General features: G+C 46.8%; 2 protein-coding genes across 3 annotated transcripts in view; one reads left to right on the forward strand and one right to left on the reverse strand.

Annotated features, from left to right (window-relative positions):
- The first annotated feature begins 13,726 nt into the window (after positions 1-13,726).
- Positions 13,727-77,078, forward strand: Cdhr3 (cadherin-related family member 3). Of its 2 annotated transcripts, XM_005377265.2 has the most exons (19): positions 13,727-13,893; positions 24,259-24,461; positions 30,721-30,886; positions 32,567-32,664; positions 43,600-43,694; positions 44,409-44,513; positions 49,579-49,730; positions 52,302-52,491; positions 58,206-58,377; positions 59,548-59,650; positions 60,492-60,590; positions 62,204-62,430; positions 64,961-65,132; positions 67,307-67,557; positions 69,322-69,503; positions 71,492-71,511; positions 72,967-72,995; positions 74,609-74,657; positions 76,130-77,078. In XM_005377265.2, exons 1-19 carry the CDS (start codon positions 13,848-13,850, stop codon positions 76,408-76,410), a joined length of 2,640 nt encoding a protein of 879 aa, XP_005377322.1. In that variant the 5' UTR covers positions 13,727-13,847; the 3' UTR covers positions 76,411-77,078. The 2 variants fall into 2 exon arrangements, with proteins under 2 accessions (XP_005377322.1, XP_013365988.1); XM_013510534.1 differs by lacking the exon at positions 44,409-44,513 and having other exon boundaries at positions 72,967-72,997; positions 74,608-74,657.
- Positions 77,079-128,536: 51,458 nt separating this feature from the next.
- The window catches only part of Sypl1 (synaptophysin-like 1), a 19,091-nt gene continuing 4,018 nt past the window's right edge, over positions 128,537-143,609 (reverse strand). The window contains exons 3-6 of the mRNA XM_005377266.2: positions 136,979-137,103; positions 135,244-135,445; positions 131,484-131,669; positions 128,537-129,981 (exon numbers count right to left, since the gene is read on the reverse strand). Of these exons, the coding sequence (XP_005377323.2) occupies positions 129,847-129,981; positions 131,484-131,669; positions 135,244-135,445; positions 136,979-137,103 (648 nt within the window). The 3' untranslated portion in view covers positions 128,537-129,846. The remainder of the gene's footprint in view (positions 129,982-131,483; positions 131,670-135,243; positions 135,446-136,978; positions 137,104-143,609) is intronic.

The raw sequence follows: 143,609 nt of genomic DNA on the forward strand, positions 1-143,609 counted from the left end.
ACTAGACCTCCGTGTATGCTGTCAGCCCCGAGCAAAGCGTCCTCTGCCCGAGCACACAGAAACTCCCATCGTTCTCAGTGCTTCCTTGCATGCTGGCTTGCGCCACTTGCATTCTTCCAGGATGCTGGTGTGTCGGCTCACCTCATTAGCTGGGCATCCACCCTTAGCAGGTATGAAAGGAAGCTCACAGGCCCGGCCTTGCCCAGGCCTGGGGCATCTCTCCGTCTCCAGAGCCCTTTGTCCCTGCAGTGTCCCCAGTCAGAGAAGATCCAGAAAGTGAAGGCACCTCAACAGGGAGGACATGGCCAGGTAGAAAACCTCAGGAGTGGACAGGCTCAGTGCTGCTTCCCAGACCTGAGTGAAACCCCCAGTCCACCTGCTCCTCCTCCCTCCCGACAGAGTTGTAAAAAAGCTCTCCCAAAGCCTGCTGGGACTGGGCATGGGAGAGAACGGCCTTCGCTTCAGCTTCCTTGCTGTGCTGCCCAGCCGGTGTTCAGGCTGGCAGCCCTGGCCTGGCCACACGTTAGCCCTGACCTCTGAGTCTTAGACGCCCGCACTCTGCTCACCCGCTCCAGGCAAGCCCTCCCTCTCATCCCTCTGCTTTTCCTCTCCGGCCTCTCGCTCCCAGGATGCCTAGCCCAGCTGCCTGCTGGTTTCCCCCTTGTTCCGTCCTTCAGTTTGGGCAGCTCTCCAGCTCTCAGCTCTGCTGCTGCTCTTTATTTTTATGACTATATTTATTTGTTTATTTTTTTTAACACTTAGGATTGATCTCTGGGCTTTCACACTGAGCAACATCCCCAGCCCCCTTTTTACATTTTTATTTTGAGTGTTGCGGAACTCCCCAGTTGGGACTCCAACTTGCAATCTTCTTGCCTCAGCCTCCCAGAGGGTGGGGGAATTACAGGCTGTGCCACCGTACCCAGCTAAGGCCGTGTTCTTTACTGTGCATTTATGTGCTATTCCTGTTGACTGCATACTTCTCTACTCCCCTGGCCCTGCCTTGCTTCTGGAACTCTGCCCTGAGACATGGCCCTGTGGCTGGCAATCCCTGGCCCTCTGATCACACATGGACTCAGAGATAGACAAGCAGGTTGGAACGGGAGGAGGAACTGCAGCCAGCGTGGCAAACGCTGTGTGTGGCCGGCTCCACGCAGCTCCCTCTGCCATGCGGCTTGTTCACTGCCTCTTGGTCAAGAAGTTCAGCAAAATGAAACATGGCTGAGCTTATTCTATCCAGGGAAGGTGACAGGTGACCCAGGTCCTGGCTGGTGCATGGTGATGGCCCCTTGGCCAGATAGTTCCCCAGCCTGAGTGGATGGGGCCCGCTTGGCAGCTGGGGTGTGGCTTCTCAGCCTGGCCTATCCACCGAGACCCTCCAAGTGGGGTCATCTGTGCTTCAGGTGTGACTATCTCTGTGATATTGAGGGGACAGTGGTGGCTTCAGCCAACCCCTCTGAGAGTCGTGAGACCCTCACAGCCTCCTGCTCACCCCAGCGCTTATCCAAGGATCCCAGGGGTACCATGGTACAGAGAGGTGGGAAGGGACCACCAGGGTTGTGTCCCAGGGCCTGTCCAGTTTGAGGTGACCACCTGCTAGCTTCCCAGAAAGCAGTACTCAGGCTAGCCTTTCTCTCAGGGTCCTGGAGAACTGGTCTACTTGTCTGCCTGGCCCTTCCTCTTCTCAGACCTTTCCCTAAGGTTCTGCCGAAGTTTAGGGCTCCTTTTAGCTCCCCAGTCAAAGCGTTCATTCATTCTGGCCTTTCCACCATGGCGTTGGGTGGTTCATCAGCAAGGGCTGAGATCCTGAAGCTTAAACATCAGAGAGGCTGTGGCCTGCTGAGCCGGGGCGGGGACCCCAGGAGTCTCTCCATTCCCTCTTGATGGCCAGACTCTTCCCACCCACTGTCTGTGCAGTCATGAAGAGGAGGGCAGCAAAAGGACGCACAAGGAAAAAGCCAAACAGATCTGGGCTTTATGAGTTCATTAGGTCCTTTCCCTTGACCCCTGCAACAGCCAAACATGATTTCCAGCTGTTCTTCCTTCCAAAGCACGTAGGCATAGGACTGAGAGAGGACTGCCAGTAGGAGTTCGGGCCACCTTCTATTTAAGAGAACAAGTGCCCTGCTGGGGTCTGCATCGGTCTGGATAGGGTAGTGATTAGGGAACAGAGGCCAAGAGTATCCTGCTGAGAACCTACACTCAGGACCAATTGGCTTGGTTTGTGTACTGACTCTATTGATTCTAAAGTTATTTTGGACAAGTTCTTCAACCTCGCTGTGCCATGGTTTCCCCACCTATTTTATGGTGATAATCCAGTGGACGACCTTAGCATAGCTTGTCATGCTGGTGCTGAGGTTAAAGAAGTAAGCACATGGCACGGCATCAGGCCCCCAGCAGGCACCGAGTAAATGCTTGTTCTTATTATTATGCATAGCTGGGACGTATTTCTGTCTCTATTACTATCCACTGGCTGTCATAGCCTGTGATATGTGGGGAGAAAGCCTACTTTATAATTTCTTTGTAATGGATATGTAGCTACTTACAAAGATGATTGAAAGTGAATTAATGGCAGCAATGGGATGATTCATCAGTTAGGGTCCTGGGTGTAGTTCTTCTGCAGAGGATAATAAGTTTTAACGCAACGGGAAGACTGCCTCCTTCTTCTGTTGTTTGTTCACACTTGTGGTATAGTAGAAAGCATCCTAACCCAGAACCAGGGAGAACTGGTTGCACTGGGCTCGAACAGTGGGCATCAGCGGCCCTTTGTGGGATGTAAGGATCCTGTTTGGAGCGCCTGCTATCTGCTGGGAATTCGCACAACGTTCCTCACAAGAGTCCTGTCTTAGACAGCCACCCTATTATTCCCACTTTTCAGACCAGGAGCCAGGATCAGGAGGTTAAGCAATCCACCCAGTCACCCAGCGCATGCCTGGAGGGGTGGGGCTGAAGGCCAAGGGCAATGCCCAAGCACAGTGCGTCCTGTTCTGCCTCCACCTCCCTGTGACTGGAAGAGACCAGAACCAGCCTCTCCAGACTGTCTGAGCTGCAGGTTCTGGACAGGAACGATGAGAAGCACCTGGTCCTCCGGCTCTTCACACCTGCATGAGAAAGAATGCCAGCGAGCAATCTAACCCAGATATCAAGCCATTTAAGCTGGTGGAGTTTGTATCCATTTTTAACAAGCACTAGAGACTATAAACAATGAGCCTGACCTTAATACAAACACTAAGTGATTATGTTTGACAAAGAAATGTAAACACAGCTCTAACTGATGCCTGTGTTCACAACCAGTGGTTCATTTGTTATTGTCTTCTTATGGGGCTCCATCTGGGATCTGGGACCCGGCTTGCTGCACAGTCCCTGCCACTGGCTTGAGCTCAAGGCCAACATTTCCTGGTTGATTGATTGAGTTATGTAGCATGTGAATGTTGCTGTGGCTTACACTGCGCTACACACATGAACAGGACAGATGTGATCACTGCCTTCACGGGGCTCAGAATCTGATGCGCTGAAAACGAATTACAGCGGTACCTTGGTTTACGAGCTTATTTTGTTTTATGATTTTGAGGAAGATGGCTGTGTTTGTGGTTGTGTTGGGAAGATGGATGTGGTTGTTTGTCACCCGGTGTAGAGTTTGTGAATGGAAGCATAAATCTGCCCAATGCTTTTGTTTGCAAGCCAAACTGTTTGCAAATAGAAGCCTTTGTGAACCAGGGTATTAGTGTATTTCTCAAAGAAATTAATACTGAAAGTGTGTGTGCTTCCTACAGAGGTAAGGGTGCTTGGAGGGATCATGCCCATGAGTGTGTGGTCAAGACAGGCCTGTCTGAGGAAGGATCTGCAAGGTAAGCAGGAGCTGGTCATTGGGAAGCGGGATGGAGGGGGACACTGCAGACCGTACAAACAGTGTGTGCAAAGGCCTGCTCCAGGAGGGCTTGGTATCCTCACGGGGACACGGGCCAGTGGAGCTGGAGAGGGAATGGGGGAGTGGGAATGAGTTGCTCAGAATCAGGTAGTTAACAGGAAATACATGAGAAATAGAATAAGCAACACACAGGAATATAATTATTAAAATATAGACTGTAGAACTAGTCAGAGAAAAAAAAAATGACCCAATTTAACAACAAATAACAAAAGGAAAGAAGGTGGAGAGGAAACCCATAGATTGAGAATGAAGTAGTTATACCAAGGTTATGGAGAAAGTGGAAACCTCTTACATTGCTGGTGGGAATGTAAAATGGTGCTTCTTGGTAGTGACAGAAATCCTAGAGTGTGGGACAGCTGTACTGTATTCATGGACCCCCCCCCCCCACCAATTGCACCTTGAATGGTTTCTGTTAGGGGTTTTAAATTGTGTCTCCTCATAAGATATGTTGAACTCCTAACCCCAGCATTTCCCCTCAGAATATGACTGCATTTGTCAGGCTCTCTAAGAAACAGAACCAACTGAAGATTAGATGGCCAAACAGACAGAACACAGAGAGGTTTATTTTAAGGTACTAGTCCATATGGTTGATCATCTGCAGGGTGTGCTTCAGGCTGGAGACCCAGGCAAGAGCTACCATTATACTCTAGTCTGAAGATAGCCTGCTGGTGTAACTTCTTCTAACCCAGGGGAATAGTGGAGAGTTTAAATGTAGGGCATAGAGGGCCCACAAGAATACAAAGGGTTATTGAAAACTTAACTGCTTGAACTGACACACTGATATTTGAATGTGGTTACCCACCATGCAAATATGCAAATACACATACATACAAGGACAAATAGAAGAATGTCATATCAAGGGCTGGTATCCTTCTGGAAAGATTCATGTTAAACTAAATTTGTGAATTGAAATATTTTCATTCCCCAAAAAAAGCATACTAGATTTTTTTGATACAAAAGGAAAGAAAAGTCTTAGTAAGTCCTCAAAGCTAAGCAAAACTATGCCAAATTTAAATTTTTCCTTAGAAGAATTCATTATCTATTTGCTTTGAAAATTAAAATTCTTTTTCTTTGGAGATCAGCTTTTTAATAAAACATACCTGTCAATATTTATGATGAAATAATTAAATGATTTCCATGTGTTATTTGTGAAATTTTGTTATATTTTATATAAAGTATGTCTGTGGTTATGTGATACTGTACTACTCAGCAGAAATCCTGATTTGTAAACATGTCTATAAAATTTATTCATATTTATGGCTTTGAAAATATAATGTAGCAGAAAAGCTTTGATAATATATCATCATTTGCACAATGAATATATTTTTTTACCAAGCAGTAGACCATTTATGCTTTAAAACTTGTTAACTTACACTTTTAAAAAATAAAATTTACAGTAGGCCTTTGAGAGTAGCTAATCTTGTCATAAGGCAAAACTAGAATTTTGTAATTGTAGAACAACAAAGACAAAATGAAAACCTGAAAATCTACCAAAAATAAGACAGAGGTCTCAAAACAAAAATGAAAACCAGTGTCAGGCTAAAAGGAAACTTTTCAGGAATTGGAATATTTACCAGAAGACAAGGAGAAAATAGCTTTAAGGAGTAGAAGGAAAATATTGATCAATTTAGATTTTGTACCCAGCTAAACTATTATTTACAGATGAGACTGCAATATGCTTCCAGACATATAGCCTAAAAGTACTTGCCCACAAACTGGTTGAAATAACACTGGTTGAAATAATAAGTGATATAAATAAGAAGAAAAATGAATCTGGAAAAATGAGATGCAAGAATAAAATGTGCAAAGAATCTGTAAAATATCTTGAAAAATGTAAGTCCAGACATATTGATGATTAAAAAGCACATTTGTGTGTAAAAATACCAGAAAGATACTTGATTATAAATAGCAGAAAATATAGGAAGGAAAGAAGTTTAAGAGGAAAGTTGAAAATTAGATAAGGTCTTTGTCTTGGTTACTTTTCTCTCATTGCTGAGACAAAATGCCCAATGGCCAAAATTAAGGAAGGAAAGCTTTATTTAGCTCAGTCTGTGGAGGTTTCAGTCCATAATTGGCTGGCTCCAAGGTAGAGTGGCACTTGGCAGAGGGCAACAGTTCATGGTGGTGGAACACAGTAAAAGCAACAAGAGCAAAAGGGAGGAGTGGTGGCAAGCAACCTGGTCCTCTCCTTTACATGTGAAAACTGTCAGCCCCAGGGTGGTATAGCACTCACACCCATGATTCTAACACTGGACCATGAATCAATCATAAACTTTAAAAGTCCACCCCATGACATGCGTGTCTTTGGGGGGACATCCATACACAAACCAAAACAGTCTTTGTTTTGGGAGGAAAATAAAAATTAAAAATAGCCAGAATTACTAACAAGAGGGCTACGGGTAGCATAAGGCCCCATAGCCTATCTTCAGTCTTCTTTGATCTGGTTACATGAGATCAGGTGAGTAAAGAGATAGCTTTATGCCCAATCAGTGAGAGGGGAAGCACATTAAATACTTCATCCTGAAGAGACTCACTTTTGGTGCCCACATATGAAACAGTGACTCGTCATAGTTCTCCATCTATTCATTCTAGTGTTTTGTGAAGAATGGGATTACTATATACAAACCAGAGGACATGCACAGAACACCTAGTCACCCACACCCATGCAAACGATGGGGCTGAGGTCAGGAAAGGCAAGCCTTGGCTTGATTCTTTTGTGCAGGAGGAAAGTCCCAACTTTGTCTTGAATGGTCTGCTCTGAGCAGGCGGGGAATTTACTCTTCCTTTCTTCTAGGAAGTGTGGAACATGCTAGAGACAGATTTGTTTTTTAGCTTAATAGTTCTCTCCTAAGCTAGACCACTCTTTAGATAGGAAGAAAAAAAGTGTTCAACTATCCCCAAGTTTTTAAGCAAATCAGGAGGGCCCTGGCTACTTTGGTTAAAGAAAAATTTGAGACAGATATTGGAGAGAGATTTCCCTCTAGATCCTGCTTCATACCTAAAGGAACTATTCCAAGATCAAAGGTCTACATCTGAAAATAAAGTAATAAAAGATCTAGAAAAAAGTAGGAAAACACTTTTTTATTTCAGAGAGAACACAAAACCTAGAGCCACTGAACATAACAAGATAATAGGTTTGACTACAAAGTCTGCTTACATAGCAGAAATCCCTAGAAACCAAATAGATCAAATGCTAAACTTGAAAAAATATCTCCAATGCACATTACAAAGTTCCAATTTCCTTAATATACCAAATCTCCCAACAAATCACTGGGAAAAATACCAGCAAGCCAGGAGAAAATTGGTAGAAATGATGTGAAAACTCACAAAAAAGAAACACTATTGATTCTCTTTTCTTCAAGTTTTTAAACTCTTTATTTTGAAATAATTTTAAGCTTACACAGTAGTTGCAAAAATAGTAATGTTCCATATTCATACATTTTGCTCCCTAATTTTAATATATTAGCTTTAGTTTATATAGGGATGTCTTTACCTTTCCTTCATTACTAAATGATAGCATTAGTCTCTATGGTATTCTCTGGTGACAGGTTGCTATTTTTTTCTTCGGTTCTGTGCAAATCTCATGCCACACTCCCGGTTTATAAGATTTCTGCTGCTCTTAGGTGCACTGAGACACCTTTGTGTGCTGTTTCTGTTTTCATGTAGCCTTAAGAGTCTTTATCGTTCACCTTTGAGAGCTGGACTATAATATGTCTTAGAGTCGACTTGGTTGAGTGAAATTTGACTGGTGATCTTTAACCTTCTTTACCTAGATCTTTGTATCTTTCTCTATGTTTTTGAAAATTTTTGTTATTATTTCTTTTAATAAACTTCTACTCCTTTTGCACTCTCAAGTCCTTCTAAACCCCAATAATTTAAGTATTTGTTCTTTTAATATTGTCCCAAAGTTCTTACAAGCTTTCTGCATTTCCCTTCATTCTTCTTTCTCTTATAATTTTGTATTTTCAAACAGCCTGTTTTCTAGCTCATTTATTCTTTCTTCTGTTTGATCTGCTCTGCAACTGATGACTTCTATCTTGTTTTAAATTTCACTGAATATATTTGTCAGCTCAAAAATGTGATTTTAAGAATTTCTTCTGTCACTTTGTTAGGTTTCTTTGTTAGAGCATTGAAATGTTTCTCTGTGTTTTCTTCAACCTCATTAAGGGAAGGAAGCTCTTTTAAGCTGCTTAAAACAGGTATTTTGAATTCTCTGAGAGTTCTATACTGATTATGCTCTGGTCAGTTTCTGCCATCTTATTAGGTAAGGTCATGTTTTCCTGAAAGCTCAAGATGCCCACTGGTTGTGACATCCCCTGAGCATGGAAGAAGCAGATACTCATTGAGTCTTCCTAAGCCGGCTTTGCTTGTGCCTGTCTTTCCAGAAATTCTCTTTTTTTTTTTTTTTTTTTTTGGGTTTTTCTCCGGCACCGGGAACCGAACTCACGACCTTGCGCTTACAAGGCAGGCGCTTTTGCCTCTGAGCTAAATCCCCAGCCCCTTCCAGAAATTCTAAACCACCTGCCTAGTGCAGTTCCAGGGGCTTGGTCTGAGGTACTGGCATGGGAGGCCATCACAGGGCTCTGCCTAGAATTGAGTTAAACCCTGGCAGCCCCAGTCATTTCCTCCATATGGAGTTGCTCTCTCCACATTGGGCTGCTTGGAGTTTGAGGAGAGGTGATGCAGGCAATTCTTTTCCTCCTGCCTTCTGCAGTAGATCTTTTTATTTCATTGTACTAACAGCAGGCTCCATGGTGTTAGCTATTGAGACAGTCATTTGATGCTTGGATCGCTGTTCAGCTGGTGTGTCTGTGAGGAGATGATTGCCGGAGGATCTTGGCCACTTGCTCCACCACTGACTTTTTTTGTTTTAGTGTATTTGAGGGATCAAACCCAGGGCTTCTTAAATATTGGAAAACAACGTTCAATTCCATTCCTGAAAAGACAAATACAAATTGAGTGAGATAGCTTTTCTTTTTTTACCTAACAGATTGGTAAAAAGTACAACATTGGATGTCATATTGTTTATGGTGTGTGGGGGCTCTCCCACACTGTCCTATGTCATTAGTAGGAGAATAAACGGGAACAACCTCTTTGAGGAATATTTTGGCAGCATCTACCAAAAAGTTAAATATACATTTTCTTCTATGCAGCAACCATTTTCAAGAATCTAATCTACAATTATACTCTTACGGGTTCATTACATATGTTCAGGGATATTTATTGCAGCATTATTTGTAATAGAAAAAGATGTGAAACAAAGCAAGCGTCTGTCAACAGGGGACTGTATAAATAATATGTAGCGCAATTCTACAACAGACTGTTGCACCATTATTACAAAGAATGAGCTATTCTCTGCACTGTTAGAATTTCCAAGATGTATTAGGACAAAAACCTGCACAAAGTGCAGATTATGTAATAAGCTTACCTTTCTACTGAAGTAGTGGCCACGTGGATGACCTGTGTCCACACGTGCATAGACTGTCTCTAACAGGGTCTCAAGACTGTCACAAGGATGGTTATTCTGCAGGAGCAGGGGAGGACTCTTTTGAGCACTGCAAATTTTGTGTTGTGTGCCTATATTAGCTAATCAAAAGTTTTTTCTTGAAAAGTGAGCTCACCCAGGAATAAGGCAACTGGCAGAATACAAGGTGAAGTGTGCCATTTCAGACCTCTACACTGTCCCTCTTTAGCTCAAATGGCCTTTACCGTGCATTTCTCCAGCTCACATCTGCACCTGGAAACATGCTCTGACAGCTCCAACCCTAGTGGAATTGATTCTGTGTGCCCCATCTGACCAAACTCTCACAGCCCACATGCATGCCTCAAACACAGAACTTGGTCCACTTAATGTTGACTGTGGGCTTACCATAGATTTTTCTTTTTTCAGTTTGAGGTCCTGGGTGGGAGAAGCAGCTCACAGCAGACTAATGGTCCTGGTACCCAGTGTAGTCCCTGGCACAGAGTGGGCTGCAACAGGAGCCCCGGCTGGCTGCCTGGATGGAAGGAAGGGTAGTGCTTCTAGAATGCTGGGGCTCCTGGGAGTTTTTGTTTGTTTTGTTCTCTGCTTTAATCTTAGCATGCACAACAGGCCTTGGCATACAATAGGTAGTCAATATTTGCAGATGAATAATGAATGACACCTAGAGAGAGGGAGGGAGAAGCAATTAGCTGGCACAAATATGTTTGAACAAGGTGGCAGAAAGGTTAAGTAGGTGGGGGCCCACAACTTGGGGCAGGGACTGCAGGAAGGCCAACACACTGGAGAAGGAACTGGCTTCTTGCTTACAAGAATGACCTGGTAGAATCACTATAGGACCTGGCAATTATACTTCTAGGTATTTTCCCCCAAGAAATGAAAACATACCTCCTTGCAAAATCCTGTGTGTGAACATTCGTAGCAGCATTATGTATAACAGTCAAAAAGTAGAAATAGGCCAAGTGTCTCTCAGCTGATGAACAAATAAATTAAATGTGGCTTATCTATACAGTGGAATAATATTATCTCGCAATAAGAAAGGGATGATGTATTGGTCAGGCTACAATAAGATGAACCTTGACAGCATGCTAAGCGACAGAAGCCACTCACAAAGGCCACGTGTTATACGACACCATTCATACGAAATGTCCAGAACAAGGATTAATGGGTGCCAGGGCTGGTGGAAAATGGAGGGGTGGCTGCTAAGGGATGAAAAGTTTCTTTGCGGGGTGATAAAGATGTTCTACGTTTGATTGTGACAGTGGTTGTACAACTCTGGGGCTACCCTAAACACCAGTAGGTTGGACGCTTTACATGGGTGCATTGAATGGTATGTGAATTGTTTCTCAGTGAAGCTGTTATTTATAAATAACAGTAAAGATGGCCTGGGTTTGCAGAGGCGTGAAGCAAGAATCAAGGCAGCCCGTCTGTGTCACGTCCCTGGAGCCAGGTGGGGCTAGCCCCAGGGACGCTGTCCTTCTTACTGTCACCTCTGAAGCCAGGGCAGGGGTGCTGCCAGCAGGCGCCAAGGGCCTTGGTTTCAGAGGAGCTCCTACCCCACCCCTGGGGACCAGCCAAGGTGAGCTGCCGCTGATTTCCTAAAGCGATGAGGGCTGTGGCAGTGATTTTCTTACCACAAAAGCTGAGGGGCACTTGTGGGCTCCGGCATTTGGAACCAAAGTCTTCTGCTAGAGCATTAGAGACTTGTCGTAGCTGCTCACCAGGGAAGTCCCTCAACATAATTCAAGGGCCTGGGTCCAATAAGACTTAGAGGTATCCCCAGGTCCTTCATGGGAGCTGCAGGAGGGGCTGACCCAAAAGTTCTGGCCCTGCCTGTGAGCTGCCCTGTCCATCCCAGCTGGCCGAGAGCTCGGTGGAACTGCGACAGCTTGGCAGGGAATGAGGGCAAGGGGCCTCTGGCTCCCCCTCAGCCTCTGTGATGTTGAGGTCTCTTTGCCAGGACCACGTGATGTCAGTACGCAGGGAGCGACGACGAATGTCCAACAGCCAATGGAAGTGGCAGGAATAACCTCGGGGCTGGAAACAGAGGCTGTAATGACGGGGGGAAACCCACAGCACGTTTCCAAATATACCTTCTGCTCCCCGGAGTCAGGACGGAAAGAAAGGGGAGACTCCCGAGCTCCTGGTGCAAACAGGGCAATGGGAAAACGCTGTGTAGTCAGGCTGAAAATTAAACAGATGTGAGTTTCTTTAATTTAAAGGCTTAATTATTCTGACGTTTTCCATAACTTAATCTGGGCCATCACTTCAGCTTTAATTATGCGTAATGAAATGGATTATTTACAGTAACTAATATGACAGGAAAAACCGAGGGGTGAGAATCGGTAACTTGGCAACTGTTGTGAATCTCGCTTGACTCAGCCTGTGCGCAGTGACTCCCTACTGAGTTTCAGCCTTTGCACAGTCCTGGGGGTGCCCACCGGGAAAACATGGCGCTGAGGGGGTACGCGCTGTGCGCCGGCCCCTGCCGCCTCATTGTCTCGTGCACTGCTCGCAGTACTGCCACACGCGGGCCTTATTTTCCTGATGTATAGACGGGGGTGGGGAGCGCAGAAGCAAGAGTCTGAGGGGCTGGGTCATTTGCCTAAGGGCACACAGCGAAAACGGTGTGCTTTTACCATCTACCCACTTGAGACAGAAGCCTGTAGATGCTCATTCCAAATCTTGCTGACCGACCTGCTTTACACAGCACAAGTCCACTCTCTTGCAGGGAAAGGCTGTTTGTTATTCTGATCAGGAAAGCGGATAATCAAGATTGTGCCTTGGGAAACTACCTGGTGGTTCCATAGGATGCTTCGGAGGCTGTGGAGAGAGCCCAGGATAGGGGCAAGGGCCTCACACGGGGGTGGCAGTGGCAAAGCCCGGGAAGAGAGCAGTAGGAGGCGCCTTGGAGGCCAGAGGGTGCCCAGTGTTCGGACTTTGGACGTGGCGGCAGGGGATGAGGGCACACTCGACCCCCTCCTTTGGATCAGGCAGCTCTGAGCAGAAGCTCCACCCATGCCGAGTCACCCATTCTCTGGGCCTCATTTTCCCATGCCTAGGAGGGGCCATAGGATGGAGGTGGAGATGGTTTTACTTTTCCTCTGTGCTCTGTGGCCCCTCACAGGTCTTGCTTTCAGGTCCCCTTCATTATTCTTAGTCCAGCACTGTTAAAAGCTTCCATCGCCAGCTGCACGGACACCTCTTCTCCTGCCATTCCCGGGGCCGCAGGCCGGCGCGGGGGCAGGGGGCACTCTGAGAGCGTGGCAAGGGGTGTGGCGCGGCTCCCAGCTGCTTCCTCTGCCTTAACCCTGGTTTGGAAGGAGGAGAGGAAGAAAGACAGGGGCAGCAGCTTAGCAGCTCTCTTCCTGGGTCTCTCTGTCGCTTGTGTGTCTCCTTGTCTCTTACTGACTGGCGGGTGCCATGTGCCGGTCGCCGTGGGGCAGGAGCGCCTATGGGGCCTGCCCCTGCTCGCATTCCTCATGGGGGGTCTGGCTTAACAGCCCTGCAATCCATTCCTGTCACCAGACTTGGGCTGCTGGGTTCCCTGTCCTCGCCTCCCCGGCATGAGGAAAGGAAGAGATGTTTCTTCCCTTGTGCTCACCACTGCCCCGTGTGAGGGGACAGGCCGCTTTCCTGCTATCTCCCTTGGCCATCGCGCCTTGTCTGAGAGGAGGCTGGAGCCCAGCTGGGTCAGCTCACCTGCCACCTCGTGTCCTGGCCCAGGGCTGCGTGGGCAAAAAGGAATCATACAGGACCATACTGTCCTCTGTGGGACAGGAAACACCACTCCCCAGAGGGCAGAAGCCTCATGACTCCAACAGTCCTCATCCACTTACTGACTGGGGACCTGGAGGGGCCCTGGTGACAGATGTGGTCAAAGGGCAGCATCCACCACCACTGTCTGCCTTCAGGGGGCGTCTGGACCCAGCCCTTGGGTCCTTTCTTGGAACAAGCTCCAGTTAGCTCCCAAGTCTGATGCTACTCATCAGTTCAGGACAGAGAACTATCCCCCCATCTGGCCATGAGTGTGGGAATGACAAGTCTGGTAATAGGGCAACTGTGACCACAAGGGGCATTGCGTGGGTATGTGTAGCTTTTCACAGTCTTCTAGGGGCCTCAACTCTTTCTCAGCTTTTGTGGCTTCTCTCCTGGGGCCATCTGTGGAGACGCAGTGGATGAGGACCTATAGGATGGGTGCTGACTGGGACTGCTGGGCTGGCCTCTTGGGTATCATGTACTCAGAGAAGCAGGTGATCAAAGAACAAATAATCTGGCACTGTTTAGAGTCTCCCATAGTTACCACCAAAGCCTCTGTTTCTTTTTCGGGTGGCAACAAAGCCAGGAGGGGAAGACTGTGGTGACCGGAATAAACTCTAAGTCTGAGCTGGATTCAGGTCCTGGGGAAAGTACAGAAGCCCACACAAGCTTGAGCCACCAAATATGCAGAAAGTAGTCACCCTGCTGCTGCTGCTGGAGGCCATGGCAGGTAGGAGCTCCTCTTGGTTTTGCAACCTGACTTGGCTTAATTCCTTTGCAGGTTTCCATTGTGTGATAAAGTCCTCAAAGAGGAGACTGCCTCTTGGAAGCCTCCTTCCGCACTGGACCTTCCTTCGAGGATGGATGAGTTACAGCATCTCCAGAGAGGCCTGGGGGCTGGGTTAGGGGTATCCTGGACAGGAGAGATGCTGAGAGGGCCACCCTGGAGTCTGTGTTTGACACATGTCATTCACCCTTTTGTGTTACTGGCCTGGCTGGAAGTCCTGAGACTGGAGGTTAGGGGCATGATTTCCACAGCAGAGCTGTATGTTTGTGTGTGTGTGTGTGTGTGTGTGTGTGTGTGTAGTCAGTCTTTGGGGAGATGATGGTTCTTCTCTGGGGACCTTTGGGGACAACTTGAGGTTGGCTGGGGGATCGTCTTCAAATGGAGCAAAGGATATGCCTTCTAATAGAATGGCCAAAGAAGCAACCTGGGGCTTCGTTCTCTCCATTTTTCTCAACCAACAGCTTGAAGAATCTTGGGTGATCTTTTAAATGCTGTCAGCTTGGCTTATTGAAACTGAGCCTTTTAAATTAAATTTTATTTTTGAATAGAGGGTATATGCATAATGTATGGAATTCAATCATGTTAATTTGCAGATTAATTTAGGGATAATTTACATCTTTGATGGGTTGTGTAGTAAAATACTTAGAGGAGTGTCTGGAACATAGTAAATGTTAGTGGTTATTATTTATAATGTTGAGTCTTCATACTTAAAGAACTGCATGCTAGATACAGTACTTGTTCAAGTCTTCGTGTATTTTCCTCAGGAGTATTTTAAGGTTTCCTTCACTACATATTGCATATTCTGATCATGGTGGTTTCTAGTTCTTTCTTTTCTTTTTTTAATATTTGTAAATGACATATTTTCTTCCCTTACATCTTTTAATGTACTTTTGTATGATATATGGAAGTCTGATAATGAATTATCTTACAATTTATAATGCTTTTCCTGTTGATTCTCATGCTTTTTACAGATTTGAAAAGAATGGATATTTATATTCTTCCTTTCCTGTTCTTATGTTTCCTATTTTCTTCTCTCCTCTAAACACCATGGCTGTGTCTCCAGACCATTGCTAAATAATGATAAGAGTGTATATTCTTGTCTGATTCCCCAGTAAGCATGATGCTAGCTTTTGGGATGAGAGAGAAGTGTTTTATATGATAAGGAGAAAGCTTTTATTCTTTTTTACTTAGAGTGGAAATGGACTTAAGTCAAATGCTGTTCAAGATCTATGGGAATGACAATTTGGTTTTCCTCTTTGATCTCCTAAGAAGAAAAAATCAACAGCTGGCTTCCCTGCATCAAGCCTTTCTTCATCTTGGGCTTTGAGACTCTGCAGAGGCAGGGGGACCTGGAAATGGAAAGTAGGCCTTATTCCATCTCGACTCTCACTTAAAGTAAACATTTGCATTTTCTGCAGAAATATAGGCTTTAAGGGCCACAGTCATTTGTGGTAAGAGGCAACATTTACTGTCACTGTGGGAAAGGGGAGGGGAGGAAGAGCCCAGTGCTCACACTAGAGCCTGTCATCTGGAACTTTATTACCAGTTGTGTGAAAGGAACAGATCACAAAGGTTCTCAAGAAATACTTGAGGTTTCTCCTAAATAAGTGCATAGGAATCCCTCCTTCCCCCAAACCACACACTTGTCCATGCTTTTTCTTCCATGGGTCAAATCCTAGTTTTTGGAAGAGCTACCATGACACAGACAGTTTCTTTTTCATCCTTTGTGGGTCTGAGAACCTGATTGTGACCCTTTGCCACCCAGGGTTGCTGAGGGCCCTGGGCAGAAGGCGGGCACGCCAGCACCTGCTTTCAGCATGTTCAAAGTGAGCATCACCGTTAACTGTCCCAGACACAGCCACACACTCAGCCTCCTTTTCATCAGGGCCTATGCTTCCTTCCAGCCTCCTCCCTGGGGAGTCCTGGCTTGCTGTTGGTGAGCCCTCTTCCTGCTCCTGTAAGCTTCCTTTGCCTGCACTGGTACCACTGCGAAGCTGGGTCCTAATAGAGTGAGGAGCTGGTGACACTCCTGGGTTCTTTGTGTCTTTGATGAAAGACGTCAGTTAAAACATGTAGGTCATCATACAGAGTAAAGGTAGAGCTACTGCAGTGACAGATTTTTAGAGCAACAGAGAATGCACCTTCAAGTTGAAAGCCAGCTAGTGCCAAGAGGACTATTGTGCCCAATAAGGCTCAGGCTATGTTTATATTATTATATGGATCTTCAAGGAATATAATTTCCTTCCTCCAAGGTCATTATTCTTTTGTAAGGAAAAGGGGCTGCTTTGACCAACTTAATTATTTTGGGGTGGGGGGCGGTTCTGGGAATCGAACTCAGGACCTTGCACTTGCCAGGCAGGCATTTCTGCTGCCAAGCCATATCCCTGGCCCTTGGCCAACTTCAGAAGGAAAAAGTTTCCTGTTTCCTCCCTAGGTATGTTGTTTGCCTGCTAATGTCTAACTTTCTGCCTAATAGAAGTACTAAATGCCAAAGGCTTGCTCAACAGAGGAGCGTGGGTCATCATTCTGTAAATCTCTTAAATGTCTGTCATTCTCTTCAGCTAGGAAGTCAATCCTGTAACATCAGGATTTCTATCTCTTGCTACTCTGTGGGCTGAGTGCCACAAACATAGAGGGCGTCCATAAATATTTGTTGTTTTGTTGACCATCATCTCTTCGGAGTCTGGCATGTGTACGATTCCTTTCTGCATTTACTCATTACAGCCTCACCAAATGCACAGCTTTAGATCTTCTGCCTGCTTCATATTGACATTTAAATTAGTTTCTGTCCCTTTCACCCGCCATTAAGATGAGGGAAATGAAAGTTGCTCTTTGGGAAGCTAGTCCTCCATTCTGGTAATGGCTCACAAAGGACCCTGAAGAACATAACTTAATAGAACCCTCAACTGGACCTGTGGGAAAGTGTGGAGACAAAACTATCTTCAAGCTCTGTCAGCACCAAAGACCATGCGTATTTCCCAGCAGACGAAGGACCTACCATCCTAGCATAGGCCCCTCAGTATATTTGAACCCACTGCACATAGAAGCTATCTGCGTTTTGAGAAAGCCTCCAGACAACTAGCTTTTGTGTTAGTTTCATGGAAATGACAGGTTCCAGGGTGGTTAGTGAGAGGAGGGCTCTGTATTAGTCATTTTCCTGTTGCTGGGACAAAATATCAATTGCAACTTCGAGGAGAGGTTTATCTTGACTTATAGTGTCAGTGGGCTTAGTCCATGGTTGGCCAGCTCCAAGGCAGAAACAGTATCGTGGATGGGCCCAGCAGAGAAAAACTGCTCACATCATAGTACCCAGGAAGCAGAGAGAGAAGGGAGGAGCCAGGGATAATAATATACCTTTCAGGTCACAGTCCCAGTAACCCACTCCTTCTGACTAGGTTCTACTTCTGAATATGAGACTTTTGGGGGGGACATTAACACCCCATCTCTAACCCTCAAAAGGCTCATGTCCATCTCATTATGCAAAATGCTATTAGTCCATCTCTGTGAGTTAGTAAAGCCATAACAGTTTCAGCACTGCTGAAACGTCCAAGTCTGAAGTTAGAGGTAATGCTCAAGGCAAACTCTTAGTTGTGAGGTACTGTATAAGTAAAAAAGAAAATTAAACATGTCCAACATACAATGGCACAGGGCAAATTCCCCTATTACTCAAAAAAAATGGAATAGAAGGATACACAGAAATGAGACCAAAGCAAGACCAAAACCTTATAAGGCAAACATTACATCCTGTACCTGTGTCCAGCATGTTGGATATAAACCCAGCACAGAATCAGTGCTCAACAGAAGTAGCATGGCTGCAGTAACTTGTGAATTCTAAAGGGTTTGGTTGGCCCTCCTCTTATGGCATTGCCAGTTTCACTCTACATGACCTCTCTCTTGAGCTAGCTCTACTCACTGCTTATAACTTCCCTTACCAGATGTTCCATGTTCCTAGCTTCTCCAACTTCCTTCCAGTGGAGAAAGTACAGTCTCCACTGTACTTTCAGCTTCACTTACACCACTTCATATCTCAAGGGAACACTGCCTGACCTCTGAGGATTTCTTTTTAAATCTCCCATGACTCTTGCATTTTGCATGCCTGAAAAACAAGCACCATGTGGATGACACCAAGGTCTGCCTCCAGCAGAAGCACTGTCCAGCATCCCTTGGGCCATGGCTGCAGTGACTTTTGAGTGTCAGGATGGATGATCATGGTGAAATGAATCCCAGAGAACCTATTCCATAGGCAGCCCTTCTGGAGTGGAGAGCCAGGGGTTGTCTTCACAAACGAAAGGTTTACACTTTTGCATTCTTGAGGCTAAAGTTGGTAGGGTGTTGCTGATTTCTGAGATGCTCTCAAGGCATCATTCTTCTTGTTTTGTAAGAAGTACTTACTTTCTTTTTAATGCTAGTCTTTTCATTAACCATGCTCTCCTTTGCTCCAACTTTGTAGATAATTCCTTTCTGGTGAAACTGTGAACTCTTCATATCATTCTACTTTGCCATTTGCTTTCAATTTTCAGTGTACATCCAGCTAAAAGCAGCCAACAGTAGCCATGCCAAACAGTAGCCATTGGACTGTTTTGGAATTTCCTCCATCAGATTAATTAGTCTACTGTTCTTTTTTTCTTTGAGACCACAGGTTCTCACTATGTGGTTCAGGCTGTTCTCAAACTTCTGACATTCCTTTTGCCACAGCCTCTGAAGCTGAGATTACACATGTGTGACACCTTACCTGGCTCTAGAGTGCACCTCTTACTCTCAGTCTTCCACAGAGTCTCAAGACATGGGCAAAATGTAGACAAATTTTCTGCCTCTAATCCAACTGCCAATGCTGTCCTTGTCCCCAACTGAAACATTTTGAGCCTGGCCTTTATTGTCTGCATTCCTACCAGCATTCTGGTCTTCTTGGACCTAACAGTATTGCACATCAAGCACTGCTCATGATGTTCCAGGGCTTCTCTAGTCTGCATCTTCAAGCCTTTCAAACTCTTGATGCAAATAGTTCCAAAAGATTCTGAACCACATGGTCGGGTATAGTCACAGCAATGGCCTCTCTCCAAGTATTTGTCTTAGTCTGTTTTAGTCATTTTCCTGTTGCTGGGAGAATATACCTGAGAACTGCAACTTAAAGGAGGGGAGATTTATTTTGGTTCATAGTTTCAGTGGGCTCAGTACATGGTTGACTAACTTCATGGCAGAAACAGCATGATGGAAGGGCCTAGAAGAAGAGAGCTGCTCACATCATGGTGATCTGGAAGAAGAGAGAGAAGGGTGAAGCTTTGGATGAGAATACTCTCTTTCAGGTCTTGCTCCAGTGATTCATTCCTCCCACAAGTCCCCACCTCCTATTGTGAGACTTTTAAGGAATATTTTAGATCTAAACCATAACAGGTTTATGATAGCTGGGAGACCTACATGAACACATAGAGAAACCAAACCCACTCACTTTAGGTTTGTCTACAAACACCAGCTGAAAGGCACTTCCAGGTCTCTCCAGGAAGTCACCTGAGCCTGTCACCTAGGCTTAGTGCTCTGCTAGGTAACGTCAAGAAGTCAGAAAGGGCCTGGATTCAATGTCTTATGCCTCTTAAGTGCAACTGTTTCTTGTTGCTCTCATTGTTGAAAAAGTCAGAAAAATGCTGTCCATTTCCAGGTTCATTTTGGTTTATGGTCTCAGAAGCCTCAGTCCATTGTTGGCTGTCTTCAAGGCTGAAACATTAGGGCAGAAGGGCATAGTGTAAAAAAGCTGCTCACCTCTTGGCAGCCAGAAAGCAGAGGGATGGGCAAAGAGCCGTAGAAAAGATGTACCCTTCTAAATCACGCCCCCAGTGACCTACTTCCTCCAAAAGGACTCTACCTCCTAATAGCCCTTTCAGCTGTGAGTTCACCCATGGGTTGATTGGAGAGGGGAGTGCCCGCATGGTCCAGTCACCTCTCCAGGTCCTAGATCCGAACACTGCCACCTTGAGGATCAATCCCTCAATACACAAGTCTTTGATGAGACACTTTATATTTAAACCATAGCATAATCTTTCATCATGGACTTTTCTGTTAAGTCAGATTGAGGTCAGAAGAGCAATAGACAGATCTCCTCATTTCTTGCCCCTAGTAATCTTTTTGTCATCCTTATCCTCTTGCTCCCAACACTCATACTTGCTCAAGTCCCTGGGATCTGCTTTTAGCCTCTGTAGAACTGGAAAAGATTTGAAAGAAACCAGTCCTTCTCAGGCCGCCACTAGAGTAATGCTACTAGACAAACACTGCTTTCTTTTGCTAATTCTAGCATAGTGTAACATACAGAATCATCACTAGAGTCCCTTTTCTCTTCTATGTCCTTCTCTTTGCCTGGTGTGGACCAGTTCCTCGAAAACCAAGTGGAGAGCATCCATTCAGGAAGGTATACATTGAGGAAATTAAAAAAGTAGGAAAATTGCACATACTGAAATGGACATTCTGTAATGCTTCTTAATTTGTCAGGTATAATACCTTGTATGCTACCTGTGCTTTAGGAGTGAGTTCTAGTAGACCTGGTATTAGCTTGAGTCATTTTGCTACAGTTCCTGTACTACACTAACCCCTGGCCAAAGCATGCAGCATGCTGATTAGTAACACTTTGTAACCATGGGTCCTTAGAGCTTCTGCCTGGAAAGGCAGAAGCATTATTGTACCAGCTTGGAAGCATTGTTATTATTGGTGACAGTGCGATTGATGGTTTGCTCTGGTCTCAGCGAGGACCTCAGAGGGCTCTGCTGTTGAGTTCAGTTATGTAGCAAAAGAGAAAAAGAATCCAGCAGAGACTCCATTTGGGGCTCCATGGCTCCATGGTAATTGCTATGATTTGACTGTGTCCCCCAAAGGCCAGAACTTGAAAACTTAGTCCCCACTGCACCAGGATAGAGACGTGGGACTTTAAGGGGTGATCTGGTGGTGAGGGCTCTGCCCTCAATGCCATTGCAGGTGTGGATCTCTTACCATGTGGGGGAGCTGGTTTTCAAAGCAAGTTCTTTCTGCCATGGGGTGACGAAGCAGGAGGCCTCCCAGGTACTGTCTGTCCGTGACTTCTAAGTAAACTTCTACTCTTACAGATTATCCACTCTGAGGTGTTCTGTTACTGCAAAATGGACTAAGAGTGTTTGTCCATCCACCCCTGGTCCTTAACCTAAGAGAGTGCATCCTGCTGTGGCCCTTAGAGGAAATGGGACAACAGGAGCTGGCTGTGTCCTCTCCCCATCTCTTGCTATAAAGCAGCCTTGAACTGTAATGCATGAGGAGCCTTTAATGTTCTTGCCATACTGTATCTTTTTTCTGCAATAAAATTGTAGATCTGCAGGCAGTTGCCACTCGGGTCCTATGAATTTTCGTTAGTGGTAGGACCCTGTTTAACAGCCTCTCCCAGTAGCCCTGCAGTCCCAAGAGACAGCTGATAAGGGAGCCCAGGAAAGGTCCAGGATTCAGTCACAGGCGCATGGCCAAGGAGCGGCACAGGGGCTCTGCTTCCAACCCCCTCGCTCTTTCCCAGTGCTCTCCTCTTTCTTTGCTGCTTGCTGGTTACTAGACAGAATGAAGGGGCATTGATGGAGTGGCATCTTGGACCAGCACCACTCTGTGTGCTGATAGCAGAGCTGTATGTTTGAGTGGCTGCATCAGGAGAAGATGATGTCACCCCACATCCTGGACCCACACTGCCACTCTTTGGGTCACAGCCTAGAGTGGTCAGCGTCATCCGTGTAATGGAAGCTGAAGAGGCTTCATGGTCTCAGCACAGGCTCCTGGGAGGAGTCTCTGAAGCTCGTTTCTGGGAAGGTGGCGATTCAAGGGGGAAAGTGAGTGCATATGCATCCAGACCTCAACCGCATGCAAGATGTTGCAGCGAGTACAGTGACTAATAAATCCTTCGAGCGCCTTTTATTTTTCAAAGTGTAAGCTTCAGGCAATTCTAATTTGACTCTTAATTAAGATGCACTTGTAAGTCAAATTTCATTAAAGCCTATTGCTTGCTCCTTGGCACTGGGACCCCCAAAGGAAGCTTCTAGAAGGTCAAACCAGGAAGGAAGGCACAGCATCTTGGGGAGAGCTGGCCCTGGCCCCACTGTCCCTCTGCCACTGTCCAGCTGGGTGCCTGGGGCACACTGAGCGAATGTGTAGTGAATGTGTTGTGCTGAACTTCTGAATGTGTTGAACTTCTCTGTGTAGTGAATGTGTTGTATAGTCTGTGAATTATATCATAGCAATTGCTCTATTTTTGGCATGTGGAACCTGTCACTTTTTATTACTGCTATTGCTATGACTACTTCTACTTTTTTAATAGCAAGGGTACCAGAGGAACTGGCATGACTTTCTTTCTGGTCAGTATCCAGAGTGTCTGCCTAAAGTTTTTAGAGTCAGATCCATGATCTTGACACATGACTTTGCCCTGGGAAGAGATGCTATGGAAGCCATTTTTTGCCCGGCTTGTGGCACCATCATTCCAGCCTCTGGTTCCACTCTTTCCTGGCCTTCAGGCTGCACAGATCTCTGTGTCCTGCCTTCTCCCAGGGGCACCAGTCTCCACTAATGATTTACCCCTGTCAAGACTATTTCCAAGCAGACTGCATTCTGAGGTTCTGGAGGGCCATGGATCTTTGGGGAACACTATTCCCCCCGCAGTAGTAACCAGCATTGTGAAAGCAGGGGAGAGTGTGGCCTCCTGCTGTTGCTGTCCTCTGTCCTGGCCAAGTTTTGCAGAGTATTGAGGGCCCTCAGAGGGGTCCTATGGTGGACTGACAACTGGCGGGCAACTTGTAACACCAAGCTGAACTGAATTAGCGTGGTGCTGGGTGTGGGAAGCCCACCTGAGGATTGTTACCTACAAAAACAAGAACTGCAAGGGAAGAAGTAGGTTGTTAGGGAGGTGTTAGAGTGCTGTTGGTTCTCCTGGAGGAGTTTGTCATGCTGGCTTTCCTGATAGAAACATGGCTGTTCTCATCACTGAAGGAGCTAGGGACTTTGCTGTTACTGAGAATGGCTACAGTTCACTTTGGGGAGCTCTGGTCCTTACTTTGAGCATCACTTCCTGGCTCCAGAGGGGAAGATGGTGCACTGTTCAGTGTCCTGGAGAAGCTTGTTGTGCTGGCTTTCCTGATAGGAACTTGGATGTTCTCATCATTGGAGGAGCTCGGGACCTCACTGTTGCTGAGGGTGGCTGTGGTACTTCAGGGGAGCTCTGGTCCTTACCTTGAGCATCACTTCCTGGCTCCCTCAGCCTGCTAGCACAGATTCTTCATCTGGCTGGTACAGACTTTCTAGCTTCCACCACTGACCTTTGGGCCTTCCCAGTGCAGATCCATGAAACAAGCCTGCATAAGACATTATTGTGAATTCTGGGCCTCCAGTTGGCCTTGTGGGGGAGCATTGTTATGGGCTCTAGGTCTTCAGATGAACTCATGCAAGACATTGCTATGGGATCCAGGCCCTCAGCTGGGTTCTCTTTGTCTTTAGTATGTGGAAAGATTTCCTGCACTCTCTTTGGATATGACTCTTTGGGTGACTATTATGAAGTAATTCTATAAATTATGTGTCCTGTATTGTTTCCTTGCAAGCCCTGACGACAGCAAGTCCCAAGGCCTTGCTGGAAGAAGCACACTTTTTCTTAAATTGTAAAATTCTCTGTGTGTAATGTAGCCTAAGGCAACTCACGTGCCCTCCTTGTCTCTCATTTTCTCTTCTCTGGAACAGGAATCAGCTAACCACCCAGGAAGTACTGATTGGCCTTGTATCTCCACATTACCCAACAACACAGCCTCCTACTGTAACAAAGAATCATCCTCAGGACTGCTAACGGATGCAGAGAGATTCCCCCGTGATTTTGGAGTTCTCCACTCATACACTCTCAATTCGCAGCTGACCTCATGAATCAACACTGCTGCAGAGCAGGAAAATACACTGTTAGAAATGACTAGGTCGTTGCAGGAGAGAGGATGTTGTTACTAGACCAGGGCCTCAAAGGGGGCATCCGTCCCTCCCTTGAGGCTTTGTGCTTCTTTTTCTTTCCCTGGCTCTTCACAAAGGCTGGGAGGAAGGAGAAGGGCAGCAGGGAGACAGGAGAAAAGCAGCAGCTTTGTTTGCTCAGTGAGAGGAACAGATTTCATGGTTGTGTGGTGGGGCTGTTTCCCTGGCTCCCAGAAGATCTCACACGTCCGTTTCCAGCACTTGGCAAGAGCATTTGTTCTTGGGGAGTGAGCAGGTCTCCTCGTTGCTAGGAACTGAAAGCACAGACCAAGCTGTTGAGTCTCGTGTTCATATCATTTTGCATCCTTTTTAAATCCACAGGAGGAAAGGCACTACACCTCGTCCACTTACCTGCCGCCAGCAGTGTGGCAGAGAATTCTCCCCCTGGGACTTTGATGCACAAGTTTTCTGTGAATTTATCCACGTCGCTGTCACCCGTGGCCCCAGGATTTCCCCTGATAATCAACTCAAATCCCCTCATTGAAGCCTTCAGGGTGAACAGGCTGTCAGGCACTAACTTTGAGGTAAGCAGCCCCTCACGGGAGATGTCTGTGAAGGGGTGTCCTGCAGACATGGTGACCAGGCTTCTAGCTCAGTGGTCCTTTCCTCCTCTTTCTCCTGTTCAACCTCCCCTTTCATACAACCCAGAAGTACTGTTTGGGGTACCCCAGCCAGAGCCCCCTGTGCTAGATCCTCCTGTAGGCTGTATTTTTATATGTTTTATTGGTACATGTTTGCAGTACATAATGATTACATTCATCATGCAGAGCTGATACATGGACAGAACACATCTTAATTCTTTCTTTGTCCCCTACTCCTCCCGCCCCTCCCTGCTCCTTCCATCTCTTCCTCCCCTTCCCACTTGAAAAAGCTCAGTCTATGTCTTAGTTACTTTCCTCATCACTGAGACCAACACCTATAAATTGAAAGAGGAGAGGTTTATTTTGGCTCACAGATTTTAAAGGCTTCAGTTCATAGTCCCCTGGCTCCAAGGCAGGGAAGTATGGCAGAGGCGCATCACAGAGGAGCAGCAGCTCCTGGTGTGGAAGCAGGAAATAGGGAGGGATCAAAGGAGGAGGGAGGGAGATAGGCTCTTCCAGGCCACGCCCCTAGTGACCACCTCCTCCCACCAGGCTGCACCTCCCAACATCACATTTAGCTATAAACTCATCATGGACCGATCCACTGATGACTATCAGCCTCCATGATCCAACCACTTCCCCAAGGCCCCGCCTAGGAGCACGTGAGGCTTTGGGGGACATCCAGATATAAACCATAAGACCCTACGTCCTATTGTCTATTTTTTATTTATTTATCCTTAGGGTTTTTCATGTAAGACAAACCATATGATTTCAGAGCCTAAGAAAACTTCAGGCCTTTCTCCACTTAATACAGTCCCTGTGAACATTCTGCTCAATTTGTCACAGATGTAAGGCTTGTTTCTTATTGCTAACCACCCAGACCTGATATCAGGTGTTAGGTGTGCTTATGTTAATCAAAGTCTCTGGGTAGGAGAGTGTGGGTATTGATTTTCTTAAAAGCCAGGCCCTGATGAACTTGTGTCTACTGATTCTGCCTTTCTATGCATCTATAATTGTTTTTAGAAGGAAATCTAAGTTTAGGCTTCATATGTAAGATTACACCCTTTAATAAAATATAAGTCAGACTGTCCATCTCTACTGTGTAAATGTTTCCGCTTGGATAATTTAGACCCAATAGCTCTCATTTCAGACCCAGGCTTTCTTTCTTTTTTTTTTTTTTTCCTCCAGTACCGGGAATCGAACTCATGACCTTGCGTTTGCCAGGCAGGTGCTGTGCCACTGAGCTAAATCCCCAGCCCTGGACCCATGCTTTCTATTTTGTCCTCTGTGTCTCCGTGTCTTTCCCACAGCTGTTACTTTCCTGTCAGGGGAACTGACCTATTTGTTGCATGTTTTTCACAGGTAACCTCAGTGGTCTTCCAAAGATGTCTTTAGAGTCCAGGTGTCTGGATTTGCCTATGCTTTGTAGTTGACACTCCTGCCTTTCCTCCTCCTCAGCTGGCCTGGCAAGCTCTTGCAATTATCTTCAGCCTGGCCATTGGTTCCTGGGGTCCTGTGGGACCCCGTGGCTTCCCTGGGGTGCACACTAGATGTTCTTAAACCCAGCTTCTGGTTGGAGTCAGGTAGGCAGCCCCTCAGAAGTATGCAGACACAGCTCCCTGGCCAAACCTATGACTGGAGGCCCGTGCCTACATGTCTAGGTTCTGATCACTTCCAGGCTGGGCCCTCTGGGATGCAAGGACATACAGGCCCTCTGTCTTCACCTCAGCATCCACTTGACATTCCCAGGGCCCAGATGCTGGTCATGTGACTCACCTGCCCTGTCTACCGACTCCTTTGACACCTGCCTTGTCTCAATAGCTGCTGCCGTCTGTCTCTACTGGCCTTGTCAGTTGTTTGCACTTACAGAGCAACATCGTGTATATGCCCGACACTGTGTAAAGTGTTTGTGTGTGTGTGCTCTTGTGGTCCTCAATACAGGCTAATGACTAGATCTGGAAAAACACCCTTTCCGCAGATCAGGACAAGAAAGCACAGAGTTTAAGAATATGTCCTAGGCTGCACGGCTAGAGGGTCACTGAGCTGAGACATGTGGGTTATTTTCACTTGAAAGCTCTCATTCTTGGCCTCTGTGGTCTACTGCTTTTCATGATGGTGATAATTTTGTTCCTTTACATTTGCATGGAAGATCCAAAGCACATTCACATTCCTGACTCTGTGATTATTATAATGCACACAAATATTACTGACATTCAGAAAGTTTAATTCGTAAGTATAAGATAACCCAAAGATAACAAAGTTGCATGATTTGTCCAAGATCATACAGCTATAAATGATGAAATAAGAACTTAACCCAGGACTTCCGGTTCCCAGTTTTGGGCTCTTTCTCTTACACTTCCATGCACATGGATGATGTCTTGGTTAATTCCCAAATCCTTCACAGGACCTCTCCATTCTAGTTGTAACCCAAATATATGGTGAATATTAAATTTTTACAATTTGTTACAGTAAAAGACACACGGCCGTGATAAGTATGCTCAACATACTTATCAAGTACTTTGAACACACAAATCCCTTTGTTCTTGGCACTTTGGAAGCAGATCGGGAAGTCTTCTCTTATGAGTGTCTCTACGAGGTATGATCAAAAATATACTAAATGCCACTGTGGAGAGCTATACAATGGAAAGGCAGGCTTGTAAATACAATAGAGTGTCTCCTTATTCATTGAATCTGGTACTGTGTGACTTTTGACTCTTCTCAAAGTAAAACTGACAGTGGAAGATAAAACTTAGAAATTATTCAGAACAACAGGGCAATCCTAACTCTAGCCCTTAACCCCAACCCTAACCCTAACCCTAACCCCAACCCTAACCCTAACCTTAGTCCTAACCCTAATCCTGTTCCTAACCTCTTGAAATGGCAAATTTCTTAGCTCCTCAACTAAACTAGGCTCAAATGTTTGGTGTATTTTCCCAGTTCTGTGCCCTCTGGCACCATGGCCTGCAGCTACTCAGGGCTGGGCATTGGTATGAGGATGGCCACAGGCTCACAAGTCGTCATGCTGCTCTTAAGATTTGATGGCCTCTTCCCACATCATCAGCCATCCCTCCAAAAAAGCCCTACTCACCCACACTGCCCACATGAGCTCTGCCTGCTGCCCTTGGAACATGGCAACACCATCTTGGGGTGGAACCTGGCTCCTCCTCTGGCAGTCTTGATCCTAAGCCTTGAGACTCAGGGAGCTCTGAATCATGGCAGAGCCAGGCCTCCCTGCTTCGGGGTGCACTGCTGAGGGTGCTGGGGTAGGGGATGTGAGGCGGAGTAATGATGATGAGGATAGCACTTCATGTTTATGGAGCATTCACCCTATGCCAGGAATTCCCATAAACATTTTGTGACTTCATTCATCTAATCTTCACAGCGATGCTATGGAGTTGCTTGCTGTTTTATTTGCATGGTAAAAGCTGGGAGATCAGGGTATAGAGAGGCTGAAAAATCTCAAGTTCACAGGGGTAGAAGGTGTGAGAGCTGAGATTTGCAGTCAGGCAAGCTGACCCCAAGGGTCCTTGTGCGTAGCCCCCACACTGTGCTGGCCAGAGCCAGTCATTCAGCTGTAGGTGGCCAATCCTGAAGCAGCACCCGTGCAGGACGGAAGACAGAGCACAGCCTGGAGAAGCCAGGGAGGGTGATAAGGGCCAAGCCCTGCAGCTGCGCAAGCAGGAGCTCTCCAAGGTCCTGTGAAGGACTGTCCCTTCCCTCTCCCCACCTTGGAGCCTGACAGCCTCTTCTTCCTGGTTATTATCCTGAGCACTATGCAACTAAAACTTTGCTCAGCCCTGCCCAGTATGACTCCAAGCTCAACAGCTCCAAACCAAAGCTTACTGTCTGCACCCACATCGAGGGTCCCCACGCCCAGCTGTGACCGATGTATCCCTTCCCTTCTCCGAGTCTTCTTATGCACCAAATGAGTGGGAGGAGTTTTACCATCCTGCGGTTGTTGTGATAATTAAATGAAATTCTCCACAGAATGCCTTGGCAAGAGGCTGGCGCATAAACATTTGATAAATGCTGCTGACAACAAAGCCAGTTTTCCCATTTGTGTTGATAGCATGATGATGCTTTTAGTTCCAAGATAGAACATTTTTAGGTCGCTTTTGGGCAGGACCAATTATTTGCCTCCTCTTGGGAGGAGGATAGAGCTATTTCCCAGGGAGAAGGGGCTGGTGATAGGTAACATTTAGGGAAAGGATCTATCCAAGCTCGGGGGTCAGAAGGCTCCAGGATTAGCAGGAAGCTAGGGTGAACTATCTCCCCTGCAGCCTACACTGGGGACAGGCATTTTTTGAACAGTTTTTGCCACCTAATTATGATAAAAGTCAACATATGCAAAGCCCTTGCTCAGTGCCAGACTGTGGATTCTTGTGGATTCGCTCATTCATTCCTCAGAACAAGCCAATAATGTAGGTGTTGTTTTTATCACCATTTTACAAGTGGGGAAACTGAGGCACAGGACCTTTATGTAGTGGGAAGGCCGAGCTTTGCAGTCAGTCGGCCTGGCTCCAGAGTCTGTCCGGGATTCCTGTATCACGCAGCTGCCTCAAGTAAGCAGCTACCAGCCTGATAGGCATCTAAGCTCCCTGTAGGCACCAGACCGCCTACCTCTTTTCTCTCTTAAGCTTCCTTTGCACCTTCTCCTTCCCCTACATGCTCTACTCACCACCGTGGCCGCTTTCCCTTCTCTTAACTAGCCTAGGTCTTGCAGAGTAAAATGCAACACCCGTCACCCACTCCAGGCAGCCCTCGCTGACTACACACAGCCCACGAGGAAGCCTTCCCCTCCCGTCTTCCACAGCTCCTGGACCCAGCTCTTTGTTATAAAACCTTGTTGAAGGTTTAACTGCAGCAAGGCTCATTTCCCTAACTATAATCACGTGGAAACAAAGTCGGAGGCAGGTGAAGGAACGTCCTCAAGGCCACACAGAAGTCCTGTGGTAGAAACAGGGCTGGGGCCAAGTGCTTGCTCCCTTGGGGCGTGGAGGGTCTTGTCACCCACTCTAAGTGGATCAGTGACCAAAAACTCTATCGGGGGTATCAAGGACATATAAGAAATCTACTTCTTGAGGTCTGCCCTAGCTTGGTGTCCATTGTTACCACAGAATACCTCACACTGGGTGATTTATGAAGAACAGGATTCATTCCTCATCCCCGTGGAGGCTGGGAAATCCCACGTCAAGGTGCTGGCGTCAGTGCACGGTGAGGGCCTCTCGCGGTGGCACACGGTGGTGTGCTGAGAGCGTGCGCAAGACAACGAGAAGGTGGGAGGCAGAGCCCCAGAGAGTCGTTCTCACAGCGAGGGCAGGAGTCCGCTCACGAGAGCGGAGCCCCCAGACCCGCCGCCCCCACCCAGTGCCGTGCTCCCAATAACACAGTGCCAACTGGATGTCAGTGTGAGATGTGCAGATTCTCAAACCACAGCAATGTCCCTGAGGGGCGTGGGCCGTCTCAAAGTGCCAGGGGCTCGGCTGGTGGCCGGATGTGGGCGTGGACATGGGAAGTGACGGGCTGGGTCCTGTAAACCCCAGTGGGAGCCTCCCACCCGGGGGGCCCAGGGGCTCCTTCCCGCCACAGCCTCGATTCTGGGGGTGTCTCCCTGGCTGTGGCTCTTGCTGTTCTTCCCACTTCTGCAAAACACAGAAAGCGGGGAATCAAAGTTCCTGACAATGGAAGAACGTGTGGAAGGCACACAAGAAACAAGCACACCGTCGTTTAAATATTTCTTGTTTATGCAGATGTGTCCTTGTCTCTCATTGATTCTTGGATGTGATCTTAGGAGAACTGGAGGCATGAGTCAAGCTATAACTTGGCAGCAATCCAGGGAGTGCACATCCTTTAATGGCAGGAAAACAGCTCTATCTAGGGGAGCTGAGGGATCATCTAGGGGCCACCCCTAACCCGCAGCGGGAGTGTTAGTCCTCGGGTTTCCACTGCGAGTCAGTCGTGCAGGATGTCTTCTGAATATTTTTCTTCCCTGTGAAAAGCAGCAGCACACACAAGGGTCCCCTTTCGGGAAGTGTCACGGGGTGATGTGGGAAGTGCTAACGCAAAACAACAGGGCCCTCCACAGTGAAAAATGGTCTCCTAACCTGCTGCTTCCTTCCTCGAATGAATCCCTTCTGTATAGTGTTTGACTACATAACGCCTTCTCTCACGCAGTTACTGAGAATTCGGCATTTCATTTTAGGTTGTCACCTTTGGGAAGCAACGACTGGATTTTGAAACGGGACCAAACGCATTTGATTTGCAGATTTATGTTAAAGATGAGGTTGGGGTCACTGACCTGCAGGTCCTGACTGTCCAGGTGACAGATGTGAATGAGCCACCGGAGTTTCAAGGCAGCTTGGCAGAGGGTAAGATACGCCAGGCTGTGCAAAGCCTTGCAGATGGGGCATTGGGAGGACCCAGGGGGATAGAGGAAAACAGGAAAGAGAAACACACACGCAGCTGTTTCCTTGGGAAAGGCAGCTGCTTTATAAGCAGGAATAAATGAAATGTCCTCCAGCGTAGCATGCCTGATAATGATGTCCAGGGGCTTACACGACCACCACATCCTCAGCTTCTTGCCGCCCCCTCCCAGGCCTATGGGGCAAACTGAGGCTCAGGGAGTCTGTGGATCATTCTGGAGGAACCTAGGCTGAGCCATCCTGGGCAGGTCACTGTGTCCTCAGCCGTCAACTCGTTCTTCTCCTGGTGAACAGAGTAGGGAGAGTAGAAGCCTCTGGCTCCTAAGGGACTTCCTGCATGATGTCCCCTCGCTCCTGGCTTTGCACACCACCCCCAAGACAGTTGTTCCAGTCCAGCTTCTCCATGAGCTCTCCACTCAAAGGTCTGGTTTTGGCCCTGTCCGCCTGGATGTCAGTGGGATTCCCGCTCCTGCTCTCACTTCACCCCACCTCACAAAGTCCCCTCCGCATGTCTTTCCTATACTTCCGGTGCCTAGGTTAGCCCTTGAGTCAGCCCTGACCCATCCTCTCTCCCACCCAACATCACATCCCCCAGGAGGATGGCAGCTTTAGACACCGATGGAATCCAGTCCCTCCCTAGCCTCCAAGCACCACTGTGCAAGCCACTGCACAGCAGGTCCTCTGGGCGATGCTGTGGTCCCAGCTTTGGTCCTTTCCTCCTGTGGGCTGTGCTGTAGACGGCAGCCAGGCAGGTCCTGGGAGGGCAGTGGTTGGACTGGGCATTTCACTGCTTAACACCCTGGAGAAATTCCCATCACCTTCCAAGCAAAGAGAGCCAGGCTCAAGGCCCTGTCCTACGTGTACCCCCGGCCCTGCCCCTACCTAGGCCCTGGTGACAGCATGCCTGGAGCGTCACCCTCAACACACTCCCTTTGCTGCGTCCTCTGCTCTTCCCTTCCTCCCCACTCCCTCTCCTGACCCCTCCCCTCTCTCCTCTGTATCCGCAGCGCTGTCCCCCATTTCTTCAGGACTCCTGATCCCCACATGGTCACCTAGTGGGCTGCCATAGCACTGATCTATTTAAAATTGCAGCACAACTCATGACACTCCTTCTTCTAATCCCCCTCTCTCTCTCTCTCTCTCTCGCTCTCTCTCTGTTAGCACTAGGGATTGAACTCAGGGCCTTCTTCACACTGAGCTACATCCCCAGCTCTTCCTATTTTTATATTTTGACACAAGGTCACACTAGGTCACTAATATCCCAGGCTGAGTTTGGGAAACTTGCCATTTCCTGCCTCAGCCTTCCAGGGTGCTGGGATTACAGATGTGCGCCAGCGTGCCTGGCTTCATCCCCTCTCTCCTTGCCCCAATACATCAGTATGAAGTCACCTTTCTATGGAGGAAGCAGATGAAGACTCGACTCTGTAGCGTTTTATTGATTCCCATAAGTGGATCTGTTGACACGCACTGGCTAATGGAGCTCCTTGTAGCCTTGACTGTTGCCTCCCTCTGTCTTACAACGTCAACACACCTGGTTCCCGTTGGTTTACACAGTAGCCCTGATGTTGGAGTTCCAAGTTTGCTCAGTCTAATAAAGCTTCTTTTTCTACTTTGGTCGAGATACAGGTTTAGACCTCTTCGTAACAGAAAGAGCAAACCCAGGATTCATTTACCAGGTTGAGGCCTTTGATCCGGAGGACACGAGACGACACACGCCCCTCAGTGTAAGTGTCCCTGGGTCCTGAGTCTCTGGCGGGCAGAGGCAGTGGCAGGGAGGGGAACGTGTTGCCTGCTCACAAAACCAGAGCACAGATGGCTGACACAGGAGCAGGGGCTGGAGGCGAACACCGGCCTGGACTCCTGGCTCTGGGTCACCTCGGACAGTCCCGGACCCCCGAGCTGAGGGCTCCTTGTGAGTCTCGCAGGAAGAGGATGAGCATTGACTACAGCAGGAGGATGTGTGCTTTAGATGACAGCACAGTGCCAGGTGTACTGCATGTGCTCCATACTTGTGAAATCTAAGCCAATACAAATTCACATACGCTATTTCATTATTACTTTGGAATTTTGAGACAGGGTCTCACTATGCAGTTCAGACTGGCCTTGAACTCACTATGTAGCCCAGGCTGGCCTCGAACTCGTAGCCTCCTTCTGCCTCAGCCTTCTGAGTGCTGGGATTACCACCATATATCACCATACCCAGTGCCCATCAATTTAAAAGTAAGCATAAACCGGGCATGGCGGTGCACACCTGTAATCCCAGCACTCGGGAGGCTGAGGCAGGAGGATCGTTATGAGTTCAAGGCCAGCCTGGGCTACAAAGTGAGCTCAGAGCCAGCCTGAACTGCATAGTGAGACCCTGTCTCAAAAAGCAAAAAAAAGAAAAAAAGAAAAACATAACATGTACACTCAAAGCCAGAACTCACATTTGCTCTTCAAGAGCTGAGGCCAAGCTGCCTGGAGCCAGGTTGTTAAAAGTGGATTTAGGACTCCCAGGAATTCTTGGGTGTTGAACAGGAGAACGGGTCCAGTTAAATCTGAGACAGTGATGTCTCTTCTGTACTTTATGAATCAGTGTCCTGTGTGGAGCTACCAGGGGGGCACTTGTAAGCAGGAACCTCGGGCTCAACCTCCCAGCTGGTTCTGGGCACAGATGCCTGGCTCCAAGCTCTGCCCACTGGGTGCCCTGCACCCACACTGCAGCCCAGGTTGGGGAGAGAAAGACGATGCGAATTCCTCTGGACTAACCTCGGAGCAGCTACACTTCTGCCCACACGCCTGACAGGACAGCCTGCCTGCACGAAATGGGGCCCTGGGGCAACTGGAGACATGGGAGGCTGCCTCTACCCTGTGCTGTGTGCCCTGTAGCCCCAATAGGACCACTTGTCTAAGAGAGGAAGGTAGCTGTGGGAATGGACCCCAGGTCGATATAGGTGGTCCTGAGCCAGAGGTGTTAGGAGACACATCTTAAAGTTAGAGAATAATATGGCTTTATTCATTCATTCATCCAAAACTGGTTCAGGTCAACATTTGCACGGAGAACCAAATGCATATGCAAATAGTGACTTAATGGATTCCCCCCTGCAACAGGAGGTGCTTGGCATGGGTCCTTACTAATAACATACTAGCTGTGTTGTAAAGATGTGTTTGCAAGAGAAAGGATGTGTTTGTAACAGAAAGCTTAATTGCAGCAGTGGATACAGCATGTTTTTCTCTTCCATGTGAGGAGCGTAAAGGCCACCAGGTGACCTGGGTGGCACAGCTGCTGTCATCAGGAGCTTGGACTCTGTTTCTGCTCCTCCCTCTAGAGCATGCGCACCTACTTTCTCCTGATTTTCTCACCTCCTGATTGCAAGATGGCTGCTGCATCTCTGGGCCTTGCCTCTGAATCCCATGCAGGAAAAACAAAAAAGAAAGCAGGACTGGGTTCAGGGGGAAGAGGTGGGAGATGAGCCTAGTCTGCTTCCCCTTCTTTTTCTAGCAGGAAGGCAAAGTCTCCTTGAAGCCCCACCCAGAGGACTTTTGCTACTTCTCACTGGCCAGAACTGTGTCTGGCGGCCACCAGTGCTTGGTGGTGACAAAGGAAAAGAGCCTCTGGCCGGGCGCTGGGTCAGGTCGCTATTACACGACTGATTAGTTCATTTCACCTTTACTGTGCGCTCGCTGCGTATGGGACGCGCTGTTAGGCGCCGTGGGCACAAAGTTGGGTAAGACTGTCATCAGCGGTTCCGGGTCTGGACAGGAGACCTTCACGTGCGTGGGGGACAGTGCCGTACCGTCGCAGGGGTCTGTGCTGTAACACCGCACAGGTTCACAGGAGGAGAGCACAGCGAATGTGTTTAACCAGTTTCGCGGGGCAGGGAGGCTTCAGGAGCGAGATGAGAGAGTGGGGGCGGCGTATCTGCGCGCTTGGCTTCCAGCGAGGGCGGAGTCGCACCGGGAGGGAACCCCGTCCCGCGTGGCCGTGCGTTCAGAGTCCCCGTGGCCTCCGGGTACCGGGCGGGGTCTCTGGGCAAGCAGGTTCTCACCACCTACTTGAGGAGATCAGGGAGCTCCTTTCAGACCTGGCTGCAGGAGGGAAAGCGGGAGAAGGTCAGAGCGACCTTCACGCCTCTGCAGGTCCCTCACTTGCCCAAGTGAAGTGGTGAGTTTGGGGTCCTGCGTTCTGAGCTCTGACTCCCTCCTTTCAAGTGCGGCTCAATTCACGGTAATCGCTGAAAAGCTTCTTACAACATGTAATGGGGGCCAAGCAGAAGGAATCTTAGTTGTGGAGACAAAAGGTTATTTTTAAATCTCCATTTTAATATATCTCCAAATTATGCAGGAGTGCCAGGCGTGTAAGGTCCTGGCCCCTTAGCAAGCCCTCCCGGGTCGCGCTGGCCGCTCCCCTTGCAGAGGAAGGGGAAGGAGTCAGCAGGAACTCCTCCCTTCGAAACCGCAGCACTGTCCACAGGCCTGAGAGCAGCCCCCGCCCCGGTGGTGGCTGGCCTGTGGCTTGCACCATCAGTCAGGGGTCCTGCATGGGCAGAGGTCACAGGGCTGCGGCGGGTTGCCTGGTGGAACACTGGACACCCGAGCTGGGGCTACAGGCTGCACGGCCAAACCCAGCACAGCGAGCCTGCAGGAGCAGCAGGCGCGATCTGGAAGGGTCCTTTAGGCCTAGAAAAACTAATAACAGCTCAGGACATAACACACGATGGCCTTTGTCCTTTGATGTTTCATTCTGGGCCCTTGAGGGCGCAAAATGACAGTTCGCTCTGTAAGAGTAGAAAGGAGATGGGTTAATTCGCTCTTGACCAAAGCTGTGCTTCCCGACCTTGGCTGTAAATGCAGTTCTCTGAGAACCTTAGAGCACTCGGTGTCTGCCCCTGGTGTGACTGGTCAGGGTGTGGCCCGGCATCGGGACCCTGAAGCCCCTGGGATGCACTGCACAGCCAGCACGCAGAGCCACCGCTTAGGATGCTACCTTCCAGAGTCCCCAAAGCCTGCCTGGGAGCTTGGAGTCTGCGGTCTGGGCCAAGTCTGGCATCTGCAGGGTGGCCAACCATGCTTGTGGTAAGAAGGCTGGGGAGGTGTCTGGGTGTCTCCGAGTGTGTGTCCAGGCCCAGGAACACACCTGGGCTGCTTTCACAAATGCAGGTTTGGGCCACTGGAGACGGTGCTCAGGTAGAGCGCATGTCTGGGTGGGGGGCGGTTCTGCCTACACCACTCTGCTGAAGAGCCCCTGAGAGAAGAGGGGAGGACAGACTTTCAAAGAGTGTGAGCACCAGCCAGAGGGGACCAGGCTGCATTTGCTCCCATCGTCCTACCTGGTGGTCTCCACAAGTTACCTCACTGGTGGCAGCAAATAGAGGGTGAAGGATGAATTTTAAAAATTGAAGCTGAGGTAGGAGGATTACAACTTTGAAGCCAGCCTGGGCAATTTAGCAAAACCCCGTGTCAAATAGTAAAACAAAATAGGCTCAGTGCGAGGCTGTGGGTTGAAGGTCCAGTACAGGAAAACAAAACAAAGCAAGACAAGAGCTGTAGGACCCATCCTGAAATCCTAATACCTTTAAATGACAACATTATAACTGTTCACCTCCATGCAATAAGACGTTGTCACAGGTGATATAAATAGGGATATATTCAGAAGCCACTAGTATTTGTTCTCTCCTTTCAAAAGAAATTTAAAAGCATGTGCTGAGCCAGATGTAGGGGCACAGGCCTATAATCTCAGCACTCAGGAGGCTGAGGCAGGAGGATTGCTGTGAATTCGAAGCCAGCCTGGGTCTCCATACTGAGTTCAAGGACAGCTTAAACTAAATAGTGAGATCCTGTCTCAAAAAGCAAGCGCTTATCCATGCTTTGGACCCATACTGTTCCATCTGGGATCAGTACTGCCCAATAAAGTCATCATATGAGCCAGAAACTGGTGCGGCAGAAGTAATTTTCAATGTTCTAGCAGCCACATTAAAAGTACATGAAAATAAGTGAAATCAGTCTTCGTATAGCTAACTCAATATACCCAGCAAATTATCATTCTAACGCATCATCAAAATAAAAATGATTAATGAGAGATGTTGCATTCCTTTTTATGTTTGCCATCTTAGAATGTGGGGTGCATTTTATAGAGACTGTCAAGATCTCCACAGTTCAAATGCTCAGGTTGCGACACCAGGCTGGTGGCCGGGACGGGGGGCTTAGATGCAGGATTTGTCCCCCTGCCCAGGCAGCGTCCACACATCTGAGAATGCAGGTGGGACAGGGGCGGGAGGGGCACAACAACACGGGCTCAAGACACACCGCAGAGAAGGGTGCTGTGTGTGTGGATGGTTGCACTTCCTCTCTGCGTGCCCCCAGCCCAGCCCCCGCAAGTTGGCTCAAGGAGAACGTCTGCCCCTCCCTCCAGCACAGCATCCTCGGAGACTGATGACCTAATCGGTGTCTCAGCTGGAGACAAAGTGACAAGAGCGCAGTGCTTCCATGAAGGGGCTCTCTGAACCCTTCCCTTAGGGAAGGGCTTTTGCCTAACGTGAAGTGTGCGTGGTCTTCCCCGGACAAAAGCACTAAATTAAAAAGAGCAGTAACCTTGCTGCTGCTGGGCTACTGGCGGGGCCACAGAGCAAATCTCTCTCCGCTTCCATCTTGGTTCTGAGATGGACAACCAGTCACATCTTTTGGTCTTCCTGAAAGTTAAGCGATTGACCTAAGAGATGTGATTGAAAAAACAGTGAATATTTAAATTTTAAAAAATTTACAGTGAAAGACACATTGCCATTAATCTCCCCCCAAATACTCCGCTCACTTCAAACACATCTATCCCCTCATGCCAGCCACTTTCTGAAGAAATTCTGCCAATCATTTTTGTGAGTTCTTTAGCTGTGCTGTGGTCCTGAACTATTCAAAATGTCCACCTTTCATGGTCATTTTGAGTTTGGGGAAGAGGCAGAATTCACTCGGTGCCCGATCCAGTGGATGTGGCAGATGAAAACACTGCAATGTTTTTAGGAACCTACTGTTCCGTTGGGTAGCTCTTGGCAGTAGCACTAACCATATTTTTGATCATACCTTGTGTTATGGTTGATACATTGTGTCAACTTGGGGAGTCTAGAGGTTTGACTAAGTGACTCAGCAGTTCTACACCCTGGGGTGCAAAGGACGTGCCCTTCCTGCTCTAGGGTGTTGTTCATTGTGTCGATGTGAGAAGTGTAGAAGCTTAACTATGTGAGTGCCGCGCCCTGGGTGGAGGTAGGCTGTTTACAATATAAGGGAGAGGCTTGCTCCACTGCCATTCCCCCGCTTTGCTCTTGGTGCTTTGCTATCTTCTGCCTCAGAGCCAGCCAAGTATGGACTGAAACCTCCACACACTGTAAGCCAAATAAACCTTTCCTTCCTTCACTTTGGGCGTTAGATATTTGGTCTCAACAACAACAAAAAGTAGCCAAGACACCTTGTCAGGGCACCCACAAAAGAGGACTTCCTGAACTGCTTCAGAAAGTGGCCAGAACGCTGGGATGTGTGTTCAAAGCGAGAGGAAGGATTTTGGGAGGGGTTAATGGCAATGTGTCTTTTACTGTAATGATTTTTCTTTATTTAAACATTCATCATATTTTCCCAGTTATCCCTCGTATGCCTGTCAAGGGATGGGGCTGTCCGGGTCCATTCAGCAGTCCCTTATTTCCAGAGGAGAGAGAGAAGCGAGGCTTTTCAGGGCCCTTCCTGTCCCGCTCATCCCTTCCACCCTGGGATCTCTGCCACTGATGTCCCTCCCCTGCCTCTCCTGAGCGACAGCCACACACCCACCCCCACTTGTGTCTGCCTGCAAATCCAGCGTCACACCCAGCAGCCTTAGCAAGAGGCGCTTTGCTCCAGGCTCTCGTTACAATCTTTATGACAGGAAAAGGCGGTGGGATTGGACAAGTGTCCTTGAAGTGTGTGACTGCTGCCGGCTGTGCATCCTCGGGGAAAGACCTCTCAGGTAGATGGGGACCAGGGTCTCTAGGATTAGCACAGCCTGAATCATGCAGCACAGGGCCCGGGGTGATAGGACCTGTGGAAAGGATGACAGCAAAGGATGACAGGATGTGTGGCCATGGGATCACATTATACATCATTTTATTTATATATGTAAGCTGTATAGGAGATATACTGACATTTTGCATTTGTCTGCCTTGGTGTCTTTCCTTAAAAAACTTCAAAGGCCTACTGAGCTCATCCTCATACTTGGGTCCCTTCGGAGGGTGGTTATTTATTTATTTATTTATTTATTTATTTATTTATTTGTCTTTTTTGAGACAGGGTCTCGCTATGCAGTTCAGGCTGGCCTTGAGCTCACTTTGTAGCCCAGGCTGGTCTCGAGCTTGCCACAATCCTCGTGCCTCAGCCTCCCGAGTGCTGGGATTACAGGCATGCACCCCCATGCCTGGCTGGAGGGTGGATTTTAAAGGTAGTTTTTCTTCTTCTAACCCTTCCTCCCCTCCTTCTCCCACCTGCCACCTCTGAGCTGGGATGGGGTAGAGTAGGAGACAAGAGAGAGAAAAATTGACTTACAAAACAGCCGTCTTAAACAAATATGTCTATTAGGAAAGCAGCATCCTTTTCGTAACTCACCACAGCCCAGCTGGAGGGTTATGCCGGTGCTGGGGGCCTCTGGGGTGGGTTTGGCCAAGGGCTCAGTGGCTTGTAGAGCCCTTGGGTCCCTGGACTTGGGAAGTGTAAGGGGCCTTCCTTTCCTCCAGAAACTTGGCCTGCAATGGCTAGGAGGTTGGCTGCTCTGCTCTCTAGGAGACAGGAAGAGGCTGAATTCTTTTTTGTTTTTTCCTGGCAGTGGGGATTGAACCCAGGACATTTGCTCTGAGCTGCATCCCCAGCTGTTCCTTACTTTTGATTTTGACATAGATTTTCACTCAACTGATAAACTGGCCAGACTGGGCTGAAACTTGCCATCCTCCTGCCTCAGCCTCCCAGAATGCTGAGATTACAGATGTGCCCGCTCAGATGTGCCCATCCCTGTTGCTTGTTTGCCCCGCAGGCCTGACAGTGACTGACGGCTGCAAACCCAGCACAGGTTGAATCATTGGCTTGTGACTCCCGCTGCAGGGACGGGGTGGGCGCCTGGAGGCGGCAGAGGCAGCGAATCCCTAGGGGCAGTGGTGTTTCAGGAAGTCGAGTCAGCGGCTGCTCACCTTCGCCTCTCCCTCACAGCGAAGGCACACTGCGGAGAGACTGGGGTGGGAAAGGTGGGCTTCACGTCTTCCCAGGGCAGCTGCGTGTCCAGCAGCGACCTTCGCTGTGAGGGCCGGTGGGGGTGGGGGTGGGGGCGCAGATTCTCAGCGGGGAGCGGAGAGCCCTCGACAGGCGTTTGTTAACTGCACTGATCTGATTATTCAGGGCTTTTCTTAGCCAGCACAGGGCAGAGCGGGGCAGCAGTTGCTTTTCATTCTATTTAATTTCTGTTTTCCAAGAATGAATATCAAGGGAGCGGCTTTGATTAAACAAGCCTTTAAAAGGGGGGAGAGAACGCCAGATTTTACAGAGAGCCTTACTGAGCCGCTGGCAAATGGCCACACGACACAATATTTTTAGTCTGTGGATATTATCTCCTTTCTAAGTACTAAACTGCCATTCCCACGAACAAAGCATGAAGGTTCAGGGAAAAAAAATTACCTTGGCACTAATACAAAAAAAAAAGAAGACGATTCCTGGAATCAGCTCTTAACAGAAATGAAGAGGAAAATTCTCACATCCCTGGTTCTGCAGTTCTTTCCACCCTTTCTATCTATTGCTGCTTCTTTTCTGTTCTTTTTCTCAGAAGTGGTTGAGACTGTAGGCCGAATGGGAGGGGATTTCATAGCCAACTCTAGTATTAGCATGTTCGAACAGATTTTTTTCTCAAAAAGATATTTGGCATGATGATTTTTTGTTTTTGTTTTAAGATTTTCTAAGATGAGAATGTTGGTCTGCCTCAGATGGGAAATCAGGAAGAAGGAAACCTCCATATTTAACACTCAGCCAATTTTACTGAGCATTTATTATGTGCCACACCCTATTATCTATTGAGAACATAGCAGTGAATAAAACAGATCCCTCTCCTGACTCAGAATATTTTTTTTCTTTCTTCTTTCCTTCCTTCCTTCCTTCCTTTCTCTCTCTCTTTTTGTTTCTTTTCTCTTTCTTTCTTTCCCTTTCTTTCTTCCTTTCTCTCTCTTCCTGTCTTCCTCTTTTTTTTTTTTTCTTTCTTCTTTCCTTCCTTCCTTCCTTCCTTTCTCTCTCTCTTTTTGTTTCTTTTCTCTTTCTTTCTTTCCCTTTCTTTCTTCCTTTCTCTCTCTTCCTGTCTTCCTCTTTTTTTTTTTTTCTTTCTTCTTTCTTTCTTTTATGGTGCTGGGGTTGAGCCCAGGGCCTGGTATGTATGCTAGGCAAGCACTGGATCACTGAGTTATATGAGTCCCCCCCAGAATCTTACAGTCTAACAGGATGGTAGCAAATGTTTACTGTGGCTTACCACATGTCCTGTATATGACAACCCCTTAGGTTGGCCCTGCTGCTATTACTCTGTACAAACTCACGGGCTTCAAGTCCAGGAAGTCTGCCTCCAGAATCATGGAACTTCATTTATTATTCCAGTCTGTGACTCATCTCCAAATGAGCGTGTGTCTTCCTTCTAGTCCCATCATATCCCGTATTTATCCCTCTTGGGGCTCCTCTCCCACACCCTTGTCTGTTCCTTCATTAACCAGGAGCTTTTGCGGGGCAGGGCCTGTCTGTCGTCTCTGTGTCTCACACTTCACACTGCTTGGGACCAACCAGAATAGGAAACCCACCTCCCTGAGCTTTTCACATCACACGTGGAAAGACATCCGGACTGAGGTGCATATTGAGAATGCCCCCGACGGGTCTCTAAATCCCTGTCCTCCGTCACATTCAGCCTGGGCCTCTGCTTCGTGAATGCAGAAGGATTCTCTGCATAGAAGTGTCTGCTTAAAGACCCAGGACTGCTGTGTGTGGAGGCACCACAAGGCCAGGCAGCTGCTGCCTAGCGATAGGGAACTGGACAGCTGGGGGCGGGTGGGACTTTGACACCCTGTGCTGGCCTGCGACCAGGGTACTCACTCAGAATGAAGGCTCGGGAGAAGGGCACTCCTTGGCATTGTCCAAACATTTTCCTCTGATGGGGTGGAAACACCTAAATGACAAGCAAGAAAGACTTAGTCAAATAAACCCCTACAGTACAGTGTGATGCCTACATTAACTAGGCTTTTAGAACAAGATTCAAGAATGAGAGGAAGTGCTCAACATATGGATGAAAAGAACAAGATATTATCCTTTTGATTAGAATATTGACTTAAGATTTTGTATATTTGCACAGAAACGAATAGAAGGTGCTTACTCGAAATGATGAGATTTTGCAGGTGATTTCTATTTAGTGTCTTTTTAATACCTTTCCGACATTCCCATTAAAACACATGTTCACTAAAACTAGAAAGAGATTATTAAATAACAAACAGCAAGTAAACCCTTTAAAAATGGTTTTAAAACCTTATATTGGCCCCAGAGGAGACCTTTAATCTATTTTCTGTGCAAGCTCCTACTGGGAAGTCAGCTACAATCACTCAGCATATCGCTGGGCTGGAAGCCTTGGCCAGTATTTCTTCGATTCTAGACTTCAGGAGCCGTGAATCTGCTTACAGATTCCCCACTGATTATGTGCTCTGGAGATCCAAGGCCTTGAGGACAGACTACCCCTCATCCCAGCAGGAAATAATGAAACCTTCTAACCTTAAAGCCCCTTGAAACAAGTGGATCTAAACACATAAGTCTCAACTATGGCTGCAGCTCTTCCTGTCCCAAAGCGTGCATTCTCACGTAATCACCCCAGGAACTGGGAGGGACCACCAGTGCGGTCATCCCTAAGTGGTAGGCAAGGAGGGGACTTGTCCCCAGGCCTATGGTGAGGAGAACTGGGACCCACGTCCATCAGACCAAGGCCGTCTTGACAGGGAATCATTAGGAGAGCTGGACCGGGGAAAACGCTGGCCAGGAACGGCAGAGACTCAGCCACCCAAAGACGTGGGGAGGGCTTTACCAGGGGTGACATCCTTGGGACAAAACTTTGAAACAGCTCTTCTCTGTTGACAACCCAGGGTCCAAGGTGGACGCTACACCTGCTGCGTCTCATCCTCCGGCCACACTTGTCTCCTTCCTGTCCCTTCCATGGTTTCAGTGCTGTTTGTGTCCTTATTTCCCCCCTTACCTTAAGGGTAGAGACAAGATCTTGCTCACTTTGGCATAGCCCTGTTGATCCAGCGTTGGTTACAGCCGAGATGTAAACTCACAGCCAGATGTGGGCTGGAAGCAGAAGCTTGAGTGTAGCGGCCGGGACAGGCAGCCCGGACGCAGAGCAGGGCCCGCCTGGGCAGGGTCCCTTGGGACACTCAGCAGGTGAAGCAGGAGCTACCAGGCAGCTTCTCAGCGTGTGGTCAGCGAGGGCCAGGATGTCAGGCCAGCAGGTCCAGATGCTTCTCGGTCTCAGAGCCACTAAGTCTGAGAGCTGCCTTTTGGACCTTATCCTGACTCATCAAAAATGAGGCCAAAAATGTAAGATGGTAATAGAACAAACACCTCCAGGGAAAGGCGCGCAGCTGTGCTGACTTAATTCTATTTCCTCCCTTGCGTTCTAGTATTTCCTGACTTCTCCTTCAAGGAGCTTCAGCATGTCTGCTAATGGCACCCTCTTCTCCACGACGGAACTGGATTTTGAAGCAGGACACAAGAGGTAGCCTTGCTACGAAGTTTGGTGTGTTTGAGGGGCTGGGAAAATGCGAGGGAGCAGCCGCAGTTTCCGTGGAGGCGAGGAGACGCTGGGCGGCCTGCTGTCTTGCTGTGAGCTGGGTGGCCATGAGCCCGGGGGAGGCGGGCATGGGACAGTCCCTGGGAAGGTGTCTTTCTGGTCCCAGCCTACCCTCCCCAGGTAGCATGCAGGACGCTGGGAGAGGGCGCCCTGGGGTCAGGAGGATGCTCAGAAGCCCGGAAGTTTCGGGGAGGCAATGCTGAGAAGGGGCTGGTGCACATGGGGGTCACACAGTGCCAGGCCTGAGGAGCAGCCGGGCTTGTGATGGGCAGGGCACGGCCTGGCCCTCTCCCCTGTGGTGAGGGTGAGGGAGGTCACTTACATGCCGGGGGTGCCTGTCCTCTCAAGACTGGCACAGGCACTCGGCAGGGACAGTGAGCTGCCGGGGGTGGAGGCCGCCCTTGGCTGGCACAGGCAGACTGGTCCTACGGTGGTGGCTGCGAAGAACAGCGAGAGGCGGGGGTGGGAGCTCAGGGCCAGGAGGAGGGTGACGGAGCAGGTCTGAGGACACAGGGCACAAGCAGGGGTGGCCGGGAAGCGGACAGACCCTTACCTCCCTGTCCCACGTGGCTCTTTTGCTTCCTACTCTGAGGCAGGAGAGCAAAGTTGACTTTCTTGCTTGCAATGTTTCCCTGACAGTTTCTGCCTCACTGTGGAAGTGAGGGACAGTGGAGGCCTCAAAGCCTCCACAGCGCTCCGGGTGTCCATTGTGAATGTCAATGACGAGATCCCGTTCTTTACCAGGTAGGCTGAGGCCACGGGGGCAACCTGGGCTGCAGGCTCCGTCTTTCCAGGTCTTCAGACACTTTGGTGACCAGACAGGGGATGCACTTTGCTTGGGCCTGGAGGACAAGGCTTTCAGCATGCTTAATCTGGGCCTCTGGACTTCTGTTCCCCCCTTTGCTCCCCACCCTCTGGCACCCCACATTCACACACACCCTGGGATTGTGGACACAGTATGGGAGTGGACACGATGCCCCTGGTGTGTGCCTAGCCTCAGTATAAGGCAGCTCCTGTGCAAGAAAGTGGAGCGTTAATCTCAGCAGAATCCTGCAGTGCGTCTCCCCGGTCAGGACTCCAGAGGGCCCTCTGTAGGTGCCGTCGTTGACTGAGGAGACGTCTATCTGAATGGTGCCCAAGGCACCTGCTCACTCCTGGAAGTTGCAGTTTCTTCCGCCTGGTGGCTCCAGGAAGACACCCGCCTGGGTCTGCAGCACCCACAGCAGCAGTGAGGACAGATGGTGCCAGCCAGCGGCAGCCTGTGAACACAAACCTAGCGCCACCCCTGGCCCAAGGGGAGACCCTTGCCTGCTGTAGATGGGGATTCAGGAAAGGATGGGATTCTGGGCTAGCAAAGGGCCCCCCCCCCAAACAGTCTGGCTTTCTGATCCCAGGGATCCTGCCTGCCCCAGGCCTTGCAAAGGGTGCAAGAACCAGCCAAGGGAAAATAGCAGACACCTACCTGGGGGCAGCTGCGTTCATGGCTGTGAATAAACTCAGCATGTGATATTCTACCAACAAAAAACCATTCGGGTAAAATTATTATTTGGCAATTAAAAATGAAGCTATGTAACAATTTATAAAAAAAACTATTAGGCCCCAGAGCTAGATGAGTGCTTGCAAATATATTCTAAGATTGGGGGATATTGAGGCCATGCCCTTCCCAGGCTAACTGGGTGGCACGCTGCCAATGCAGTGCCAGTGAGAAGCTCTGGCACGTGAACACAGTCTGCAGCCCAGCAGCTGGGCATCACGGTGGACACAGCAGCAGCAATGAACTTGCACATCACGCTTCACACCAGCACCTGCTGCTAGGGCAGCCCAGGAGAGCACAGTGCATTTCTGGAAGACCAGGCAGATGGAGAGCATGCGACAGCCTAGCCCAACCTCAGGCACAGCATTGGCCCACGGATGCAGACTCATCGATAATCCCCAGAGGAAGGAGACAGCTTTGTGGCTGGAGCCCAAGCCTTCTTCCACGCTCTCCCCATACACCCAGTCTCTGAGGTGGAGGGGCAGGTTAATGGGGTTGCAGAGGGAAAATAAGTCCTTCTGGGGCAGAATTTGTAAACCATCTAGTTTGTACCATGTCTTTTGTTTTGTTTTTTTGTTTTGTTTTTTTTGTTTGTTTTCTTCCGGTACCAAGAATTGAACTCACGAACTTGCGCTTGCCAGGCGGGCGCTTTGCTGCTGAGCTAAATCCCCAGCCCCTGCAGCATGTCTTTTAAAATACAGCAATTGACATTAGAAGTCAGACAACATGACCTTGGCTGATTTCAGACACCTCAGCAGTCAGCTGGAACTCCCAGTCTCTCCCTTTGGGTTTGAGGATGAACCTGTCAGCCTTCATCCCCACATGGACAGCATGACTTGAGTGATTGTGATGTGTGTGGCTGTCTAACTGTTTTTAGTTGGTCAACTTTATTTCAAATAGTCCTGCATGCAGAGTGGCAAGGGTGAGTCTGCAGGAGCTGCTCTCCCACAAAGGGACTTAGGGCAGGGTCTTCATTAGTGCCTGTCTTCATTACTTTTCTCATTGCCGAGAGCAAGTACCCAACACCCACAAGTTAAGGGAGCAAAGGTTTATTTAGCTCACAGTTTGTAGAGGTTTCAGTCCATCATTGGCTGGCTCCAGGTATGGCAGACAGGCATAGCAGAGGAGAAAGAACTCATGGTGGGCAGAAGGTAGCAAAGCAACAAGGGACGACCACTGCTCTTTCTCTCCTTTATATCTTATCCAGGCTACTCAGGGTAGGTAGCGCTCACACCGTTAATCCTAGTTCCCTTGATCCTAGCATTGCACCATGAATTAATTCCAGCATCACACACACTAGATCTACCCACCTCTGAAAAAGCCCCACTTATGACAGCATGAGGCTTTGAGGGAACATACCGACACAAGCTATAACTCTGCCTGACTTGGCCCAGGCAGTGCGGTAACAGGTGACCTTGTCCTTCAACCATCCACAATTCAAAAGCATCACCTAGTCATACTAGATGCCGAACTGAGGGTTTGCATGGTTCCTTTGGACTTCTGTATTTCTCCTTCCCCAAAACCAGTGCTAGCATTAACCATAAATTCAGGACTCGGAAAATTAAGTTGTCAAACTGACTCAAGTACACTGAGTTTGAGTAGTGCAGAAATGTTGAATGTAGAAACAGCCTTTCCATATGTCCTAATGGTTAAGTGCCTGCAATTAATGCAACCAAAGCAGGTGCTGGCTCTGTTGTTGAGACTGCCTTACCGTTTTGTCCCTGGGTGGGACACACACCTGCAAGTTTTGTGGATTCAGGATGTGCATTCTAGGAGTCTGCCTTTATTAAAGTCAAGTGCTGTACTGCAAAAGCACCTGACATGCTCTACACAAGCACTGTGCTTACTATTTTTGGAGAGCACCTTATTCTAGATGTCAGCAGAAGCAGACAGGTCTTTCTCCTTGCCTCCCTTTTCTTCTGTGTTGACCCTCAGTCCTCTTCTATCTGTGCACACTTTAGGCACTTACTGAGTACTCAGTAAGTACAGCCTGCACACTTTAGGCACTTACTGAGTACTCACACAGAGGCACGAAGCCATCCTGTCCCCCAGAATCCCAACCCTTTTCCATGACTGGGGCTGTAGGCCCTCACCTACCCCTCACCCAGGCTCTGATGACCAGGGGACATGGGGAGAGGATCTGGGAATGTAACTGTATGGAGTTTCATTCACTTTGTCTACTTTGGCCAGAGCTTCACTTGGGCAGACCTTCACGCTGAATGATACTGTACCCAGACCTGCGTCTTGGATTCCAAAGCCAAGAACACTATAGATTCTCTCTTCTGCCAGGTGCACTACTGGGGCAGCCAAGAGCTGCTGTCTGGCCTGAGGAACCATGCTGTCCCTGATAGCCTAAAAAGTCCCTTTCAAAGGGCCTGATTCCTGCAGCACCAGAAAAGGGCCCCAAGGAGCCCTAGGGCAGGCTTCAGTGTGCACCGCTGACATTGTGAGCCGGTTCCTCTTTCTGACAGGGCTTGCTATGCACTGCAGGATGTTTAGCAGCGTCTCTGGCTTCTCCCCTCTAGACACCAAGAACCCCCTACCCCACCCTGTTGTGACAGCCAAAAGAGTGTCCCAGTATAATAGCCCCCTCCTGAGAAGCACCCTTCCAGAGGGTCCTCTCTCTGCCCTGGGGAGGCAGGGGCCTGTGGTGCTCCCCTCTGCACCTTCTGGAACTTGAAATGTACACATCCCCGGGATGTCTTGTGAAGGGTGAAGGTCTTCCTTCTGGCGTCTGGGTGGCCAGCCTGCGACACTGGTACTGCTGGTCTGAGAGTGACCCAGAGCGGGGCTGGGGGCAACAAGGCCTTCTCATGGTCCCTTTGCTGGATGTTAACTCCCAGTGACAAAGGGCAAAACATCCCACATTAGACATGAGGCTCTCGCCGAATGGGCCACGATTCACTCAGATCGCCGTGGCCATGAAGGCAGCCTCCTCTCTCCTCTGGCTCTGGCCCCTGCCCCTGCCCCTGCCTCCTTGGCCCCACCCTGTTTTCCCAGTCTTAGACCTGTTGCTGGGCAGCATCTCAGATGCCCTGAGCAGGGTGTGCAGTCACTGGGAGGACTGATGGGGCTGCTCATGGGATGGGGGTGGGGAGGCCCAGACCTCTTCCTCCCAGTGGTGGTGCCCACCCCCAGGGGACCCCTCAGCACAGGCGGAGGGGGGCCTGCAATGCAGGGAGGAGGATTTGTCTGCCTGCCCCTACTCTGGCCAGATGTTCCCTCCCACCTCTCCTTCCTGCGGCCCTACCTACCTGAGGGGGCGGTTAGACAGCTGCAGAGCATTGAGCCACAGTGGGAGCGCAGTTATTTAGACCCCAGGTCCTGTGTGCCCCACCTTAAGCAAGAGCCCTCGCAGGATGGGGCCAATTTAGGGGAGCTGGGAGATTGGAGATGACTATTTGCCCCACTGAAATGATTTTCCCTCAGCAGCAGGACTTCCTGAAGAGGTACTAGAAGCAACAAGTCTCCCTGGTGCATTCAAAGCTACTGAATTCGCCCCCGTTCTATAGTTAAACCTTCTGTCCTGTCTGACTGATTATGCCTTCTCTAAAGGCCCTGGAGGATGCAGGTGAGGTGACATTTTGGAGAGACCCTATGAGAAATGACCCCAGAGAACCCTGCTCCAAACTTGACTTGTGCCAGGGAATTAGGGCTGAGTTCCAAGAAGCAGACTTCATGGTTACCACATCCTGGAAACGTGCACAAGTTCCATGTGCAGATTTCATATTCTTAGGCAAGAAAGAGCGACAAGAAAGGAATAAACAGTGAGCCCGGGTGCTAGAAGAGAGGAGCTTTGCAGTGCTTCAAGCTTCCGGTAGCGCAGGTTCAGAGTCACACAGCAGATAGATAACCTGCAGCTCTGGGCTTTATGTCCAGATGGATTTTTTTAAAGAATTCAGGCAGGTTTTTTTTTTTGCACAAACATTGGGAGAATGAGAGAAGCTAGCTGGAGAGGCCAACTGTCTTTATTTGGAAAGCTGTCTATGCGAAGGCCAGTCTGAAATGGCACAGGCGGGCGTGCATAGAGGCAGAGACTGTGGGCCGTGCAAACCATTGTGGTAACAGCGCGGCACCGTCTCTGCAGTCACAGGGATGTGATCTTCGGAAACACAAAAGCCGCTCGCCCCTCCTTTCAACTGCTGCGTGCTCCCTGCCAGGGTGTTGGTGCCACCTGCACAGCTCACAGCTATATTTAGCAGCAACCAAAATACCCACTGCCCAGACTGCTCCCTCCCGCGCCCCTGTGAATTAGCTGTGTCTGCTGTATTCCAGCCCGACGCGCGTGTACTCCATCCCGGAGGAGCTCCGCGCGGGAACCATCGTGGCCAATGTCACAGCTGAGGACCCTGACCATGACGGAAGCTCCCCCGGACACCTCCTGTATACCATCACAACAGTCAGCAAGTACTTTGTGATAAACCAGTGTGAGTCGCATGTGACTGTCTTTAAGTGCATCCTCTAATTCTGCCATTTGGATCCTTGTACAGTATTTTACCTCTCTGACCTGGGGCACACCTGTCTGTCTAGGGTCATGGCTAGGGACCAGGGGATAAATGTATAGAGCAGCTGGCGTGGGGGTTGTGGAAGGTGTGGGCAGCTGTGACCCTGCCTCTTCTTGTGGGGGAAGAAATCTCCTTTCTCACTCATCATTAGGTTTGTGCTGAGGCTCTATAGTCTGTCTAGGTCTATAAAAGGTGTATGAACAAGGAAGAACCATGCAAATGTACTTAATCTGAGTTTGATGTGACACAAGGGCCTTCAGAAAGGAAGTCTCAATGCTACAGGGAAAATTGCATTTCCACACTAAGGTTGATGAAGAAGTGAATAGCTGGTGAATTATGGCTGGAGGACCAATAGTGTATGATCAAATTGGCAATGAACTGGGGGACCTTAGCTGGGCCTGCATTGCAGTCTCTTCTTGGCCTCTCTCTCTCACGTGACTAGGGTGGCCCTTTCCTCTGGGTGTGTATGGGGCATCTCTGGCTTGAAGCAGTTAGGGCCACTTTATGAGAAAGGCAGAGAATTCCCTTGTGGTGAGAAAGTCAGAGGTGAGAGAGGCCTTCCTGCTTCTGCCTCTTTCTCAAATGCCAAGGTGCTTGGTTGAGGGGTTGCATGCCCTAAACCCCATCACCTTCAAGGAAGGTGGTTATGGGAAGGTACATGGATTCCTACCCTGAGGCATCCTGACGCCTTCAGAAGACAGGATCTATTCCACAAATGTGGGATTTCAAAGTCCCCAGTAGTCAAATTAAAAAAAAAAAAATGAAATTAATCTAAAGCATTTCATTTAAACCAATGGATTGAAAATATTATTATTTCAACATGTAATCAGCATTTAAAATTATGAATGAGACAGTTTATTTTCTTTGGAATTGAGGCTCAGAAATGTGTATTTCATACTCCAGCCACGTCTCAGTGGAGATCAGCCCCATTTCAGGTACTAAATGGCTCCAGGGGTGACAGATGGGACAGTGTCCTCCAGCTCAGGCTGCCAGGTTGCTGGGGTTCTTCTCTCAGAGGGAGCGTCTTTCTGTCACAGCCACTCTCATTGGAGACTTCGTACATAGCAGGTATTATGCAGAGTGAGTCCCACCCCACATACTCAACCCGGTGAATGTCGCACTCCTCACTTGGCCTTTGACAGAAGAAGAAACTGAGGCTGGGAAGAGAACTGAACAGGTTCAGTGACTTGCCCCAGGTTTCACAGCTGACTGTTGTGAAGCAGAGATTCCAGTCTAAGCCAGCTAATTCCAGAGCCTGGTCATCAGGGTCTCACCTCCATAAATCCAGAACACATCACCCCAAAGGACTTCATTTGCCATGGAAATTGTGTGAGGGCCAGCCATGGACAACCTCAGAAGACCATGTTACTGGCCCTCTTGACCTGAGGGGGAGGCCGGTGAGGGTAGGCTCTGTGCTCCCCCTGTGGAAACCCTAGTGTGCGGTCACTGAGGGCCTCACTCTGCTGGTAGAGTCGGGAGGGACAACCAGGGTTGAGAATTCTGTTCCTTCAGGTACTGCAAAATCGAGCTTTTAATGTGTACACTTGGCGGGGCATATTTATTAAGATGCTGGTTGCAAGTCACAGAAACTAAAGCAAACCAAACCAACCATGGAAAAAGAAAAAATTTAGGGATGTGCATCAACAAGATACCAGGCAGATCATAAGAAGGCGCTAGCTGATCAGCATGCAGGGAGGGTGGACTGGTGCTGCTACAGTGAGCTCAGCCCCTAGAGTTCCAGCCTTTACCTGTGGCTTCCCTGCTACCCAGGCTGTTCCCAGCACGAGTCTCCCAGTTACAGATTCTCCAACAAGACACCCCTGTGGGCCAGGCTGGGGTCAGCCATCTACCCCTTCTGTCACCTATGGCCAGGACTGTGGCCAGAGGTCCAACTCAGAAGTCTAGGGGGAAGCATTCTAGGAGGATCAGGCCAGCTATTCCACTAAGTTCCTAGTACAGGAACTGATGTGAGTTTTATTTTTTAAATGTATGTTGTCTTAGTCACTTTCCTCGTCACTGAAACACAATACCTAACATCCACAACTTAAAGAAAGAGATGTTTATTTTTGGCTCAAGTTTGTGGAAGGTTCAGTCCACGGTCTGGTGGCCCCAAGGCACAGCAGAGGGGTATGGCGGAGGAGAGTTGCTTACCTCATGGCGTCCAGGAAACAGAGTCAAGGAAGGAGCCAGGGAGAGTGACACACTCTTCTAGGCCATGCCCACAGTGACCTGACTCTACCTCCTCACAGTGAGTCAGCTGAAGCCCTCATAATAAGGTCACCTCCCAATGTCCTGCCTATGGCTCTATGAGGCTCTAGGGGGACAGCTAAATACAAACCATACCATACGTGTATGGAGGATATTCTCTGTATGAGGATATTCTCTGTGTGAGCCAATCCTCGTCTACGAATGGCCTTTTCCAATTTTCTCCAGTGCCTTTATTGATTCTTCATTTGTCTCCAAAGGGTCGTGTTCTAACCTTTGCCTTCTTAGTGACTGGTACAATCCAAGTGGCCCAGAGGATAGACCGAGATGCAGGTGAATTAAGACAGAATCCCACCATTTCCCTGGAAGTTCTGGTGAGGGACAGACCCTCCGGGGGCCAGGAAAACCGCATCCAGATAACCTTCATTGTGGAAGATGTCAATGACAACCCAGCTACCTGCAATAAGCTCACCTTCAGGTATGCACATGTGGCCATCTTCCCTCTAGCATGGCCCTTAGTCCTTTGGTACAGTTCAGGAAAAGCAGAAGAATTACGGGCATTTGGGGAAATGCACACTGCAGTAAGTAGATTTGAACTGTCAAATTTTGTTCATGGGTGTTCTTCTCATCCTCTTTTCCCCTTCCCTCACTTTCATTTTCTTTCCTCTTCGTTATTTCCCTTCTCTGCTTTCTAACTCTGTTGAGAGTTATTTTTTATTTTGCTCTGTTGCTGAAAAGTACCACAGGGACTTGTTAGGCCCTCTCCGGGATGTGCCTTTTCTTTATTTATTGCTACCAGTGGCAAGACGGTGCTGTTAGTTAGCAGTTATAATAGATGCTGGAGACTCAGGATCAGTAACTAGGAACTCCCAGAGAAATGTACCACCAGTAATATGAATAAATCAAACCAAGTATTTACGTAAAACAAAACAAAGCATCTAATTCACTGTACACAGCTTAATTGCAGACAAACAAAAGAGAAAGACGCAGATACAAGTGGGATATGAATTATTTTGTGTATTTTAACTTGTTCTTTGTCTTACAATCTATCCACAGTTATTTTAAAATAAGTCCCTTGGAATTCTGGGTTAACATGCCTTCTTAGCAACAGTATTGTCTTTCTACTATTTTATCAAAAAGCCACAAGATCAGTGATTCCCTGAGTTAGCTTTATCTTTGTGGTTTCCATACCAGCCAGTTTCTTATTTCTTAGGAGTCTGGGGGTGTGGGGGTCCTCCAGGGGAAGTGGTATCTTGGAAGTGACCCTCCCAGGAAGAGTACCCTGCATCTGCAGCCAGGCTGAAGCCAGAGCAGGTCTGTGTCTCAGATGTTCCCATGGGGAAAGTCTCTTGTGTTTGTCTTTGACTGGTTTTTGCAAGTTTGCGCTAGGTACCTTTGGATACAGCCCCAATAAATCCGCAGTCCAGCCATGCAAAGGACCAAGGGTGCTAGACAAAGTGTGTGGTAAGGCATAGAAATGGAAATTCCTGTATTATGCTTATCAGTGTCTTCCAGTTCTCCCAGTGGACACGCCCTGCATAGAGCTAGAGAAGCAGTGTGGCCTCGGGTCTGATATCAGAATGGCTGCACGTTGTGCTGGACACAGCCCTCATCTACCGGTTCCTCTCCACCCTGTGGGCCAGGAAGCAGATCCCAGCCGGCTTCTTTGCCTTACACTGCTTCTGCTGGCCCATGAGGTGTCCTGGGAGGGGGGAGATCAGGGTCCTTATCAGCCAGCTTTCTCCCTCCACCCTCTGCAGGGCTGAGTTCCTATAAGGCAGCGCCCTGCACACAGGAGGGTCCGGGTCGGGATGGTGGCATCCTCTGCTTGAGATTTCCACGTCCCCTGTGGGTACCTTGGGAATAATCCTTTTTCTGATCCTCCTAGAATTATCCTAATTTGCCATCTGCTTCCTGCTGAGACCCTGATGAACTCAGTCACAGCCAGACCGTGGGCGTGACGGGCTCCCCTCCCCACCTAAGCATTCCTACACCTCAGTCTCTGAGACAGTGGGGATGGTTGCCATGGGGAGCCAGGATTGTGACTTCCACACCGTGCAGACATAAATCGAACTCACCTTCTGTTAAGAGCCTGGGCTCTAGAGATGGAGTGGAGATGTTTTGCAGTGACACTTACCCTTTCCTTAAGCATCTAAGCCATGCCAGCACTCTGGGGTGGTCCTAGTGCACCCTGGGAAATTCTCCTCTGGGCCTCCGCCCTCCTTGGCCCCTTGCTCCTCCCATTTCCCAAGCTCTCTGGAGGAGGAGGACTCAGGAGTGGGAACTCTGGGCATCTGGCGCCTGGAGAGGCCAGTTCCTCTGGTGCCTCCTTTCTGCTCCTCCTTCAGGGCTCATCTGTTCCTGGCAGGTCTGGCTTCCTGTAGCCCAGAGGCCCCAGTGGTGACAAGGGCAGATTGCAGGCGTGTTACAGCCGGCTGGTGACATCACACGTCAAATGTCCTGTCCCGGGCCGGCCCTTCTTGCTCTTGCTCTTCCCTCCAAATTCTCCACGAAGGCCAACCCTGAATCAGTAGCTGGACTAGTAGTGTTTAGGACCGCAGCTGATCTACACAAGGTCAAGCCTGTCCTCCGGGCTTTTCCAAGGGGAGTGACTCCCAGCAGTCCCAGCCGAGCCAAGAGGGCCCCGGAGCGGAAGTCCTCCCTGCAGGGCCCAGCCTGTGTCCCCTGGTTGTTGCGCACCTGGACAGGTGGGGCTGAGAAGCCGCCGCCCTCTCCTGGGCCAGGGCAGGGAGGGTGGCCTGGAGGCAGCGGGCGCCCCCTGCTGTCCCCGCGGTGCGCTGCAGGCTCCGGCCCTCAACCGAGGCCCGGGGCGTGATAAATGAGCTAAGGGTCCCGGCCAGGCTTCAAAGGCGCCGAGACAGCCGGCTGCGGCCGTAAATTGCCTGGCGCTCTGCTGCAGCTCTGTTGCAAGCGTTTCAAAACCCGTCTGTGAGCAGCGCTGGGGAGGGTGGCGACTCCGCGTGTGGCAGCGCGGCCATCTCCGCAGGCAGGGACCCGGGTCAGTGGCTCCTATGCCACAAGAGAGGCTACCAGTCCTGCGTGTAGGAGAAAAAGACCTAGTGTCAGGGAAGAAGGAAAGAACTTGCTGAAAGCATGTCATGTAATCCCAGCACTCGGGAGGCTTGCTGGAGTTCAAGGCCAGCCTGAACTATATAGAAGGAGACAAAAAAAAAAGTCACCAGCGCCGGAAAAAAGGTGGCCGCCAGCCCAAAGGGGTCAAGTGCAGAGGCCTTTGAGGCAGCACCTGAAACGTCCGGCTTCAGGACCCAGGGTTCTTTGGACGATGCTGTCTCCTCACTTATGCAGAGCTGTCACAGGGCTCACCTCTCCAAACGTCCTCCGTGGGCCTGGAAGTTCACTGATGGAGCGTGCAGTTTACAGCAGAGGTCCAGTCTGGAGGCGTTCACTCCCCCGGTCAGGCCGGGAGACTGCTCTGAACCACCTTTCCTTACCCTGCAGAGTGAGCACAAGAGCACAGACCTCTCGGAGATGCTGGACTGGAGTGCTTTCAGGTGCTTGGCATGAGATGGTACGCAGCTGGCCTTTAACACCTGATACCTGTTTTATTTTTCTTTCCTCCCCCCAGTACTGTATTTTAAGTGCGTACAAATAGAACCACGATATTGTACAATGGAGGCAGCAGTGAGAATGCAGACTCCCTCATGGCAAAACACAGGTGTGACCAGGAAGATACGCACACACACAGCTTTCTCTCCAGCAAGGAGGCCCAGTTAGCCCCAGCAGCCCAAGGCAGCCTTGCTCTTGGACTTTGGCCCATGGGGAATGAGCCCAGACCCCACTGTAGCCACCAGTAATTGAGGCTGTGGGGGTAGACAGGCACAACGTGGCTGGAGAAAAAGGTACAGAGGATTAAAGAATTTAACACTTGTTAGTCTGAGGGTTCCAAGAACCAGTCACCAAGAGAGGAGTAAGTGTGTATGGTTTTTTTATTAGGGGAAATGCCTAGGGAAGAAATTGGGGTGCAGGCTGGATGAGGCTGGGGGCTTGTCAGGCCTCTGCGCAAGTTGGACTTGGATGAAGGTAAAAGGGAGAGAAAGTGGCTGAAAAATGTTCTCCACCACATGCAGTTCAAGGAGTGGTCGGCTAGGCCCGTGGAGTTCAGAAGCCACGGGTAGCAGTCAAGGGACAAAACGAGCCTGTCCCAGCACCTCTGCCACACCCACCATCGGCGCCCAGGCTCCTGGCTGCAGCATGGGGCCTTCCGTCAACTCTGGCTCCTTGATGGAAGGCCTTCGGGCACTTTCTCCTGACGGCCACGGTATCATTTTTGGAAGAAATTCTGCCAGGGCAAGATGTGATTAAGGTAGGCAGCAAAAATGAAGCAAAACAAAAATCCCCAAGCAACGGCAACAGTAAAACCCAGCCCCAAATTCCTCCGTCTGTATGGCATCCCTGAGCAACGTGACTGGGCTGCCCTCCCAGCGAGAGCCGCACCTGTTCTGCTCAAATCTGGGCTGGACCACAGAAGTTGCTTTGGCCACTGGAACAGCCCCAACACAGCACAGTGGCGGCCGGCAAAGGGCTTGCGCTGTGGGACTTGAGCTCTTGCTACTTTTGGACTCCTGAACGTCCACATGAAAGCCTGGACCGGCCTTCTTGGGAAGGACAGACAGTAGGAAGCACAGACAAATGGCCTTCCCACCAGCAGTCACGGGAGTGTGGCCAGCCTAGACCTCCAGCCCCAGGCAAGCTGCCAGGGACCGCAGAGCCCAGCTAGGTCCAGCTAGAACCAAGAGATCTGCTGGGTAACCCCCGGCAGTGTGAGAAATAGCAATTGCTTCCTGCTCGAAGTCGCCAAGTTTGGGGCTGGCGTGTTAAGTAGCAAAAGCTAACTGACATGGTTCGTGTCCATTTAATGGATGGAGGAATAGGAACCTAGAGACGTGAAAAAGGTCCTGAACAAACTGAAGCTCACAGCATTAGGGTTCCTCACAGTCTCCTGGGGCAGCTTTCCTCATCTGTGTCAGAATGGGACCTCCAGGTTCAACCCTTAATAAATCTCTTTTGAATGAATGATACCAAGGTATTGGGAGGCCCTTCTATGCCACTGAAGCCACAGGGACACACACCGAGGAATTCCCAACTTCCAGCGCCTGGGGGATGAGGCTGCAGGGTCGCAGGGGTTTTCTCTAGCCAGTCTTTACACTCCTGCCGGCAGAGTGTGATAATAGATTTTATATTTCTCTTATATGCCTCTTTGCAGCTGTGTTCTTCCATACTATCATTCATTCATTCATTCTACAAATTTTTAGTGAACAAAGTGAACATCCCTGGCCATGTAGTGCTGTGTTCTAGGTGGGACAGAGACAATGGCCAGGATAAAAGTAAATACAATACATACGGTGGTGGTGAGTGCTAAGAATTACGAATAAAAGTGTAACGGGAGGGCGCAGTGGGCAGGGATCACTGATGTTCACTGGGAAGGGGGCGCTGATTAGAGGCTGACGAAAATGGAAGAGGGAAGGTATCAGTCAGCTTTGTGAAATGATAACAAACACCTGAGACAACAAAGTTATAAAGAGAAAGGGTTTACTTTGTCTCCTAGTCTTGGTGGGTCCAGTCCACACCTGGTGGGCTCTGTTGCTTTGGCCCTAGCTGAGGTCCCACAGTCCTCTTCAAGGGTACAACCCAATGGCTGAAGGCACCCCCCACCCGCCACAGGTTCCTCCCATAAAGTTCCATCGCCTCCCAGCAGTACCACACTGGGGACAAAGTCTTGGGGGACGTTCAGCACCCGAACATGGGGAGCCTTGTAGGTGGAGCGTCTAGGGCATGAAGAGATGCCTAGGTAATGGATTAAGGTGGGCTGGGAGCGCCAGGAGCTCCAGGAGCCTGCGCTGGAGGCGTCAGGAGGAGAGGAGGACAGACAGTCCTGCAGGTCCTGTGCGTCAGAGGAGGGGCTGAGTGAAATGAGGACTTAGGAGCAGAGAGGTGACGTGGTACGACAACATTTTAACAGGATGTCTCCCAGGACTGTGTCAGAAGTCACCTGAAAGGAGGCAAGGACAGAAGCAGGGAGACTGTGAGGAGGCTCCCGTGATGACCCGGGCCTGGCTTTGGACTGGAAATCAAGGGGCACTGTCTAGGTTAGAAGGAGCGCTCAGCTGCTGTTTGCAGACAGAAAATACTGAATTGTGTCTTCTTGCCCAGCATTATGGTGCCAGAAACAGCGGCCAACGGGACGTTGCTCCTGGACCTGAACAAGTTCTGCTTTGATAGTGACAGCGAAGCCCCAAACAATGCGTTCAACTTCACCACGCCATCTGGAATGGGGAGCAGCCGCAGATTTTTACAGAACCCAGCTGGCTCTGGGAAAATCGTGGTCAGTTTATGGTCATTGCTTCATTACAAGGGCGTCGGGGAAGCTGGTCCAACAGGCATAGTGCTTTTGCTGCCCCACAGAGAGAGATTTCCAAGGTAGCCCCCTCTCAGAGCCGTAGTAACTCACAGAGTTAATGGTGAGCCTGCGCTCCCTGTTTGGTCTTTATTTTACCCAGGTTCCGGGAACGTTTGTTATGCATAGCTGGGCGGGGGGTGCTAAGGACTGGGTTCTTCCCTGCACAGCTCAATTTGTGTGCCTGCTTAGTGCGCTTTTACGGACACATTAGTGCCCTCTGCACTCGAGCGCTTTGTTTACTTGAGGGCTGGTTCTGCAAATGAGGTGTGAGGGAGAGGAAGCAAGCCTGGGCCCTCAGTGTGTCCTGACAGATTCTGCATCCTAGAACCGCTGGAGACCCAAGGGGAATGGGACAGGGAGGGTGCAAATAGCATGGGGGCGGGGAGGTGGCCCCAGCAGCCTGGGAGGCCTTCGCTTATGGGACTCCTGCCAGGGGGCAGTGGGAAAGAGAGGAAAAAGGAGGGACAGGGACAAGCTGGTGGCACCTTCGGGGTGTCAAGGGTGGGGAAGGAAAGCAAGTGGTCTGCATCCTTCCTTCCACCCCGCCTCCTTCTCTGCCTCTTTCTCAGTCCCCAGGAATCTCACCGACTTCATTCATTTCTGTGTTTCTCTGTATAGGAAATTAACTTTTATTCACTATAGAGAAATGCAAGCACAGAAAAGCATCACCATTCTGAGATAACCACAGTTGCTATTTTGCTGCATTTTCCCCCTTGTCTTTTATCTATGCATGCATTTTGTATGTATGTTCTATACATTCATGCATACATAGGTTAAATAATGAAAACATCCCTGGTTAAAAGGTTCAGTATCACGCTTTTCTTCAGCTAATCTGAAGTCATGAGCCTCTGCTTATTGTGCAAAAGTGCTGGGTAAGCATCTTTGCGCGTAGATTCTCTTTCCTGGTAAATTCCTGGGAGTAAACTCTCTACTAGTACACAACGCTATGATTGCAACTCTTTAAAGCTCCTAAAATCACAGGAAAATGATTTTCAAAAGGACTCTGCCAATTTAAGGATCTACCAGCAGAATATGAAAATGTCAATATATAGAACTATTTATTCTGTGTAATCTAGTTTCTCTGTTTTAATCTAGTTGATTGGTGATCTAGACTATGAGAATCCAAGCAATCTCGCTGCCGGCAATCGGTACACTGTGATAATCCAGGTGCAGGACGTTGCCCCTCCTTATTACAAAAGCAAGTATCATTTTCCCTTGCATGGGCCTGTTCCTTGAGTATCAGTGATCAAACCGCACAGGCAGTTCTAGGAATCATGCTAGGTTTCCGCATCCCACTAGCAGGGCTCTAAGCAGGGTCCCCCTCTTTCTTGGCTGAATTGTAGCGTGTTCCTTTCCAGTGCATCTTTCCTGTTTCTGCCAGTGACTTTTCTAGGAAATGCAAACACCGTCATGTCACTTCCTTGAGCATGACCTGTAGCTGTCAAGTTCACGTGCAAACTCTGGCTTCGCACACAGACTTCCATCGTGTGGCTAGGCTCTCCTCCCTAGCTACCGCTCTGGCCCCTCCCCTCTGAGCTCCCTTTTTTCCAACTAGACCAACGCATTTGCAGTTGCCCTGAATGAATCAAGCAGTTTTATACCTCAGCCTTCTTGTGCATGCCTAGAACATCCTCCCAAGCCACACTGCACACTCCTCCCTCATTTCTTTAACTCTATCCTTGTCAGGCTCAGCTAACACTTCCACCTTAAGCATCTTGAGGCCAGGAACAAACAGGTCTTATCCACCTATGTCCCAGAGCCTATACTCAGACAGTGCTTTAAAAATGTTGAATATGCACTCCTGTAATCCTAGCTACTTGGGGGGCTGAGGCAGGAGGACTGCATGTTTGAGCCTAGCCTGGGCGGCTTAGTGAGACCGTGTGTCAAAGCTAAAAATTTTTTAAAAGGCCTGGGGATGTAGCTCAGTGGTCAGGCACTTGCCTAACATATGCAAACCCTTACTACTGAAAAAATAAAAAAGTTGAATAAACTAATGAGTAGCAATTGTAATTTAAGTTTGTTTCCATTTTCACTTTTAGATAACATCTACATTTCTATCTTAACAAGCCCAGAAAATGAGTTTCCTCTCGTCTTTGAGAGGGCATCCTATGTGTTTGCTGTGTCAGAGCTAAGACCCGGTAAGTTATGAGACGTGGACCCCAGCGCTCCTGCTGGACTCCACCCGAACGCCTGTCCTGGGAAGGCAAAGCTCCTTTCAGACAGCCCTGAGTACAGCGATTCACAGCTGACTCCTGCTTGTTGCCTTTCTTATTTTAAAAAAATTTTCCTTGCTGGTGCAGAACTCTTTGGTAAAACTTGGATTTTATTTTATTTTTTATAATTAAGTTTATTGGTACAATTTAGGCATGCATAATGATCACATTCATCATGGGGCATTTGTGCCTATACATGATATATCTTACTTCCCTTTCTTAAAACTTGGATCTTGAAAACTGTTGATTAAATTGCATTTCTCTGAAACCCCCCATGGCTTCCTTGTGTGTTTGCCTGATTCCGCTAACCCTCCTTTCTGTGGTCTTTCTCTTGGTCTCCATTGTGATTTTTAACCAGCTCACTCAGGGAAATGAAATTTAAAAACTTCCCATTTCTGTTTCCTTCACTGAAATATAAAATGAATATGTTTCTCTCTCCTGTCCTCAGATTCACTGGAGGCCTTTTTTCCTCCCCTTTGTAGCACTTTGGTCTCTGCAGGCTCCTCCCTCAGTAAGAAAAGACACCCAACTCCAAGTTTCTTCATGTTCTCCCTCCCTCTCGGTCTGCTGTAGCTCCCCAATATCATCGAGTGCATAAACTCTCTGCTGTCATGGACTCCCACACACCGTTGGATCCTGAGATCAGAGATGCTTCTTCCATATTTAAAAGCTAAACCAAACTTAAACCAAAACAGTCTTGAAAATTATCTCCTCCCCATTTTATTCTCTCTTTATGATGTTCTCCATTTCCTGACAATTAAGTTTCAAAACAAAACCCAAAAAGAAGATCCAGAGAAAACGGTTTGAATTTCTCACTTTACCCAGTAAACAATACCTTACCCAGTGAATAACAGTCATCAGGAGCAGACTTCTCATGATTTCACAGATCTTACAACAATTATTTTTGACCACCTGCTCTGGGTCACGCACTTTGTGCTGAGGCCGTAGAGCTGAATGAGAGGAGCTTTCTGCCCTGGAGGAGAGTAATTTATGAGCAAGAGCTTCTATAAAACAACCAAGCCACATCACCAGCAGCCCCACCAAAAATATGTGTAAAAGAAACAAAATGGAAGAGCATTTAAAAACCTACCCTCTGTAATCATCAGTGGCTAAATTCTTTTTAAAATTATTTATTGTCTCCTCTTGTCTGTATGAGCAGTTCATGTTTATTATAAAAAATGCTGAAAATACTAGAGACTTTTCGGCAGCACTGGTGCCAAAAGGTATACGAGGATGGATGTGCATTGCGCTGTTGTTTATGGTAGCAAAATAATTGGCATCCTTGGAGTCTCTATAAAGACAAGAACCATCCTTCATGCCTTGCAGCAGTGCTTGGATCATAGGGCCAGTTACCCGGTGACTGCTCATTAGCATTATTTGAGTGTAGTAGAAAAATGAAGATACAAAATGCAGCACAGAGTGTGAACAGCAAGAAGGCCTTCAAAAGCCTTTCTGCCCAAGGCAATGAGAACATCTTTTCCCCTGTCACCCCAATCCCTACCTGACCAGGACTGATCTCAGGTACTTTATTCTTCCAGCTCGAACCCAGATTGGACAGGTGCGAGCAACAGATGAAGACTTCCCCCAGAGCAGCGTCACGTACTCCATCTCCAGTGGAGGAGCCAGCCTCCAGCACCCCAACATATTCTGGATTAATCCCAAGATGGGAGGACTCCAGCTAGTAACTAAGGCGGACTATGAAACCACCCCCAGCTACACGCTCAGAATTCAGGCCACCAATGGCAAGGACACGAGCTCAGTCACTGTGAGTGGGGCTGTTTGGTATCTTCTCACTCACCCAAGTTGTTGACTTAGGGTCTCCCTGCCACCCCCATGCTGTGGCTACAGCAATGAGGGATCATCACAGAGCATAACTTGCAGATATGATGAGAAACAAGTGGGGGAGCCCAGATATAAATATTCACACCTCTATTTGAGGTCCAAGTTTGTGGATGACTGGGAGAAGTATTGAGATTGATGGCCACGTGTTGGGATATGTGCTGAACCCACAAAGCTACTTTGTGGGGCAAGATTCCACCTGTGGGTGCTTAAATCTCACTTGGGCTTCACTGTGAACAGAGGTGAGAGACTCAGGGTGGAATATGGATGTGGCTTTGCAGTTATTCATCTCCTCCCCACCGCATACACACCACACCAGATGGGGTACATCTTACAATGATGCTGTATTAGTTAGCTTTGTGTCACTGTCACAAAATACTTGAGGCAGGCTACTTTTGATGTCTCATAATTTGGGAGGTTCAGTCCATGGTTAGGTGGCCCTGTTTGTTTGGGGCCTCTGGTGAGGGTGGCAGATCATGGCAGGAGTATGTGTCTTAGTGAGTAGCCAAACCTGGATCCAAAAAGCAGAGGGAGAAGATAGGCCAGGTCCCACAGTCCCTGGGGTTGGGTGTGTCTTCAGTGACCCAAGAATCTCCCACAATTCCTCATTTCACTTACCACCCAAGGTGCTGCATTTTTAATATTCTTTCCAAGGTGACAGCGCTGATCCAAGGCCACCTTTTGAGTAGCACATGGGTATCACACAAAAGTCTAGTAGGTCTGTGGAGACAGTGCTTGGGATTATCTGACAGCAACATGACAGCCACCAAGATCCAATACTTCTTGTTCTTTTCCAATAATAAAGCAAAAAGCAGGAAGGCAACTGGACTCAGCTAGCTGCAGGCAGCCGTGTGTGACACAGACAATGACCAGCGCAGAGTCAGGAACATGAGTTCATTTCTCAGCTTTGATCCCAGTTTCCCAAGGGGGTCTGAGCAGGGCTTATCTCCATGTCCCTATTTCTGTACTTCTTAAGTGGAGAGTCACCTGATAACCCAGTGCCTGAATGGTCCAGCTCCTCCATGACTTGCTTTGAATTAACAGGATGATGTTTTCAGTGATGTGTGAGGTTTGGCATTGCCAGCCGGGCAAAGTGGGAGATAATTGCAGTGTTTGTTAGGCTGGGGGTTATTTGAGAAAAATGAATGGACTCCACTTTGGGAGCTAACTAGAGTGAATATTTCAATTTACTCTCAGGCTCAGAAATAGCTGAAATCCCCAAATTTCAAAAGTAGAATGACTACGACTCAAAATTCATAAGCTTTTTAAAAGGGTGATGAACTAAATGATCACATAAATCCCTTTCAGGGCTGCCGTTCTATGCATCTGTGCTGGCAGGCGTCCCAGTCCATGAGCCAATCCACCAGGCATAAAAGGCAGCGATGGAAACACAGGCTGGCCCTGCTCGGGGCAGGTCAGCCCCCAGGCTCAGTGCGGCGCTAATAGCCCAGGTTCCAGATGAGATCCCAGCTTAACCAGGCCCACTCCTTCTGGCCTAGCATTGCTCAGCCCTGGTACATGTTAGAATCAGCCAGGGAACATGAAAACCTGCCTGGTCCCCACTGTCCACGGATGCCAATTCATTTGGTCTGAAGTGAGCCCAAGAAAGTGCAACCAGATTTGAGAACCACTGCTACGCGTGCCAAAATTAGAGACTGAACTTCAGTTCACAAGGGGCAGTGAACAAGGAAATACACAGGGTCCCTGTAAACCCACAGCCGTTGCTGCAAAAGAGCTCAGCATTATCTTCAGGGAGCTCATGCATCCAGATGCACGGAGTGGGGGGCGAGTGAGTGTTACATGTACCACATGCACATGCGTGCAAGTGTGCACAGTTAATAGCATAGGATTTGGGGGAGGACAGAACAGAACTGAAATGCCTGCTCAGCCACCCAGCAGCTGAATGGTGGTGATTCAGTCATCTAATATCTCAACACCTCCTTTCCTCACCTGTATAATGGGCATGGTCACGTTCCCTCTGCCACATGAGGCTAAATGAGCTGACCCCTTGTTACGGTTTGTGTCTGGATATCCCCTCAAAGCCTCATGCAGTCATGGGGCAGGCTTCTAGACTTAGGGTGTGAGTGCTGCACCTGCCCTGGGGTGGGTAGTTTGCATACAGTATAAGGAAGGGAAAGAAGCTTGCTCTTCCTGTCTGCTCCTCCCTTTTTGCTCTTGTTGCTTTGCTGTTCTGCCGCCATGAACTGTTGCCTGTGCCTTGTGCCTCCCTGCCCTGGAGCCAGCCAAGTATGGCCTGAAACCTCCACAAACTGAGCAAGATAAAACTTTCCTTCCCTAATTTTGAGAGTCAGGTAGTTTGTCTCAGCAATGAGAGAAAAGTAAGCACGATACCCATGTCAGGTGTGCAGCTGGGAACTTGCCACGTACATGGTGAGCACCCAGCTGAGCACCCAGCCACTTTTAGCTCTTAAGTGTGACCCCTGTTGCTGCGCTAGGTTACCGTGAACATCCTTGGAGAAAATGATGAAAAGCCAGTGTGCACCCCCAACTCTTACTTCCTGGCCATCCCAGTGGATCTGAAAGTTGGCACAAATATTCAGAATTTCAAGCTCACGTGCACTGACCCTGACTCCAGCCCCAGATCTTTTCGTTACACCATTGGCCCAGGTACAGTACTTGGTATGGGTAGTCCCACGCTTGTTTCTGGGGACTCAAGGCTCACACATGGACCCGGGCATGCTGTGGGCATGGCTGGGAGTTGGGTGAGGGATGAGGGGTGAAGAATCAAAGGGCCCCTCTGTTTCCTGATGTGCTCTGTAGCTTCTCTACTCTCCCAGAATCCTCACATGGCTGCCCAAAGGCCCTAGGAAGGGTGAACCCCTTTGACGGTGGATCCCCCAAACTCCCAGACTATAATGAGTCATACATGCCATTAGTGTAATTTAAAAAAAAATCTAGCCCAGCTCCTCAGCTGTCTCTTTTCCTGAAAGCATATCATGGGGGCAGGGAAGCCCAGGTCTCTCACTGGATAATAATAGATTAAACAGATAAAATGCATTTTGAAATGTGTCCTCAGCAGTTCTCTTCTGCTCCATTCATTTTCTCTCTTTAAAAAACACACCAGTGTGTGAATAGAAAAAAAAAAAAAAAAAGAACACCCTTTCAATGAAAATTAGACCAAAATAGCTCATCTAATGAAGTGCTGGGGCCAAAGATTTAAACCCAAACAAGCAGAGCAGCTCCATGCAAAAGAGTAAAAATCCATCTCAGCCACCCGCTGAGCCCTGGCAGAGCAGGAAGCCTCGGAGCCAGCAGCGTCGCAAAACCCAGGGGCAGACGCTTCCTTGAGACCACACTTGCCGGAGATGGAAATAATCCATACTGAGAAGCCTTAGGCCTTTATGGAGCACTTTGCTGCTAAGGGAGGAAAAATTGCATCATCTCCTGCTCCATTTGCTCGCTTTCAGTCGGTAATGAGTCGAGCCACTGGAGGAATGAGCAACAGCCACGCTTGGCTGCAGCATTCCTGCCCCGGGCTCCCTGAGCTGAGAGCTGGGTGCCCCAGAAGAGCTTGCGTATCTGTGGAGGAGAGATGGGGTGAGTGCAGAAGAATGGGGGTGCAATCCTTGAAAGCCAGAAGGCAGCTCCTTCGGAGGACTCCAAGGACACCTGTGCGACCAGCAGGACAGGTTCTGCGAAAAGCACTGGGTGAACCAGCTATGGCTGTGGCCTGCTCTACTTTCTTGCTGCCCACTCATTGGTCTGAGCATGAGTTATATTCAAGGTTATATTCACCACAAAAGGCTTAAATTTTTTAAAAACATCTATTACAGTAAAAGACACACAGCTAGTCACCCCTCAAAACACTCCCCCTCACCGGGCGTGGTGGCTCACACCTGTAATCCCAGCACTTGGGAGGCTGAGGCAGGAGGATCGTTGCGAGTTGGAGACCAGCCTGGGGTACAAAGTGAGCTCAAGGCCAGCCTGAACTGCACAGTGAGACCCTGTCCCCAAAATACAAAAAAAAAACCCAAAAAAACACTCCCCCTCACTGTGAACACTCATCCTATGTTCTTGCCACTTTCTGAAGCAGTTCTGGAAGTCCTCTTCCATGAGTATCTTTAGTTGCGCTGTCATGGCTGCCCCAATGTCCTGAATAGATTTTAAATGTTGACTTTGTATGATCCTTTTGACTTTGATGAACAGCCAGAAGTCACTTGGTGCCAGATCCAGTAAATAAGGTAGATAAGAACATACCAGAATGTTTTTATTTGACAGAAATTGCTATAAACATTTTGAGTTGATTTAAGACATTGAGGCGGCCATAAAAAGACACTTACAAAAGAGGACCTCCAGAACTGCTTCAGAAAGCGGCAAGAATGATGGGCTGAGGGTGCTCAAAGTGAAGGGGATTATTCTGAGGGGATCAATGGCAATGTGTCTTTCACTGTAATAATTTTTAAACTTTTTATTCAAGCATTCATCTGTATTATTTAATCTTACTATGCATATTATTACCAAATGCTGTAAATGCCTGCTGGCAAGCTAGCAGAGGCTCCCCCAGGATTCTGGACTTTCTCTATCTGATGATACCTAGGACAGGTATGCTGTGGTCCCTTTCCACTCCCTCTCATTTACAGCCACACTGGTCATAAGCTAGAGTTTCTTTGTACTAAGGAAGACACTGGTGGCAGCAGGGATCTTTGGCACATCACTGGCCAGCCCTGGTCCATCAGAAACATGGTCTACCCCCAGGGGCATCAGAGGAAAAGAGAAAATGCAGTTTTCTTCTATATCTTTTTCTTCCTCTTACTAACACCCTTGTATCAAATCTCATTTAGGCAACATCAACAGTCACTTTACCTTCTCTCCCAGTGCTGGCTCCAATGTTACACACCTGCTGCTTGCGTCCCACTTTGACTATGCTGGTGGCCTGGACAAGATCTGGGACTACAAACTACTTGTCTACATAACTGATGACAACCTGCTGTCCAGCAGGACAAAAGCTGGGGCTCTTGTTGAAACAGGAACGGTGACCCTGAATGTTAAGGTCATTCCCCACCCAACTACCATCAGCACCACAACTCCCAGGGTAAGGGCTTGGGGACTAGGAATCCCCCGGCATAAGCCCCTGAAATGTATAATACTGGGGCCCTTGGACCCCAGAGAAGTAGGAGATGGACTGAAAGGAGCTGGAGTATTTGGCCAGATTAGAGTGGCCCTGAGGGGTGGATAAAGCTCTGGGAGAGACCTTGCACTCATAGAACTATGACTTTCTGTTCTGATTTGAAAAAGAGAAAGTCTATGTGTGTGCAGGCACCTGTGATAGACCAGACTTTGGCCATCTGTGGCGTGTGTGACATGGGACCAATTTTAGCGATAGGCATCATCCTGTCGCTCCCTTTACAGCCCCCTCTCTGCTTGTTCACAATGGCCGTGTAAGCCAGTGCCCGAGAGAGCAGGTATCTGGCTGCCAGGTGCTCTTGACTTCTTTGCAAGAGGTGATCAGTACCCTACTTCCCGCTTCACTCCAAAAAATTCATCCAATCTAGCAATACTGACTTAGTGCTTACTCGTGCCAGTTACTTTAGCGGGCAAGCCAATGATGATCCCTGCTCTCCTGAGCTAATAGCATAGCTCAGAGCTTTTCCAAGTGTGGTCCCCAGACCAGCAGTGTCAGCCTCACCCAGACACTAGTTAAAAGTGCTGGGCTGGGGATATAGCTCAGTGGCACAGAGCCTGCCTGGCAAGCATGAGGTCCTGAGTTTGATTCCTGGTACAAAAAAAGAAAAGAAAAAAGAAACAGATTTTCAGACCCACTGCAGATTACAGAAGTCACAACTCACACAGCCATGGTCATCACTTGGGCCTCCAGGGAAGAAAGTTGGAACCTGGAGTCCCTAATGCTTTCTCCTGACCTATTGGATCTGAAACTCTGAGGGTGGAGTGTGCACAAATTAATAACTACAGGCTGTGGTAAGTGTAGGAAGGACATAGACAGATGCCACGTCAGAATCAGTGTGGGGAAGGAAGGGAGAGCCTTGGAGTCTACAAGATTGTCTCCTCTGTCCCTTAGAGGTGCTGGTCCCTCTCCTCCTCTTCTCAGGTAAGGCGCACTTCAGTCAGCCCCTCTATAGTGCAGCCCTGCAGGGGAAATGGCCAGTGAAGGTGGTCAGCTTCTGCTTCTGAGTCTTCCTGAAAGTGGGTGATGCCTCTGTCTCCTGTGTTGAGTCAATGTGACATGTGGCACCCCTAAGGACTTCCGCTGTGGTAGGAAGCAGTAGGCTCCCCTGAGTGGGCACTGGGCTTACACCTTTCTTGGGCTTATAGCATGACCCAACTGTGACATCCTCAGTCCTGAAATCTCCATAGCCTGCTTCTGATCTGTCTCCCACTCCAGGGAGCAGATGCTGAACTTGGGGTTCGGTTGGGATAGCAACCCACTCATCTGGCAGTGACAGCTGTACCAACTGAAACAAAAGTCCTACCAGGTGTTAACAAAAACTGGCTTTCCTGGCTCGTGCCTCCTCAGGGAGAGACGTGGCTCGAGGAGTCCGTGGGCTGCACTGTGTGGGGGCTGAGAAACAGTGGAAGGATGCTTTAGCTTTGAGGGAGGGGAGGAGAGACAGAGGAAGGAGTTGCCTTTCAGTTCCCTCATTTTTCTGAGCTTTGGTCTAATGGACTTTTGCAAAGATTCCATAAAATAAGGAGCTGGGTAGCAGCAGTAAGAACTAGGAGCACACAGAGGTCCGCTTACCAAGCAGGGACAAGAAGCAGAGTAAACACCGGACACAGGGCAGTGCAGACGTCAAAGACACTGCCTCCTCCGCTCACCCCCTGCTCTCTGTCCCTCCAGCCCAGGATCACCTACCAGGTCCTCAGGGAGAACACGTACTCTCCGTCCGCGTGGTACGTGCCTTTCGTCGTCACTCTGGGCTCCATATTGCTCCTGGGCTTCCTGGTGTCTCTGCTCATCCTGTTGGCCAAAGCCATCTCCAGACACTGCCCCTGCAAGACTGGGAAGGACAAGAGAGCTCTGTGAGTCTGCGGAGGGTGGGCCCTTTCCTCAAGATTCCTCTCTGGGGTAGGAGACCCTGGCACGAAGGAGAGAAGAGGGGATGTGTGCCTGAGGAATCCCAGCTGCCCTTGAGCTTGGTGTACCCTCTTGAAAGGTCACCAGTAGGGACAGGAAAACATTTCTTTGGGTTCCTTGGCAGCCTACCCTGTTCCTGATGGTGTTTCAGTGAAACCAGGCTGTCAAACTTTGGGTGACCTTCCTCTGCATAAAAGCTTTGGAAAAGCCCCCCTGTGCAGAGTGATAGAGTAGGCTGTCCTCTGATTTGTAGACTATTTTAGGAGGGGGTGGAATTAAAGAAAGCACAAAAAAGCCTAATGAGGGAATTAAGCTTTTGGCTCTGTGAACTCAGTTGGGCTTTTGTGTGAGTAAACCATCATTACTCTTTGGCGTGTGGCCCCAGTCTCTTGCCCTTAGGGGCTGTAGACCCGGCCAGGTCTCCTTCCTAGGTCTTTGCTCACACCTCTGCTTCTGCTGGGGACAACTACAGAGTGGAGTGGACCGAACACTGGCTTATCACAGACCTCCCAGAGCCAGCTTTCTGCACTCTCAGTAGCTCTCAGAGTACTCTGTGCTGGCTCTGAACTTCAACTTTGGAGTTAGGCAAGGCCTGGGTTCAAATCCTGGCTCTACCATCCTATACGTACATGGCTTTGGGCAAGTCACAGCCTCCGTGAGCTTCAGTTTCGTTATTTGTGAACTAACCAATTAAGCAAATGCACTGCTCCTGTCCGAGAGCAAATGCTTGAGACACCATAACCATTATTTTTAATTTTGTTGTACCCTGCTTCACAACTAGGACTCAGTGCATTTAGGATTCTATATTCAAGTTTTGCCTTATCCTCCAGTATCTTGGGGTATTCGGTGGTCTGAGTTTTAGAATTTCTTAATGGCAAAAAGAAGGGGTGATAAGAAGCGGGTGACTTTGAAAAGTATTTTAAAGCTAAACCATTAACTATCAAATCATTTGAAATCTATAGATGAGCCTGGTATCAAAGTATAAGGCATCAGCATAAAGATGTGCATTGCATTTTGCCATACTTATCAGGGAAGTTTGTTGCTATTGGCAACCTTGACTTGAAGGTAAGAAATCCTTGAGCATCTGCTGAAATTAAAAAAAGACATTTTTGTTTGGACTCTACTTACAAATTGACTTAAAAAAAAAAGACTGATTCTAAAGAATGACATTTAAGCTTGTAAAGATGGTGGTGCCCTGTAATGGGATTTGGGTAGAAGCTCTTGAACGAAGGAATCCAGCAGATACTGCAACTCATGGGCAATTATGGCTAAATGTTAAATAGGCACCTTAAACCTGCTTATTTTAACTTATGCTCTAAATACTGTTTTCAGCACAGTTGATTTAAAAAAGAAAAACAAGCTAGAAACTCAGACTCAGACCTGGCCTCCTTGGCCATTACTTGTGTCATGTCACAGTGAACATTGGTGAAAAAGCAAAGAATAAAATTAGAGTCACAGAATTATAGAATCCAAGTTTGTCATAGGAAGGGTTTTAGAGCCTCAACCCAGCTCTTCTTGTTACAGGATATCAGACCCAATTGCCGGCCCTGCAGCCTCCCACCCCCCCACCCCGGGCTAGGCTGGCTGTGGAGGCAGGAAACACGGCAGGAAGACTCACCTGGCCTCTCGCCAAGCTGCTCATGCCCTGCCCGGTGTCCTCATGAGAGGCACCAGAGTCCCTGGAGTTCAAGGCAGTTGTTTGCAAGTTCAGGAGACTCCAGAAGCTTCCTGGTCCAAGGGCATCAGGGATAGAGCTGCTTTGTTCGGAGCAGGCTAGCATCCCAGCCTTCTTCTTGGCCTGCATCCTTGGCCCCTATATCAACCCAGACCCTGAATCCCAAGGAACACAACCTCCAGGGCCCTATGTTATCAGCTGTGTGCTGCTGTGTAATACTTTCAGGCTAATTAATGCACATCCTTTCTCCCCCCATAGGGCAAAGAAAGGAGGTACCGGTATGTACAGTGCTGATTTCCTGCTTTTGTTTGTTGTGTTTCTCTTGCTCTGTTGTACTGTGTGTAAATGGCTTCAGCCTCATCAGGGTGTGGCTGTGTTTGGTGGGTTTTCGGGCACACCACTGTAGAGGAAGGCATGTTGGGCTGGGTGCATGGTGCCCTTGGTCTCAGATCTCATGTGGTCCTCCCTGCTCCCTACCCAGGGTCCTGTCCCATCGGCCCAACTGCGCCACCCAGGTCGGTTCCCCTCCAGGCAGGGTGGGCAAGAGGAAATCTGCAGGTGTTAAACACAAGCAGCGTCTACTTGCTGCTGTGTGTGGGTGTGGTCCCTCCGAGGACAGCTAGTGCTGGTTACGACCCTGCCTCTTTTGAAAGAACAAGCGATACTTTAGAGCTTTAGAAGAAACAAGAGGTTGTAATGGATTTGATCATCTTCATGAACTGTTGAGGTCCAACTAGTTGGAGGTGGGGATGAGTACCCCGGAGGAGCCAGAGAGCGAAGTGATGCAGAGAAGTTGGTAACTAAGCCAGGCTGTCCTGGGAGCTCCAGCCTTGAGGAGGTGCGGGGGTCCTGCCCCGGCCACCAAGTTGTTGCCGCAAGCTGACTGCAGGCCACAGAATCAAAACATTTAAAAAAGTGTTTTCCGGCATCTCCTCATCCACAGGAAAGCACATCTGGAGCTTGTATTATAATCACTATTGACCATTCTGAGTGAGATGATGTTAACAAATGACATTTTCAAACTCTCTGCAGTTCCAGGTACTTTTTAAAAAGGGTATAGGCAATGGATCTTTTTAAAAATCCTGTATTATAAAGAAATACATCAACCCATCTTCCTGATTTGTAACACAAATCAAAGGCCTGGTGTGGTGGCCCACATCTGTAATTCCAGCACTTGGGAGGCTGAGGCAGGAGGATCTCTTCAAGTTTGAGGGCAACCTGGGCTACAAAATTAGTTCAAGGCCAGCCTGAACTGTATAGCAAAACCCTGTCTCAAAAAGACCAAAAAAGAAAAAAGGAAAAAAAATAAAGCCAATCAAATGCTAGTTTCTTAAGCCTAGCAGTAACAATAAGCTGGAAAAAAGTAAAACAAAATTAAATGATTTATGTATTGTGTGTATGTGTGTATATGTTTATATTTTTTTCCAGGAAGATGGAAAACCATCAACAAACATTTTCTGCAAACAGAAAAATTCTTTTGCCACATCTGTATGATTGAGTTTAAAGCTTGTGGGCGGTAGAATTTTAAGGTCAATTTAGCACTTCTGAAGCTTAACATGTTCTGGCCGGCTTGAATCTCTGGTGATGCATGTGTGACCGTCCCCATGGGCGGCTTGTACCACTCGGGGGGACTGGGCCATGCCGGCTGGTGGGACAGGCGTGTGTGCACCGCTGGTGGTTGAGAGCCGCCCACAGCGAGACGTGTTAACCCTGGCCTGTGCTCTTCCCTGCAGACGTGAAGCACGTGAAGACAGCAGTTGTGGTGAGTGTGGCCAGCCCTGGGCACTGGTGCTGGGTGGTGGCGAGGTGTCCTCACAGGCAGGCCTGGCAGGGCACTTACCCTTCAGGGCGGTGCGTGCCTTGGCCCCTGGGACAGCTTGCCAGTGACGCGTCCCTGATAGCCGTCCTTCCCTCCTCTGAGCACGCCTGCAATGCATTTGCTGAAGCTGGGTTCCATAAATATCGACTCGCGGTGTTTATCTACACTAGCTCAGCTCCCCAACACAGTGCCTGGGGTAGGAAGGCGCCAGGACCAGCACCTGGGCTTTGGCTGTCCATGGCATTCAGTTTCTCTTTGTTCTTTCACTACCCTGCGGGAAAGTGCTAGAGAAAGCCCTGCTTGGGCCCTCGGGGCCTCTTGATCTTGCAGGGCTCTAGAGGCCTTACCCGTGAAATGGGAGTGAGTTCACCTGCCCTACGGAAACAGGTGGGGACTGTTCTGAACTCGGGCGGGTGCCGCACAAATGCAAGGCTTACCTCTCCATCTCACGCTCTCCTTGTTTGTTCTACTGAACCGAATGTCCTCGCTGAGAAATGATAGGACTTGAAGCACGTCCCTATCCTCCAAAGTAAAACTTTGTAATGGTCCGAGACACGTGAATTTGGTGAACGTGTGCAACAAAGAGGGCCGAGGGCGGCCCGGAACTCTTGCGGTGGGCCCATCGCCTCTAGTCAGGCTACATGGAGGAGGGGGAGGAGGCGATCTTTGGTCTCCGAGGTCTGACCATCTACACGAGTCCCTTGGGGCTGCCCTGGGAGCTGCCTTAGAGCTGTGCAGTGTTAATCCAGTGGGTAAGTAAATCCCCACGGCCATCAAGAGTGCGGCAGCTGAGATGACCCAATGGGTGAAGCCCGTGTAGTTCCTGCTTCCTTCCTCTGTGGAGAGGAGAATAGGTGATTATACTTGTGATGTACCAGGGGTTGAAAGGCCCACTCAGCTCTAATCCCCATTCTCCTCCGTGTGCTAACAGCCCGACCTGGCACCTTTAGGGCACATCACCTGAGGGAACGGGGTGGCCATGGGGTCAGGGACAGGTATGTGAGGCGAGATCAGGCCCTGGAGGGAGGCACAGGGTCTGGCTCTTGGAGCACAGGCATGGAGAAGGCCTAGACCTGACACTGCTTTGGCCACCAGGAGAGGTGGCAGAGGAGAGGCGGGAGTGCCGGGGTCAGAGGCGGGCACTTCAGGGGCTCACTTGCGCCTGCTTTGCAAGCCTGCCTGACGATGAGCCCTTCGGGGGATGCATCCTTAGCCCACGGTGCGTGGCATTTCTACTCTTCCTTCTCCACGACTCAGAGCCTCAACCCCAAGTCTGGACTCTGTGCCCCCCTCCCGCCCACCTGTGCCCCGCAGCATCGGCACCTCCTCTGCCACGGCCTTGGGACCACACTGGGGCCCGTGTTTGTCCATGGCGAGCTGGGTGCAGGCAGTAGCTGTGCCAGCCCCATTCACCACGGGGTCCCCGGCGCTCAGCACAGTGCTGAATGAATAATCGCGGAGAAGCTCTGAGTAGGAACCGGGCTGTGAGGGTGAGCGGCCTCGCCTGGGAGAGGAGCCCAGGGCTGGGCCTGAGGCTGCGTCTTTCTTCTCCTTAGGAAACTATCCAGATGAACACTGTCTTTGATGGAGAAGCTGTGGACCCAGGTAATCCAGCAGCAAGGCTGCCCCTAAGAGTGCCTGTCTCTCCCTTGTTCAATTTCCTGCTCTTAAGGCAGCTTGTCTGTCCATTTGGCCACATTGCCCACGGTACAGCCCTGACCCTCAGAGGCCGCCTGGGATGGCGCAGATGGTGGCTGACACGGGCCCTCGGCGAGGACTCGGCCAGGTTCCCCCTGCAGGCTTGTGCACAAGCACATGCCTCTTCCTTCCCTCCCTGCCCAACTCACCAACCGGTTTAGGGAATTCCTGAATTCAAGATCCCGCATGTATTTTTTCCTGCTCCTTGGAACTCCCTCCCTTACCCCATCCTTGCCGCATGCTTCTAGTACCATCCTCTTGGTAGTGGAAGAAATGGCAAGTTTGGCTTCCTTTTTTCCTTAGATCGGGGCCAAGAATTTGTTCTTGGTTGGCAAGGCGAACCTAAGGAAAGCTGGCCTCCAGAGCTCTCATCACCCCCACGAGATCAGCTCCAAATTTAGCTCCTTTACACACATCCCTCCGCTTACAAAGACTCAATTATAGACATGAATAAAGGGAAGGAAACCAAATTCAGGAGGCAAGTGCGCTGGCTCCCTGCCACGCGCCCAGGCGAACGCTCGAGTCCTCCTCGAAAGGAGGATGGCTCCTCTCCAGTGAGAAGCTGCTGCTACTGAAATGAAATTTCCCTCTATTATTAGGCACTTGTTACCACAATGTGCCCACATTAGCAGGAGCGCTGGTGAGAGCCTGCGCGAGAGGGTTACGGAGGAGAGTCAAGAGCCGGGCCCGCCGTGAACGCCATGGTCCACAGCAAAAGCCCGGAGGACTTTGGCGGTTTTTGTTTGTTTGAGAAAATTAAACAAAAATAAAAAAGTAAAAAAGAAAGAAAGAAAAGAAAAGGGAAGAAATGAGCCAACTGGCCTAATGTGAGCAAATGCGTCAATTAGTATGTGTTGGCTCCAGCACAATAAAAGCGGCTTGCTTACATCATCTCCAGTAGGGCCAGATTTGTATGTCTGTGTCTACAAATCTCTGCTCCCCTAACATAAATAAAAAGCAAAGCCTTTTCCTCCTTGCTCAGTGAGTTCCTTTTTATAGCAGGGATGCAGGGGTCTTTAAAAACAAACAAAATAAACCAGAATGTCATGGGTAAACCCAGTAGGAGTTGATTTTAGTTTATCCGACACCCACCGGGAGCGCCAGGGTGACACACCCTCGTCTGGCAAAGCAGGTGGCTTTGCGACTCTCTCAAACCTTCCCATCCGCAGAGGTGTGGCATGTGCCACCCGGCCACACGGCCTGGGGGAAGGGCAGGCTGGTGACAAGCATGTGCCACTCTGAGCCTGGTTCCCAGCTGGGATCTGCACCCTCTGGCATGTGTCCTTACTTGGCAGTCAGAACAGAGCTGGGGAGAGGTGGGGTGAGACAGAATTATTTGAATTCCTGGTTTATCTGATTGCTGTTTTCCTCTCTCCTAGTGACTGGGGAAATATATGAATTCAACACAAAAACTGGAGCCAGAAAGTGGAAAGATCCACCAGCCCAGAGGCCTGCAAGGAGACAGCCCAGCGCCCAGGGAACCGTGGCTGTGTCACACAGAGCCGGGGCTGGTGAAGGGTCAGGGCTGCCTGGCAGCACCAGCCAGGAAGGAGAGGGGCCAAGAAGCACAGAGCGTGCCCAGGGTGCCGGCCTGGGTGCCAGAAGCAGGGATGGCAAGCCGTACACCACGGCACCCTCCAAGCCGCACTCAGCCAAATGAACTGTGGAGTGCCAGGCCCAGCTCCAATGGCGGGGGTCCCTGCCGTTGTACCCTAAATCTCACAGGTACAGAGATGTGGGCTGAAGGCATTCAGCCATCCAGGGTGAATGGGAGGTTTCAGAAAATTTTTTTAAAAACAGAAAGGGGTTTGATCCCATAGTTGCTGCTTTCTGCAATGGCGCGGGAGAAACGTATCTTGCGGCTCAGAACTCCTGTGCTTCTGATCCCCTGGCATGGCTGGCTTTTGGACAAGAATCCCTCGTTTCTTCTTTGCATCAGCCACCAGGAAGCTCTCTTCAGTTTAACACAAGACTTTCTGATGCTCATACCTGTTTCATGCAGGATTCCTGTCCTGACCTGAGCATCCCCCAGCCTCACTTATAAATACCTCTGCGAGTCACCTCAGGTCTTTCTCAAAAGCAGAGCATGAAAAAAATGGACGAATAACTAGTGAGCTGCTCATCTGGGAATCAGAAGGCACAATAGACACCTTCTTTTATTCTTCTCTTATTGAGGTAAAACTATCGTTGGCTAAAACGCACAGAGCTAAGGTACTTAACCTATGTAGACATCTCCCTGAGATAAGCACCATTCTGATCTTCATCATCACAGGTTAGTTTTGTCATTCTTGGATTTCACATAAATGGATCCATGCGGTGCACGCTTCTGTGACTGGCTTCCTTCAGTGTCTGTGAGCTGGGTCCCTGGGGCACTGTGTAGCAGTGGTCCAGTTCTCCTCACTGCTGTGTCTGATGCCCCTGGAAGATTATACTGCAGTTTATTTATCCAATCACTTGGGTGCTATTTCAAGCTCTTTTACTGTGATGAGTTACAGCACTACAGACTTTTTTGTACTTGTATTTTGGTGAACATAAATATTCATTGCTTCTGAGAATATACGGGGTGGGGGGCGCAGTTGCTGAGACAGTTGCTGTAGACCTCCAAGGAACCCCAAGGTTGTGGCTCCAGCTTTCACTCCAACAGCAAAGACTGAGTTCCATGTGCTCTATATTTTTGACAACACTTAAGATTCTCAGCTCTTACTTTTAGCCATCCTGGTTAAAAAAAAAGATTCCTGAAGTGAAATCTATTATTCTTAAAGCTGAAACAACACCATCCTTACAACCAGCTGCCCTTCTCCTTCCCACTCTGCCCCTGGAGGGTCCTCGGGTCTCTGAGTGGAGACACGGTGGAAAGTGCCAGCTGACCATGCGCCTCAGACTTCCCTCTGCTGCCCAAGCACTAGAACTGAGAGCAATGGTGTCCTAGCAGAACAGGAAGCTGCAGTTTTCAGTGTGTGTCTAGGAGAGGGCAAGTGCCCTATGCCTCCCAGTCCTGCTCCCCACCTGCTGTTGCGCTGTCCAAAACTACCAGAAAGGATCAGGTGAGGACCCCCTGGAACAGCAGCCTCTTCCCGGGGTGGGGCGAGTGAAGACTACCATGCCCGTGGTACCTGGGGAGAGCCCGTGACCTGCCCTGCAACACAGACCTGGGACAGGGCCCTGGCTTATCGACTGCGTGCCTGAACCGGCACAACTTCGCAGGGGACAGAGAGATTTGTGAAAAGGCCTGGCCCTGGCCTCTGTTGGGCTTGATATTTTTTGTTTGTTTGTTTTGTTTGAGACAGGCTCTTGCTGTGTAGTTAGGCTGTTTTGAACTCACTGTGTAGCCCAGGCTGGCCTCAAACTCTGGGTGATCTTCCTGTCTCCACCTCTGAGAGCTGGGATTACAGGTATGCATCTCCAGTGCCTGGCAGAAGCTTTTTTTTCTTTTTAGTGTTGGGGATTGAACCCAGGGCCTAGCCCATGATAGTGCTCTGTCACTGCACTATACCTCACCCCCTCATGGTGTATTAACAGGAGTGCTAGCTGGGGAGCTCCCTTGAATGGGGATGAAATTTTGCACAAGAAGACTGAGCTGTGTGTTTGTGGAGGTTAAAGTGGGTGTTGGGGCTGACGGCCGAGTTCAGGCTCAGCACGTCTGTGGGGCCCCAACTAACATGCCTTGCCTTGGTGCTTGCTTTGACTCAAGCAGCAGGAGGCTGAGAAGGCCGCAGGGATCTGAGTCGCTGGTTCCACACTCACTAAGGAGGGTTGGAAGGAGGGGCTGCCCTTCCTTCTCAGTGCGGCAGGCCGAGCGGGAACCATGGTTGAAGTTGGCTCAGGAAGGACTTCCCCAAGGCTGGACACAGCAGAGCGTGGTGTCCTCTCCGGTGACAGTGGGCAGAGCTGCTTGCCTTCCTGGAGCCACATGAGCCCAAAGGAACCCAAGACCTGGGGATGGGAGCGGCAGCTGGAGGCTCCAGGTGGGAACTTTTCCCGGCCCCGTCGGTTTTGCAGAGCTGGCTGTGTGATGAGGAGGATCCCAGCACTCTGACGTGCAGACGGAGACCACTTGGTTTCTAAATTTACCAGGATTAAAAAAGAAAAAAGATTTATTTGAATGAAATGAAATGAGATCCACAGCCAGTGTGACCTTGGGTTTCTCCTGCAAGGCCCGAAACACGGATGGATCGATGGGAGCCTGTGCCCACTTTTCCACTCTGCTTCATTATGAGATTGGGGCAGACGTGTGCAGGGGCTGGGTTGTGCTGCTGAGGGACGGAAAGGGATGGTTAGGGCTGAGGCTAGAGATTCCTGTGCTCCATAGAAAGCAGAGCCCGCATCTCATGGGCCCGTGTGCAACAAAACCTGTGTGGAGTTCACAGACAAAAAGCACGGATGCTGCTTCTGCTCCTAACAGCCCTCTTCCACCCAGGTGGCTCCACTGTCTGCCTTTTTATTTAGTGTGATTTGTGACGGCTGAGAAAATTAAGCATCAAAATGAGTAAACAGTGAGAATGATCACCACGGTGACGTGGCGTGTCTCATTTCCAAGGCAGCGTGCATGGCCTGGCCTCCCATTCATTCTGTAGACCCTGGAAGTGACTGCGGGTGCCAGGGCCAGGGACCACCGCAGCTGGAGCCCAGCACGTGGCACCTGCCATCCAGCCACACAGCCACATGGACCTGGTGGGGAGCTCCCCAGAGAGGTCTGTTTCCATGCCCACTGCTCTCTTGGTTCCTCGAGTTTCTATCTCAAAGATAAATCAACCCAAGCATGGCATCTCTCAAGTATTTGTTGTAAATACTTAAAAAGTTAACACGGAGCCTTGATGGGGAGGTAGCTGAGATACCTGGGTGGCAACAGCCTCTGGTGACGAGGCCGCCATCCTCTGACCTCACCTCCAGACGACAGCCCCGAGCCAGGTGACGTCAGGTGGAAGGTGGAGTCTTCTGGGCGGAAGGTGACTCTGTGAATCAGGCAGACATTTAGTCTGGATCTCAAGGAAAAGGTCAACTGCAGGCTGGGGCAGACCTAAGATGCGGCTCCTGCCCTGTGAGCTAAGACACTGGCTTACTAAAGAGACAACCAAAAAGCAGGAACAGTGCATGCACCTATAATCCCCAGCTTCTCAGGAGGCCGAGGTAGGAAGATCATGAGTTCAAGGCTGGCCTGGGGAACTTAGCACAATTCTGGCTTAAAAGAAGGAAAGAAAGAAAAGGAAAGGAAAGGAGAGGAAAGGAAAGGACAAGAAAGCCAGCCAGCCACTACCTAGGCACTACGAGAACTACAAGTGCTGGAGGAAGAAGACGCAGGCCAGCCCCACCTCTGAAAGTATAATGAAGGCCTGGAGCCAGAATGGGTTTTGATGGTAGAGACAAAACTGAAGTGGGAGAGTTGTTCTGAGCAAAGGCTTCACACTGGGCTTCAGTCCATTTCCAGCTAATTGTCTGGAGTCATGTGGAACGGCCTCCTGGGTATGTAGGAGCACTCACATTCATTTGTAAAATTGGATCGCATTGAGCAGGCTTAAGGTTGATTTTTTACCCAGGTATAGTAGTCACAACTTTTCTATCTAGCTCTACATAAATATTAGCATAAACAACAAGAGATAGTTACTTGGGGCTTACTAGGTACCCAGCACGCTTCTAGGCTCTGGGAATCCAGCAGTAATAGCAGTGTTCTCCGTGTTGGCTTTCTGGTGAGGGATGACAGGCGCTGGCTGGGCCATGTGGACAAACGCAGCTCCAACCCCTTGCTGTAGCAACCTGCTCCGGGAGCTTCTGGCTGCTACAAGAACCAGCCCAGGAAGGGCCTGCAACAAGGTGGACTTGCCGGGCCCGGATCACCATCTCTGACAACAATCTAGGAAGCTAAGCAAACACTCCTGTAAGCAATGGGCCCAATTAAAATTGACAGCTTCCCTATTTTCTGTCTGTTTCCCACTTGGCACCAGCCAGAGAAAACCAGATGCAGCAATCACAGAGGATGCCCAGACCCCAGGTAACCCAGCCGGGCTTCCCCAGGCTGGCAGCCTCTGTCAGGCACACTCAGCTCCTCCTCCTTTCCCCGCTGGAGACTTTGCCCTCTCCTCTGCCTGCCTGTGGGTCTCTAGCCGAGCACAGCTGACGGTGGCTGACTCCTTTGCCATGGCAAGCTTGAAGACAGCTTTTGCTTTTGTCTTGTGGTTAGTCCTTGCTTATTTTTACTGAGCTGACTGACAAACAGCATTGATGTATAAATGTGATAGAAGAAATATGTCGATGGTGGTAAATATCATTGGGAAAGCAAGCCTGGTCAAGGGCTACGGACATGGGACGGCTGTGTTTAGAATGTAGTTGAGAAGACCTGCTGGTAGGGGGAGATTCAAGCAGTAGAAGAGTGAGTGGGAGCCCTGTGGTACCCAGGAAGAGCCTTCTGCGTACAGAGCACAAGCACAAAGGCCACTTGGGACAGCAAGGAGCACAAGAACCAGGGGGCCGACTTCAGAGAAGGGTGCAGGGGATGCAGGGGCACGCCTGTGTGTATGCATCGGGGTGGTCTGCAGTGGGTGAGGGCTTTGCACATGACCCTGGGCCCCACGGCCACTGTCAGGACCTTAGCTTTGACCTTGAGCATGACTTCAGGCTATGAACAGAGGCGTGGCAGAGCTTATGTTCTGCAGGGTCTTTCTGACTGCCAATGTGAGGAAAGGCAGAGGACAAGGCTGGAAAGAGAGACCATGAGGTGGCTGTTGGATAAGCCGGACAGGAGACAGCGGGGGCTTGGGCCAGGCAGCAAAGCAGGGGGCACCTGCAGCCGCCTTTCAGAAAGAGTCTCGGATATGGCTGAAGTCCTGCGTTCTCCTGGGCTTGACTCCTGCATCAGCAAAGGCTGGGTTAGTCTCCCTCTGCGAAAGCTGCCGGGCAGTCACCTGAGATGACACAAGCCGCTGCCCCTGTGGGTGACTACCCGTGCCTCATGTGCCCCACCTGCTGCTTCTGTGGGGCGTCCTGGCCGTGAGAGCCCTTGAGGGTTTCTGTCACCCCATGCTTCCTGCCGAGACCCCAGAGAAGGGTCCCAGGAGTCAGAGGGGGCAGGCCCAGGCAGGCGTCCCTGGTCTGGACACCTGGCGTGTGAGGTTGGCCCCAGCGGGAATGTCTGCTGTCAGGGGCCCTGAGCTACAGGGAAGCCCCTCACTTCCACTTAGGAGCCCCGAAGAGTCTGGTTCTTTGGGAACTGGTGTTTGGGGGAGACAAGGAGAGATGAGTATGTCCTGGAAATGCAGAGCCTTGGGCCGAAACCTCTGAAGACATTCTGTCCTTAAATGGTGTTTCCCCTGTCCCTGTGGGCACAGATGTGATGACCAGTCCCGGTCATTTAGATTGGAGAACATGATTCCGGGAAAAAAATTTTTTTTCAGTACTAGGGATTATTGAATCCAGGGCCTTTGTTGTGAGCCACCCTACACACACACACACACACACACACACACACCTGCCACCCTTTTTATTTTTTTTATTTTGAGGCAGAGTCTCACTAAGTCACGAAGTTGCCCAGGCTGGGCTTGAACTTGTGATCCTCCTGCCTCAGCCTCTCAGAGTGCAGGGGTTACAGGTGTGAGCCACCATGCCTGGCTCATCCTTGTAAGTCCGGAGACTGAGGCACAGCAGGCTGAGGAGCTTGGACTACTTTCTGTGTGCTCCCTACCTGGCGAGGCTGTCTGTCTGGGACGTGGAGTGAGCGTCCTGCTCCTAAGTTTGGGCCCCAGCAAGCGGAGCCTGGAGCTGCTGTGGCTCCTTCTGAGAGGCACAATGGAGGGCGGCAAGCTGGTTAATCTGATTTATAGGCGAAGCTCACAAGAGTTCCCTCCCGCACGCGGCCATCTCATTTGTTTGTCCACAGTTGGAGCACACTCCAGCTGGCATGCTAAGGATCTTTTTGTTTAAATAACAGTTTCGCTGTGGCTTAATTCATGTACCACAGAATTGAGTAGGTTTCAGTGTATTCACAAACTGTGTAACCATCCTCACAATATAATTCTCATTTTCATTACCTCCAGCAGAAACCTCACTCGCATTAGCAGTCATTCCCACGCCCAGGTCCCGGTACCTACTAATCTACATCGTGTCTCTACAGATTGACTTGTTCTGGACATTTCAGATAAATATAATCATGCAGTACTGGCCCTTCCGCAGCTCACTTATTTCCCTTAGCATAATTTTTCAAGGTTTGTCCACACTGTGGGTATATCCTGGCTTCATTTCTTTGTATGGCTGTATAATAGTCCATTGTACAGATTACCATGTTTGATTTACCCATTCATTGCTCAGTGGATGGATATCCGGCTATTTATACTATTGGCTATTTGGACTAACCCTGCGAGGAATGACACTGCCGGAACATTTGCACACAAGTCCCTCAGTGGGGGTTGTTCTCACGTCCCCTGGGGATCTACTTGGGAATGCCGTTGCTGGGTCACACAATAGCTGCGGTTTTACACGAGAAAATGCCCAACTGTTGCTCATTTTGCATCCTCAGCCTCAGCGCATGAGGGTTCCACATGCTTTTCCTGCAGACAGTGAGGAGTCAGTCCCGGCTGCAGAGTGCCTATCCAGTCCTTCCCTGATCCTGTGTGGCCTGCGGAGGCCGGGCACGGCCTGCAGCACTGCTAGGTCTCACCGAGATGTCTACATGTGGCTTCCTGTCACGCCTTCCCTGAGCTGGGCACGCTACTCCCTCGACCATCAATCCTCAGAGCCTCTTCCAAGGGTGGTCTGCGTCTTCCCTCTGCATTTTAGACATGGAAACCTTGAAGGCTGGAGAGATCTGAGGATGGGCCTGGGGGTCCCAGAGCCAGGAAGCCAAGCGGGGTGTTCTCCCACTCCATGTGGGAAGGGGCTCGGCCGTGGCCTGTGATTTGTGTTCTGATGGGAAAAGGTGCCGGGTGACTGGACCCCCGATGGAGCCTCTGCCCCAAAGCCCAAGGCTGCTCATGGGTGCCCAAGCCTGAACTTCACAGGTGCAGTCCATACAGCGCTCTGAGAGCATCCTCTCCCACCAAGCCTGGGGTTGGAATAGCCACTGGCCCCTGCAAGCCCTGCCTAGCACAGCACACTGACTGCTATGCTTTTCTCTGTCCTACACATTTCCCTGCGTATCTGTTGCTATCAAAAGCAGTCTCATCTTGGCTAAGAGCACCCAGGAGCTCCAGGGCCAAGATGAAGTAGAGGCTCCTCCCAGAAGTGGAAGGGGCTGCAGTTACTGGAGTTGGCCAGCAGGGGAGCTGCCCCTCTTCTGGCCGCTTAGGTTCTGGTGCGTGTCCCTGCGTGGTCCAAGCCGCCACTGGGAAAAGCTGGGCTCTTCCATTCGCCAACCCTGCCAAATCTCTCCAGGGTGTGTGGCCCAAATGCCTGCACAGAGCAGCAGCAGGGCACCCCGGGTCAGCATTCTGGCTTCTGGCCATCCCCCGCAAACCGCAGCAGCGAAGTGGTAGCTGCAAACCAGGGAGTGCCATACCAGAGTTGCTGGAGGAGGGCGGGAGCCACTAGCTCCAGCCTCAAATGGCCTTTTCCAGGGAAGCCCCGGACAGCTCCCAGGGCGTTTTACCAAGCAAGCTGTGGCCATGCAGCAGGACAGCTCCCAGCTGGGCTCTGCATAGGCTTCTCACTGCTGACCTGAGCAAGAGCATGACCATCAGCGTGGGCTTGGAGTCTGAAGCTACCAGCCTGAGTTTTGCTTCCTTGACGCATCATCATCTTGCCACGGGTTCAGGGGACTGAGGGTCCTGAATTCCATGCCTTTGTCTGAGTGTGTGTCACAGAGTCTGTGCAAAGGTCTCTGCAGTCATAATCAAAATCGCTGTGGATTTATGGAGTACCTGCTCTGCACCGAGTCACCAGGCCCTCTGCGTTTATACTTGTGTTTGATGTGCGAACTATACACGCGGAGAACTATGCCTGCATGTATTTAATGGTGGTGACGTAGATGACTTACACAAATGCACTAAACTAGGGACCACCTAGTTTACACGCGGAGAATAGAGGCTCAGAGAGGCCCAGCGACCCGCCAGGGGCTCCCAGCTGCTAGGTAGAAAGCAGGGGAGGGTCTGAAGGCAGGTCTGACCTTTAAGACCCTGGGTGCCAAAGCTGGGTCTGAAACCCCCAGCGAGAGCTTAGCCACTGCGACCCCGCCTTCATCCTACAGCTGCTTTGGAAGAGGGGCAACGTCACGGGGGAGGCACGGGGAAGCAGGAATTTGCAAGCTGGTTTATTTGGGAGCTGGTGTGGGTTCCTTGAAATCTGAAGGGGCTGGGGGTGCTTTGGCTCCAAGCAGCTCGTTGGTGTTACCGGCACCAGAAGAGAAAGAGCAAAGGGGACGGAGAGAAAGAAAAGGGAACAGAGGCAGAGGCAGGAGCTGGGCCTGGTAGTCTGGAGTCTCCCGCCCAGGAGCTGCCTGCCTCGGGCTGGCAGCAACAAGCACAGCCTTCATCCTCTTGAGCAGGGCCGACAAAGGGCAGGTGAATCACAGGGATTCTCAAGAAATAAAAATTCCTAGCACACCCCTGGGGCTTCGGGGGAAAAAAGCTGACAGCATGTTGATTGAAAACAGACCGAGCTGCTTGCTGCGCGCTCGTGGCGGAAGGCCTCGCTCTCCTGGGCTCGCAGCGACACCTAATGGCCTGGCGGGGCACTACCTCCTCGGAGCCGCTGGACCAGAAGACTGAGTGGTCCAGACCCGAATGCGTGGGGAGCCAAGCTTTTGACTTGCTTGGGCTGCAATGTAATGAATGCAAAGAAACTAATTAAGACAACTTACCGGTCTGCTTAGTAACCATAAACACGTGTCATCACCGGCGCACATAGGTGAAGCAGGTTGAAATACTATTGCTTATGATTCCTGCGCCTTGGTCCCCACGTTGCACAAGCATGTGTGACGTCTGATACATGCACTTGTGTGTGGTGGACTCAGGTGGGGGAGTTAGCACTGTACTTTGAAAGCCCCGGTGCTGCAACCAAGCAATCAGATTTAAAAATGTGTCTATCTTTTAAAAACCACATGACAGGTTATGATCTGTGGGGCTGGGGGAGCGGCTGCTCAGGGCCGCAGGTGGCTTGCCACCTCGGGGGAGGGGGGCACACCCTAGTCCGCAGCAGATGCCCCCTCCTTTCCTTGCTCTCACAGCCCGTGCTCCACAGGGCCCCAACCTCCCCTTTGTGGAACACATCACCCTTCCAGGAGGAGAGTGACCCCCTAAGCGTGGCGACTGGGCCCTTGTCGGAGACTGAGCCTGCCTGCGTTTCCCTGAGCAGCCGGCTGTGTACATCCAGCTCGGCACCACGCAGACTTCCTTAGCTGGCCGTTATTTCCTCTGCCCCTATTCTTTTCATTTATGAACTATACTTGCATGTATTTAATGGCGGTGACTTAGATGACTTACACAAATGCACTGTCCAGGGAGAGACTGTTCTTGTTGGATTACGTGTTCAGAAAATATGATAACTACCCCTCTCGGTTAGTTTAGATACCTCAGTTTCCACAGTGATCTTGGTCAGTAAGCCTGTGTAAGATGAACACTGTGCGTTTCTTTTAGGGTGATAGTGTGCTGGCGTTTTGGTTCCCTCTCTTGCTGCCCTTCACTCCGTTTACACTCTGGCTCATTCACTTGTCTGAAGGCTCCCTGGGGTCACGTGTGCAGTGTTAGCACAGTGCTCTGGAGCATAGGTGACGCTCAAACCTGAGGGACTTGATTGAGCAGCAGACGGCCACAGAAGGAATGTCAGAGAGTACACTCCCTTGAGAAGAGCTGCCGCAGGAATCCAGACTCTTAAAGGGTTATACTTTATATGTGGATGTCCCCGCAAAGCCTCAGGCGATCATAGGTGGGCCTTCTTTAGAGATGGCTAGATCTAGAGTGTAGAATGCTGGCATTGGCTCATGGTGCAATGCTAGGATCACGGCCACTAGGATTATGGGTGTGAATGCTACCCACCCTAAGTAGCCTGGAGAAGACATAAGGGTTAGAAAGAGCTGTGGTCATCCCTTGGTTGTTTTGCTACCTTCTGCCCACCATGAATTGTCTGTGATGACTGTTTGCCATGCCACCCTGCCTTGGAGCCAGCTGATGAACTGAAACCTCTACAAACTATGAGCTAAATAAACCTTTCCTCCCTTAGCTTTGGGTGTCCAGTGTTTTGTCTCAGCCGTGAGAAAAGCAGCTAAGACAGAAAGGGATTTGTCAGAGTGGAGCAACCCTCACTGGGAGTCCCCACCCAACAACACAATGTCTTGTTAACGATGTGGTGGCGGGTGTTGTGTTGTTAAAGGTGCTCAGTGTGGCATTTGTAGAGTTCTCTAATAAGCCTATTAAATATCTGCAGGTTGGTGCTCCCAGGAGGGCTCCTGAGGCCATGCTTTTTGGGCCCCCATGAGGAGCCCACTGGAGATTCTCCTTCTGAGGAAATTGTCATCCTTGGTGAGCCAATCTTGCCAGGAAGGAAACTACTATCCCCCAGCTAAATCCTACCCAAATTATGTGGGCCAAATTGTGTGTATGAACTGGGTTCCTTTTGTTGCAAAGAACAGAGATTCTTGCATTTGCTGTGAAGTCACATGAGGAAATAAAAGATCTAGCTCCATTGCCTGGTCTCAGAACCGAGAAGAGGCAGAAAAACTGATCATGTGAGGCCTCCTATAGAGGATGTATGTCTTGTGGGTACCAGCCCAGCATCACTGAATTACCTCCGAAAGTTTGGAAAATAGGTCCTTGTAGTGGTTTGGATAAGTATTGGCTGACATTTCATGTGTTAAAGGCATGGGCCCTAGGCTCTCACTGTTTGAAGGTGGCAGAACCAGTAGGAGGTGAGGCTGGTGGAAGGTCTTTAGGTCATTGGGTGTGTGCCTTTCAAGGAGACTGTGAGACCCTGACCTCTTTCTCTTTTGTTCCCTGGCCATGAGGTAAGCAGGTTGCTGTGTTAGGAGCTCCCCTCTACCCACAGCCCAAAGTCTGAACCTGCCCAGTCTTGCACTGAATCCTCCAGAATGACGAGCCAAAAGAAACCTTTTATCTTTATAAGTTAATTATCTCTGGTATTTCATTATAGTGGCAGAAAAGTAACCCAGCAATGTTAAGGGGTGCCATCTCAGCAGGTGGAGTCAGAATTCAGTTACATATACTAGATTCCTTTGCAACTAGGACACAGTTTTGTGATGTGACCTAGGCTCTGCCATCTGATGTGGCATTGTGAGCCTTCAATATGGAAGAGTGAAAAGCAAGGGACAGCTGTGGCCTGGGGTTGCATCTTGGTAATGGGGGGTAGAAGCATGGTGGAGGGACACGGAGCTCTGGAGACAGCAGGGACAGTGCTGTGTCAGGGCAGTATGACCAAAGGCAGTGGGATAAAGCCTGTGACCAGGTGGAGGGAAGCTGGGTGTTGCTCATGCCTGTGGAGCCCCAGTTGCTCTTTTGCACTGATCCTGCTGGAGATTCTGTGAGCCACTAATATGCTGAGCTGGAGAAAGTTCTTTCTCTGTTTAAATAAGTGAGATGAGATTTGTTGTTTACAGATAAGAATCCTAACTGATAAATTCATCATGAAAGTAGTTAGGCCTCATGGCACTTGGGATCAGAAAATCATTCAGGAGCTGGGGATATAGCTGGTAAAGTGCATGCCTAGCATGCATAAGGCCCTGGGTTCAATCCTCAGCACTGAGATGAAAGCCAAATCACACAGTAAAAACTCATTTGGCATTCCCAAGGATCTTTGCTTCACAGAGGTTATACTCAACTATAACCTGGGTGGGCAGGGGATGAGGCTATTGCTACTATCTGTTCAATATCCCCCCAGTGCAGAGCAACCAGAACATGGAGAGAGGCGCTGGACAGCCACCCTGGGTGCTCAAGTGCACACATGCCTTTGGAGGGTGGAGTAGTCAGTAAGACTAGCAACGTGGAAGTTTCTAAAGCAGTAGTGAGGAGCCAGCAGTTGAGCTCTGGAGAATTCTGTAGAGTACCAACAGAAGAGCAGTCCCAGCCCCCACACCCAGAGGCCAAGGTCAGCTCCACACCAGCACAATTCCCATGGCAAACTTGGCTGGAGCACACAGCACATTTGTGGGATCTGACATGGAGACTATTATAGAACTGTAAACACCAGAGGTATTTTAATACTTTTAGTCTCCCTTGTTTGTCTGTTTGGCTATCCTTTTCCTGTCTGGTTGGATATCATGTTGTGTTGTTTTGTATTTTGTGATTACTTTTTTTTTATTTTTGGTTTGCTTTTGTTTATTCTTTTCTCCTCTCTCCTTCTGGTCTCCTTTTTTTCTTTTTTTCTTCATTCTCCTCTTTCTCCCTTCTTTTTTCACTGTTTAGTTTTCTCACCTTTCCATTTTGTTTTCTTCTGATGCTTTCTCTCTTTACTCAACTACTTCTTGAATTTAAACTTGTATACTATTTCATTCTTTCCCTCTATGTCCTCCAGTTTCCCAAAACTTGGGTGACCATCCTTTGACATCCATGCTTTACTATATTTGACCTCACTCGTCACTTTAGCCTCTCCTCTACCCATCTTAACCCCTGATTCCCTGCCGAAGGGTAAAATCACTCCGCTAAGGGGAAAACCATTGCATACAAGTGCATGGTTTATGTTTGATTTTGTTATACAACTTTAGCGCTTGTTCCTGTAGTTAGAGATATCAGGCTAATTGTTACCATAGTTTGTCAGTGGTTAAGTTGTACTTGAAACTACTGTTATTACTAACTGTACTACTTTAGCCAGGATGTCATAATAGTTATAATAGTTACATGTTATAATCAGTTTTTCTCCTTTGTATGATAACACTGTGATTGTGTGGGGTCATAATCATCACCACAGCCCAGTACCAAAGGACTGGGTGCTGAGCCAAATAGTAATTTTGCACCCTTTACAGATTGGGAAGGTCAGTTCTTGGGTTAGCTATAAAGAACCACCTACATCTAGAGGACATCCTTGAAGAACAGACATCTCCTAGGGAAGCCTCAATCCTAGTGATAAAGCTATCTATCATAAGAAATCAGCAAGCATCAAAATAGAAAACAAAATAAAATAGAAAATGACAAGATGCAGAAGCAAAATGCAATCTTAGAACCCCAGCCCACCCAGGACAAGCCCGGAGGACAATGGGACAATAAAAAGTAAAAGAAAAGCCTAGGTTCTGATGGAGTCACTGCTGAATTATACAAGAAATTTAGATAAGATTTAATGCTAATACTCCTCAAACTCTTTAATGAAATTGAAAGGGAAGGAATTCTCCCTAACTCATTCCTGGAGGAAAGTATTACCCTGATACCAAAAACCAGAGAAAGACTCAACCAGATCAGAGAACTGCAGGCCAATCTCCCTAATGAACATAGATGCAAAAATCTTCAATAAGATACTAGCAAACAGAAGGCAGCAAATCATCAAGGTTATACACCATGAACAAATGGAGTTCATCCTAGGAATGCAGGGATGGTTCAACATATGCAAATCAATAAATGTAAAACGCCATATCAACAGAGCCAAAGACAAAAATTACATGATCATCTCAATAGATGCTGAAAAAGCTTTTGACAAAGTCCAACACTCATTCATGATAAAAACCTACAGAAAATAGGAATAGATGGTCTTTACCTCAATCTGATAAAAGCCATCTATGACAAACCAAGAGACAACATCATACTAAATGGCCAAAAAAATGAAAACTTTCACTCTAAAATCAGGAACAAGACAAGGATGTCTACAATCACCACTCCTACTCAATATAGTTCTGAAAACATTAGCCTGAGCAATTAGACAAGAGAGAGAAATAAAAGGAGTAAAGATAGGAAAGGAAGAAGTTAAATTATCATTCACAGATGACATGATACTCTACTCAGAAGACACCAAAAACTCCACCAAAATACTTCTAGATTTAATAAGCAAATTCAGTAGCATAGCTGGATACAAAGTCAACACTCAAAAATCAATAAAATTCCTGTAGACAAATGACAAACTCACTGAGAGAGAAATTAGGGAAGCCATACCCTTTGCAATAGCATCCAAAAAATGAAATACTTAGGAATCAGTCTAACAAAAGAAGTAGAAGATCTATACATTGAAAATTACAGTACTCTGGGAAAGGAGATTGAAGAGGATATCAGAAAATGGAAAGATATCTCTTGCACATGGATAGGAAGAACCAACATAGTGAAAATGACCTTACTCCCAAAATTGTTATATAGATTTAGTGCAACTCTGATCAAAATATCATTAACATACATCACAGAACTAGAGAAAACATTCCTAAAACTCATTTGGAACCAGAAGAGACCTAGAGTAGAAAAAGCAGTTCTGAGCAACAAAGGCAAGGCAGGAGGCATCACAATCACTGACTTGAAATTATACTACAAAGCTATTGTTACAAAATCAGCATGGTACTGGCCAAAAAAAAAAAAAAAAAAAAAAAAAACCAGATCTGAGGATCAATGGAACAGATTAGAAGATGCAGACACAACTACAAACACACTCAGCCACCTTATCCTTGACAAAGGGGCCAAACATGTCCACTGGAAGAAAGATAGTCTCTTTAATAAATGGTGCTAGAAAAACTGGCTCTCTCCATGCTGAAGGCTAAAACTAGACCCATGTCTATCACCATGTGCTAAACTAAAGTCAGAATGGATCAAAGATATAAATATGAAACAAACACTCAATCTACTGGAAGAGAAAGTAGGTAGAAATCTTGATGATATACCTGTAGGTAGAGAGCTCATGAAAAAATCTGTTCATGAATTTCCCACATGGGAAATACTTTAATGAGTCAACTGGAATCTCATCTTATTAAAACAACTTTTGCATATCAAAAGGAATCACCAGCAGAGTAAAAAGACAACCCATAGAGTGGGAAAACATTTTTGCCAATTTTAGCCAAGTCCTTTCTCTGTACCTCAGACAAAGGACTTACATCTAGAACATGTAAAGAACTGAAAAAAAACAGATCCCCCAAATTCAAAGACCCAACCCAAAGATGGGCATCTGAGATGAATATGTACCTCTCAGATGAAGAAATACAAATAGTAAATAAATGTATGAAAATATGTTCAACATCATTGGTCATTTGAGAGAGGCAAATTAAAACAACATTGAGATTCCATCTCACCCCAGAATGAATGGCTATCATCAAGAAATCAACCAATAACAAATCCTAGCAGAGCTATGGGGAAAAAGGAACACTTCTCCACTGTTGATGGGAGTGTAGACTGGTGCAATCACTGTAGAAATCAGTGTGGAGTTTCCTCAACAAACTAGGATTAGAGTTCCCATTTGATTCAGCTATTCCCCTTCTGGGTATTTTCCTGAAAGAATTAAAAACAACATATCACAGTGATAAATGTGCACCCATGTTTATAGCAGTACAATTTGTAATAGCTACATCTTGGAAACAATCCAAATGCTCATCAACTGAGGAATGGATAAAAGTGAGGTGGTATTTTTATACAATGGAGTACTACTCAGCTATAAAGAAGGATAAATCTGAGGCTTTTATAGGTAAATGGATGCAACTAGAGATCACACTCATAAGTGAAATAAATCAGACTCACATGTGTAAACATCATATTGTAACCCCAGTGTAAGAAGCTAAAAGAGTGAACAAGATCCAAGATGTGAAATGGGAATAAACTGTTCAAAAGGAAAGAGAAACTGAGATGGGGGAAAGGAGAAAAGAAGGAACGGAAAAGGAAAAATTATATATTTATATATACACACACATACATAAGACAGTTAAGATAGTTATACTACTAATTTCTATTAGTTCATTGAAAAGAAAGGTTTGTGCTTACATTATTTGATCCATTTTTCATGCCTATATCTTGTAACTTGAGCACCTACTTTGAAGATAACAATATGTAATATATTAACTGGTGTTACTCTCCTACTATCTTGTTTTGAAATTTTGTATAATTGTTTTTATTATTTTTTCTCTTTAAAATAAGAAAAAATAATCGCTCCAGTAGCAATCATTTTCTATTGTTAGGCTCTGTGTTCTAGTGGGGCTGGATTTAGAAATAGTATGTGGCTCAGGCCAGGCCAATCAGATTGCTGTTTCTCCCTTGCTCTAGTGATTGGCTCAGTGATGGATACATGTCCCAAGATGGACGAATGAGAGCTCTCCCTGGGATATGTACTCTAGACTGAGGAAATTGCTTTTTTCCTGTTGAGGCTGCTAAGCTGGAAGGAGGTAAGCATATACGTACATGAAGCCAATATTGGCCACCTTGTTTGGTGTGGGAAGAGCCTGCCAGCTAAAGAATAACACCAACTGGAGCAAAGCTGATGGTGTTGAACAACCATACTGAGCCATAACTGAAGTCAGTTCTATCCTTAGATTTTTTTATTATGTGAAATGTCAGATTCCTTTGTAAGTTCATTTGAGTTGGGTTCCTGTTACTGAAACCAGAAGGGTCCTGACTAATACAATGGCACATGTTCAAATACTAGGCTGTTTGGCAAGCCTTTAAAGGGGCCGGACTACATCCCGCCTTATCATAGCATGCAGTCGGCGACTCTTTGAGCCCGTGTCTTTATTTGAGAACACCTGTTTCGGCCCTGCTGTGTTGGAATATGGCACATGCCCACTGAGGTTCACGTTGGAATTTGCTTGCCATGGGCAGCAGTGTGGGGATGGGGCTCTTGGGGGATGTGTGGGTCACTAGGGGGAGACCTCATGGCAGATGAATGCTTTTCCTGCAGGAACAAGTTAACTCTCCAAGGAGTCTGGCTCCCTTTTTCTCTCTCCTGCACGTGCCCACTTTCTACCATGAGTAGAAACAGTAAGAGGTCCTCACCAGAAGCCAACCAGCACTTGATCTTGAACTTTCCAGCCCCAGTACTGAGAGCCAAACAAACCTCTTTCCTTTATAGATTACCCAGCCTCGGTATTCTGTTAAAGCAACAGAAAACAGACGAAGACAGGCTGTGACTATACTCTGTCGTATACTAACAGAATGAAGTTTTCACACATCCTGGGACACATGTGGTGGCACTGGCACACGTTTGTCCTTGTATTCTGCCTCTTCCTCAGTGTACATCTTGGGATCCCCCCCTTCTACCTGAAGCACTTCTCTCAACATTCTGTCTGACAAACACTGTTGTAACAATACAGAGCCTCAGTCAAAACCGAAGGTACATTTCCCATCTTGAGCACAGTGTGGTGCCCACCTGTGAAGGCTATGCTGCCAGCCAGTGTGCAGAGCCATTTGGGTTTGGGACCGCTGGTCCGGAAGCTCTGGCATCATGTGACTCAGTGTCTGCCTTCTTCACTTACCTCTTCCAAGTGCATCTTTATGATTCTTCTCTGCTACCAGTGGCTCATTTTCTCTTTATTTCTAAAGTCAGTTACCTAAGAGGGAAAGATAATTGATTGATCTAATTGCTAATTCCAACCCTCATTTCAGCAGCACTGGTTGAGCTGGAACATGCCACACAATCTAACGAGTCTCTAGCTAGTTGGACCGGCCAAGACATCTCCCTCCGTCCAACTATATATGGCCAAAGGCAGGGAGTCACAGAGAACTCTAGCGACATTTCCCTCTTTGGGGGTTATGATGGGAGGAGATTTTGATAACCAGGAATTGTGGATATGACAGTTCCCATGATTGATGGGTCTGATACATTCTTCCATCCTACCAATAGTAGAATAAAATCCCCATGACGGTGGGGTGGGATGATAATAAGTGTGGAGGACTGGCTTCACCTTCAACACTTCTCTTTTTTCTGCCTCACACTTACTAGACAACACTTGTGTAATTTAATCATTATCTTTGGGGACCATGAGGGAAGGAGGAGGGCCTGCTAACACTCTTCCCTGACTCAGAGCACGCATCCCACATCCTCACGGTGGGGCAAGTGGTCTTTAGACGGATTGGACAGTGGGCATAGGGTAAGAATTGAGCATCTTCAGATCCTTTCCCCAAGCTGGACAAGGGCACATTTGCCCTGTAAGTTCTGCTGGAACTGGAAGCAAGGCTGAGAATATCATCATCTTCTAAAGTAATTCCAGAATTCGAGTTTTAAACCAAAGTGCTTTCAGATAACTTAGGTTACTCCACTGGGATGCTGTCTCAGACCACCCCGCGTGCAAGTGCGGGAAGCTCTGCTATCAGCCCACTGTGTGATCTGGTGACTTGAAAGACACTAGAGTACCCCCTTCCATAGTAAGCCAAGCATTGAGGGTGTGACTGATAGGTTCCTGCCCAGCCCTGAACACAACTTCCTCTTACCCTTCCTGCACAAGGAAAGCCCCAATCAGCTCCTAATGCGTGTCACTGAGCCCTCCCCTCAAGCTCCACCTCTAGCCAGTGTCCTCATAAACCCCCAGCCTCTTTTGTCTACCCAGAGTAGCCCTATGCTGCATGCAGTCCTCTCCTCTCTGGGTCCGGAATAAAGACCTTCTTCCCCCTTTGTTTATTTCTTCTTCTGCGCCAAAAACCTAACAGTGACAGCTCTACACACCATGGGGGATAGGAGGGAATTTGATAAGGAGGGAGGGCTGTCCAAAACTCCCCTTTACCTCGCTTGAATGTCCCTGGATTGGTCAGAGTATTGAGCTGAGGCGGTTACGTCTTCCCCTGGGCTCTCTCCTGCCAAGACCTACAGCGGTATCACTAAAGTTCAAGTCCTTTTTGTATTTAAAGATGCCTAAAATCCCAGAATTACAACTTCCTAAACTTTGGTAGTTAATTCATCTAAATTGTGGGATTTTTCTATGAGGTTGCCTTCTCTAGTCCACCATGTTCTGATGACATGTTTGAGTTTCTCTGCTAAATAAGTGTCTCAAACCGGGGCTGGGGATTTAGCTCAGCGACAAAGCGCCTGCCTGGCAAGCGCAAGGTCGTGAGTTCGGTTCCCCGTACCAGAGAAAAAGCAAAAAATAAAATAAAATAAAATAAGTGTCTCAAACCAAAGGTGGTCTCCAGTCTAGGACAACAGCACCAGGTGATCTTTCCTCTGTGGAGAAGACATGATGTGGTGGTTAAGGGAGTGGACTCTGCTTGATCCACTTGGGTTCAAATATTGATTCTGCCATTATTAACTTTGTGCCTTTGAGTAAGTTACCTAACACCTTTGAACTTCCGTTTCCTCCTGTGTAAAATGGGGATGGTGACGAAGACAGTAAGTCTGCCACATGGTGGTGTGTGTACCATAAACAAGATTGTGGCGCTCAGGAAATGTGTGCAGTTTCTCAGCAGAAGTGGAGCTTCTCAGGGAAACCGTCAGACCTTTGTCCCTGGAGACCTCCTGGGGCTCCCTGCACTTTAGACCATTTTAGGGGAGAGGGACAGAGACTTCAGAGCCACGCACCGTGGGAGTCTTCTCCAGCTCTGCTCCCCTGCCTCTAGGTACTCCAGGCCAAACTGGTTGCCGATATGACAACCGCCAAGGCAGCAGCCGGCCTGGACGAGGGCCATTCTCTGGGTGGGAGTGTGGTGGGCACTGACAGGCGGAAACCATCCGTCACTCCCCAGTGAGGCGTTTTTTTGTGGGCATATTGCTGTTTGCTGTCACCGGGCACAGGCTTACCGCCAAGGGATGGGTACAAGGGAGGATCCCCGCCCCCATTCACACTGTCTCAGATCGTCACCTGGCTAGCAGAACGGGCCCCCAAGCCCAGGCTCCAGGAGAGCTAATCTGGCCTCAGCCAGGCTTGCATTAGATCAGTGATCTAAAGAGTTGGCAAATCCCTAAGAACAGTCCAGTAGCTGGGAGGTGACAGCCCAGGGAGGTCCGGCTCACACACTCCCTGTTGCCGTGGGAGCTGGTGCTCAAGCGCGTTTCAGTTTGCGAAGGGCTCACAGACCTCATCTAATTTAATAGCTGAAATAATCCTGGAGGCGGGACTGAGTTTAGGGAGAGAAAACTGCCCAGGGAGCTTTAAATCTGAGAACTTTGAGGTCATCTGCTTTGCCCCTTTGTTACGCAAATAAGAAAGGAGAACCAGAGAAACGCTAGGTCACCCCACTAATTAGAAGCAGCACAAGAATCGGGACCTTTGCTTTGTTGTTCTGGCCTCACACATGGGGCCTGCTGAGCTGGCTTAGGGAGACAAGGGCGCAGAAAGCCCCATGTGTAGGTTTAGGCTCTGTGTGCCTTGATCCTCACCCCAAGGGGGTAAACCCAGCCTGCATGACCACTCCAGCTTCCAGCATCTCCAGGAACCTCACAGCCCTCCAACTGGGAACCTCAGACCTCAGGCACGCACTTCAGTCCTGGGGATGAGTCAGCGCAGGCCCAGCCTCGCATTCCTTGGCTTGTTCGGCCGTCCCAGAGTCTGCCAAAGTGCTGGAACTTGGCTGGGATGCACCTGGAAAGCCTACCCTCTGGGTTTCATCCATTAGCAAGGCTGAGCTCCAGCACGTTGCCCCACTGGCTTGGTCAGCACGTTGCCCGCAGTCAGGGGCTGGCTTGTCCCCGGCCTTAGCCCAGTGCCTGGCAGGTGCCCATAAAAGAGGGAAGGGGACACTTCATGAAAAGGTGGATCATGAATCGAGGCATTTACATGTGAAGACCCCCGAAGGGAAGCTGCCCTGAGCTCTCCTCCAGCATGGCACCAGGCAGGGGTTCCCCCAGCTAGGAGGGTGCTGCCCGGGGCCCTTTTTAGGACACACTGCCCATACATGCACCTTTCTCTGGAAACACATCTGCTCAGCTGCACTATGAATCGTTTCTTTGCTGGGTTATTTAACATCCATTACATTCATATTCAAATTAATATGTAGGGTGGGAAAGAAGGGACGTGATGATACCTGTCATGGTTAGAAGGGCATTTACAGCGTAGGAAGAGCTGTGAGCCAGTTGTTTGTTGCAATAAAATAAAATAATATAAAATAAAATAAATAACAAAACTCCGTCTCTGAGAGCAAGAAGGAAAAGTGGGCCTTATCTCTTTCTCAGGCTCCAGCCCAAGGTCATGTTGGGAGGCCGATGCCTGTCTCGTGGTAGGTGCTAGACAGCCGCAGAGTCCCAGTTCACTGGAGCTGCCGGAGGTTCGGAGACATTTAGCACATGCGTAACATCTCCCAAAACATGAGCAACTTGGGGACCTTGCAGGTGGAGAGCGACCTGTATCACAGGCCACCAGCCTCATGAACCAGGAAACCCAAAGAGGACCCACTGGCAGGCTTTCTGGGTGACAGCACTTCTGGAACCAGCACTTCTGGGCCAGTAAACTGCCAGAGACAGCGAGCAGAACATTTAGTGCCATCAAGCTGAGAGACACAAGGCCAAGGAAGGGCGGGATTGAAGGAGCTCTGTGGCCAAGGGACAGCGTTCCATGGAAGAGGTCTAGATCCACTCAGCAATGGCCCTGGACAGTTCTGCTCAGGTCCTTTGCGGAGCCCCTCAGCCCAGCCCCATCCCACGGGTGACCCCAGCACCACTATCCACTATGAGAAGCATGTTTTATACGATCACCCGGCATATATGTAGCTGTATGAGTGTGCACACACCTGGGAAAGTTTTATGAGACACTGAGGCTTATGAAGTGTGACAGACTCTGAATTCTGTTCTGCTCTATCCTAGCTTATCTTTCCTATTCTGTTCTACCCAAAATGATGTTCATGACTTTCATAGCCCTCGAATAGATGGCAAATTTCACTTTGAAAAACATTAAAGGTAAAAAAAAAAAGAAAGGAAAGAAGGAAGAGAGAGAAAACTGTAGGAAGAAATTACAATTGAATCTCATTTGAACTACATTCAGAGAACCCCTGCTTAGATTACCAAGGAAAATTCTCCTATGAAGCAAATCTTCTCTTGTTGGCATTAAAGCAAATCTAACCTTCTGCTTTGGGCTTGCTTAAAACCGAGTCCAGCCCGCTGCCTGTTTTTGCGTGAACTGTGAATGGTGGACGATTTTAAATGAAAAATAAAGAACCCGGAGACAAAGACTAATTTCACAGCACATGAGAGTCATATGAAATGCAAATTTCCATGCCTGTACATATTGGATCCTAACTTCCCTTGTTCATTTACATCTTGTCTATGGCTGCTTTTGGGCCACAACGGCCGGTGGAGCTGAGCTGCTGCACTTGAGGCCGTATGGTCTGCAGAGCCTAAAACGCTGACTGCCTGGTTCTATATAGAGAAAGTTTGCTGGTCCCCTGCTTAGAATGTGACGTTTCTTATACTGGATGGGGCGACCCCCGAAGAAACCATTCTGCTGTTGAGGGGCGTTGACAGGCCGTGCCTCTCTCTCCCACCCTCAGAACCCCTGAGCAGTGAACTTGCCTCAGTACCGGCTGGGCCCCCAGGGCTCTCAGCATTGGGCCCCCAGGCTTCAGAGCTGCACTCTGAGGCTCCATTTGGGCTTTTCTTCTCTCCTTGTTCTGCTAGTAACATCTTTCTCTTGCCTTCTGTTATGGCTTGTGTCTGGATGTCCCCCCAAATCCTCAGGCAGTCATGGGGCAGACTTCTAGAGTTTGTGATTGATTCACGGTCCCACGCTGAGTTTATGGGTGTGAGTGCTTCACCCGCCTTGGGGTGGGCAGCCTGCATACAATATAAGGGAGGGAAAGAGGCTTGCTCTCTGCCCCTGCACCCTTTTTGCTCTTGCTGCTTTTGCTGTTTTCTGCCGCCATGAACTGTTGCCCTTTGCCATGTGCCACTCTGCCTTGGAGCCAGCTGAGAATGGACTGAAACCTCCACAAACTGTGAGCTAAATGAACCTTTCCTTCTTTAATTTTGGGCATCAGGTATTTTTGTTTCAGTAATGAGAAAAAAGTAGCTAAGACACCTTCTTTTATCCTTCTGTGGGCTTATGTGAGCTCTGGTTTTCCAGCAAGTGCACGGCAGAGTAAATTTTTGGAGTACTAGTGAACAATGTTTTCCTGGCCTTTTTTTCTTTCCCCTTCTCTCCTCCCACTCCCCTGCATCTGGATGAAGCATCTGGACTGTTCTGGGCTGTGTTTTGGAGGAGCAAGAGGGTGGGGAACAAGGAGCCCTTTGGCTTTAACTTTAGGGATGGGGCAGGGGTGCTGAGGACTCAGCAGAAACTGTTTTAGGGGAACCTCAAAGCAGAGAATATGGCTTCCCCTACCTGGGTCTCTGGGCTGAAGAAGGCAGGAAATAAGAGAATGTTGAATCATGGGAATCCGTGGGTGAGGCTGGGAGACACAGCCCCTGAGGTCACAGCCCCTGTCCAGTACTCAGAAAGGATGTCTCAGCCAAGGACACATGAGGGGCAAGCTCACAGGTACCTTGAAAGGTCATCCTTCATCCAAGTGGGTACCATCCCAGCAGCCAGCATCTCCCTGGGTGACTCCCACCTGGGCAGGACCCCGTACCAGCCTATAGCCGAGCCCTGTCCCCATCTGACCTACACAGGAATCCACCACCCTTGCAGCTTTCCCAGATCTGAACCCTCCCGAGAGACAGGTGGGGACTGGCTGTGAGAGAGCAGGATGACCAACCATCCAGGCCCTGGGATGCGGTGGAAGTTGAAGGCGAATGGATACACAACTAAACAGCAAGACGCAAGTCACATGTTGGGATGCAGCAGAAATGACTCCACCCACCAGGGGACCGTGTGCTCCAGGGTCCCATGCACGTGAGTGTGTGGCGCCACCCAGCTCTGCACAAGAGCTCCATTTGTGTGCCTGCAGGAGGCTGTGTCTGATGCCACCCTTCCCTCCTGCTCCACTTGTGCTGTGCCAGCTGGGACCCCATGGCGGAGGACAGTCCCAGTCTCTCCTTCTCCCTCCCCAGCTTTGGACCTTCCTAAGCTGCACAAGGGAAGCAGGAGAGGGTGGGAGGCAGGCAAGAAGCTTGTTCTAATGGGAGGCTGAGCATCCTTCTGCAGCCTCCCTCTTACTGAGACAGTGGCCACTTCCCTCTGTGCCAGGGCTTAACGGTCTGACCTGCATTTCGCAGAAGTCAGCGTGACCAGCTCAGCTCAATTACAGTCCATGGCTTGATCTCATTTATTTTCTCCCATATACTTGAAGTTAGGACAGCTTCACTTTGCAATGGAAATTTATGCAAATACTATGCAAATTAGGTCATTCCCAGATTAACTGGGGGAAAAAAATCTGGTCGCCTTAGCAGGCACCATCTGTTCTCTCCTCATTCTTTCTATATCTGAGCCCTCCCCCCTCCTTCCCCAAGCAACTTGGAAACTCGATTTCCTGCAGCTGAGATCAGAGATCTTTCAAGGGAGGGAAACAATTACCCACCCGTTTCCCAAGTGGGCTGTTCCACTATCTGTAAAGAGGCACAGGTGAGAGGCTGGGGAAGAGGCTGCCGTTCCCTGGGGTTCGGGGTTCAGGGTTCAGAGTGAGCTGCCACACCCACACCCACAACCACACCCTCCCGGCCACGTGCTTCTCTCTCCTCTTTCTTGGGCCTGGCTTCCCGATTCTTTTCCTCCTTCTTTTGGCCTGGGGTCTGTTGATGGCATCCAGAAGCCCTCCTGCTCCCCTCTTGTGACAGAATAGCAAGTGGGAAGGTTTTGAGGTACTGCAATCCCCTCAACATTCTGGGGGACTCTGCCTGTGTGTGTACATGTGCGTGTGCATGTGTGTGTGTGTGTGTGCGTGCGTGTGCGTGCACGTTGGTTGGCAGACTCAATGGTCAGGCGAGTGCTTCATCACATCTGCCCTGGGGTGGTGACAGCTTCCGTCCTGCTCTCCAAGGCCGGAGAGCCTGGTACTTCTGCAGCTGGAGGAGGAGGCTTTCACTGCACACTCTGGCCCCTTACTGTCCCCAGAGTGGGGCCCTGGCTCTTCCTCAGTGCCACTTTCTCCTTCAAGGGAAATTGTTAGCTCTTCATCCTGCAACAAAGCAGAGCCCTGGTTGACCTAGCTGTAAGTAATGTGAGTGATAAATGCCTTTGCTGTTGTCAGCCACTGGGAGTCTAAGGTTGTTATTGTAGCAGAGCTTAATGAAAGCTGACTAACACACCTTCTATCAACCTCTCCCCAAAGCTGCAAAAAAAGAGAACACTTTAATATACTCCTGTATATTTTCTTAATCTAAAGTCAAATGAAAATAGAAACATCTTCATATAAACGTGCTTTTCTATTAATTCATTACAGGACTTTACAATGTGCTTGCATATATGGCTTCAAAAGCAGACCTTCGGGCAGAGGAGGCAGTCAGTGCAAAGGCCCTGAACCAGAGAGCCCAGCGTGGCTGGTCAGAGTAAGCAAGTAGAACAGTGGTAAGAAAGTCAAAGAGAAGAATGGGCAGGGGGCCGCCTGAACATGGGCCCCAGCGAGGTGTGATTTCAGGACAGAAACACAAGGTGGCACCAAGACATTCTTCACAATTGCTTCTTTTGTTTTGTTGGTTTTTGTTTGTGTGTTTGTTTCTTTGTGGTACTGAGGACTGAACGCCGGGCCTTCGTACTAAGCTACATCTGTGGCTGTTTTTCCATTGTGAGACAAGATCTCACTAAATTGCCCAGGCTGGACTTGAACTTGTGATCCTCCTGCCTCAGCCTCCCATAGTGCTGGGATTATAGACCTGGGCCACCACACCCAGCACACTCACTGTTGCTCTCCCAGTGGTGGTGAGGACACATTTTTTCACCCTCTAGAATGACTCTGCCAGAGAGGCAAAGTCCAGCAGGCTCCAAGCAAATCATAAACCATGGGTTCTTAGAACTGCAAGAATGTTGGAGGTTTCTTAATCCTCAAGATGGCCACGTCAATGCATATTATCTATGTACCCTGGAATCCTGCGAATTGCAAAATACACTCTTCAAGGGAATTTCTAAAGCCTGTGCTCTAAGAGTATGACCCAAAAAGGGAAAGAGCTTGGCAAGTACTTTCTCAGCAGTGGGCAGCCTGGGCCACACTCACATCCTCACCAGTGAGGTCTGGGAGCTCTGTGGCCTCCCTGTCACCAAAGAGAGAATGCTCTGACCTGCTGAGCCCGAGGACACTGGGGTCCCACTTCGAGACACAAGAGCTCTGGCGAGGGGCCTGGGAACTCACATGCATGTTCTCCATTATCTTCCAATCCCACAACTAGTATACATTCCACACCTCTGTTCAAAGATACCTGGATGTGCCTCTGTAAAATACAGGGACAGCTGCATTTGATGTGGTTACTAAATCCACAGTTACCTGGTCACTGCAGTTTCTTACCCATTGGGTGTTCTACGTGAGCCAAGTATATAATTTAGTCTACTATAAGCCTAGTAGATATTAGATTCAATATCAGTCAAATGTAATGGACCAGGAGGAGGGTAGTCTTGAATATTTTGAGCTAAAGCAGAAACTTCTATTGATTGCTCCATTGATTGTACTGGGGACTGAACTCAGGGACTTCCCACTGAGCTACATCCGTAGTCTTTTTGTGAGACAGGGCCTTGCTAAATTGTCCAGGCTAGGCTCAAACTTGTGATCCTCCCGCCTCAACCTCCCAGAGAGCTGGGATAACAGGCGTGTGTGACCATGCCTGGTTTTTGTGGGAAACCTTATACTCAAAATGGTTGGAGCCACTGCCTGCGGTGAAAGGGAAGGGGAGAACATGGTGTGGAGAAGTCTGATCACCTAGATGTGAACAGGAAGTTGAGTCAGGCAGCCGCAGAGCATGCAGGCAGAAGTGAGAACCGGTGTTGCTCTTGTGCACCCATGGAAGGAAAGCCAGGCTGGCTCTACGGATCAAGGGTGATGCAAATTTATAATTCAGCATCTTCTATAAGAGAAAAAAGGCCAGAGAAGAGTGTGCGTGCTATGGGTTCTTAAAATACTCCCCTGGGAGCCCTGGAAGCCAAAGCAGGAAGCAGAGGCTTGGGTGTGGGTTCCTTTAAAGGTCTCCCCCAGGTTTTCTTCAGTTCATTGCCCACAAAGGTCCTCCAAAGGCAGCTGATAGGCCAGAGCCTGTGCATATTTATGAAGACTAGAACAGGAAAATCAGGCCCAGGCGGGCGTCTGGGAGCCTGTCTGGGAGGCTGCCAGACTGCTTTCAAGTTGCCCAGTTTGCTGTGTGCCCGCCCTGCCCCCGGGGAGGCTGCGGCCCCGGCAGCTGCCAGGAGCTGGCTCTGTTGCCATTCGTGGTGCTGACTTCTATCAGAGCCTGGGCTCCACTGTGGTGCCATTGTCCTCAGAGGCCTGGAGCCCTACCCTGGGAGCGCACAGGCTAAAGCACTGTCACAAAGCCCAGCTTTGTGGTCCTGACAGCAGGATTTGGCCGGAGCCGGCAGACGGTCCCTGGCAGACCCTGGCATGTGGTGAGCAGACAGCGTTCAGATGGATGCAGCCTCCTGGGCTCTGACGTGTCTGCAGGATGTGCTGCTTCTACCTGCCACGGTCCCCTCAGCTCGCACTCAGTGGTGCCTTGCGTGCTGACCCCGAGCAGCAGTAGGAAGGGCACCGCTGCCTGCAGGCTGGTATTTGGGCCACACCGTATGGTAGGAGCAGGTTTACAGGAACGGTACCCTGAAGGTTGTGCAGAGCCATTACCTTGTGGTCTTCCTGGCATCAGGGACAGCATGGCATGTCTGGAGCCTGCCCCCCCCTGCACTGGGGATTGAACTCAGGGATTTCCCACTGAGCTACATCCTCAGGCCTTTTTGAGACAGGGCCTTGCTGAATTGTCCAGGTTGGGCTCAAACTTGTGGTCCTCCTGCTTCAACCTCCCAGACGGCTGGGATGACAGGCGTGTGTGACCATGCCTGGTTTTAATAGGAAACTCTGTACTCAAAATGATTGGAGGTCCTCAAACACCAGCAATAGCCCCTTGTGGTGGGACATTCAGACAAGAAAGCGGAACTGAGCAACTCTTTGATCTTGGGGTTGGGGATTTCTTAAACAAGAAGCACAACAAATCATAGGAGTCCTAATTTCAGCTATTGACATAAGAATCTTTGCTCACTACAGGTAACTTAAAGAACCTTAAAAGATAAGCTTCAAATAGGGGGGAGTGCATACATAACACAAAGTGACAAAGATCAGAATCGTGACTATATGGGGTCCCGCACTCCTAGTGGGTGAGAGTGGGAAACAGACACAAGTAGAAAAATGGGTACTGAATTTGAGCAGGCATTTTTACAGAAGAGGAAGCACTAGGGCCAGGCAACCTAGAAGATGCTTGCACTGCCAGTATCCAGGAAAACGCAAACCAGGGCCCAGAGGAGCTATATTTCCTGCACCTCCCTGGGCCTGAGATGCCTTCTAGGAGTGGGCCTCTCTCTGGAAGGCCGGCAGGGGGCTCTGCAGAACTCCCTCCCTGGCCTTCCCCAAAGCTCTTCCCCGTCAGATCCCAAACGTGAGCCCCACCCTCTCTCTTCCTGTCCACGCTTCGTCATCCTCCCTGGTCCGAGCAGGGCCGGCTGGGCTGGGAGGTTCACTTGCCTCCCCAGCCCAAGGCTCAGTTCCCCAGGGCCAGGGCAGCCTATTTATGGTAGGGCTGAGAATTAGCACCTCCTACACCAGGTGCAGGTAACAAAGGGGCTCCCTCATCCCACCAACTGCAGGACAACCTCTTCGCTTCATCGGGCCAAAGCAGGAGCCAAGGCGTCACAGACGTGAGCCAGCCCTCTAGGGGCACCTGGCACCCTCGGCTACCCGCTCAGGCCATGCTGGTGCTTTCCCTTCAGAACTTACCTGGTTCAGAAACCTCGCCTGACAGGCAGCGGGAAGCACATCCAGCAAGGAGCTGATCTGCGCTTGGCCTAGCAGGTGGTGAACCTCCGCACGGTGCTGTATCCAACCCGGACCAAACACCCTGCTAAGTGGCCAAACGCATTGCTTCTGGGCACTGCAGCTGAGTGAGGGCCACCTTGGGCAGCGCCTGCGTCCTTGCTGCTCTGCTAGGTCTGGTGCAAGGCTCCCCTCCCTCCCTCATGTCCCATCCTGTTTGGACAGGAAGTGGGTCCAGGCACAAGCGTCTCCATTGTTCATGACTTTATACAAACAGCAAGCAGGCTGAGCCTCTTGCAGTCCTGGTCAACGGTACATCCAAGGAGACTTGGCTGTGCTGCTTCTTTTGTTTTTCCCCGCCCTCCCTCTCTGTTCTTTCACCCACAGAACCAGCTCTTGTCAGTCCCAGACTAGACGAGATGTCAGTACTTGTAGGAACCGGGTACACATCAGTGAACAAAACAGTCTCAAATCTTGGCCCTCATGGGGATTGCACCCCACCTAGAGAGAGAGGGGAAATAAACAGAATAAAAAGTGAAGCTACAGTTGGGTGTGGTGGCACATCCCTGTAATCCCAGCACTCTGGAAGGCTGACATAGGGAGATTGCAAGCTTGAATTCCATCTGGGTAATTTAACAGGACGCTGTCTAAAAGCTTTAAAAATTGGGGCGAATGCTTAGGGATGTAACTCAGTGCAAAGGCCCTGGGTTCAACCCTCCACACTGAAGTAGTAAATTAAAGCCTCTGACGTGTTAAGAGTAATAAGCAGTTTCAAGAATAATATCTAAGTATTTGGCTGGCACAGCGGCTGTAAAAAGAGGTGATTTTACTGATCACTTACAATAGGCCAGGTGTTGTACTCAGTGGTAACCCCTTTGGTAGGTTCTATTCTTATCTCTCAGTGCACAGGGAGGTCAGGGACTTCCCAATATCACTCAGCTGCTAAGAAATGCAGATTTGAATGTAAAACTATAGGACTCCGAAATTTCTCTCCGTTTCCCCCCAGTGCGGGGAATTGAATCCAACCTGGTGCATGCCAGGCAGGCACTCTGCAATTGTGTCACGTCCTCAGCCTAAAACCTTTCCTCTAAGTCATTGTGTGCTATGCTTTGAACATCCCCACCAAAGCTCATGCTGAAATTTAATCACTCTTGTGAGGCGTTAGAGGTGGAAACTTAATTCAACTGTAGTATTTGGAGGTGAGATCTTCAGAGGTGATTATAAGGCCACAAGAGCGGTGCCTTAGTGCCTTTAGGTGCCCTGTCCTGAGCTCGATGTCCTGCATTCATTCAAAATGTTTACCTTTCATGATCATAGTTTTGACTCTGGGGAAGATCCCTAAGTTTCTTGGTGGCAGTTCCAGTGAATCAGATGGTGAAGACACAGCGTGTTTTTATGACCCTGCCTTTCCGTTGGAGGGCACTGGGCAGCAGTATTCACTGTATTGTTTATCACACCTTGTAAAGACACTCACAAAAGAGGGCTCCCAGAACTGCTGCAGGAAGTGGTAGGAAAGATGGGATGAATGTGTCTGAAGTGAGGGGGAGTACTTTGAGGGATTAATGGCAGTGTGTCTTTTATTGTAATAAGTTTTTTAAAAAGTAAACATTCTCTGTATATTTTTGTTGTTGTTGTTGTTCTGGTACCAGGAATCAAACTCACAGCCTTGCGCTTGCCAGGCAGGCGCTGTGCCGCTGAGCTAAATCCCCAGCCCCATCTCTGTATATTTTGATCACACCTTGTACAAGGCCAAACACCGAGGGTTGCTCCTCTCTGGTGTGTGGTGAGAAGGAATTAAGTCTGCCCTGGGGAGTAGGTTCCTGTGCTTCTAGCATTATGGTTTATAGCTGACTCTTTTCCTGAGAGGCTCACGCACTCATAGGCAGGGCTTTTGGGAGGTGATTGAATTACAGCTGACTTGCTGTTAGAAGGTGGGCTTTGTTTGAAAGAGGCAGGTGGCTGAGACCTGGAAGAGGTGGAAAAGTGTGTCCCCCACTCCAGCTCCTCCCATCTTCCCTCTGCTTCCTCACCACCATGATGTGAGCAGCTTCCCTTGCACCACGGTGCTGACCATGCAAGGGTTGGAGCTTCTAAAACACAAGCCCAAGTAAAGCTTTCCTTGCTAAGGAGTGGTGAGTCGACAAGGAAAGTGACTGAGACACAATACTAAGCTGTGTGCCCTTCGGCAAGTTGCCCAGCCTCTCTCTGACTCAATGTGCTGGTCCAGAAAATAGGGCTAAGCACATGTTTCCTGCCTGCTTGCAGGACTTATAGTGAGACGTTCAGGAAATAATGGACCCAAGTGTGCCCTGCAAACCGTCAGGTGACCACCATGCTTGCTGGGGCTGAAACCTAGGGATTCCATGAGAAGGATTCATCATGGGGCTTGTTTAGATTTAGGACAAGCAGCTGTTAAAATTCCTACTCACCAGAGCTGGCCATGGTGATGTATGCCTGTAATCCCAGCACTCTAGGAAGCTGAGGCAGGAGGATCACCATGAGTTTGAGGCTAGCCTGGGCTACATAGTGAGGTTAAGAACAGCCTGAATTACAGAGTGAGGCCCTGTCTCAAAAAAAAAGAAAGAAAAATTCCCACTCATCAGAAAAGGCCATGTGCATGAAATTGCTCCATTCTGTCCCAGAAACCCTTTATGAGGTTAATTTGTTCCAAGCAAAGATTTGGGAGGTGATCCACCCCACCCATACCTTCTCCTCTCCTGCAGGTGGGAGGCTGAGTATCTAGGAGGGGCTTGAGCAATTGCCACAAAGAGCAGGTGTCCCAGACCGGGCTGCAGAGTCAGGCTCATGCCATGCTGGGTGTAAACGGCCTGCTGCGCACATGGTCCCCGGGTCAGGCCAACAGCTGAGGCATAAGGCCTCTCCCCAGGATGCATATGGGGCCCCGCAGATGCACCACTCGCCCCTCCTCCCAGCGACAGATGTGACCCTAAAGCCAACAGGGCCCTGCCCTGACAGGTGCAGCTGGCGTCTCTTCCTCCCCCTGGGGGTGATGGGATCTCCAGCTGCGTGGATAAAGGGAATTCTCTTTCATTTGCCCCCTCCTGCTCGCCATATGCTGCTTTGTTCAATCCTCCCTGCCTCTGTGAAGCATCAGCTGCATTTTGTACCAAGGAAAGTGAAGCCTTTGAGAGGCCTCGGCATCTTTCGATTCTCCCACCCAGAAGGCGACAGCTTACGTTGGAACTCGGTTTGTTGGACCCCGAATCACAGGATCTGACAGAGCTTGTTATTAACCGGGCTGTGAATGTTTCCCAAGTACCCATCTGTCCGAAGAGCTGCTGGGATGTGAAAGGCGTAGAAGATAAGCAAGGTCCCAGCTCAAGGGCTTGGGGCAGACCTGGGGCGTGTGCAGCCAGGGACCACGGCTAGTATTCTTAACTCTTTCACCACACTCCAACGCCAGCAGGAACCAGGGGTCTGCCATGGCCAGGCAGCCACTCGGGCTGGGCAGGGCAGATGAGGCAGGGTCACAAGGACTGTGAGTCACGCCTGCCCGACTCCCCAGCAGCTGGAGGTCCCGAGTCTCTGATTTGTGAGCAAGCTGAGCCTTGAGGGTGTGGGGTGGGGGTGGTCCTGGCCACCTACACGGCAGGTCCTCGGGAGCGGACCTGGGCTCCGCCCCTCCGTTGGTGTCTGCACGACCTGCCCTTGCCAGGCCCCCTGGTCCGGGTGAGCAGCTGTCCCTATTTTCTCTGCAGCTTCCATTCTGGGCACCTGGCCAGTATTCAGAGCCTTTCCCCTTCTGTGGAAGGGGAAATGTCACAGGGCTTCCAACTGCCAGCAGTTGGCCCCAGGTGCCCCGCCCACAGTGTGGGGACTGGGCACAAGGCCTCCTGGGAACACCTCTCTCTGGGTGTGGCCATTTTGTCCTTCCCCTCTTCAGTAGCAGCTGGAATCCACACCCCACAGGGCCATGTTCCCACTCCAGTGCCCTTTGTTCCTTAAAGGGAGAGGCCGAGCGTCTTCCAACCTCTCCAGGAATGGGAGGCCTCCTGGTGCAGTGTCCCAGGAGAGGGCCCCCCATCCACAGTGTCTGGACCCCCTTGAGGTGAGTGCAATGAGGTGAGACCCCCAAGTGTTCTGAGATTGTCACAGGCTGAGCCAAAGCCGGGGGAAAGAAGCCTTGATTGCCTTTGGTCCTCGGCCCCCTCCTGAAGCCCAGTGTCCCCTTTCCAGAATGATCTGCTGCACGCTTACGTGCTGGCTCTTCTCCGCAGCTTCTCCCAGCCTCAGAGACCCTGCGCTGACTGCAGACTGTTGCACAGGGTGCTCACGACACAGGGCACATCCCGTGACAAGCCTCTTGTTTTCCGAAATGGTTTCCTAGGGCTGTTTCCCTGGAGGCTTTACTCTTCTAGGCAGATAGGAGGGGAGACTGATCTGGGATCCCCAGAAATGAGGATGCATGAAATTATAGCATCCCTGCTGCCAAGGACGATGAGCAAAGTGTGGTTGCTAGTGCAGGGCCTAATCACAGGCCTCGGGGTGAGGGCAGGTGATGAAGCTGCTGTTTCCGGATGCTCCTTGTGAGCAGGTGCCCTGGCCCGAGCTGGGGCTGCTCTTCTCAGCCCCTTCCCAATGGGAAGCAAATGAGACACACTCAACACTATGAGCAAAACAGTCAAATGTATCTGTTAAGGCTTATGTCTTACATCCAAAGTCACATGCGCTCATAGGTGGGGCTTTGGGGAGTGACTTGATCATGGGTGTGTGGCACTGGATTAGTCCACTGATTGGTTCAGCATAGTTCTGGGTGTGGATGATGGACTTACTGGAGGGAAGACCCATCCTGGGTGTGGGTGGCACCAACCAAGAGGTTTGTGGCTGGATGGAATTAAAGGGAAAGATGAAAGGCAGGCTCACTGCCTTCTTGCCTGCCCTGCTATGGACTGTTCCTCTTCTGCCATGCCATCCTTCCTTACAGTCAGCTGACTATGGACTGAAACCTCTACAAACTGAGTAAAATAAAACTTTCCTTCTTTAACTTGCAGGTGTCGGGTTATTTTGTCCCAGCAAAAATGAAGTAACTAAAGCAATATCTAAGATCAAATCCTGGCTCTGCTAAACTTTAGGCAAATTAATCAACCTCTCTGCACTTCTGTTTATTCACCCACCAAGGGTTAAATAAGGAAATAGATGCGAATTACCTCCCATAGTACCGGCACCCAGCAAGCTTGTGATCACTGAGGATTCTTTCTCTTCGAAAAACCAGATGCTTGAGAAGGAGGCTTGCATTAGGAACCTCTGAATGTTTATTAGTAGGGTGGCCTGGGAGGTCAGAAACATTTGGGAAGGGAACTAGAAGGGAAACAGGGTCTGTGAGAATGTCATGTGGTTGTCAAACGAGAAGTTGTTTAGCAGAAATTAGGAGGTCACCTCTTTCATTTGAATCATGGCAAAAGGTGCCTTACAGCCTGAGTGTGATTACACAGAAATGAAAACATTTCCTTAATGTGGGGCTAAATGGCTGTTCCCGTGGACTTACACCCTCGTTCTGGTTCGTCTCCACCCGGGACCTTGTTAAGCATATAAAAGTCATACCAGCTGCAATGAAATGATTGTGCATAGAAGACATGTGTCTTTTCTCCAAATCTTTTCTTCAGTAGAGCAGAATGACTGAAGTGATATCACCCTGGGTCACTGGGAATTGAGTGCCAATCCTGTGTTCCTCAGTCCAGATAATCCTTCAGGCTACCTCAGACCAGCGGTTTATTCAAGGCCTTGTCAAGGTTTTCCTTTAATCACACACACACACACACACACACACACACTCACACCATTGTGTCCCTGGAATTGTAAAAGATAAGTGGATTTATTTTTTAATCTATTACCACACACTCATAATCCTGGTATCACACCCTTAATCCAGCCACCTCTGAAAAGCTCCCCCTATGACTGCATGAGGCCTTGATGGGACACCTAGATAGCTGTAACAGTGATTTAGTAAGACTTTGTCTCAAAAAAGAAATTAAAAGAGCCTGGGAATACAACTTATTGAGAAGGTCATGGGTTCAATACCCAGTACTACAAAACAACAACAGCAGCAGTAACAACAACAGGAGAGAAATAAACAAACTTTGGCATATCCATAAGTGGTATATTGATAAATGGTGATATACCCATGAATGGTGGTATATCCATAAATGGAATATCACAGCTATAAAAGAAGAGCAAGCTCCTGAAACACACAGCAATATGAAGACACAAACACACACATCCATTCAGTATGGTCCTGTTTATATGAAGTTCAGGGATCAGCAAAGATAATCCTAGACATCAGAATAGTGGGATGAGGACTTGGAAAGGACCTAGAGGACTTTGTGCTCCAACAGCCTTATCTTCTGTGCCAGGGGCACTGTCCTAAGTGCCAGGACCACAGCATGAACCGAAGCTCTTTCTCCGATAGAATGTGCAGTCATGTAGGGAAAAGCAGACTACAAACAAATACAGGACACGACATATGGTATAAGTATGAAGGACAGAAAATCAAGATAAAGGCACAGAAGTGACAACAGATGGGGATGGGATGGCCACAGGAGGCCACCCTGGTAGGGTGACTTCTGCACAGAAGCCTGGAGGACAGACAGCTTGCCAGCCCTGCCACAGTCACTGTGCTCATGGGGCAGGTCCTAGAGCAGGTTGCTGAGCTCTGAGGGCCCCGGCGTCTGCACCCCACCTCCTCTACCTATGGTGCTGTGCACCATCAGGAACTGCCTTGTGGGTGGAACAGCCGACCTGCCAGGTTCACAGATGCTGGTAGAAGACGTGAGACCCCTGAGTCAGAGGACAGTTTGTTATTCCCAGAAAGAGCAGCAGCCAGAGCATCAGCCTGCTGGCACTGGCTTCTGACTCCACAGGATCCAACATCACCACTCAGTGACACAGATAAGAACTAAGTCAGAGAATCAAGACCATAGACATTACAGTGAGATGGTTGAGAGCTGGGGGGTGGTACATGCTTGGAATCCCAGCATCTTGGAGATACCGAAGCAGGTGGATCCCACGTTCATGCTCAGCCTGGACAACTTAATGACTTAGTGAGACTCTGTCTCAAAATTTTTAAAAAAAAGTTAGAAAAGGGGTGGGGATGTAGTTTAGTGCAAAGGCTCTGGGTTCAATCTTCAGTACCTTAAAGAAAAATTGAGAAAAATGTACAAGAACGGATGGCCAAGGCCTTGTTTCGGTGAGGAAGGCCCCATAGTGTGCAGTTCTTGCCCTCAGTAACCTGCTCAGGGCCTGGCAGGGAGACAGAAGTGCGTGGATAATTGCAAGGCTGTGCTCTGCTGCTGAAGTAGAGGCGACAAAGGACTACAGGATGGGGAGAAGGAGGCCATGGAGCTAAATTTTGAAAACAGAAATTAATCAGAAAAACAACTGTCCATCTTGAAAGTAGCAGTACATACAAGAGAAAGACAGCACATTTAAGAGGCAGGAGACCCTTTAGGTTCACATTTATGTGAAGTGATGTGTGTCCTCTGGTGCGGGTGTGTGTGTGTGTGTGTGTGTGTGTGTGTGTGTGTGTGTGAAACTCCCCACAGAGAAGCCCAGGCTGGCTGTCCCATGAAGGCTGGCTTTCCTTTTAGGTGCTGTCCAAGCAATGAATGAGAAGCTAGAAGCGAGAAGCGAGAAGTGAGAAGCTAGGGTCCCCGGCTGGGGCAAGGGGCACCGGGGCTGGCTTCGGCGGTGCTCACCATCCTGGAGCAAAACAGATGAGGAGCAAATCTTCAGCACCTTTGCTACAGCCGGAGCCCACTCTGGTTCCTCTGGTGAGAACATGCTCTGAATTCCGCCTGGCCTGCTCTGCACGGTCACCTGGCGGGGCTCCAGGACCAACGCTGCCAGGCTCCTCCCCTACTCCCTTCTCTCCCCGCTGCCCGGCTGTCTTTGGTTCCTGGATGACTCATCCCAATCCCCCACCCACTGCCTCAGGCCGAGCTGTGGATTGGTGTTATGGTTAATACATTGTGTCAAGTTGGGGAGTCTAGAGGTTTGGCTAAGTGACTCAGCAGGAAACCAGGGTGCTTACTTTGTATACATCCTGAGCCTGTGGAAGAGGAGGGCATGGAGATTATGTGAGAGCTACACGCCCCTTAGGTGGGGGTAGCCTGCTTACAATGTAAAGGAGGGAAAGAAGCTGCTTGCCACGATTCCTCCCTTTTGCTCTGGCCGTTTGCTGTTCGGCTGCCATTCCCCCTTTGCTCTTGTTGCTTTGCTGTCTTCTGCCTCGGAGCCAGCCAAGTATGGACTGAAACCTCCACAAACTGTGAGCCAAATAAACCTTTCCTTCCTTCACTTTGGGCGCTGGGTACTTTGTATCAGGAATGAGAGAAGAGTAACCAAGACAACTGGGGAGCTCCGGGCTCTGCAGGGATCTGGGCGAAGCAGCCGCAGACACATGAAGCCTGAAGAGACTTCCGTCCTTCCCCATCTCCTTTACCTGGTGGGCGCAGAGACGGAGCCTGGGAAAGGCCGACGTGGCCAGGCCAACGAACTGCCTCGTTGACCTGCTCTTACCCTAGCCCCGTGTCCTGCACTTGTGCAGGGTCACCCCAGAAGGGGGGCCTCTCTCTAATCAACCCTGATGACCCTTCACAGCCCAGACCTGCTCCTTTTCCAGGAGCCCAGGAGCGAGAGACGACGTGGATGGTGCTGTAAGGCAGCAGGGGTGGCTGGCATCACCCAGGTCACTGCTTCCTAACACAAACAGTGCAGGCTTGGCTGGACCCGACCTCAGAAGAAAAAGGCTCATCTCATTTACAAGTTAAAAGCTACAACTGGGCTGGGGATTTAGCTCAGCGGCAAAGCGCCTGCCTGGCAAGCGCAAGGTCGTGAGTTCGGTTCCCGGTACCGGAGAAAAACCAAAAAAAAAAAAGCCACAACTTTCCTTTCCGAATCTTCGGATGGAATGAAGGAGATTGTGCCACTTTGATTCTGTGTGTTCTCTTAGTCTTCTCAACCCATCCCACGGTCAGGGCCAACCTCCCGAGATCCTGGTACTCCAGTGGGAGAAGCAGGCCTTCCGGGAGTTGGGCTGAGCAGGTGGTTGTTCTCTCCCAGCTCTGTCTGCCTTGGCTAGGGCTGTCCATTTCCCTTGAAGCCAGGAGGGTGCAGGAGGACAGCCCTAGCCCGTGCCCAGCCTCCCCCAAAGTGTTTGTCCCATCCACTGGCCGAAGGAGATAGGACCACCTGCTTTTCCACTGCAGAGGAAATAGCTTTCCTGGGGGGTGGGGAAAGAGCAACAGGGCAGAGGCGAGATCAAGTTGTGTTCACAGGAAACAGGAAATGTGGTTTAACGGACATTCCCTTAAGGATACCCAGAGTGTTTTGGCTCTAGCTGGTCTATGCTAGAACGAAGTTTTACATGAATAAATGCCAGGGTTTGGGTTTGTTGTTTGTTTTTTTGAGACGAGGTCTTGCTGTATAGCTCAGACTGGTCTTGAATTGATTACGTAATCCTGGCTGGCCTCCAACTCACAGTGGTCCTCCTGCCTCAGCCTCTCAAATGACAGGATTACAGGTGTGTGCTACCACGCCTGACTCTACTGAAGAGTGCTCGTCCCAGAGATCCTCAGTGGTGGGAAGCCACAGGTACCCATAGAGGTGCACATATTCTTCTGACCTCTTAGGAAATGACCTTGGCAGGCATTAAAAACACGAGTACTCCAAGTCCCCTTCCTGAGCCTCTTAGGCAATGTGAAAAGACTAAATGTTGACACGGGGAATGGATACTAATCTGAAGTTTCACCTTACACAGGATTGGCCTTGCTGTGTGCAGCCAGAGGGCAGATGGAGGAGTTTCCTCTCGGAAAGAGGAGAGGATCAACTCCGCAGCTCCGGCCTGGGAAGGCACGGTGTTCCTGTTTAAGCGCGGAGCATAACATAGCAGTGGGTTAAAGGGATCGTTTATCTCCTTGCTGATGACAGACATGAGCTTTGGCCCAGGCCCCAAGCTTCTTATCCTTGAAAAACACATTTTTTACAGATTGCTGGCAAAGGCAGCCAACCCAGATTAAGCTGCCAGACCTGACTATTTTAGATCTTCCTCCTACACCTCTTGAAAAAATAAGAAAGATTCTGGGGGGTGGGATACTTTTTCCCCATGAGGGACAGCCTGGGATCCTAGGGGTTTGCTGGCCTCTCAAAAGGCTGCTGTGCAGCTTCTCAGAGGATTCCTGAGGCCCCTGAAGGACATATTTACAGATTGTTAACTTATTTGTCAGAGAAGCTGAAGGGCAGAGAAATTTAGAGCTGACATTTGGGAATGCCACCCTCAAAGGGTGATCAAGCAGAAGGAAAGATAAAGAATCTTTGAAGCGGTGAAGTAATGGGGACAGAAAACATCCACAGTGTAAAGCGCAGCCCAAATGTGTATTTCATACTTGCTCTTCGCTGACAATGTCATCAATATTTCAGTGACTGACAATCCTGTCATTGCCGTACCATTTTTCTAGAAAACTCCACGTAGATTGGATTATCATAAACAGGTTTCTACCAAGTGGTTCTATTTCTTATCATGAGAGCCAAGTTTCAAATTTGGAGTTGCCTTTCTGACCAGGGACTTGACATCAAACGTATCAGATATGATTTGATGTTTTCTGTGAGAAATGCAGACATAAAAGAACTCTAAACTCCATGCACACCGTAAGTAGTAGCCCATGTTCCAAGTGCTAGAAAGTGGAGGCAATCCATGGCCACTTGTCACCTCCACCTCTGGCTTTCATTTGAACAGTACTGTCATCTATCACCTCCTGGGTAATCCTGAGGTAGGGAACAAGGTCTTGGTTCCAAGTTCACCAGATAAGGAAGCAGGTTCTTCACTGCACAGTTTGTTGGAAGCACCAGCGAGCCGTACGGGAGGGGTTTTCCTGCCATCCTTCAGTCTGGTCGCTTCGCACCACCGTGGCCCTGGGTGTCCCCTTGCCTGATGGTGGACACTGTACTTGCTTTAAAAGCGCATGTGAGCTGGGTGTCATGCTGCATGCACGGTACCCCAGCACACTGGGAGGCTGAGGCAGGGGATCACAAGTTTGAGCCCGGTGTGGGTTACTAATGAGATCCTTCCTTAAAATAAAAAAATTAAAGAGCTGGAGATGTAGCTCAGGGCTGAGGTCCTGGGGTCAATCCCCAGTACTGGAAAAATTTTTTTACAAAGCACATTGCATTCTAGCCTCCCAAACTACCTTTTCTCTTTTGCCTTTCGTGAGACAGGTTCTCAGATTGAACTCAAACTCACCAGTCCTGTGCATACTGGGGTAACGGGCACGCACCACCACTCCCTGCTGCCTTTTATGCTATTTCCAAATCAAAATCCCTTTCTATGTTGCTGTGGGGAAACTGAGGGCTGTTTAAAGTTATACAGAAAACATCAATGAGGAATCACACAGAAGCAGGTGCGAAGCACATTATAATATAAACGTGAGCTAAAACAAACGCTGGTGCGTACAAGCTTACAATAATCATTTACTTTGCAGTGCTCTTCCCTCTCTCCCTTCTTTCCTTTTTCCCTAGAATTGAAATGAGTCATTCGGAGCCAGATTAAAAAGTAAACAAGTGAAAAACTGCCCTGGAGCACCCTTAACTAACACCTTTTTGTTTCTTTACTCCAGTGCCCAGGCAGGGTTTTTGGAATCTTCCCCTGACCTTAGAAGCCATGGAGGTTTGCCGTGGGAGGAGCCCTTCACCCCTTGCCCTTGGCACCTGTGGGAAGAGCAAAGGTGCATCCCCAGTCCTGGTTGAGCTGCTCCGAGGAGCTGCGCTGCCCTGTGTGTGGGATTAAGAAGGTGTGGCACAGTCCTCATAGCTTCATTTCTTTTTAATAGATTTCAAGTACACAGAGTGCACATAATAAAAATTCTTGATTCATAGCACTCTGCCATCCTTGGTCTGTGCATGCCCTATTTCCACTTTATTTTATTTAATGATGAACACCTGGGAGACCCACACCCCCCCACCAAGAACTAGACCATCGCCGTGATTTTATTATCCTGACCCAGAGAAAAGGCAAAGTCCCCACTCCATCCCCACTCTGTATTTCTCACATAGATTATTATTATTTTATTCTGAAACAGGGTCTCACAATGTAGTTTAGGCTGGCCTTGAGCTCACTGTGTAGCTGAAGGTAGCCTTGAACTTACAGCGATCCTCCTGCCTCAGCCTCCCAAGTGCTAGGATTATAGGCATGTGCCATCATGCCCGGTTTATTACATTGCTTTTTAAAAACATATTTGCAAAATATACTGGAATATTTAAACAATTTATAATTAGGTTTTCTCAGTGAATAAAAGTTCTATCACACTATGTTTAGTTATCTGAGATGCTGTTTCGCTGAGCATTCTCTAGACGTCTATCTCTGTTGTTAGTGAAGTTGTAATTCATTAATTTCTACCTCTATCATAATCCATTGTGCATCTCTACTAAAATATACTTTCTTCTGCCAATAACTACTGGGGTTGTTTCTATTTCTTTTTCTAAGAAAGTATGTCCTGCCATGAACATTCATCTAGCTATGTCTTATTACACAGGTGTAATGTTTCTCGGGTAAATACCTAGATGGGGAATTTATGAACACTTTTACAACATAAGGACAAGTTGTCTTCTGAAGGGGTTATACTAATTTACATACTTGCCAGAAATGTCATTACGTGGATTCACGTTGCCTTTAAACTTTTATTGTCAGCTTTCTTAAATTTTATAAATAGATGGAAGCTGATATTTCTGTATGGTTTTGTTTTACATTTCTTTATATTGAGGTTGAAGGTGCTTCATGTATATCAGCTGTATGTTTTACTTGCTCTATTTAATGCCTGCTTTACAGTTTGGTTCTCCCTAGTTTGTGGGAATCCTTGTACTGTCTGTATGTTAATGCACTGTGCTGTAATAACTTTCAGTTGTAAGTTTTCCTCCTTTCTTTACAGTGGCTTCTGCTGACACATTCTGATGACTAATTGTAATGTATCTGAAACTGAGTATCGTTTCAATGCTTAGCATATTTTTGTGTCTTATTTAGGAAATGCTTCCCTATCCTAAAACAAGAAAGAGACTCATTTATATTTTCCTTTAAAGGTTATGAGTTTGTGTATAGCCTTTAGGCATTGAGTCCTTGTAGGTTTGATCTTTGTGTATGGTATGAAGTAGATCTGGTTTTACTTTTTCCACATGGATAACCAAGTTTTCAGCCCCACTTGCTACTCGATCTTTCCTTTCCCAACTTTTCTTTTTTTCCTTTTTTAATACAGGGTCTCACTGTGTAGTTCAGGTTGGTCTTGGACTTACTATGTAGCCCAGGCTGGCCTCAGACTTTTGGCAATCCTCTTGCCTCAGCCTTCCGAGTGCTTGCATTACAGGCATGTGACACCACACTCAGCCTTCCCCATTTTTCTGCTTCCAGTCTGTTTTAAAATTTTAAATACGCCTGAGTATATTTAACTCTGGCCTGGCCATTCTGACTGGGCAGTTCATTTATTCCTACACTGATATCACCCTATCTTAATTACTATAACTTTATTTTTAAAAGCTTTATCTCTACTGGGATAAATCAGTTTTCTTCTTCAAAAATATTTTCTTATTAGCCAGGGATGGTGGTACATTCCTGTGATCCGAGCACTTTGGGAGACTGAGGCAGGAGGATCACAAATTCAACTCCAGCCTGGGCAACTTAGCAAGCTCTGTCTCCAAATAAAAAAAAGGACTGGGGACAGCTCAGTGTGAAGGCCCTGGGTTTGCACTGAAGTATTTGGGGTGTGAGGGGGGGTCTTGCTATCCTCGGCCCTTTGCTCCTCCATATATATTAGAATCAGCTTCTCATGTTTTGTGAAAAAACTTGGGATTTTGACTACAACTGACTGTATCTGTAGATCCATTTTAAGAAAATTAAGATGTTTAGATACTTACCTATTTCTAAAGATGGATTATTTCTTCATTTAGATATTTAATTCTTCTGCTAAGATTTTATTTTTAGTATATATGCTGCTCAAGTGAGCACAAAAATTTTATTTTTATTGTACAATTTTTTACATTGTTAAATTTTCCCCTAGAACTTTTATGTTTTGTGATAGTTTAAATCAGTAATAATGATAATTGTTTTAAAAAATAAATTATACTTTTTCATATTCTGGTGCATGGAAATTAAACTTAATTTCTATATTGACCTTATCAAAATCTTCTATCTTATTCATTTTTAGGTTCTTTGGGAATTTCTATGTAGATAATTATGTCATCTACAAATAATGTATTTTATTGTTTTTTTTCAATTCTTTAGTGTGTTTCTTTTTCTTGACCTAATGTGCTACCCATGATTGCTTAAAAATACTGACATGTATCTTTGCTTTGTTCTGATCTTCCAATCCCATCCTGGCCCTTTTAAACTTTATTATTTTTAGACAGGGCCTCACTAAGTCACTGAGTTGCCCAGGTGGGGCTTGAGCTTGTGATCTTCCTGCCTGAGCTTCCCAGGATGCTGGTATTACAGACATATACCAATATGTCTGGCTTGGTCCTGAATTTCAAGGAAAACTGTCCAACGTTTTCCTACTTAGTATTATTTTTGGTGTTGGGTTTTAAGATTGGATTTCAATGAGACTTGTGAAATCTCACACAACACTGTTTGCATAGTATTGTCCAGCACTTAACCATGAAGCCACACATAGCTGCAAGGGAGGCTGGGAAGTGTGCAGGAGACTGTAGCTGGACGGCAGAAAGCTAATGGGATTCTGTTAAATTGGGATAGAAAGGAAGGGTGTGTATGTCCTTACTAATGAGCAGGCAGACTTTATCTATGGACGTTGCCCCAGTACCAAGAGAGGGAATCAGGCTAGTGGTATATAGATATTTTGCAAGATGTAATAATGCTTGAGACTTCTCTATGAAATTACATGAACAGTAACATTACCAAAAAAGCTGCAAGAGAACTTCCTTAACCCACAGCTTGATCCTATTTTGTGAACTCAAGAGTTCTATTCTGGCCCAAACCCAGGGCTAGTTTGTTGTCATTAGAAACCAGTCATTTCTTTTTGGTTAAACACTTGAAGGGAAATTCTAATTTTATTCAAAATTTTAATTGTTGGTGCCACCCATTACCTTTCCACTTTTATTTCTTTGTCTTCTGAAGCCACTTGCTCAGCCCAGGAAGCTGAGCATGCCATAGTTTGTTCCAGACAAGTGAAGGGGCAATCATGAGTAGGTGCCCTGCTATGGTTAGCTCAGAACACACTTACTCCTGTCCCCAGCCTCACTCTTGTCCAGTTGGGTGAAGCCTGAACTCCACTTCCTGAGCTCCTGGCTCCCTTGGCAGTGTGGTGTGAGATTGTGAGGGCACGCGAAGCAGCAGCCCCGGTACTGAGCAGGTTGTTCTGGGTGTCAGGCTGTGGGCACATGCTGCTGTTGCTGCCCTGTTGTTCACTTTGGGGGCACGGTGGGACTGTCCGGCTCAAGCTCCTGCAGCTGTGCCAGGCTCCTTGCTGTCCTGAGCCCAAGCCCTGCAGCAATGCAGCAGAGGGTACGGACAGTGCCTGCAGCCCACCTGTGCATGGAGGGGGAAGTGGAGATGGGTGGGTTCCCCCAGGTCCTTTCAGCTCCTATTGGTTCCCAGAGGTTCCAACTTGGCTCTGCAGCTCCTGGCTGTGTCACAGTCAGCACAGCTTTTGCTGCTTTTGCTGGCGCACCTTGACTTCAGATCCATAAAGGAATGCAGAGGCAGCTTCCTTCCTCGGGCTTTTCTACCAGCCCCACCACTCACAGATAGCAGTGCTGCTGTCCTGACTGAGCATGGGTGCCCTGTACGTGACACCTGGGCCCACCTTGCCCCTTTGTGCAGATGTGCTGCTCTTGGATAAGCTCAAGACCAACACCCTCCAACTGCCTTCTGTCCCTCACCCTGCTGTCAAGGACACCGGTCTTGACCATCTATCCAAACATCTGGACTCTCGAGCAGGACTGGTCCCAAGCACTTTGGATAAGGGGTGCTCCGCCTGGACTTAAATTTCAGTCTGCTAATTTCATTCACACTCTAGGATCTGTTCTCTCTTTTTGCTCTGGTCACAAAATATTTTTTCTGACTTTTAAAATAATTTACTGAGATTATGTTTAGTAAGCATTTTTTCTCCCTCTAGAGAGCACCTCTAAATGTCCTTCAGAAAAGACTGTCTCTCTCTGCCCACGGTTTGTCACTTGGCCTCCCCAGCTAAGTGCACAATTAATTGCATTGGTTGCCCTCTTTCCAGACTTGGTAGGACCAAAACCTCAACCATACATATGTGATTTTCCTTTTTTACTCCAAAGTAAAGTGCAATGTGGGTGAGGTTACCTTTTCCATGGAGGTGATGGGGTAGATATGGGGGTGCTGTGGCCCTTTACTCCTAAAAGCAGAATTCAAACTTAGCTAGGGGAATATGTATATATTTGAAGAGAAAGAAGGGAGAAGCAAGTTTCTGTTATCTCCAGGGTGGTGAGACTGACTCTGTAACACAGCACTCAAGCCAGGGATGCAGGGGTTTGGTAGTGATGGGGGTGGCTTGAGGTGGAGGTGGCAGAGAATAGAGGAAGACAGGAGGAGGACAGTCAATACTTTGCCTTCAATGTGGCGGGAATAGAACAGCAGTACCTTGTCAGTTTATTACTCAGGAAGGTAAATCCTCTTACCACCTTCTTCTCTATGAATCTCTTGGCTATTTGGGGGGGGGGCATTTGATCTTCTAGAACAATTTCAGGGTTAGCTTGTCAAGACTAACTTTGGAATTTTGATCAGCATTCATGTGGCTCAGCCAAGACCTAGTTTTCTTAGCAACAATCTTGCATATTTTGTTACCTTATCTAGTTTCCTACTTTTTGGTTAAAGGACGTACTTGCTTAAACGTTTCTACTTCTTCTTGTGTAGCAAGTTTTTGTGTACTGATCTTATATTCAGCTATGTAAACTAATTCTAATATTTAATTGAAACATCATTTAGGTTTTCTATATGGCCATAAATTATGTGCTAATAGTTAACAGTTTAGTTTTTGTTAACATTTGCTTTTTTCTGGTCTTATTGCACTGGCTAGAATCCCTAGTCCAATGTTATGTTTTATGTAGAGTATTCTCCTTCACTTGCTCTCCTGTGCCCTTACCCTTCTATATTGTCTCTACCATTCTTGGGTAATGACCTTGCTTATTTCCCCAGGAAAACAGCTGCAATCAGAGAACCTGCCTTGTCTAGTTACTAAATCTTTTCAAACTGTTTTTCCCTCCTAAAATAATGAACTGTGCTTGCTCTTATCAAAAGCAGCTTTTTCCCTTGGCTACCTGATCCCTTCCTTATTGTTTTCTCAAGGACATAGCTCTGCAATCAGCCTTCCTGTCTTGATTTCAGCAATTTTTTCTACAAGTGAATCCATTCTCTCAGCTCAAAAGCACACATCAGCCTATATCTTAACCATACAAGAATGCCTCCTTTGCACTCACATTTGTCTTTAGCTGTTCTGCTCCCCTTTATACCAAAGCACCTCAAAAGAATCATCCATACACTAATTTTTAGCTTTTCACCTCAAGTCACTCTGCCAGACTACTCCAATTGGAGGCTGTTCTAGAATTTCATTCAAATAGTCCTGCCAAGTGCAATAATCACCCCATTGTCAAATGCCCGGTACTCACTCCTTATCTTAATCTCTCAGCAAGTGACTGAGGCTGACCTTTGGGCACATGCCTAGGGGTGTAAATACCTGGGATGTACTTACTCATTTTTTAGGAGGTAAAGCATTTGGCTGTGTAATACAGATAAACTTTTATCTAAATGACTAGAGGACCCTCCCCCAACTATTAGAAACCAAATATATTCCTTGCTGACTTACAAGTTTATAGTCTTTAAAAAAAAATCCCAGCCAAACTAGGTATGGTGGCACCTACCTGTACTTCCAGCACTCTTGACAGGCTGAGGCAGGAGAATCACAAGTTTGAGCCCAGCCTGGACAATTCAATGATTTAGCAAGATCCTGTCTCAAAAAATAAAAAAAAGGGCTGGGGATGTAGTTTAGTGTGAAGGCTTCCAGTTCAATCCCCAGTCTCTCAAACTGTTAGTAGAATATGGCTCAGTAGGTGAAAAACTGAATTGGGAACCCAAGTGTGATACACTTCAGGTCCTATTTATAAAGTGAATTTATATCTCTAGTACCAATGTCCTATACTTTTCAGAATTTCCACTTATGTCCTGTTAGGTCATGTATAAAATCAGAAGCATGAATACCACCTCTGATTTAAAGTGAAACTACGCATTATTTTGGCTTATAATCCTGGAAAAGAGAAAATTTGTCAGAACTTTCTACATTTTGATGATTCTACATTGTAACGTTCTATATTCCACATTGTGATTATTGTGCTCAGCAGGAGGAAACAATGACTGAGAGAGGTGACATTTTCTTTCCTAAGTCCACCTTCTACTTCATTGACTAAACATATGGTTCAGCAATTAAAAAATAAAAAGGACTTCAGCTTCCCTAAAGTTGGAGATGTACTTTTCCTTATTTCTCCTGCTACGTGAAACTAAAATGGGACATTATATAAATAAGAAACATGCAAAGTCTGTGAAAAGTGGACAAAAGAAGGAAAACTAGCTAGGGTCCTTGGGCGCAAGAAACAACATGGTATGTTGTCTGGGCTTGACTTTGGCTCAGAAATCCCAGCTAGCTGGAAGAAACTGGGGACCCAGAAACAGCAATGGACGCAGACTGGGAGGGAAAAAAGCCCCCCAAAATGCTGGCTCTGAAGGAAAGGGGCCGCCAAGTAAGACAAAGAACTTTTAGACAGTAACTGCTCTACTCCAGCCAAACACCACAGGAGGAAACAGTGGCGTCCCAGTCACAGGAGCAAGGCTAAATGTGAGGCTGTGACAAGTGGGTGTGGGGCCACGGAAGCCTGTTACAAGGGTAGAGCAGCGTCCTTAATATCGGGAATTCTTAGGTCCTCACTGAAATCACTTATCACACCATGGACCAGTTCTCCAACAAAGGAAATAAAGATAGCAGGTGAAGAAGGACGACAGCACTGATTCATCAGAGTTTTTACAACTGCCTGTTAAGTCATATAAAAATGAATCAGTCACATAAAAATGCTTCACCAAGAAACTACAGTCATGCTTGAAGCAAATGAGAAAATTATCTCAGCAAAGTCTCATGAAGAATCAAATGGAAATTTTAAAGAAATTATATGATAACCAAAAACTCAATGAACTCAACAGCACAAGACACAGAAATCGGTGAGCTGGAAGACAGAAATCAGCTAGTACCTGAAGAGAAAAAGCATTATTATTATTTTTTTAAAGGGTCTCAATTTGCGAGACTCTCATGAAAGAAATCTAACATTCACAGTATTAAAGCCCTACAAGGAAAGGAGAGAGGATGGGGGTGAAATGTGCTGGAAGAAATAATGACTGAAAACATTCCAAACTTGGTAAAGACATAAACCTTCAGATTTAAGAGCAAACCACAAATAGGTAAGGCTGTTTTACCTTATATATTTCGTTCTCACCTGATATATTTTGTACGTTTTTTTCAAGTCATTGTATCCTTATTTTACATGTGTTTCAGTTAACATATTGAAGCTTTAAGCAATGTGATAACCTAATGTATGGACCAACACAGAACTCTAAATGGAATATACATCCACACACATGAGATATAACCACACATCACTTAAGAACAGTGAGAAATGCAGTTAGAGGATTTCTCACCGTGTAAAATGAATACACACACACAAACCTAGTAGGTACAGCCTTTCATACACCTTGTCTATATGGTATATAGACAGTTCATAATATATATGAACTGTTGTTGACAGAAATGTCATATGATACATGACTACAGTTACAAATTTTGACTATAAACTGTATTTTGAACAGTACAGTAGGTACATTTGGCCACCCCCAAATACCAACTCTTCACCCTTGGAATCTGTAATATGACCTTATTTGAAAAAGGGTTTTTGCTGATGCAATGAAAGATCCTGAGACAAGATTATTCTGGATAATCCAGTGGGCCCTGGATGCCATGACACTGTCTGTAAGAAAAGCAAAGAAAGATTTTATACACATAAGAAGGCAGAGTAGAGACTGGAACCATGTGGGGTAAGGCAGGCAGTCAGCAAACACCACAAGCTGAAAAGATAATTGGTTCTCTCCTAAAAACCTTTGAAGGGACTGTGACCATGAAGACACCTTCACCTCACACAGGAAAACTGTATGACAGTTATAATATGTAACAGTATTACTTTATCTTGATCAGTCTAATTCAAGTGGTATTTTCCACTTATTTGCCCTACAATGTAAGAACTGATTTGAAACTGGACGTGGTGGCCCACACCTTAATCCCAGCACTTTGGAGGCTGAGGCAGGAGGATTGTCACGAGTTCGAGGCCAGCCTGGACTACACAGTGAGTTTAAAGATAACCTGAACTACAGTGAGAGTGTCTCAAAAACAAAACGAAATTTTACATAATGACCAACATACAATATGGTATAAATTTGTGGCTTCGCGTGCTAAACAGTTTACAGTACTGTTGCCAAGTAATGTTACATTTTTTAAAAAAGGGATTATTGTCTGTAATCAATTATTTATTTAGTCTTTTTGAAACTGGGTTGGGCTCACTTTGTAGCCCAGGGAAGCCTCAAACTCCCAGCAATCCTCCTGTCTCAGCCTCCTGAGTGCTGAGATTATAGGTGTGTGCCACCACACCTAGTTTATATTTTTTTTCACAGATGGCAATGCAAGTTATTATGCAATGAGACAGGTAACAGAAGAATTTAATCTAACTTCAAAATTAAAGAACAAAGTATCAATATGGCAGATGATATTATCCCTATAAAAATAGGATAATCTACAGATTATTTAAAAATTAATGAAAGGTTTAGACAGGCTACTTCATATTCCTATCAACAGACAAAAATCCAGAGGTATTTGTATGCCATTAACAAACAAGTATAATTTAAAATAGTTTAAATGTCATTATTTACAATAGCAACAAAAGTCACAAGACAGATGTAAATCTTAAACTTTATGTAGAAAATTATAAAACTTTATTGGAAGGCATAAAAGATATAAATGAAGAGACACACCATGTTTATAAATACAAAGCCTCAGCATTATAAATGACAGTTCCCCCCAAACTGATCTATAAACTTAATGCAACTCTTTGTAAATGAAAATCCACAAAGGTAAGAATCATGTGCTGTGCTCCCACCCTATGACAGGAATTCATACCGCAAAGCTATGTATACTTAAAAGGGTGATAGAGCTAGATATGGTACTGTTACTGGGGTGAGATAGACATGGTAAGGCATACAGAAAGGGGTGCAAATGAGAAATCTGATGACAGAGGTAAATAAAAGGCACTGTGAAAACTGTAAGTACAGAAAAGTGTAAAACCTGAGGTAGGCTTTACAACCTGAGGTAGGTTACACAAACCATATATACTGCAAAATACACTTCCTTGTGACTTAATGACCTAAATGAAAAATAAACATATATTCAGAAGAGAACATAAATAAATATCTTTGTAACAGTGAGGAGTTAAGACATAAAGTGCACAAGCCATAAAGAAGATAGTTAAATATTAACATAAAAAAGTGTAAAGAATCATAAAAGTGAAAATATAAGCCATAAACAGGGAGAAGACATGTGTAACCTGTATAAATGTCATGGGTTAATCAGGAATACACTGAAAGCTCCTTAAATCAACAGGGCAAAGACAAGCACAACGGAAAAATTGGCAACTAGGATATGAACAGGCAATGCAGAACACAGGAGTAAAATGGGCAATAAATACTGGAAAAGATAACCTTACTAGAAATCAGAAACACAAATTTATAAATATCAAAGACATTATTTCAAATTCATCAGATTGGCAAATAGTCCAACAGCATCCAGTATTAGCAAGAATATGGAGCAACAGAACTCTTACATATTATTGGTGGAAGACTGAATTTATACAAGCACTTTGTTGAACTATTTTGTTAGTATCTCGATTACTACTAAAAATGTGCACATCTCGTTCTAACAGTTCCATTTCTAGTGGTAGGTGCTACAAAACCTGATTTCAACAGAACATTTATTTCTTAACTATTTGTATAGTTAAAGGTAGGAGAAATGTAACTGTACTCAGTAAGGAAAAGGCTGTCTTTGTGATTTCTTTTCTTTTAAAAATCCAATACAAGCATGGTTTGTAATCTCAGCTACTTGAGAGGCTGAAACAGCAGGATCTCAAGCTCAAGGTCAGCCTGGGCAACTAAGTGAGATCCTAGGCAGGTCAAAAAGTTTAGAAGGCTGGAGGTGTAGCTCACTGGCAGAGTGCTTGCCTAGCACTGTGTGAGGTCCTAGGTTTAACCACCAGTACCAACAAAAAGAACGGAAGGTGGAGCCGAAATTTATGAAGCATTTGTTAGTTTTGTACACTTACCTGTTTATGTGAAAGTGTATAATTTAAAATTGGACAATGATGTGTGAAACAAAGTAGCAATACGACCCTGAACATTTATAGTATTTTAAAAATCAAGTACGTTTATAATTTTATAAATTTTATTCATGAAATATTAGCCAGGATTAAGGAACACAGTACAATAAGAAGAGCTTGTCAGACTGAAGCTTATCTCTACCCCAAACCACCCTCTGTCCTCCTGCCCATGGCCAGGTTCCAGGTTAAAAATCTCTACAATAGATGCTACCAAAATCAGTAATCACAGCTAACACTTGCAGTGTCTACTATGTGCTGAGCACTAAAGACCACTTACTTACTCATTTCATTTTCATAAACACCCTTTGAGGTCAGTATTCTTATACACTTTTCAGGTGCAAATGGCAGCATATAAAGGGTAAGTTGCATGAAGTTAAGTAGGTATTAAGTGATGAAGACAAGATTCAAATTTGGGCAGTTTGGCTCCAGAGTATATATTCTTAATCAGGAATCTTAGCTGCCTAACTGAATAGTCAATTAGAAGAGGGTTAGTAGGAAAACTTAGCCTGATAATTACAAATAAGGGCTTTTAAAATGAGACTGAATGAAAAAGGAATAGAAGCAGAGTGCCCAAGCGTTTTTGTTTTATTCCTGCCAAATGCTTAAACACTATTGTAATTTTATTTCTTGCTTTGAAAATAGTTCCCCTTTGAACTGCTTTGAGATAAAGATTTGGCTGTAATGTAACAGTCAGTGCACTCTTTTAGCTTCTTTATTAACTTTGTTGCATAAAACATACACATTCTCATATTGACATTGATGTCAGGAATAAAGGCAACAAAAATAAGGTAATAGCAAGATGTGCTTCAAATAAACAATCACATAATAGGAAGTCTAGATCTCTATAAAACAAAAAGCAAAATATGAATAAGCACTCTATACAGAATATACTCAAATGTGTGTGCAGACAGTATACTCATAATATTGCTCACTTAAGTTCTTTTATGATGCATAATTTCTTAACCATCCATTTGTAAAATAAGAATATTAACATGAAATCCAAATCACATTTATTTTCACAATATCGAGGTTAAACTCAAAGAGGCAATTTCACTGACTCTAATATTAACTGTTTTAAAAGTAAAAGGCTACTGTAATATTCTTAACCCTCTGAATAAGGTCTGCAAAAAAGGGTATATTATTTTACTACTTTTGGAAGACCAGGTCCCAACCTGCACTTACATGGCATAAGTAACAAGAGAGCCAACAGATACATCACTGAGAGCAATGCCTATCCACATAAAGAATGTAGGTGAAGTGGGTTCTTTCCACTTCTAGCAAGCCTATTAAGCCACTCACCAGCATAGCTCAGACCTCATGTAACAGAAGTACTAAATTAACTACACCTCTGTTAGACATTTCCAAGTCTCTAATTCTAACAGTTTTAGTACACCTATTAAATACAGCAGGTCATTTAAAAAAAAAAAAACGAAACACAAACAAAACATATACCCAGTCTTTGCAACTAAACATTTTTATAACATAACAATGTTCAGACACAAAATTTGAACTAAATGTTTCCTCTAAATACATTTTATGTAATTAAGGCTTTCTTAAAGACAGGTCTTAGGTATATGATTTATACAAACTTACAGTAGTGTATATTCCAAATAAAGATTTTCTTCCTATTATGAAATGACAAAATAATTGTTTTTTGAGTACAGATATGCTAAGGCCTAAGGTTGTAAACACTTTGAAAGCTGAACAGCTTAAGTGAAAAAATTACTGTTCATTTAAAAACATGTATCATCTCATAACAGACCCCTGAACTTTCAAATTTACATGCAACAATACATTTACTCTTAGATGTCTAGGAAAGGCACAAGTTTTATGTAAAAAAAGCAGCAAAATTTAAAACCCATCAATTTATTGGAAAAGCCGTTACTTTTATTAGAAAAAAAAAAAAAAAAAAGGAAAACAAAAAACTCCCAAAAAAACGCTTCTCAAGATGTTGGCAACAAGTCATGGTACAGACACAAGTTTGGTTCAGTGTATTTCTCTCTGGGTTATATTCCGGGAGGAGGTGCAGCCCCTCCTTGGCCATGGGAAGCAGAAGGATTTGACGGACTGTGTAAGCTGGTCTCCTTGTACACAAACCAAGCATTTCCTCCCCACAGTATCATATTCAGGAAGCCAAAGATCTAGGAAAGAGAAAAATCAATGTGAAAAATCTAATGCTTAACCAGTTTAGTATTCTTTTTAACTTTAGGCAGTGCATTGTTTTATTTCAGAAGTAGAATAAAGAAGACTATTCTTGCATGTATAAAATTTGGACATATGACTTACTCCCAACTAAATAAAGCTAAAGTTCTAAATCTGTTAACACATAAAAATCATACCTAAAAATTTTTATTTTTGCATGCTCATTGTTATAAAAATTATGGGATTAAAATAAGAACATTAGGGCTGGGGATATAGCTCAGTAGCACAAATGCCTGCCTGGTAAGTGCAAGGTCCTGAGTTCAACTCCCCGTACCAAAAAAAAAAAAAAAAAAAAATTAAAATAAGAACACTGAAACTACTTGTATTAATCACTTTGTATTCATCCTTCCAGGCCTCCTTCTTTGGGCCCTTCTCATGTTTCTCCTGACTGGAATGGCTACAAGCTGTCTTGCGTATCTTTTCCTATTTCCCTCCTTTTTCCCCCAGTGCCACCTCCTCTACTTCAACCCAACAGCTGTCTAGAACTTTGCTTCCCACTCTGCACTGATCGATGCCAAAGAAAGTAATCTTCTCAGATCTGCATCTGACTAGAAGTATTAGAGATGAATAAGCTGAAGCTACTTCATTTTAACAGAGTCCTTTACAGATATTAACAATATTATTTGTAAAGGACTATATCAGGGCACATGCTTTATCTTTTTGTATATTTATATACAAAAACACTTCTGAAATTGTTCAGATCAAAGCATTGTCAGTATCAATATACTGACTTCTAAATCACGAACTTAACAAAGCAAAATTTGGGGCAACTGCTTTGTCAGGCAGTACTGACTTCTATCGAGAAGACATTTTCTTTAAAAGACATGAGACCTCCCTAAACATAATACAATATCATATATTAACAATACATTTAACAATAAACTAAACTGCATTTTGTTGAAGTGGCAGATAAAGTAATACTTAATATAGACTAAAATTTATAGATTATTTTAAAAACCATGGAAGTAGTATTTTCATGTACCTTGGGTAAGTCACATTGACAAGGCAAGCTCTAAAGTCAGATTTGGTTCAAACTTTGGCATGCTACTTACTAGCTGAGTCCCTTGGGTGATCTGCCATATTTGAAAATAACACCACCTTCCACATTCCTTTTATGGTGGTTATATAACCTAATATATGATAGCAAATATCTGGTACATGATTTTAACAAAAGTTAGTGACTATGATTAGTGCCTTTCAAGCAAAAGTCCTGCTCTGTCAATTTTAGTGAAACGTAAGACTCAAGCAGATCTTGGTCAAACTTGTTCACAGATAATTTCTCAACAAATTTTCTTCACTTATAATAGTAAACATTACATGGTAACTCTGATCCTGATTGCTTAGTATAAATAAAAATCAATATATTTATCCAGAGATTTATTAGAAGTTACTGCTTTTTAATAACTGATAATTAAAAACCGTAAAAATACAGCATACATACCACAGATACATTTAGGGATCCCATACTTGTCACAGAGACAAAATGACACTGTACTTGCTGTTTACACGGCAGAAGTTCCTGAACAATCTTGGGACCTGTAGCTACTTTAATATCTGTAAGAGCTTTAGCCCAGGCTGAAGTACTCACCAACCACAAAAAAGTGGCAATGACAGTAACAACGAAGTCCTAAAACAAAAACAGTAGCAAAGAACAGTCAATTTAAAAATATTAAATTTTAATCCACCATAAAAAAATTGAGATTACATTTAACTTTATGATACTAAAAAATGGCCTATTCATACTTTATTAAAAAGGTCATACTTAGCATTAGTACCTGAGATACAAGATAATAAGACTCATTTTTTTCTACAGTGTTATGATTTTTACGGTAGAAACCAAAGCATTCCACAGCTCTCACCACTCTCTTACCTGAGTCACCTGCTCCCAAAATCATACCTTAGACCCCCTCATTATCAGTAACTCTGTATTTCCATAGAGAAGTGTGGATCACCCACTCTACCAGCACCTCCTTCCCACTCATTCTCTGGCATCCCAATCTCCACAGTCCTGACCCCCTCAGACCTACAATCTGACACTACCACATTTTTACTATCTCTAAACTTCACTCATGTCCTCATGTCCCTTAATTTATGGCTTAGGGTTGTTAATCCTTTGCATACATTTCTCTATGTCCTATCTTTCTCCTATTTCTTCATACTGTTTTGGTAAAATCCTAACTTTAATTAAATGTAATTCTCTATGAGATGACAATGAGAGGATGAAAAGAATACAATTAAGCTTTTAAAAAATTCATGGCTATGAATTTTAAGAATGCTCACCATATAAATAAAAAGACAAAAAAAAAAAAAAAAAGACAAAACAAAAAACCCAAAAAGTGTTCCAAGACATCTTATTACTAGATGTTCCACTAAATCCTTTGCTATTTATTACACTTCCAAGAGTAAAATGAAAAGTTTTAATATCTGGGATAGTTTCTTATTAAACCAACAAAATGAAAAAGGGCAAAATTATTCTCCTTAATGTTCTCTGCTGGGGAAACAAAATTCTGTTCAGTAGTACTGATGACAATGATCTAAGTAACACTTTAAATACCCATCTGTATGATATAAAGTATAATGCCTTGCTTGGTAGCCTGGAAATTCAATAACCAAAGTAGGAGTACTATAAAGTTTACAGGTTTACTACTACTCTAAACAGATGGATACACCTGAGGCTCATATATGCAACAAAAATCTAAATGCACACAATTTTATGGATTTTCACTGAAGTATTTTGTTTTTTAAATACTGGAATAGATTTTAATTACTTTGCCAGTCACCTTTAATAAGCCATTTATTTAGATAAGCATCTGTAATCTCTTGTGAGATAGAAAAGATATGCCATGTAGCTTGCCCACTTGGTGAAGACGGCACTGAATACCTTGTGCTTAGATCAAAACTAAACACCACCTGTACAAACATGTAGGTATCTGCGTCTTGCATTTGAACTCTTAAAGTATCTTTAGCTGACATTTTCGGCACTGTGGGGGCACTGTGCTGTACTCTGCTGTACCTTCTGCTGCAGACAGACCTTTTCTGTTTGCGCTAGAAATGCCATGCCTTTTGGAGAATTGATAAATAATACAAAGTGATCATACATTAAACAACTCTCTCTAGGCTAAGTCATACCTCTGACCAATGTTATGTCAAGTTCCCTTTATTTTCATGTATTCCAAATTCCTTACTAAAAATTACACTATTCTCCCTCTCTCCTTTTCCTACTACATTCTTCAAGTCTACTTCGTTAATAGCTTAAGGAATGACCTCCTTCTAGTTCAAAAGCAGGAACTTTTCTGAAAATGATGCACAAAATAAAAAGAGCTGGTTCCTGTAGACTGTAGCCACAGTGCAATCTAAGTGAAGTATAACCTGGAATTCTGTAATGCAAAACTGCAGCTGCCAAGGGCAGCCCTGCTCCTACCTGTAAGTTAGGGTATGATTCATTACCGATTTTTAGAATTGGAGCTATCCCATTTTGTTTGGTTTTGTTTCCTGATTACACACTGCTTAGAGAACCCTTAGGCATCTGCTATTTAACATACATACGAAGTACTATATTTACTTAAAAGAGAACTGAAGTAGATTTAAAATTTCACAGTTAAAATACTCTTGGGAATACCTTAGCACAGAATCGAGAATACTACTTGAAAAGGATATTTTTTGTTAATAAACAGTACCAAATCAATGTTATATTTGGCTATATTTAAAAATCTAGGTATCTTTAAAAAAAGCCTTTTATTTTTTATATGGTTAAATTAAAAGCAGAATTCAAAATTTAAGTAAGAAGCATCCATTACATGTTATAACAAAAACATTTATGGAACCAACTCTAGGATCTCTTTATATGATCACTGACCATTTTTAAATAGAAAATGATTTTGACTTCCAGAATGATGTAAATTACATCAGTTTTACAGTTTTAACAGAGTGAAAAACTCTCTCCAAAACTGAGGCTTTAAGAGGGACTGTATAGTACTTTTAAAAGTTTATTAGACAAAATTTTCTTTAAAATTTATTTTTCAATTATTGACAAGGCAAGAAACATCTTCTGAAGAAACAAGATATAATCATCTATATGCTCATCAGAGTCACTTTTTGAAATAAAATGATAAGTCTAAAGATGATATAGATTCATAAAATATAATTCCTGTTGAATAAGCATTGCAAATTTAAATAACTTATGCCCATCTTTTTGAAAGATATTTAACAACCAAGAAGTATTTTAGGAAAATATGTAGTTTTCTTATGTCTTTCAAAACATAAGAAACAGAATAAATCTGCTCTATACAAGACTATTTTATTCCTTACTTACCCTTTGCATCCTTATGATCCAGGCAGCAAAAATAAAAAATAAATAAGTAAACAAGACTTTAATAATCTCTTCATATTTAGATAGCTTTCCCTTTAAGGTACATACAAATAATTAGCAGACATTGGTATAATTAGTATCACAAAAATACCTCTGCTCCCTTTAAGTTAACACTGATTTTGAAGCTATTCTTTTATTGTGAAGCTCCAGTTTACAACCGTGGCTTATCCTGGATTCTCCACTGATAATCTAGGGCTAAGTCTATTTCCTGAACCTTACAGATTATTTTATTTCTAGTTCAGTAAGTTCTGAAGCCATGAAGGGTATCAGGATTTCAAATCCAAATCCTCTGCTGGCATCTCAAAGATTCAAAATTGCTCATGGATGGCACTAATGCTAAATATAAGAGCTATCTGGGTCACATTTAAATTAAGTAGTTTCAGCAAGAAAGCTGCCACGGACAACGTAGAAGTATGACTCTGCTTCCAAATCCTGATCCTTGATATAGACAATTAAACTCAGTAAGATATTGTAAAAGCATAAAGGGGCCTCTGAGGAAAGATAAAAAAGGTCAGGAGTAGGAACACTACTGATATGATCTGCAATTCTTCAAATTAAAGGCATTAATTTCCAGTTAATTTTTTCACTTGCGATTTAATAAGCTTTATCACTTGTGAGTTTTTCCAGGTTAAAAAATCTTTCTCTGAAATCATCAAAAAGCTTAAAGAACTGGGTTAAAGAAAGCTCAACTTCACAATAAACACCAAAATACGTTGAACTGTACTTGTGTCAAGAATTTTGATTTCCAGTAAAAATACCTATACTTAGCTTCAACATAACATATATTCTTATGTAAATTGTGCTCATATAAAAAGACAAAGTGCTTACTCACAATCATGGGAAGTTTACGACTATCCCGGTACAGGTTCGTGTAACCAACGTAAAGCAGAAGGGCAGCAATGCAATACAAGAATACGAAGACTGCAAATGTAACATAGAATTGTGCAGAAGAGGAGTAATCTCCTACGAGAACATGACTATTCCAAACTGTATCACACACATTTGAAGATGACTGAAATGATGCCTGATTCAACCTATTAAAAAAAAGGCTCAAATAAATGTATGAATTACTGGGCTCTCCAACAGATATAGAAGTATTAGGAAGAATATTGAAATGACATTTCAAAAATACTCCCTAAATAGATTAAGAACATTTTCCTTTAAATGGGAATTGAAATACTTGAACTAAAATTTTCACAATATACATAATGAATTACACCTGGTAAATGGATTATGATAGATTGACTATAGACTGAATTACACACTTTCACACTTAGACACTACTTTCCTGCAATTAAAAAAAACTAGCAGATTAGGTGAGATTACACCAAATATTTTACAGTTTGAGACACATTCTCTTCTAGAAGGCAGTCTGTGTGACTAGCCCTAGGAAAGCAATTGTAACAATGATTCACATTTTAAACCGTGGATTAGTTGTTACCTCAAAAAATCACAATGCCTTTCATTTCCCCTATCCATAAATTGCAAAAACACTTTTATCTAAATGTGCTGGTATTCCAGATTCCAGAATTATACAGAAAGGATAGCACATGGAAAGGCTTTGATGGTTAGTTAGCACTTAGTATCTGACATATATAAGATTTTAACCTTTGTGACATATATAAGGTTTTATTTAGCTTTTAAAATATCTTTAAAAAGTAACCCTTTCAATTTATTGTACAGAAAAATTGAGTTTTAGGTCAAGTAAGTTAAGTGGAAGAAGATTCATATACCAGTTTAAACAATGAACATATCCGTAAAATTTCCAATGAATACTGAAGTCACACAGAAGATTTCAAAACTAAATGTTCATTCTTATTTATGAGTAAGAATTGGGCGTGGTAGTGCATGTCTGTAATCTCAGCACTTGGGAGGCTGAGGCACAAGGATCATCAAGAGTCAAGGCCAGCCTGGACTTCATGGTAAGGTCAAGGCTAGCCTCACCTACATACTGATACCCTGTCTCAAAAAAATAGTAAGAAAGTATGGTTTTGTGTTAGGGAAAACAGGAATTCTTTACCTCATGTAAATACACATCTTAAAAACTCCATAAAGAGGGCTAGGGATATAGCTCAGTGGCACAAGTGCCTGCCTGGCCTGGCCAAGTACAAGGTCCTGAGTTTGATTTCTGGTACCAAAAAAACCCCAAACAAACCCAAAAAACCTCCACAAAGAATATTAATCAATAATTGCAAAAACGTAAGAAATCTAGATTTTCACTTCTCTATATTAAGGTTTTTCTCACTAAAGTGACAGACGTCTTTAGCTTTTCCTTTCTAATCCATCCTGGGATGATGAGACAAAAATGTCAAGGCAATGTCACGCTGCTATCAAATTTTGTAAATGCTTATTCACAACTGTTGTATTTATTTCATTACATACTAGGAAAAGTTTGCACACAGGTACTGGTCTCTGTTCTATGATTTGAGTAGCAAAAATCACAACTGAGTATGAAATAAAAAGTTTTCTAATACCCTCTACACAATCAATAAATTGTTGAACATATTAATGATTCACTATGAAAGTAAAAAGAATTGTTAAATCATAAAAACAAACAATTCACTCACCTGAATGGATAACCGAAAGCAGCTATAACAGTTTTATTCTCCTTCGATAATTTAGGACAAGACACTAGAATTTCTGTTTTGCCCTTAAAACCTCCACAGGTGGCAAAAGAGAAAATGGCAGCAATCTACACAAAATATGGGGAAGAAGAAGAAAGAAAAAGAACCATTACTGTACTCAAAGGTCATTAAAACAATAAGTACATCGACTATCAAAAACTGGCTCAACATTCTAGAAACTGTTAATCATAAACTAAATGTAGAGAGTAAAAATATTTAAAAATTTACTTCCAAGTCTCAACAAATTAATTTTATTTTCCCTTGAATGTAATAGAGAAATTTATATTCTGGTCCATATAACATTCTCTCATAAATGAATGTATCTACTGAACAGTGATATGGAATTCAGAGACCCACTTCGTGAGTTTGTGAAGCCCCACTGTCTATGGATTTCCAAGTCCCAAAAAGTAACAGGAAAATTATTTTCCTGATCATGCAGATGCCTAAAAGAATTATGATCTCTCAAATGCTATGTGTAACAGGAAAAAAAACAGAAACAGAAAATGGGAGCACCCTAAGCGTTGACAGGGAAACGAACAACAATTCATTCATATAAAGGGCCATAAAGATATAAAATGCTGGCGGATTATTTAACAATAGAGAAAAACGTTTTCCACAAGTAAAGTTTGCGTAAACATTGCATTGCACATGTTCTACATCTCTGAATACACAGAAAGGTCATGCATGAAAATTTTACCATCGGTCACCTTTCAAGGCAACAAAAGAGAAATGATTTAATTCCTTTTCTATTTGTTTTCTAAATTTTCTTCTAAACAAAATTAAAAACCCAGATACTTTATAATACCTGTAACTGAGGACCTGCTCCTTTAGCAAATGCTAACGGCTCTATTTTCAAAATATACTTGGAATCTGACCACCACATCCTGATCTAACCACTACTTCTTGCCTGAATTTTGCAACAGGCTTCTAAATGATCCCCCTGCTTCTGTCCTTGCTCCAATTTCTATTATGAGCACAGCAGCCAAGGTTATCTTTTAAAAACTAATTCTAGAAAACTTTATCCTCTCCTCAAACCCCTGCAATGGTTTTTGAAATCTGCCAATAAAAATGAAAGTTCATATAAAATTCTTTCTTCTGTGAGTATTTTGGACCTCAAATTGCTTTTTCTTTTACCTCATCTCTCTACACAAAACTGTCTGCCTGCTACTTCTTAAACTTCTCCCTCAGGGCCTTTCTAATGACTTTTCTCTCCTTGGAACAAATGGTTTAATAACCCAACTCACTGCCCCCTGTTCCAAAATGCTCTTATGAGAGGGTATGCCCTCCCCACATCACGTAATAAGGAACGTGGGTAACTATTTCATCTGCACACTGCTGTATTTCACTTCCATCATAATTTTATCATTGCCTGACACCATGCTTGTTTCTTTCCCTAGAATGGAAACTTGAAGAGGTCAGGAACTCTGTTTGCTCAATGTCAAAACCCCAGGAAGTAGTAGATAAAATTCAATGCAAATGTGCTGCTTCACCACAGGTCCAAAGTGAATAGGCAAACTTATCACGGACTGAACTTTTGAAGTCATAAGCCAAAATAAAGTTTTGTTAAAAAACTAATAATCTCTGGTAATTTGCTGTAGTAATGAAAAGCTAACACATTTAATACTAGCGCCTCTAATACATTATTCCAGGATCTTGAATCTTGTGTGCTATAATCAGTATCATAACAACTATCAAGGTAATTTTTCCCCATAAAGAAGAGATATGTGAAAAAAGATCTGCTTGTACAGATATGAGAGCCTGAGGTGATATCTAGCACACAGGTGGGGGTCTTCTGTTAAGAAACCATAGATAAAGATAGAAAAATGGGTAATTTCTCAGAGTAAATAAGCACTAAAATAAAATGCCAAAAAACAAGTATTGGCCAGAAACTCACATTTGGTATTAGGAAAGAATAAATAAACAAACAAAAAAATGAGATACACAAATTGCACCAACAGAACAAAATAGGCCAGAAATGGGTTACTGTGTATAGACAAATTATATCTAACAGGGTTGGCATTGTAGATCACTGATGAAAGGCATATAATGATTTTAAAGACATGTTCATAAACTCTAAGACAACTCTTCTCAAGAAGTGGAGCGTAATTTCCCTTTCCTTAGGTGTGGAATGGACCTAGCACCTTTCCTCGAAATGGGTATCTTCTAATTAAGACACAAAGACTGCAACTTCTGTTTTATATTTTCACTGGGCACATACTCACTACCTGAGGGAAGCCAACTGCTATGATGGAAAGATATTCAAGCAACCTATAGAGAGGTCCATGAGCCATGGAGCCACGGACCACCAACAACCACAAGACTGAGCTTAGAAGTGCAGCCTCTATGGCCTGTCAAAGTCACGTGAGTAAGATACAGGCCAGCTGATGACTGCAAGGGTGCTCAGCAGCTTGACTGCAACTTTAAGGGAAACCTCACTGCTATGCTACTCCCAGATTCCACCTGATAGAAACCGAGATGATCAATGTCTTAAGTTGCTCAGCGAGGACAATTTATTGGACAATAGTACACATCAAATACAAATAAGGGTTATTCAACAAATGTAACACTTAAACATAAAAAGTAAGTCTTTAAAAAGGAAAATCTGCTAGGCATGGTGGCACACGCCTATAATCCCAGCACTTGACAGGCTGGGGCAGGAGGACTGCTCAAGTTTGAGGCCAGTTTGGGTTACAAAGTGAGACCTGTCAATAAAACAGGAAAATCTGTGATCAAATAGGGAAGAATTTACAATGTTTTAAAAACACTGATCACTAGAGATTAATTTCAACTACAGAAAAAAGACTTAAAATCAAAAGTCAGCTTTTGAATGTAAAACAAGCTATAAACTAGGAGAGAATTATTTGTAATACATATAATTATCACAAGAAATTTACTAGTCTACAGATCTATGAGAATCCCTTCCTCATGCATACTAAGAAACATATACAGTATACGAATGTTTACAGTGACAATGTTTATAATATCAAAGTGGGAAGGGGAAAAGTAGCAGGAAAATTGGTAAGATACAACAGTATATTCTTGCAATGGAAAGTTATACAGTAAAAAATATCTAGGAACTATGGCTGCCCATGCTGATACAGATGAGTCCTAGAAACTGAATGCTGGTTAAAAAAAAACCAAAGCATTGTGCAAGTGTACATAAAAACCATTTTTTGAAACCTCTGTCTACATCACTTCTATGATCATTTTTGTTCACACCCTTGTCATTTTTCACTGGGACTAATCTCTCATTTCTAACTTCATTCTAATCACACTGACCATCTACGGTGTGGGCTCTGAAGGTGCAGTACCCAGTAAAGTAGTCACCAGCTATCTGCGGCTACTAAACACTTTATATGTGACTAGCCTAAATCGTGATGTACTCTAAGTATAAAATACACCCTGGATTTTGAAGATTTAGTATGAAAAAAGTGAAACACCTTCTTAATAATTTTTACACGGATTACTTGTTGAAATAATATGAATATATTTGCTTAGGTAAAATATATTAAAATAAATTTCATCCACTTTTAGTGTGGCTAATAGAACACTTAAAATTACTACATGGCTTGCATTTTAAAAAATTTTGCATTGTATTTATATCAGGCAAAGGTACTTAAGAGTGATGTCACTTTGATGTGAAATAAAAATTGGGCTGTGCATGGGGACGTGCACCTGTAATCCCAGCACTAGGGGGCTGAGGCAGGAGGGTTACCATGAGTTCAAGGCCAGGCTGGGTTACACAGCGAGACTCTGTTTCAAAACAACCGTATCCTGTCATTCCTGTTTAATCAGATTTCTTCACTGGTTTTCCAGTTCTTTTTTTTTTTTTTTTTTTAAAAAGCCCAAACTTTTCAACTTGGCTTAAGTCACATGGCTCATCCAGACTTAAATTTATCTTTTAGATTTATCTGCAATACATTCCCTGCCAGGTACTGCAAGATTCTGTCCCTCAATACTACTCACTGTTTCTGAAACACAACACATATTTATGTCTTCCGTGTGTATGTTTCTCTGGATAGAATGCCTGCACTCTGTCATCAGCTCTACCTAGTTCCTTGTGGTAGAACTCATTATTCTTTTGGGTTCTCACAGACGTTCCCTCTATTACACATTAAACTTTACTACTGGCATTTTTATGTGTCTTGCTATATAAAACACAAAATACAAAAAACCAGTTTCCTAATTAATTAAAAAAAATCAGTGAATAAATGGGACTGTACTGTATTATCAGTGTTGCTTTTAAGACGATCATCTCTACTGTTCCCTTGCTGTGCTGACATGTCTTTGTACCTGGTCTTGCTTGAGATTTTTCACTGTGTACCTGGCAGAACCTACTTAATTCAGGAAAAATTTAAATTTCTAAAACTTAGAAATAAAATCATATTTTGAGTCTTCTATAACCATTGCTTCAAAGCTGTCTTTTCATAACTGGGCATGGTGGCTTGGCTATAATCCTAGTAGCAAGAGGCTGAGGCAGGAAGATCTCTACAAGCTTGAGGCCAGCCTAGTGAGATCCTGTCTCAAAAGAGTAAAACAAAAACAAAAAACAAGCTTTTTGTTACAAACAAAAGTGTCACGTTAGCAATTCTGGTCTTTATCTTTTCTTATACAAAAAAGGGACAAAATATACGCTTTATACTAAACAAAGCACAAAATAATTTTAGAACTGACAATTCAACCATGTCACTTCTCAAAACATCCTACTGCCTCTTTGATTCAGGTTGGAGATTATTATCTACCAGCACAAGTAGAAAATACTCAAATGTTTATTTACGTGTACTTGTAGACTTAAATACGGACTTAAAGTTCTACTGCCTGCGGATACGTCTGTGTAGTCTTTCCAGTATTTACTTCTTAAAATGTGAATTTAATGTTAACCTTTTCATATCAGGATATAATACTGCCCTTTAAATTGTGCATTTCCTGTGAATGTGTGGGAAACCCCAAAGATGCAGCATCAGACCCACATTCTCAAAAAACAATCAGCTGGGAGTCAAGCAACAGATGTCATCCAGGCACATACCCTCTAATCCCAGCACTCTGGGAGGCTCTCCTCTCTACTGTCTTACCCTCAGGACAGCAGGTTACTTAGTAATCAATAAGACACTCCTGTTTTACTTCTGAACAACTTGTTTCATTCATTTACTGTATGAGGGCGGTTCTACAAGTACTTACTTCCTTTGGACAGCACAGGAAGTCCTTATCTCAAAAACAAAACAATCCTCAAACTACAGACTGATAATATATATAAAAAACAATAGAACCCATATTACAATGTAAAAACTTCTACTTAATCAAATTATAAGAATTTGGCAAAAAAAGAAAAAAAAAAAAACCACTTAGAAATTACCAGAATAGTATCTGAAACTGGGATTTTAAAATATGAATGAATTTTACTCAGAGCATACAATTTGCTTTAACATACTAACTTATATGCATCTAAGTTATAGATGCAAACTGGGACTTTGGGCAAAAACATGTACACAGAATTTACAACAAAAAAACGGGACAGCACTGGGATTTTCAGTGAGTTATCCATCCTTCAGCCAGAGCCACAGTCTAACGCCTCTTCCTAGACCCTGCTCATTCAAGAGGTTCTACTGAGGAACACTGGAATTTATCTAACTTACATGTTCAGATGGTTTTAGTCACTCCCTGCTTTCAGGTTTCATTAGTGAACTGAAGTCATCTACTTACCTTTCCTTCTATTCACTGTTTAGTTTATGAAAACAATGATTGAGCCAGGCATAGTGGCACATACCCTCTAATCCCAGCTCTCTGGGAGGCTGAGGTAGGAGGATCACAAGTTCTAGGCTAGGGAGGTAACTTGGCCACCTGCCAAGACCCTGTGTCAATATTTCAAAAATAAAACAGAAGGCAAACAGGTCTGGAGATACAGCTCAGTGAAAAGGACCTGGGTTCAATTCTCAGTCTCTCTCTCTCTCTCTCTCTCTCTCACACACACACACACACACACACACACAAATATAACTTAAATATTTAGAAGCAGATTATGTACCCTGTTTTTACTTTTAAATCAGATGATGATTTAGTACTTAAGATGAAGTATGACAGTTTTGTCTTTTCAATCCTAAGATTAGATGCCCAGAGCCAAGGAACTGATTTTTATGGGTCAACTCTGAAGCCTTTACTAAAGATAAGAATTTAAAAATGTTTTATGATGATGTTTTGGTACCAATAACTGAACTCAGGACCTTGCGCTTGCCAGGCAGGTGCTTGTGTCACTGAGCTACATCCTCAGCCCAAAAATGTTTTATTATCATGGATATTTCAGTCCCTTCCCACTCTGCAGTGAGTAATGTAGTCACTTACCAAGGGCTTGTTTCACTCTTCTCCCTTTGCCTCTCAGACAGTCCTAGAGTCTACTAGGCCTGTTCTATGACCTTCAAGAATTTAGATTACAAAAAGTAAACTCTAATGTTTCTGCTGAAATAGTTTTTCTAATTCTTAATCATTATACACTGAAAACATTTTTATGTCAACTTTAATCTTAAAGACTTGTTAAACTGTGTATGGAACTGTAAATCTCCAATGAACCTAAACGTATTTA

This window comes from Chinchilla lanigera, unplaced genomic scaffold (genome assembly GCF_000276665.1).
Source record: "Chinchilla lanigera isolate Chin_1 unplaced genomic scaffold, ChiLan1.0 scaffold00009, whole genome shotgun sequence".
Lineage (NCBI taxonomy): Eukaryota > Metazoa > Chordata > Mammalia > Rodentia > Chinchillidae > Chinchilla > Chinchilla lanigera.

What these genes read in the sequence shown, in the direction of transcription:
- Cdhr3 (XM_005377265.2), top strand. Translation starts at nt 13,848, where the DNA reads ATGCAGAAAGTAGTCACCCTGCTGCTGCTGCTGGAGGCCATGGCAG. An exon ending in GAGATCCCGTTCTTTACCAG is followed by an intron (nt 44,514 to 49,578) that starts GTAGGCTGAGGC and finishes GCTGTATTCCAG; the next exon opens with CCCGACGCGCGTGTACTCCA. An exon ending in GGGAAGGACAAGAGAGCTCT is followed by an intron (nt 69,504 to 71,491) that starts GTGAGTCTGCGG and finishes CTCCCCCCATAG; the next exon opens with GGCAAAGAAAGGAGGTACCG.